General features: G+C 30.9%; 15 protein-coding genes and 1 long non-coding RNA gene across 21 annotated transcripts in view; 8 read left to right on the top strand and 8 right to left on the bottom strand.

Moving 5' to 3' along the window:
• The first annotated feature begins 13281 nt into the window (after positions 1 to 13281).
• LOC114418349 (common plant regulatory factor 1-like) lies at positions 13282 to 18314 on the top strand. 3 transcript variants are annotated; one of them, XM_028383648.1, is made up of 13 exons: positions 13282 to 13458; positions 14515 to 14636; positions 14718 to 14771; positions 14981 to 15073; positions 15215 to 15295; positions 15596 to 15637; positions 15743 to 15903; positions 16043 to 16091; positions 16213 to 16261; positions 16674 to 16909; positions 17148 to 17225; positions 17440 to 17565; positions 17647 to 18314. In XM_028383648.1, exons 2-13 carry the CDS (start codon positions 14571 to 14573, stop codon positions 17884 to 17886), a joined length of 1275 nt encoding a protein of 424 aa, XP_028239449.1. In that variant the 5' UTR covers positions 13282 to 13458; positions 14515 to 14570; the 3' UTR covers positions 17887 to 18314. The 3 variants fall into 3 exon arrangements, with proteins under 3 accessions (XP_028239449.1, XP_028239450.1, XP_028239451.1); XM_028383649.1 differs by lacking the exon at positions 13282 to 13458 and adding an exon at positions 13488 to 13600 and having other exon boundaries at positions 17647 to 17886; XM_028383650.1 differs by lacking the exons at positions 13282 to 13458; positions 14515 to 14636; positions 14718 to 14771 and having other exon boundaries at positions 15174 to 15295.
• Positions 18315 to 19238: 924 nt separating this feature from the next.
• On the bottom strand, positions 19239 to 22735 carry LOC114418348 (4-hydroxy-tetrahydrodipicolinate reductase 2, chloroplastic-like). Its single transcript, XM_028383647.1, has 8 exons — positions 22387 to 22735; positions 21950 to 22187; positions 21364 to 21497; positions 21211 to 21285; positions 20420 to 20521; positions 20103 to 20212; positions 19897 to 19984; positions 19239 to 19525 (listed from the first exon to the last, which is right to left on the bottom strand). The coding sequence occupies exons 1-8, from the start codon at positions 22603 to 22605 to the stop codon at positions 19457 to 19459; spliced, it is 1035 nt and encodes a 344-aa protein (XP_028239448.1). The 5' UTR covers positions 22606 to 22735; the 3' UTR covers positions 19239 to 19456.
• A 980-nt stretch (positions 22736 to 23715) lies between these two features.
• On the top strand, positions 23716 to 27203 carry LOC114418347 (F-box/LRR-repeat protein 12). Its single transcript, XM_028383646.1, has 2 exons — positions 23716 to 23946; positions 25438 to 27203. Exon 2 carries the CDS (start codon positions 25791 to 25793, stop codon positions 26955 to 26957), a length of 1167 nt encoding a protein of 388 aa, XP_028239447.1. The 5' UTR covers positions 23716 to 23946; positions 25438 to 25790; the 3' UTR covers positions 26958 to 27203.
• A 4165-nt stretch (positions 27204 to 31368) lies between these two features.
• LOC114418345 (60S ribosomal protein L5-like) lies at positions 31369 to 34168 on the top strand. Its single transcript, XM_028383643.1, has 9 exons — positions 31369 to 31522; positions 31903 to 31972; positions 32052 to 32143; positions 32557 to 32683; positions 32791 to 32870; positions 32962 to 33078; positions 33161 to 33295; positions 33391 to 33560; positions 33808 to 34168. The coding sequence occupies exons 1-9, from the start codon at positions 31520 to 31522 to the stop codon at positions 33908 to 33910; spliced, it is 897 nt and encodes a 298-aa protein (XP_028239444.1). The 5' UTR covers positions 31369 to 31519; the 3' UTR covers positions 33911 to 34168.
• Positions 34169 to 38768: 4600 nt separating this feature from the next.
• On the top strand, positions 38769 to 41503 carry LOC114418346 (60S ribosomal protein L5). Of its 2 annotated transcripts, none has more exons than XM_028383644.1 (9): positions 38769 to 38855; positions 39236 to 39305; positions 39445 to 39536; positions 39951 to 40077; positions 40185 to 40264; positions 40356 to 40472; positions 40555 to 40689; positions 40791 to 40960; positions 41157 to 41503. In XM_028383644.1, exons 1-9 carry the CDS (start codon positions 38853 to 38855, stop codon positions 41257 to 41259), a joined length of 897 nt encoding a protein of 298 aa, XP_028239445.1. In that variant the 5' UTR covers positions 38769 to 38852; the 3' UTR covers positions 41260 to 41503. The 2 variants fall into 2 exon arrangements, with proteins under 2 accessions (XP_028239445.1, XP_028239446.1); XM_028383645.1 differs by having other exon boundaries at positions 38808 to 38855; positions 39236 to 39336; positions 39397 to 39536.
• Positions 41504 to 43308: 1805 nt separating this feature from the next.
• Positions 43309 to 50093, bottom strand: LOC114418344 (glyoxylate/succinic semialdehyde reductase 1-like). Its single transcript, XM_028383641.1, has 8 exons — positions 49903 to 50093; positions 49120 to 49230; positions 48941 to 49039; positions 47862 to 47963; positions 44793 to 44908; positions 44521 to 44599; positions 44268 to 44438; positions 43309 to 43725 (listed from the first exon to the last, which is right to left on the bottom strand). The coding sequence occupies exons 1-8, from the start codon at positions 50005 to 50007 to the stop codon at positions 43636 to 43638; spliced, it is 873 nt and encodes a 290-aa protein (XP_028239442.1). The 5' UTR covers positions 50008 to 50093; the 3' UTR covers positions 43309 to 43635.
• A 2494-nt stretch (positions 50094 to 52587) lies between these two features.
• On the top strand, positions 52588 to 56660 carry LOC114418343 (adenine DNA glycosylase-like). Of its 2 annotated transcripts, none has more exons than XM_028383640.1 (7): positions 52588 to 53099; positions 53668 to 53727; positions 54156 to 54275; positions 54345 to 54442; positions 54704 to 55242; positions 55550 to 55650; positions 56350 to 56660. In XM_028383640.1, the coding sequence occupies exons 1-7, from the start codon at positions 52698 to 52700 to the stop codon at positions 56440 to 56442; spliced, it is 1413 nt and encodes a 470-aa protein (XP_028239441.1). In that variant the 5' UTR covers positions 52588 to 52697; the 3' UTR covers positions 56443 to 56660. The 2 variants fall into 2 exon arrangements, with proteins under 2 accessions (XP_028239441.1, XP_028239440.1); XM_028383639.1 differs by having other exon boundaries at positions 55547 to 55650; positions 56350 to 56657.
• Positions 56661 to 57467: 807 nt separating this feature from the next.
• LOC114418342 lies at positions 57468 to 59257 on the top strand. 2 transcript variants are annotated; one of them, XM_028383637.1, is made up of 5 exons: positions 57468 to 57833; positions 58115 to 58193; positions 58328 to 58515; positions 58750 to 58822; positions 58917 to 59257. In XM_028383637.1, the coding sequence occupies exons 1-5, from the start codon at positions 57684 to 57686 to the stop codon at positions 59069 to 59071; spliced, it is 645 nt and encodes a 214-aa protein (XP_028239438.1). In that variant the 5' UTR covers positions 57468 to 57683; the 3' UTR covers positions 59072 to 59257. The 2 variants fall into 2 exon arrangements, with proteins under 2 accessions (XP_028239438.1, XP_028239439.1); XM_028383638.1 differs by having other exon boundaries at positions 57507 to 57833; positions 58328 to 58528; positions 58917 to 58955.
• Positions 59258 to 62063: 2806 nt separating this feature from the next.
• On the bottom strand, positions 62064 to 63660 carry LOC114418341. Its single transcript, XR_003668006.1, has 2 exons — positions 63392 to 63660; positions 62064 to 62399 (listed from the first exon to the last, which is right to left on the bottom strand). It is a non-coding gene; the product is annotated as an uncharacterized LOC114418341 (long non-coding RNA).
• A 5470-nt stretch (positions 63661 to 69130) lies between these two features.
• LOC114418340 lies at positions 69131 to 70830 on the bottom strand. The gene is made up of 2 exons (XM_028383636.1): positions 70498 to 70830; positions 69131 to 69502 (listed from the first exon to the last, which is right to left on the bottom strand). Exons 1-2 carry the CDS (start codon positions 70693 to 70695, stop codon positions 69473 to 69475), a joined length of 228 nt encoding a protein of 75 aa, XP_028239437.1. The 5' UTR covers positions 70696 to 70830; the 3' UTR covers positions 69131 to 69472.
• A 5930-nt stretch (positions 70831 to 76760) lies between these two features.
• On the top strand, positions 76761 to 83617 carry LOC114418339 (ribonuclease 2-like). The gene is made up of 9 exons (XM_028383635.1): positions 76761 to 77091; positions 77446 to 77474; positions 77701 to 77774; positions 78143 to 78244; positions 78359 to 78362; positions 78659 to 78750; positions 81037 to 81198; positions 81666 to 81773; positions 83213 to 83617. The coding sequence occupies exons 1-9, from the start codon at positions 76889 to 76891 to the stop codon at positions 83249 to 83251; spliced, it is 813 nt and encodes a 270-aa protein (XP_028239436.1). The 5' UTR covers positions 76761 to 76888; the 3' UTR covers positions 83252 to 83617.
• Positions 83618 to 83760: 143 nt separating this feature from the next.
• Positions 83761 to 92327, top strand: LOC114418338 (cytochrome b561 and DOMON domain-containing protein At3g07570). The gene is made up of 6 exons (XM_028383633.1): positions 83761 to 84181; positions 84279 to 84684; positions 87725 to 87894; positions 88536 to 88941; positions 90298 to 90584; positions 91869 to 92327. Exons 1-6 carry the CDS (start codon positions 84008 to 84010, stop codon positions 92100 to 92102), a joined length of 1677 nt encoding a protein of 558 aa, XP_028239434.1. The 5' UTR covers positions 83761 to 84007; the 3' UTR covers positions 92103 to 92327.
• A 7137-nt stretch (positions 92328 to 99464) lies between these two features.
• On the bottom strand, positions 99465 to 101506 carry LOC114418337 (tyrosine decarboxylase 1-like). The gene is made up of 2 exons (XM_028383632.1): positions 99830 to 101506; positions 99465 to 99749 (listed from the first exon to the last, which is right to left on the bottom strand). The coding sequence occupies exons 1-2, from the start codon at positions 101379 to 101381 to the stop codon at positions 99742 to 99744; spliced, it is 1560 nt and encodes a 519-aa protein (XP_028239433.1). The 5' UTR covers positions 101382 to 101506; the 3' UTR covers positions 99465 to 99741.
• A 5560-nt stretch (positions 101507 to 107066) lies between these two features.
• LOC114419306 (metal transporter Nramp2-like) lies at positions 107067 to 110785 on the bottom strand. Its single transcript, XM_028384956.1, has 4 exons — positions 109983 to 110785; positions 108997 to 109133; positions 108239 to 108891; positions 107067 to 107590 (listed from the first exon to the last, which is right to left on the bottom strand). Exons 1-4 carry the CDS (start codon positions 110642 to 110644, stop codon positions 107363 to 107365), a joined length of 1680 nt encoding a protein of 559 aa, XP_028240757.1. The 5' UTR covers positions 110645 to 110785; the 3' UTR covers positions 107067 to 107362.
• Positions 110786 to 112873: 2088 nt separating this feature from the next.
• On the bottom strand, positions 112874 to 114523 carry LOC114418535 (serine acetyltransferase 5-like). Its single transcript, XM_028383945.1, has 2 exons — positions 114041 to 114523; positions 112874 to 113557 (listed from the first exon to the last, which is right to left on the bottom strand). Exons 1-2 carry the CDS (start codon positions 114407 to 114409, stop codon positions 113066 to 113068), a joined length of 861 nt encoding a protein of 286 aa, XP_028239746.1. The 5' UTR covers positions 114410 to 114523; the 3' UTR covers positions 112874 to 113065.
• Positions 114524 to 118715: 4192 nt separating this feature from the next.
• The window catches only part of LOC114418336 (proline-, glutamic acid- and leucine-rich protein 1-like), a 9208-nt gene continuing 3743 nt past the window's right edge, over positions 118716 to 124180 (bottom strand). The window contains exons 6-13 of the mRNA XM_028383631.1: positions 123052 to 123111; positions 122468 to 122597; positions 122197 to 122390; positions 121910 to 122094; positions 121448 to 121575; positions 121057 to 121340; positions 120249 to 120492; positions 118716 to 119897 (exon numbers count right to left, since the gene is read on the bottom strand). Coding sequence (XP_028239432.1) covers positions 119098 to 119897; positions 120249 to 120492; positions 121057 to 121340; positions 121448 to 121575; positions 121910 to 122094; positions 122197 to 122390; positions 122468 to 122597; positions 123052 to 123111 — 2025 coding nt within the window. The 3' untranslated portion in view covers positions 118716 to 119097. The remainder of the gene's footprint in view (positions 119898 to 120248; positions 120493 to 121056; positions 121341 to 121447; positions 121576 to 121909; positions 122095 to 122196; positions 122391 to 122467; positions 122598 to 123051; positions 123112 to 124180) is intronic.

The following is a 124180-nucleotide window of genomic DNA, read 5'->3' as shown; positions in this document are numbered from 1 at the left end:
TCGCTTTACGGGTTAAAACAACCTCCACGTTGTTAGTTTGCCAAGCTCTCTACTGCTCTCAAATCCTATGGATTTCAGCAATCATATCTTGATTACTCTCTGTTCACTTTGCATCAAAAAGACACTCAACTTGTGGTTCTTGTGTACGTTGACAATTTGATCATTGCCAGCAATACTCTTTCTGCCATCAAGCATTTTAAGCTCTACCTCAATACATGTTTTCATATGAAAGATCTTGATGTTTTGAAGTATTTTCTGGGTATTGAGGTTGCCAGAAATCCTACAGAAATTTTTCTTTGTTAGCATAAATATACAATTAATATTATATCTGAAGTTGGTCTCCTTGGTGCTAAACCCATTGCCACTCCATTAGAGCAAAACCATCACTTGTCACATGCTGCGGGACAACTTCTTTCAGATCCCGAGCAATATTGACGTTTAGTTAGGTGTTTGATTTATTTGTGTTTCACTCGGCCTGAGCTATCATACAGTGTTTACCTTCTGTCTCAATTCATGCAACAATCCTGCACAAAACACTGGGAAATTGCACTCTGAGTGGTTCAATTCTTAAAGGGTAATCCAGGATAAGGAATATTTTTTGCTTGTGAATGTGACTTACAACTTCATGGGTGGTGCGACTCAGATTGGGTCAGTTGCCCTTTGACTAGATGATCAGTCACTGGATGGCTAGTGCAGCTTGGTGACTCTCTTATTTCCTGGAAAACAAAGAAACAACATACAATTTTTCGATCTTCTACCAAGGTTCGGTATAAGTCTATGGCAACCACTACATGTGAGTTAAAATGGTTGAAAGGGATCATCTCTAACCTAGGGGTTGTCCATGACAAACCCATGACCATTCGCTGTGATAGTCTGGCCGATTTACACATTGCAAAAAAATTTGTGTTTCATGAACGCACCAAACACATCGAGGTAGACTCTCACTTTGTTTGAGATGAGATTCTCAAAGACAATATTTGCCCCCACTATGTTCCTATTACCTCTCAACTTACGGATATATTCACAAAAGCATATTAAGCTATATTTGGAGATTAGTTATATTTGGTAATCTTTTAATGTGCAAATCAGGGTTGATTTCGTTAATAACTATTTAGAGCTGTATAATAATTAGACACATGTGTAATTGATAGATGGATATATCAGAGACACAATTTTAAGAGGAATCGCATGTGCACATTCTTGTATATAAACAATGACCCCTTGAGGAATAAAGGACATTTGAACCATTCTTTTTTATGGTATTAGCGTCTATCATAAATGGATCTCTATGTTTGTCACGCTTTAGGCAAATAGCCTTAAGCGTGAGGGGAGGTGTGATCACACCTAGATAGAGGGGCACGTTGAAATGGCAGGTAGCCATGAGGAAAATAGAGCATGTTGAAATCCCACATCAAATAAAAAAAATTCCGAGATAAATTATATAAGTGGGGAATAATTCTCACCTTATAAACCGATTTTAAAAGGTTGAGTTAAATCTAAACTCACTTTCTGATATAATAAAATTGTATATTTATTATTTTAGAATATTTAAAATAACCTTATATACGATTTTGTCATGGACCCACATTATGTCAGGATTTGGCTAGCATGATCGTTTTTGTCAAATATTTTGTCTTCTCCGGTGGTCAAAATTACTTTGTCCTAGTCTAAAGAAGGATATATTGTATAGTTTGTCGGTATGAACAAATAGGCGTATTTGAGAATATTCATAAGCTTCATCCTTCAGCAGATAAAAGACAAATTCAGAATACTCTAGCATACAAAGTCATGCCAAACAACAGGTTAACAAACAATACAGTGCAAATCGAGGTTGCAATATACTTTACTAATTAAAAAGAAGGAATCATAGCTTGTCATACAACATATTATCAAGAGAGGAAGATAAACAATATACTTTATCCAATCTTAAGGGTCCAAATTTGGTAGAGTGGAAAAAAGTAAAAAAGAATGACTTGAGATGAAATTTTGAATTAAATAAAATATAAAAGTGTGAATTTTATATTATTTTATTGTTATTTTTTTTTCTTTTTTATCATTTCTTTCCGCAAATGAACACATCCTAAATAATTAGTTAGTAAAACACATTAAATGTAACACTTAATGGTCTAACATTCAAATTGATGAAGAACAAAACAACAAAACCCCAACGAACCTTGACAAATACTTTTTCAACTCTCTATAAATACTCAGTAGAGCTTAGTGCAATAGAGAACTCTTGTGTGATTTTAAGTGATAATTTTTCAAGTCTAAAACTTACATGGATGGATAATCCTTACATAGTTACATCACACCAACGTATATAGATATATCAACTTTTTAAATTAATTTTAAAATGTAAAATCATCGAGTAACTTGCCATATATTTATTGTAGTTCAGAAAAAAAAAAGAGTTAAATTATTTTTATATAGGATATGGACATATGGTTGCAATGTGGCATGGATGACTAGCTAACTGATTCAAAATCGGTTTGTCACTGTTTATTTCTTGTGAGTTGTGAATCATGTGTGTAGCTTCGAATCATTGATGGAGGGCCTTCGTAATTAACCTTGAATGTTTTATACTAACATAAGGTTTCACTTCATCACCGTCTCCATGTAACTACATACCTGATCTCTTCTTAGCAAAATACAGCCAAATGCCATCTTTTTAGACATTTATAAAAAAAAAATTAAGGGATCCATTCGAGTGTTCCACTCGATCAATCATGTGTACCAAGAAGTCAATTATGTTTTCTCTCTCATGATCCGTTTGGTTGAATGGAAGGAAAATAAAAAAGAAAAAAAATTAAATTTTGAATTGAAATGAAAATAGAAAAAAAGAAAAATTTTAATTTTTGTTTTTAGAAATTAACTTTTCTTCCATTTTCTCTTCAATCAAGCAGAGGAAAATATTTTGTAAGTCATGTTTTTATTTTATTGTTCTCTATTTTATTTTCTCTCTTAATAAATAGATCATTAATCATCAACAAATCATTTGATTTAAGTAAAAATTCGATCTCCTTGAGTAAAACCACCGCAACACCTACAAGGCAACTCAAATCATTTAAGGCTTAAAAAAAAGTTTCATATTTTCCTAAAATACATATTATTATTAATCTGAATTATTATAGGATATATTATATATTATTATTTTTATTAGTAAGACTAGTTTTAAAAATGTATTAATTGAAAGCTTTAGAAGAAGATTGATAATTGAGAAGAATATTGAATTAATCTTGAAAATATTTTAAGTTCTACTAAGCATTATAATGTTCAAGATCTAGATTTATTTTCAAAAACAGAGATATTGCAAGAAGTATAGACCAAAAAAAAATCACATTTCACTAAAAACATTAATTATTTTTAAAAATGTGTTATATAATAAAAAATGTATTCTTTTTCGGATAAAAATTTTTTATATTAAATTGTAAAAAACATTGTTTTTATGATAGAATACATTTTATACATGTAATTATTGTTATGGTTGAAAGTAGTTTTTTATAATTAAAATTACTCAAATTTTATTTCGTATTAACTGTTAAAATATAAATTGAATTTTTTTGTCATTTTATATAGATAGCAAAAAATTTATAAATACTTAATTATATTGATTGATAGTTTTATAATAAAAAAATAGCATGAGATTAGAAAAAATATATTAAACTAATCTTTAAATATAAATTTCACCTAAGACGTTAAAATGTCTAGACACTTGGGTAAGCTTATTTGAAAACTCCTTATTAACACATGTTGATATACAAATAGTCAGGTAAGTAACATCAAATAATAAGAAGCATAAACCTTTTAAAATATTCACAAAACACAATATATTTTCAGTAAAATTCTCTTCTTTCAATTATATTTTTTCATTTATAAAATTTAAATCTAAAATTTTATTTAAAGAAATTAAATTGGGTAACATAATGAACTTATTATTTACTAATAAATATGTATTTAAATTTGTATATGTTTATTTTTAACACCGAATCAGACGTGAAAGGTGTACGTAGGGTAGAAAGCATTTATCCTTTTGGATTGTAAGGAGAAGAGAGATAAGACGGTGTATCAGCTCGCATGTCACAATCACTCATTCTGCACTTTCACACTCACATCACCTGCTTCTCACTAGGGACCATCCACACAAATTTAACATTTTCATTTCATTTTTTTAATCAATTAAGAAACTATTTTTTGGTATAAGTTTAGTCATATTTAAATTTTATTATTTCTTTTTAAGACTATATTTTAGGAAAATTAAATAGAGTTTTTTTTCATTTGTGTTATCAAGTTATTCCATTTGGATTGAGTGGGAATTATTATAAATTTTTAGGATTAAAAAACTAATACGAATTTAGATAAATATAATTTTTAAAATGATTACAAAAGATAATAAAATCTCTTTTATGCATATGTTAGTCATTTAACTTCGTTTATTTTTAAAATAGGTTAAATTAATTTTAATAAAAATAATTTTAAATGATTGGATATGATTGAAATATGTATTTAAATTAACTTCAACATGCGTTTTATGTTATTGTTAGAGGGTGTGTTAGGATTGCAAAAGATAAATCTGATTTTTTTTAAAAGGAAATAATTATGATGATTTATTTTATGTATTTAGTTGATTTGTATTGACATTATAATTTCTTTAACAGTTAATCAATAAAAAAATATTATAATAAAAAAGAGTTTTATCTTAATTATCTTAAAGTCATGCATATAGTGTAAAAAATATTATTTTGTTTCATTGAATTTTTAATATAACATAAATAATAAGGTATTAAATTTTATACAGAATCAAAAAATAGTATTAATTAATTATACCTATAATTTTAATTCGGTGACTTATATTTCATTTCCATAAATAATAATATTTTTTTCATTTAGTATTAATTTCTATTTCTTTATCTTTTTTTTATCAAACTATTTTAATTCAAATATTTTTCTCTTTTTTTTATTCTCTTTCACTTAAATCAAATATTTCACTTCTTTTTCATTCATTTTTTTCTTGAATTTTTTTTTCTCACAACTAAATACAATGTTAGTAACCAACAAAGTACAACACAGACTATAGATTATAGATTATTAGTTCCTTAAACACGTGGGTTTAATCATTCGGCATATATATATAAGGTTATTTGATTAGAACTAAATTATGGTGAACTAATCCAAATTATATTTATACTTCGCTTAAATTAAATTAAACTAAATTGTTTGAATAATTCGAATGAACTGAATCAGACAAGTTCAAAATGTACTATTTCAAACGATTTAGAATCATTTTGAACTATTTTTAGGGACCATTCATTTAAAAAAATTATTTTCACTATTAAGAATAATTTGAGTATATATTATTATAAATTTTTCTAAATAAATAAAATAGATAGCACCATATTTTTATTCATATGAGAAGAAAACGTCAATGCTTTTAATAATTTGTATTTTAAATACTCCAACATTAAACATAAAATGCTTAATTTTTTTTAAAAAAAGTGAAAAAATAAGCGATTATTTTATTTAAAGAGAATGCTATGAAGTGGCTTCTTTAAAAAAGATCCTAATGTGGCGTGAGCAGAGAAAAAGGATGATTAAGAAAGAGAGTAGGGCAGCCAGCTTTCATATGATTTTTGAAATGCAATTTGGTTCTTAAAATAATGGTCGAATAATTAAAAAAGTGGGATGTGGGGACACCTGGAAAGATAAAGGAAGTGAGGCGGGAAATGGTGTGATAGATGAAAGCTGCAGCTGCAATTGCATAAGTCATGGAGTGCTCTCCGCCTCGGAAAAAGAGACCTGCCTGCCACTGCACTTCTTTTTTTTCACAATCTTCACTTCACTTTTCTATTCTCATTAAATAACCATTATTATTAATTATTTTTTACAAAATTAAAAAATAATCTTATATATATTATTTTTTTATTGAATTAGATCACCGTATGCGACATTTTTATATTCTTTTTTTAAAATAATTTAATTAATATAAATTTTATATTTATTCTTTTTTTAATAAAATATTAAATCAATTATAATACATAAGAATTTTATAAATTGGGATGTTCAGGTTTTATATTTATTATATTTTTTAAATTTTATATAATAGGTTTAAGAAGAATCATATGAATTGATATGGTGTATATTTTATAGATCAAAGTTAAAATGCGAAAAATATTCAATTATAGTAGATATATTTTAAAATATAGATAATTGGCATTAAAAATAAATTTTATATAAACACAAAGATTTATTTTTAATTTATAGAGTAAAATTTAAATTAAGTCACACAAATATATTTTACTGTGTTATGAAATATATACGTGCACAATTTTAATTATTATTTAATAAAATAATTTAAATTAACATTAATTCATTTTATATATTTACTAAATATTATATATTATAATTTAAAAAAATTAAATTCATTGCAAGTGTATATAAAATATATTTAAATATTTATTGATATGTCTACTCATATATAATTATTAAAATATAAATTAAATAAAATATATTAAGAATTCAAATATTATAAAAATTACTCTTATACATTATAAAATATGACTTTAATATCCGCGTAAGACACAGTGAATAACGTTATTTATTATTGAAAATTAATTTCACTTAATTATGTTTTAAAGTCCTGAAATTTGAAATAAATATATTTTTTAAAATTAAAAAAACCATTTTAATTCATATAATTTTTTTTTAAAAAAAAGGTTTTTAGTCCTTAGAAGGAAATATGGCTGACAGAAGTTGTCAAAAATGATGACATGCCACTTTCAACATATGATTTTAATATTTTATCTGTTGAGATAAGTTGATGATGCTAGACAAATTGGTGATAGATTAAAAAATAAAATCGAAATTCACTATGAAAAATAATATATGTGTAATTGTATATGTTCCGTCAAACTCATTAATCAATGATGTAATAAGTGGATTGATTGTCGTATCGGTAGTTAACATTGATAATTGATAGCAAAAATTAAAACTATTAACCGATAAAAATATGAAAATTAAGAACATTGGCCATTTGTTCAAAAACAAAAAAGTGGAAAAAAGAATAATTAGTCCTAAAAATTTATTGAATGTCATGCTTCATTGATTTTGGTCCAATTATGCTTCTCTTTTTTTTCATAGGTGTGTCTTTTCTTGTAAGTAAAGTCTGGTACAGTTTGTAAATAAATAAATTCTTTATTGAATAAAAATGGTTAAATTCTTTAAACTCATGGTTAGCATTTAATTATGATTTATATGTGAAAATATATTGTTAGAAAATTTATTTAAGGAATTTACATCTTTTATTTTAATTTAAAGACTATTTTTTAATCATCTTACCTCTCATAGTAAAATAATCATATGTCTCGTATAAATTTAGAAAAAAGAAAAAGAAAAATGTACTCATATATAAGAAACTAAAACAACTTAGATGGTTTTATATCAAATATCAAACCCATGAGTTGCTAGACGATTCCAAACATATAATGTTTATCAGATTCTTGTGATAAGCATAATTAATTAATTCATATGTCCTTTTAGGCTTTTAGAAACAAAGTACGAAATCGACACGAGTTTTGATAATATAGTAAAGTATGGTGAACTAGCATTTTGATCTTTAAAACTGTGTAACGTTATTATATTAGTACTTAAAATTGACTATTGAAAGTTTAACTTCCTTTCCGAAGTCAAGAGTTTGAAACCATTCACCTTAGGCTCGAGTTTCATGTTATCACTGATCCTCCACGTTATTATGAATATGTTGGCTGCTGGTGCCTCATAAGTACAACAACCAATACCATTCCATTCACCTTCACATATATGTTTTCTCAAAGGAACCAAAATAATGGCAATATAAAAGAGCAACTCAAGTTCAACATTGAACCCTAATAAGGGCCTGGATTTAATATAAGTCTTCTTTAACTCTGACATGAACGTTGCACCTTTTTCTCCTTCAAAGTTTCATAATAACATATTTATTGTTGTGATAATAATTAACTTTCACATATTTGATCTTGACAATGTCATGTTTATGAGCTTCAACACGATGTTTGATAATATTCATAAAATACAACACAACCGTCAAGATGTGTCATAAAAAAAAATTTAATAGTAAATAAACGTTGAGATTTATCTTTTAATTCAGTCATTTAAGTCATTAAGATGTGTATGAATATAGTTTGAAGTATGATTTTATGCTTTCAAGATAATCAAAGGCACATCTTATGGCTTGCATTTAGTTACACCTATTTTAATAGTTTAAATGGTGGATTTGGTGTGCAAATTGTGGAGGTAATAGTAAAGATGAACGGCAAATTACGTATGTAAGAGGAAGATAAAGAGTGAAAGCTAGCGAGAAGATGACGACGACGTTTATTTTAATAATTTACATGTAAAATGTGATTTAACTGATAATTCAAAAGCATTTTCAGATTAAAATGACAATATTAATTATGTTAGAGGACCATAATGATTGTAAATGATTAAGTTGAAAATGATACATGTTGTGATGTCATAAGTCCAAATAATAAAAATCAACTTTTATTTTAGTCCAATTGGCTAAACCGTTACATGTATGTTTTTATGTGTACATATATCTTCAATGGTCACATATGTAAATATATAACATGACCATGTAGGCACAATTGTTTTAACTTTGATAGAAGTATTTTACAGTTAGACCAGTGTGAGTGACATATTAAATTTTAGGATTTTTTTTAATTTTATTATTTTTAGAGAATAATGTGTTAACAATATATATGTACTTTTTTTTGAAAGGCAACGAAATAAACTTTTAGGGAATAAAATAATGATATTATAGTATCTATTTTCATATCTAAGTTTTTAAAATAATTACTCCCTCCTATCCTATTTTATATTTATAAAAAAATCGGAGGTAATTAATATTACTTTTTTTTATACGTATATATCCACACGTGTAACAATTATTGTGGATTTTGCTATCATATATATACCTAACATTAACATTCCTTGGTCAACTTCGGACGATGAATTTAAATCCTTTTAAAATATGGATAAACTTTTACCACGCAATTAAACCTACTCGTTAATCGAACTTGACCACGTAATTGAACTTGTTAAACTGGCAACAGATAATTACGAGATTTTTCCAATAAGAACGATTATCAAAGAAATTGAACTTATATAAATAAAAAATGAAAATCAGATACAATAACTACATTATTTCACTACATGATATCAGATAATTATAACATTCAAATCTTATCTTCTGAAAAAATGTTGGAAAAACATATTCCATAGGCGACCATAGCATAATCATAGATTAGGCTTAGGCAATGGGCATTCAAAAAGGATAAAGAAGGGATTAGAGAAGAAAAGATCTTGTATACACATTATGTATTATATCATGCATCCATAATGGAAAAGATAAAATATAAACTCACAAACAGTTATGCGAAGAAGTTTATTTTTAAGTATTTTGACAGTAACTAGTATTTTATGTGATAAATATTTATTTTTAATAATTAAAATTCATAACAGATATTTTTAAATATATAATTTGTATCTGAATTTATAATGAATAACTTAAATTTTAAAAATGTTTAACTTAGCCTAAAACTTTATTTAAAACCTTATTTTGAAGTAAAATATTTTAAATAAGCCTATAAAAACATCTCTAAATAGATTGATTAGTCTAAAATTACATATAGGTCAATAGACTTATGTCTTTAAATAAATAAAAATTTCTAAATTAAAAAAAATACATTAAACATTTTTTTATGTATCCTTGAACATTTTTTAAGGTGTGCACACTAAACATTTAATAGAATTCAAATATTTTATCATCATCGTCGTAATAGAATTTATAATTATTTGATTAAGTCATTTTTTTAGCTTACAAAAAATTAAACCTAAAATCTAATCATTTTGAAAATATCTCATCTTATTTAATAAATAAATTTATCCTAACTTATACCGAACCTAGACTAGACTATAAGCACCGATGAACTGCCAAACGTAAAATGTATGGTCGGTCAAGCATAAGACAAGAAAGGCTTAAGGCTGCTTTAGATCACAAAAATTAGGGGCGTAAAAATGACGTCCCAGAATTTATTAATTACTAACATATTCTCACTTAAAAAATGAAAAAAATATATTAATAAGTACATAACACGAGTAATGTTTAGTGTATATATAAATATATTTTGATAAATATTATCATATTTGGACCAATTATTGACTTGATCACAATATTAAATCATTTGATTAAAAGTCACTTCAATGAGTTAGTTAATATGTATGATATGGTCCATAATAAAAAAAATTTAAATAATTTCATAACATATAAACTGAAGATTTAGAATTTAATAAAATTTAACATATTTAGAAAACATATAAACTTAAGATTTAGAATTTAATAAAATTTAATATATTTAGAAATATAATTATGAATTTGTTTAAGATATTGAGCATGTAATATATTTTTTCTGAATTCAATATATTAAGTTAGAATTTAATTGTTGCATGATGATAAATATAATTTAATACACACAAATTAATAAAAAAAATTAAAAAAGATAACAACTTCACCTTTTAAAATTCCAGTATGTAGTTATACTTGGTAAAAAAAAATATAAGAAAATCTATAAGTAACATAAATGTAAGCTATAAATTTAATTTTTTAATATGAGTAATATTGTTTATTATAAAAATAAAATAAAATGCATGACCCATTAAGTAAATTATGTGATGAGTCATTGATTTGAAGTCAAATTAGACCTAATTGGACCGGATTACACACATAATTAATCCAATAGATGACTCGAATTAATTGAATGCTCAATTCCTACACTATTAGATCAATCCGAACCAAGTTTAATAATTATGATATTAGTAATATAACAATATTTTATATATTATTTATCCTAAAATAAGTGTTGCATGTAATAATTTCTTAATGTAACATCAATTATTTTTTTAACTAATACTCCTAATAAGTGTCAATTTATCTCTTCTAATACAATATTAATAATAAAATTAATTTTATAAAATTATCACTTTTATTTATTTATTAATTTTTCTTGATATAAATAAAATAATCTTATATGACACTAATTTTTCGGCTGAAGGAATACTACCATATAATCCAAACTTATAATATGTTTATTAAATTTTATAATAACCTCCTTAAAGATTATATACATGATGTATTTTAATTAGTTGATAGTGATACTATAAAATCTTTTACACAAATAATACATGTGTTATTGAATTCTTATTTTATTGTTTATATTGTCTATCTTTTAATACATTTCTTAATCCTAAAATATATGTTTTATATTTAGCATTTTAAACGTTGAGCCAACTAAAGTTAACAAGTTATCCATTATTGACCATTAAAAATGTTAATTGTCGGTTATACATACAATTTACCAAACTTGTTTAACAATTTATGTTATTAGCATGAATAAGTTTTTAATTGGAATTAATAAAATATTATTCAAGATCAGTAACATATTAATATAAATAAATAAGTTAATTTTTTATCAACTAAGAACTAGATATTAAATAAAATCAATTATAATAATTTAGTAAAAAAATTACATCTTAAAATACTTAAAAAATGCATTTTAAATAAAATTAAAATACTTTTATTGAATTAACCCAAATCCTTGTCCTAAAATTTACCTTTACTATATATAAGATTTAAGTTGGGTGAACCCTACAATAATTTATGTGTACATTTCAAAATTGGGTGAATCACGTTGAAAAATCATGATAATTATAAAGCTATCCTCTAGTGTGAAGAAAAATCATGGTGAGACATTATATTTTTTGAGTCCTCACTCAACAATCCAAACACTCATAGGAAAGTAATAAGTCTAAAAAAAGAATATCTCTATCAAGTACGTTTAGATTTCTTAACGTGCCGCGTTAGAAGAGTGAAAGATCAAACAACTGTTCGTGGATTCCAAAAGACTCATTAAATTTAGTTTAATCAGATTGTCAACTTCATACACCATGTTTTACCGTTTACAATCATAATTAGACTTTTTTCCTTAAAATCCAGAATCAATTTTATATGCGATATTTATTATACACAGATTATCAAAATAATTTTTTAATTGAAGATAAACTTAAAGTACACTTAAATAACTACTGAAAATTCTTTCCTTTCTAAAACCATTCCGCCATTGTTAAAAAAACTAGTCAGTTTGTATTTGCAAAATATTAACAATATTGTTGCATTTTTTGTTGTTTTTCAGTACAATATAGTTAGATCGGCATTCGTTTAAATTAATCAATTTTATACGATATTATTGACAGATGATTATATCTCTTAAATATGTAGTCAAGTGTTTAATCTTAATATGTGCATATAAAAAAGGATTTAATGAAAAAAGTCACTCCTTGAACAAATATATTTTTATTTACACCGAAGATATTTGTGAAATGATAATCAGAGACTAATATTTTTCAATCCCAAACATCATCAAAGTTAGTTTTGCCAATTCCAATAAAATCTTTTTTTAAAATAAAATTAAACTTATAAATCATATTTAAAAAATCCAATTATCCGATTTTAAAAAAATTAAAATTAACATTTTCTTAAGAGAATGATAATTATATAACATTGATAATTATTATTGGTGTGAATTAAGATATTTATTGACTTTAAAATTAATGATTAATCTTTTGATATATTGAGATTTATTTTAGATTAACTTTTCTCACATAATCTTTTATTATTGGATAAATTATACAATAAATTTAGGATAACATGGTCAATAAGTGAATCTCGATTAAATCAATCTGATTTAGTTGAAATTATAAGATATTAAAGTATAAATAACTTTTTTACTCAAATAATATTAAGTATATATTTATAATATATATATATATATATATATATATATATATATATATATATATATATATATATATATATATATAATCCATTGATCACTAATCCAATAACTTCATCTTATTCACAACTCTATTCCGAATTAAAAAAAATTGTCAGAAAGACCACGTAAGCCCACATGATGGATAAAGAAGGGTGGACCCCCTAACAGAGATCCACGTGTACGGATACGATGATGCTGGAATAAATTAATGGCCAGCTCAAAAACCACCACACTCGCCCAACCCACCGTATATACGGCGTACGCATACGCCAGCTCCTACGTACGACACGTGTATAGTGACGTGGAAACTGCCCCCCTCTCTCTCCTCCTCCTCCTCTTCCTTTTTCAGCACCCCTTCCTTCTCTCTCTGAAACCCAAGCAACCTCTTTCCCTCGTTTTTTAAGAGAGAGAAAGTAGAGAGAGAGAGAAACACAACTGCTTTGCCAAACCTTAATTTCAGGGCACTTCCAAGCTAACAGGACCAGTTGTTGTTCCCTTTTTGTGTTGTTTGATTCAGCGATTTCTGGTTTTCGTTTTTTTTCTTTCTTTGTTACAAGGAGAGTTCGATGTCTTTAAGGTACGTGGAATTTCGGTGCTTTGTTGATTCAACCGCAGAAAGATTTGATTTTGTGTTTTGGGTTCATCGAAGTTTGAAGTTTTATGATTAAGGGGAAAAACATGGTAGAAATTTATGGCAACAACGAAAACCGAAGCATAGTGTAATTTTCTTTTTTAAAGTTTCAGTTATATATATATATATATATATTTAAATATTGGATGGTGCTATATGTTAGTTAATGGAACAAAGGTATTAGAGTTGGGAGTGCCATGGATCTCGTGTTGTATGTGTTAAAATATTTGAATTTCCGTGCTTTCTGAGTTTTGATTCTATGTTTTTTACGCTTATTTGCTATTATTTTATTTTTTGTAAATTTAGTTTTCCCATATGAAAAAAAATAAGAAGGGAGTAAGAGAAGGTGGTATTTTGGATCAGGGGTAAAGCTTGTAAATTGTAGACTATGGAGGTTCAGGTAGCAAACTTAAGAGTCTCAATAGTCCTCTCTCACCATGAGAGTGGAAAATAATTTTTGATTTGAAGGGCTTTTATGTCATTATGTTCTCGTGTTGTCCTGTTGGGTTTGATTTGTAGTGTTATGCGTTGTTAGTTTGTGTTCATCGCTTTCTAATTGTGGGGTAGCAAAAAGACATAGTTGACCCTCTTCTATTCTGTCATTGAATGACTATTCGTTTCGTTGCACGTGGTAGAAAAGTGTAATATTCATATGATGCCATCTCTATAATTATACTAATGTCAAACTTCAAAGGTTAATTTTGTGTAATAATATGTTGTCTGAATGCTAACTAATCATTATTAATGGAGTAAACCAAATTTCTCACTGTTATACTGTTGCTAGAAGCCTAGACCCTCTTTCACACCTTTGATGTATCATGTATTGCTGTATTTCATTCTTGCATCCAAGTCTAATGTTTTGCTTATGAACGTTGGAATTTTCAAGAGTGAGAGATTATGTTGTAGACTTTGAATTGTATAAACCCTGGTTTATGATATTTTGGTCTTCTTAGCAACATTTTCTTGCTGGCAAGTGACAACATATAGCTTCTTTGAATGCAGTTGAATAACTTGTTGGGACATATTTGACTCGGTGCTTTTCTTTTGGTGCTTGCCTCATGGGAAACAGTGAGGATGAGAAATCTGTTAAGACTGGAAGCCCTTCTTCTTCACCTGCAACAACTGTAAGATGAGAATTGTTTATGCATGTTTAAGGAAACATTTTATAAAGTCTGTGCCTAAATACTATTATTTCTTATCAACAGGATCAGACCAACCAACCTAATATTCATGTCTATCCTGATTGGGCTGCCATGCAGGTTACCTACCTCTTGTCTTCATATCCTCTGTACCTTATTGACTCAAGTCTTTATGTCTTAGTTATCGATATAATGTAAATAACTACTCTAAAAATTAGTAGTTTAAATAGTACTATGCTCACTTAGTTCATGTATTTCTATCTTTATCTGATGAAACCTATTATTTTATTCCCTCTTGCGAATTGCCAACCTTTTTTGCTGTATATTAGTATTATGGGCCAAGAGTCAACATTCCACCATACTTCAACTCAGCTGTGGCTTCAGGTCATGCTCCACACCCATACATGTGGGGACCACCACAGGTAGTGCCCCAAAGAAACATTTCTTTCGTTTTACCATTACCATTTCTGTGGGTTTTTTATTTTTATTTTTTTATTTTTATGTTTCTGGTATACATCTTAGATGGCAGGGATGAATAATTTGGCAACTTATTTTTCTTCCAGCCTATGATGCCACCTTATGGGCCACCTTATGCAGCATTTTATTCGCATGGAGGGGTTTATACTCACCCTGCAGTTGCTATTGTAAGTCTACTTTGTGTGTGTGTGTGTGTATTTGTAATAATTTATGTTTATTATTTTTCGGTCCATGAATTTAGTTGATTACAAGTGTACTTTAATTTACACATCTGGACTTTAATGTTAGGAATATATTGAGATGTGATTCCTTTTTTTTCCTTGGTATTTTGAGAGTTATTCCTATGTGGGTGCATTTCAGCTGTTATTAACGTCTTGATTCTTTCATTCTTTGATATTCTTAATGTAAAAAACCTTTGTGATTGGAAATTTTCCCGTGTACTCATTAATTGTATTGGTAAAATATAGGGGCCACACTTACATGGTCAAGGAGTTTCATCTTCACCTGCTGTAAGTTTTTTGATTTTCTCTTAAATGTCTTCTCAGTTCCTAATCTTCTGGTTAATTCCCTTAGTACTATCATTATGATGTATTTGACTTAGCAAAATGATGCAGGTTGGGACTCATTCAAGCATAGAATCACCAACCAAATTATCTGGAAATACTGATCAGGGTTTAATGAAGAAATCAAAAGGGTTTGATGGGCTTGCAATGTCAATAGGCAATTGCAATGCTGAGAGTGCTGAGCATGGAGCTGAGAACAGGCAGTCACAGAGGTTTGTTGATCTATTTTCTTTCTATATGATTATTACCAGAATGAACTCTACTTCCCTCTTCCCCAATATAGAACATTGGTCCATGAGTTATTCTAGTAGGTTGATATGAATAACTGAAAATTTATATTCATATGAACAGTGTGGATACTGAGGGTTACAGCGACGGAAGTGATGGCAACACTGCAGGGGTGAGAACTTTCTCACCATTAACATTTTGCTGTTGTTTGTGTGCCCTAGCAATCTATTTTATTTAAAATGATATGACAAATCGAAGCACTAAATTATGTTATTTGCTAATTTTATGCTCAGGCTAATCAAACAAAAAGGAAAAGATGCCGAGAGGGAACACTGACCACTGGTATGACTCTTATTCACTGTTGCATCTTGACGAACAAAAGAGTTGTGTTGGATTAGAATTATACTTTTGGTTTTATCACTGTGCAATGATGTCAACTAGATCATTGAGTATGGTACTATGGTCTTGATAAGTTGATATTATCCTATTACTTATGCACAGTTAATGAAGTTACCCGAGTTTTAACCTTCTGTTTTAGTTGGACAAATTTGATACTTGGATGGGCTTTTTACCTGGTTTTCATACTTAATACAGTCAAGCTTTTGGTGTCCTTTGTATGCAATTATCAAGAAAATGACATACTTGCATGCAGAATGTGATATTTAAGTATCTTAAGCTATTAATTTAGGAATTTAAGTTGTCAACATAATATGTGTTTTGAGGGTTTATATATCATACCACTCTGTACAAGCAGATGGAGAAGGGAAAACTGAGCTACAAAATGGTCCGGCTTCCAAAGAGACTTCATCTTCCAAAAAGATTGTGTCAGCTACTCCAGCTAGTGTTGCCGGAACATTAGTTGGACCTGTAGTTTCTTCAGTTATGGCCACAACACTGGAACTGAGGAACCCTTCGACTGTTGATTCTAAGGCAAATTCCACAAGTGCCCCACAACCTTGTGCAATTGTGCCTAATGAAACTTGCTTACAGGTATGATGGTCAGATAATGATTTGTTCTAATGTTTCAGATCATGTCTAGTACATTAGAGATGCTTGTTAAACACATTAGAACAATTATGCAATACCGTCCATCTTTTACTGACAGTAAATTAATTCCTGTGTCTAGTACATTAAAGATGCTTGTGAAAAACATTAGAACAATTATGCAATACCATCCATCTTTTACTGACAGTAAATTAATTCCTGTGCGTATGTTTTAATTCCTTAGAATGAGCGTGAGCTGAAACGGGAGAGGAGAAAACAATCTAACCGTGAATCTGCTAGAAGGTCCAGGCTGAGGAAGCAGGTATAAAATTATTTTGTTGACTTACAAACCTTCCATTGTGTATTGTCTGATAAAAGACATAAATTGTTTAGTTTCTTTACTACAATCACATGTTTATTCACTTGTTGCATGTACACGTATATAGCCTCAAAAAATAAAATAAAACAACTAAAAAGGAAAAGGGTTGATCTGACAAGGAAAGTTAATAACTAATATTCGTATTTCCTATGTTTAGGCCGAGACTGAAGAATTGGCACGAAAAGTTGATATGTTAACTGCTGAGAATGTGTCCCTGAAGTCAGAAATAATTCAACTGACTGAAGGTTCTGAGCAGATGAGGATGGAAAATTCTGCATTGAGGGTACTGTTCCCATAATATTCCTTTATACTGACATTTCATAGGTATTCTGTGATATTGAATACTTGAGTGTTTTTGATTCAGGAAAAACTGAGAAATACTCAACTGGGACAAAGGGAAGAGATAATTTTGAGTAGCATCGAGAGTAAGAGGGCTGCACCTGTAAGTACAGAAAACTTGTTATCAAGAGTTAATAATTCTAGTTCTAATGACAGAACTACAGAGAATGAGAATGATTTCTGTGAGAACAAACCAAATTCTGGTGCAAAGCTGCATCAACTATTGGATACAAATCCTAGAGCAGATGCTGTGGCAGCTGGTTGAAACCAGTAACTGCACTGGCTGATTATGCAATTTTGGCATATTACAAGCCCAAAATTACAGCTTGGTGCTAACAGTTTTCAGAGGGATGGATCAGCTGAATTTTACAATCTAAATCCATCTATGTAGACCAGAACTAATTCTTTGCTTGTCAGTTTCTTAGGACATAAACTCTGTATTTTACTAGATTTCACACAATTGGATGACAACTTTAAAAGTTTGTAAATCGAAGAGTATTAGGGATTTAGTTTAGACTTTTAAGAGAGGGTTGTCTGCCGCTGTATAATTGGTTATGCATTAACTATATTGGTGTGAACTTTCTAATGGGATCTTAGTCAAGGTATTCTGACTTTTTGTTAGTTTTGGTTTTGTATACTTTAAAGCAATTCCTCATGTTGTGGCTGTGGTTGCCTTTTACCATGTGTTTGTTACCACTTAGTGTGCATTTGGATTGAATTAATTTTAGAAATGTTAATCTGAATGATAAAAAAATTGGTGTTATTATATAAATGTATACAGTAATTTTTTGTTTTTGAGTGTGGAGTTGGTAGCGATGAGGTTTGAACTTCAAACTTCAAGGAAACTACTTAAATCTTCCATTACTGGGTTGATCTTAGTAGTGGGTTTATATATATACAGTTACATACCATTGGGTCAACAACCAATTTTAGGGATAAAGTGCTGTTTATAGTGAAGACTCTATTGTTAGGAATTGAACCCTGGTCTTTAACTGTGAGACACAAGTATGAAACTACTTATTTGACTTGATTAAATCATAGATTATGATCATCACAAAGGAAATGTATTTTTTTTATAATACATAACTTTTGGAAATTATGATTAAAAGCTATAAATTGTTTCTGCAATTAATTTAAATACAAAATTCATTATAATAAACTCTACAGTTTCTAATTGCATCAGAAAAATTATTTAAAATAATTCAAACGAAATAAAAGTCATTTTAACATATTTAAACAATTTATTTTATATAGTTTATTAAAAAAAAATTAGTCTTATTTGTCATTCATTTATTTTAAGGTGATTTTATTTGAATACACATTGCAGTTTTTATCCTCAACCTTTTTTATTTTTTGACTCATTTTACTTTTTGACAAATTAATTTGACTCATTTTACTTAACTTTTTAAGAAACTTCCAAATTATCATTTTACTCCTAACAAAATTACATATTTTATCCTCAATTTCTTTTTCATGACAAATTTTTAAATGATGAAGGATAAAATTTACAAGTCTATTAAAAGTTGGAGGTAAAATATATCAAATTAATTTGTTAGGGGTAAAATTTGTCAAAAATTTAAAAGATAAAAATAAAAAATACAATTAAACAAAATATTATGGTATAAAGGAAAAGCGATTGTAAAGTGATCGGATTAACAAAAAGTACTTACATAGTTCTGGTCGATTAATGATACACACACTAAACTTTCCTAACTTAACAAAAAAGATCACGAACAGAAAATGGAAATTGTTTGGTTCTCAAAAACCAGAATGTCATATCTCGTTTATTGCAAGTTCTACAGTAGACATCCTGCATCCAGATTCCAAAGAAAATTTCATCGCATATTACCCTCTCGCAAGACATCAATCATATTATACAGTCTCTTGTGATCCTTTGTTTCAATCTGCAAACATCAAACAAGTTTCCAATCAAATATTGTCTTCAGCGCGTGGTTAAAGTAGTATGCTTCTCGCTAAACAGAACATCATGGTAGAATAACATCCGTTTGATAATATTATAATTATTATAAACTTGTAAAGCTTGTCATGCAAAACATTGTGGTATGACATTATTTCTGTGGGCTAGAACTGTTGTATGATCTCCCATTAATGTATTTCTTGTTAAAACAGATTTAACAAAGACACACCAGTTCAGGGTGATGAACAACCCCCAGTAGTTATTATTGTATTTTTTTTAAATGAAGACATCCCTAATCATAGATTAGGGTGGATAATCAGATGATAAGATAGGTAAGGTAAATGGAATTATCAGCACCTTCTTAGCAAGAAACAATACAGCATCAACAGTGCCCTCCGCATATATTGATCTACCACAAACATTATGTTGAAATTCGAATGTAACACTGCAACAATTTGAAGAAAAAAAAACCCGAATATAATAAAGTTAAATAGTTAGTGTCAAGGAGAAATATGTCAAAACATATAAAAGAATGATAATGAAATGAAAAAGTCAATCCTTACGTGTCATCTGGGGATGTCAAATGATACATATGAAACGCATGACCAGACAGATGCTCCTCTGGGACTCCAACCATTTCAAGTTGTTGCCTGGGATCCCTGATCAATTTTATCTAAAGAAATTCATTGAAAGAAGCAAAGAAAGAAAACCATTTAGAATCTGTAGTTCTAATACGAAGGCCACAATAGTGCTGTGTGTACAAAGAACAATGGCAAGTGGCAACTGGGTGATTACATGAAGTTATGGACGTTACTTTAACCTTAACATCAACAAAACATGAGAACCAATAAAACCGTCTTAGTAAAATTGAGAGTTTAACCTGATCCATATCGAAAGACACCCCCAGTTTGTTGAAGCAAGAAATTACAGCCTTTGCAGTTCCAGATGCATCAACTTTGCTTGCTTGATGGGACTCCAATACCTACAATCTTGGACGAATGCATCAGATTTTAATATTACATTAAACAGAAGCTTAATTAAAAGAAAAGAAGCATTAAAATTGAGAGTTTAAGAGACACAACGAAGGATTAGGAACATGTAACCTAACATTTTTTTATTGAACATTTATATAATTTGCTTTCCAAACAAGATCCCTTGAGAATATCCCAATCACATACTAGTACCAAGTAGCAACGTAGGATATGATATTATGGTATACTATCTTGTGTTCATAATCACAGATAAATCTGTTGTAATACTTTTGGCTAGCAACAAGTATGATAGTAACTTCAGCATTACTGTAATTCTTTCCAATTGCAAACAGCAGGACAGTATTCTCTAGAACAAGCATTGCCAGTTCCACTAAATTAGCAGTTTAAGCAAATGATTTACTTGCACCACAGTCATTTCAAGTTTTAAACATTTTAAAACTATTTACATTATTTGTTCATTTGAACCTCTTTCAGTGATTTAGTGAGTTAGTTTCAGTGGGAATAGAATAGAATGAAACACATGGTGGAAAAGGATGACTCAGTCCCCCCAACCTCAAAAAATAATATTTTTTATTTTATTTTCACATCAGGCTAATAAGCAGAGACAATTGAAAGGGTGTACTAGGATAACTAACAAAACCCTTCCCAAGCCCCAAAATGTCAATGAAGCAAGAGTTACCTGTAAGGAATACCCAGAGAAGGCTCCAGGAAATTGCTCTGCCATAATTTCCATAGCTGCAAGAAAAGCAACAACCTAAAGGAAAAAAGTATGGCAACATAAGGATGGCAGACTACGGGACTGAAAAAGATGAAATTTTGATATGATATATACCTGCTTTCCCATTTGTGGGGATATCACAGCATAAATGTTTGAATCTAACACAGTCTTATGCAACAAATCCCTATCTCCACCAGTGGTTCCCATCACGAAGGGCACCCCAACCTTACAGTATAACTCAGCATTGCCTGCATATTAGCATGCATTCATAAATAACTCAATCCTATTGCAATCTGCATAAAACTCTCCTAATCCCCTAATCCTAGATCATAAAATAAAAATTCCAATTTTTCTTGTATCATGAAAATCAAAACACATGTCTGGAATTGCAAATTCATAATGTACACTGGTCAATAAGAAGGCCGTGTACAGCCTACACACTCTATGCAGTCAAATACAATATCCTCAATTCCTATGTTTAAAATTTAAAGACTTGTGTACGAAAAAAAAAGTATAGTTCCATTTTAAGATAAATCACAACACAAAAGACAAAAAAGATGAAGCTTAAGCTTTGGCGTCATTTAGCTCGGTTAAAGTCCAAGTCTTCAGAGATATTTTACATTATCCTTAAGATGAAAAAAGATGAAGTTTAAGCTTTGGCTTCACTCCAACAATAATAAAATATGCTTCAAATACTTACCATTGACTGCATTAGGTATTGTGTAATCCACAACAATCAAATTTGGATACTGATCAAGCACAGATGCAAGAGCACTCTCCCTGTCAGAAGGACCATGCACAAGAAACTCCTTTTCACCAATCTGAAAAGTCTGTCCTGACTCCTCTTCACACCCAAACGACACAGGAACAACATTCAGTCCAGCAGCTTCCGCCGCATTAATCACGGCCTTTCCCATTTTTCCAGTACATGCATTAACCTAAACAAAACAAAACTATTTAAACTAATTTCACTGTGTTTTGAAACAAAGACACTGCAACCAACAAGTAAACATACATGTCAGATATACAAATAATTATGACTCAGATTCATAAAATTATTTACTGCACGTTTGTTTTATAATGAAATATCAGTAATTTAACGAAGCAATGCAAAATTAACTCATCATGGTGAATTACCATTATTGGAAGACCAGTGTTTTTGGACGAAAGTGCAGATTTTTCGAGAGAAGTTTGAGCCGGTGTGGCTGCCATTGACACTACGGGGAAAGAACGCGATCTCCTCTTCTGCGAAATTGGAACACTGTTTCCTGCACTTGCGCCATTGGAGAAGCATGCGAGGTGATTGTGGTGTCTGTGGAACATATTGAGCTGGGTTTTCAGAAGGGATGTTGCCATCGAAGACGGTGAGTGAGGGAGTGAGCTCAATTTGGGGGTTTAGGGTTTCAGCGTTTTGCTGCGTTCTGCGAACCGTTTCAGGATAGGTTTTACAGAGTCTTTCTCTTTCGTTTCGTCCGCCATTGTTGAGGGAAGTGAATGATGAGTAAGGTTTTGGGCCTGACTTGGCCCAATTCATGAAACCATCGTCGTGGCCATTTCAGTGGGCTCAGCCCGTTATGATTTCAGCCTTTCAGGCCCTTAGTACGCGGGACCAAGAGTTTTTTTCTTCTTTGAATTCATCCAACTAGAATACAAAACTTACGTTTTTTTTAAGTCCTAAAAAACATTAAAGAGATCTTTATCTCTTTTAATAAATCAATTATTTGGTCTTATATTCATTTATATGAAAAAAACCAAAATTTCATTCTGCATATATCCTTATTAATACAGCCTAATCTTAGTTAAAATACCGTGTTTGTTAAGTTTCAGTCAATAAAATTAAGTTGTAGTCTTTATATACTCTTGTAAGGACATATACGTTTTTTATATTCAATTTTTGTTTATAATTATTGTTAACGTGTCACATTGTCCACCAGTTAGTGGAAATTTGAAAATCCGTTGAAGAATCAGTACATGGAATTTTAATGAATTTAAAAGAATTTGTATGAGAAGTAATATGTATGAAATTTCGGATGCCTTTATTTGTTTCAAAATGTAACCGTGAAAAATTACTCCTGAGACAAAATAATGTTGACAAAAGTATCATGACTCAATTTTTTCTTTTATTTTGTTTTCATTCGTTAAATCTATATTGGGATGTGTACTCTAATATTTTTAACTGCAAACTATATATATATTAAGCCATTGGTCCAACATGTCTTTTTCTAAACCACGGTTATAATTTTGTGAAAAAAAAAATAATTAAAAAATAAAATTTCAGTGGTTATTAGTTCATAAATTTTTCGTACTAATAAATGATGACGATGATAATAATAAAAAAAAAAACTATTCAAGATTGTCTGATTAAACCATGAGATGGATCCTTTTATTTGTTTATCATTTATTCGAAATTCAAGTCAATCCCGTAAAAACACAACCACTTTTGTTTGTTTTTTTCGGGTGTCTTAAAAGCTACCACATTCTTTTATTTTGGGTACAAAAGGTGGACTTAGGAGACAAGCAACACACAGAGAGATAAAAAAAGGGTAGATAGTGATCAAATTTCACAAGTGAAGGTAGTTGAATTCAAGGAACGTGTGTAACTAATCTTCCACTCCCCAAATCAGAGAATGAAGGATCTCCACCATGACAATTCTTATTGTTGATCATCACGATGTCACAAGCTGACATCTCTTACTCGTAATTCTCCCTTTTCTTCTTATTTTCTACCATCAATTCATACCCACTTGATCATATATTCTCCTGTGCAAATGTTGTGTATGGTGGTGTCCGAAATTTGTAAATTTTTTTTCTGGGTTTTGATTCTTCTTGTCTTTTTCGTTGGTCTCTGTTGCCTGATTGTGAAATTTTGTATATGTAAATGTTATGTTTGTGTCTATGTTCACGTATGTTAGATTTTCTGATCCGTTGTCAACAAATGTGAATGTTTTATCTGAATTTCGTGTTGTTGGCTTGGTAAGTAGTGCATACGCTTTGGGTCTTTTATTATCATCTGCTTGTGGATTTACTACGAGATAGCGAGTGAGGTGATTTTGGTTTTATACGACATGGTGCTCGCTTATTGAGGTGCTTCATAACTGCCTGGTGTTGCTGGTGCTGTTAAAGTGATATTATGTTGTGTATGGTTACACTGCACTAGTCTTGTTAGTGTGAGCATAGTTGGGACATGAAGCTTATTTGTTTATCTTCTCTTTTCTGTTTTTTTTTTTATCTTGTGTGAATGCTTGTTTTCCTAGTCCCTATTTCATGTTATGGATCTGAAGCTTTGACAATCAAAATCTTGCAATTTATGGGTTGAAGAATTCATTCTTGGCATGCAAAGATTGGGTTTCAGAAGGCAAAGGGTGGACAAATTTGTACTCTAGCACATGATGATAGGGGGAAATAGTTTTACGGTCTAAGTACTTAATCTTGGTGAAAAAGGGATGTACCCTGCAGAATAAGAAATGGAAAATTACGAGTGATGAGAAAAACCTGATAATTACGAAGGGAAATTGAGGGCAACTGATAGTGAATTAGAAAATATACTATAGAGATTTTGCATTGGTTCCTTTTTACTTAAATTTTCAGTCATAAGTTAATGCATATCGACGAACTGGTACCTCATCATAATGTATGAACTCAATAACTGAATGATTTACCAGGAAATGCTTATGGTTTGCTCTTTAAACTCTTTAAGGCATACTTAATTGGAGTGACACTGCTCAATTTCTTGGGAAGGAATCATTTTCTTATTTATGAAGCAGTAGAAAGGTAGATGTTTCTAATTGTAGGAGGGTCATAGGCTGGTTTTGTAATTAGTTTGATGCTAGAAATAGACAACCTCACTGCCACCAAATGACTAGTTGGAGATGATGACGACAATGTGTTGTTTTAGTAGACAAGATGACCTAATTAAGCATTATATGGTAATGTTTTGTCTCACATTTTCTGTTATTGAAATAATGTACAATTGGTTTTGCAAAGCCGCAAGTTTATGGAATGAAAAAAAAGAAAACTGTGTTGACAATCTATTATGTATAGAGCATAACTCAACGTGCTGAATTTTTCTCAGAACGGTGCTCTTTCAATATTATACACACACACACATTGTAAAGTGCTTGGCAATTTTGGATGCTTTATTCTATAATTTGTATCAGATGTGTTTTGAAAGTTTGATGTTGACTGCAGTTGTGGTTCTTGTGGATACCCCCTGAACTTGACATCATCAAATAGAATCACATCTAACATTGCATCTGAATATCAAAAGTCTGTTAAGAAGGGATCACTCTCTTTTGCTTCAGTTGATCTAAGCCGATTTACGCAGATTGAAGAAATAAACTGTTTTCCTGTATCATGGTTTAATCGTTCTAAGACTAAATTGCTTTGCCGTAAATGTGGGGTTCATATTGGTTATGGTTATGGTGGAGAATCACATGTTCTTTGTGGATTTGAGTCTCCCACTTCATCTACCTCTCAAAGGAAATTCACCATAAAGATTCGTTCATTACAGCCTTCTTCAGAAGAGTCTTGATAAGGTTCACATGGGAGATCTTTCTAGAAATGATTGTACCTCCATCATGCACCTCCCAGATGATTGCCTTGTTATTATTTTCCACGGTTTAGATAGTCGCATTGATCGCGATTCATTTGGCCTGACTTGCCGCCGATGGCTCCATGTTCAAGACTTCAACCGTCAGTCACTGCAATTTGAGTGTTCAAGCACTGCATTACGTCCTTTATCTTCATCCACCAAGGGTTTTGACATTCACACGTTCCATCTCCATAGGTTGCTTAGACGATTTCAACATTTAAAATCTTTATCGCTATCTAATTGCTCAGAGCTGAGTGATTCAGGATTGACCCGTTTGCTAAGCTATGGTTCAAATTTGCAAAAACTTAATCTGGATTGTTGTTTGAAAGTCACTGATTATGGGCTATCACTGGTTGCTTCTGGTTGTCCCTCATTGATGTCAATTAGTCTATACCGGTGCCCCGGTATTACCGATAAAGGGCTAGATACTTTAGCCAGTGCTTGCTTATCTATGAAATATGTAAATCTCTCCTACTGCTCACAAATATCTGACAATGGGTTAAAAGCTATTACACATTGGTGTCGCCAGCTTCAGGCAATTAACATATCACACTGTGAAGGCTTAAGTGGTGTTGGCTTTGAAGGATGTTCAAAAACACTAGCTTATGTCGAGGCTGAGTCCTGTAAGCTTAAGCAAGAAGGGGTCATGGGAATTGTTAGCGGTGGAGGAATAGAGTATCTAGATGTTTCTTGTTTAAGTTGGTCTGTTTTGGGAGATCCCTTGCCTGGAATAGGCTTTGCCTCGTGCCTCAAAATCCTTAACTTCCGGCTGTGTAGAACTGTTTCTGATACTTCTATTGTGGCAATCGCCAAGGGATGTCCACTGCTTGAAGAATGGAACTTAGCCTTATGTCATGAGGTGAGGGTACCTGGATGGCGGACAGTGGGGTTATACTGCCGTAACTTGAAGAGACTGCATGTTAACCGTTGCCGCAATCTCTGTGATAATGGCTTGCAGGCTTTGCGGGAAGGGTGCAAAAATCTCTCCATTCTGTACTTGAATGGTTGTGTTCGCTTGACCTCTGTTGCATTAGAGTTATTCAAGTGTCAAAGAGCTAATGTTTGCATAAAGGACATAGAGATAATGTGTATAAAGCCTTACTGGGAATTCAGATGATGCTGGCTGATAAAGATTTATTTATCTAGACTAGAACATCACATATATTCTCTTGAAAGAGAACAATCTGCATTCAGCTGAACTTTAAACGGTTGTTTGCATAGATATTTATTTGTATAAATAATTCAGCATATCTGGTTGTTTTGTGCTGTACATTATTTGGATGCTAAGGATGTAATGATGCCATAAATATTCATTATGCTATGGATGTACCCTTAGGGGTTTCTGGCTCTTAATTTTTATTTATTTGTGTTTGTATTGGCATGATTCCATCCACCAACGCAGAATACTTGCAATTTATATTGGTGCAAAGCTATCAGTTATTGATACCACAATACATCCTGCAACCATTATGGAAATAACATGGCAAAATCGTGAAAAAAATGTAATTTCACACACGGAGTAAATAAAGAGATTATAGATAAAAATTACTTCAAGAGTAAAACATGAAGAGAGAGAGATCAAAAACCAAAAAGTGAGATACAATCAGGAAAAGAAAAGAAGTAAAATAGCATAATGATACACAAATTATTCCTGATTCAACAGTGAAAAAAAATCAAAACAATGATGAACTTGAAAAAATACAAATCAAATTATTGGATTAACGACTTAGCACAAATATGATGACGAGTAAGATAACTTTGGTTGAAAAGCTAACATTTACCTTACTTAGTGTTTTGAAGCATCTCCACCAAGTCCCTCCATGTTTTGAAGGGTCGGATGTATCCAAAATACACTTTGAAAGTTTACATTGTTATGTAATTGAGAAAGGTAAATATTGAAGAGTTACACCAATAAATCATAGAAATTACATAAGTGAATTTAAATCACATTTTAACAAAATAATTTAAGATTAAGATTTATGAGTCTTCTTTTATATGGTGTTCAACTTTCCATTTTTACATTTTGTGAGACTTCACCTTATACTTGTAGTCTAACAATTTTTTCCTCCATGAGCCTTTTTCATGTGATAATATTCCCTCGAGCGGAAATCATTTTCAATTCACGAGTTGCCTTTGGAGTTTAACACACATGTGTGAATCTTTTTCATATTATTACCTCTCCCTTAAGCATAAATCATTTTCAATCTACAAGTATCTAATGGTTACGTTTAAATTCTAACCTGATGTTGTGTAGCCATTGCCTCCATGGATACAAGAAATCCCAAAGTCTAGGATCCATACCTATCATCTTACTTGTCGAAATCAGTTATCAAGTTGAACCATCATAAGTATACATAATATTATATTTTAACCAAAAACTTTTAAACATCTCAGAATCGAAAGTTCTTTGAAAACAAGACTCTATTACAACTGGACTGAAAATAAAGAAATGAAAGAAAGGAAATCAAATGATCGAAGGGTTATGGGAAGGATTATATTAGAGTATCTAAATAAGCTCAGGCAGGATGACGATGGAATCTCTCAAGCACGTTGTTTTAACACATAACAATAGTAATAAATAATTTAAACTAAAAACAAGCTGTACACTAACACATGTCTAAAGTAAAAAAAATAACTATAAAATAGCGATTATCTTTTTGAATCAAGGCTTGGTAAAAATAATTTAGACAACGTAAGATGTCTTGTTTTATGTAACATTATCTACTAAACGATTTTTTACCATCTACATTTTTTTGTACTATTTTGTATTCTATTTAATTAGCAAAATTAGTGCAATTTATAATGAAAAATAAAATCTTATTATATCAATATGTTTCATTTTAAAAAAACAAATCAATTTTTGTTTATACTAAGATGCATCTTGAGATTCTGAAACAAAATTTAGTTAAAAATATGAATTATATTTAGTTTCACTCAGAGTGCAAATATTTCTTTTTTACACAACCATTGAATAGGAAAATTTCACAATAGGTTAATTTTCTGGTGGATGTCTCCACGGAGAAAGTATTGCATCGATAATAATGACTTAAATTTTAAATAAACATTTTGTCAAATCAATAAAAATCAAAGTAACTAATAATTTAAAAGTAATTATTCTCTCAAAACATGATCAGTGATATCCAAAATTTGATCATCAAAATTAATAGATGAAAATAACTAAAACATATTCGTTAATAGTAATAATAATCTAAGGAGACTCAATTGGGCCAATAAAACCCAAATCCATTCTCACCCGACCCACCAAACAAATCATATAACCAAACCCTAACCCTAATTCGCTCTCAGCCGCGATAGCTATGGGAATAGATCGAGGCGGACAGCAACAGTGAGGGTGCATTTCTTCTGTTCATCGTCTCAGTTTGGGTGATCTATACATAAGATATTGATCGAGATGTTGTACAATTGATTGATGATTTTTCATATGCATCCACCCTGAGATATCGTATATATATAATGGAGATGTTGTACCTTTCAATAGTTGACAATTTGTGAACTCAAGACTTTAATATTATAAATCAAAGTTCAACTTCTCTCTCCTGTTCCTCCTCCAATTCCGTGTCTCCCTCTTTTTTTTCTCCATTGAAGCACTATCCTCAAGCTTCTTATCCAAGGTACTTACTTGGTGGTGAACCTCCTTCTCCATATCTTATTCTCCTGCATCTCCATAGTGAAAAATCACCATTGAAAGACCTCATTGAAACTCAAAGATCCAGTTTACATAAAAATTCTACAAACAAGCTTACATCAAACTTAGTCATTATAGGGTGATTTTATTTAACAAGTCCTAATCAATTTTCTTACTTAAATCTTGAAGAGTAATCACAAAAATTTAGATCTGAATGGTGAGTGCCTGTCTTTTGCTCTACATAGTTGGTCACTACACCCAAGATTGACACTACACATAATGATTGAATATAAAGAGTGTGTAGTTGTGGTTAGTATAAGGGAAGTATGACTCCATAGTTAAAGAGTGAAGCAATTCAGTAAAAAAAAAGGTGAAATTTTGTTTTCGACTGAACAAAAGGTGAAATTTGTTTAATATAAAAGAACATCATAAAAAGCACATGTGGTGAACAGTAGCTAGCTCACACATTTTGGAAGGATAACTTAAACATGACATTAATTATGACGGTACAAAATGCAATCATGCAATTTGTATATTATTTATGTCTTGGAACCTAAAGATTAGGTCTCACACTATTAATATAAGAATTGGTGCAGACTGTTCTTGACACGTAAGAATTTATGTAGAGAAGTTTAACGAAAATATAAATAAAAAATAGTAATTATATTTTATGTATCTTGAATATTATGTTAAACAATAGCTTAATTTTGTATGAATCTTGTGTAAATCATACGCTATTTTATAATTGCATCTTATTTGTTTGAGCGTTTTCTATTTTAAAATTTTTGCATTTAAATTAAATTATTTTTTATGTAAGTATTAAATTTTGTTAATAAAAAGTTGAAATTATTTTTTGTTATTTTTTATAAGCTTATTTTTTTATTATTTTAACCTAGTTCGTGAAATAATTATTTTATCATTTTATTTAGCAACTTTAGTTTTATGTCATTTTCAAAATAATATATGTTAATTTATTTATTTAACTTTGTTGGTAAATAATTTTGTTTAAGGGTATTCATGTCTTTTTATAAATTTATATATTTTTTTCTTCTCATTTTTTATACAATCAAACAAAGGAAAAGAAAAATCATCTTTTTTTTCATTTTCTCTTATAATGAGCAATAAAAACCTCATTTTTTTATTCTTTCTCTTTTTCTTTTCTTTCATTTTTATATTTTCTTTTGTAAATCAAACAAAGAGTTAAATAATATCTTAATATGGCGTGTCCTTGCCGTCACCACTTGCTCCCTCCCTGTTTGCGTCAGTAGCTTTCAGCAGAAATAGGGTGCAGCGTGATATCTTTTATCTTCGTTGCGAATTTGATTAAAAATATGAATTATATTTAATTTCACTTCTAGTGTAATTTTTTTATACAACCGTTGAATTAGAAAATTTGACAATAGCATGAATTTTTGAATTTCTATTTGATGTCTCTGCATAGAACAGTATTACAACGACCGCACATATAGATTAAATAGATTAAACCTTAAATGAACATTTTGTCATATCAACAAAAAAGTAAAATACAACTTATAACCCAACTAATAATTCAAGAGTAATTATTCTCTCCACACATGACCAAACCTTATTCTGTGGTATTTACATAAGATTCCTCTTTCTCATTCTTAAGCAAGCCCCGGGAGGGTTTAATTGATCCATGATTTATGTTTTTGTTTTTTTTTCGTTTGTTTCGAGAGAGATATTCATCAATTTCGATTCTTTTTCGATCGAGATGTATGGATTCATGGGTCTATGTGTCTATATAGATCTTGTTTATGGATTAACGAAAATGTGCAAAAGCTCTATGACAACCAGAACATTTAATAGTTAAAACATAGTAGGGTATTAATAGTAAAACCAAGCTAAAGAGCCCAACATAGTCCAAAACCCAAAACTTATCCGGGCCAATAAAACTCGAAACCTCTTCTGACCCAATCCACCAAACAAACATACTATAAATAAACCCTAACCCTAAATTTGCTCTCACTCCTTCTGGTCACTCTTGGGAGAAGAGGTCGAGTTTCACAGCAGCAATGGTGCGTTTCGGATCCCTCCTCTATCTTCTCTGTAGCATGCTTTGTTATTTTGCAGAATCTGAATTTTAGTTATACATTTTTTATTCAAGCTATGTTCCCATGTTTTGCATTCATATGGAATTTGGACGTTAAGTTTTTTAGGTAGTTTTAATGGAAGGAAAGGTTCTCACTTATGGTGGGGTTTTGTTTCTTGCTGTTACTTCCATGAGTGCCCCTTTTAGCTACCCGTTAGGTTTTTTATTTTCTGAGTTTTTATGCGTTTGGTAGCTTCTAATGGATCGGTTTGAAACGAAGGCTTTGCATGCTATGTTGTTATATGGCCTATGCATTTTTTTCTATGGCATGATAAGTATCAACATTGTCTTGGGTTCATATTAAAGGTGTACGTCAAGGCTCAGAAATCAAAAGCCTACTTCAAGAGATATCAAGTCAAGTTCAAGAGAAGAAGAGGTTATCATATTCGCCTATTTTGTTTTGTCATGTTCAATGTTGAATACTCTGTTAGTAACGGTGATTCTGTTACCTGCAGAGGGAAAAACCGATTACCGTGCCAGGATTCGGTTGATTAATCAGGACAAGAACAAATATAACACTCCGAAATACCGATTTGTTGTTCGCTTTGTATCCTTTTGTTTATTGATATCTTAATTAGGTTAATTCAGGCATGGAGCGATGGTTTAGTGAATGGGAATAACGATAATTGATTATTACTGCAATTAAACTTGATTTAGTAAAAATATAGATTGGTTATTGCTAGGTAAAAATGATTTTGCCTCAAAACATAGATTTGACTAGAAGTGATAAAAGTAGCTTCTGTGTCTTTCAGTATAAAACATCAAGTAATAAATCACTATCACTTTTCTTGAAAATCAATTTAACAAAAATAATTTTGTTTAAAATCAATGTTGCCAGCATTCTTGCAAATATACATATGTACTTAATATTTGTTTATTATTTTATTTATGCCTTTGGTATGGCATATGAATGATTAAATATGCTTTTCCTGTGAGTGTAAACCTTGACCTATTTACTAGAGCAACAAGGACATTGTTGCACAAATAATATCTGCTAGCATTGCTGGCGATATTGTTCTTGCTGCAGCATATGCACATGAGCTGCCACGATATGGTCTTGAAGTAGGGCTTACAAATTATGCTGCAGGTACTTTGTTCATGAGAAATTCCCTCCACCCACCCCCATCTTTCTCAGTTTTTTATATTTGTTTTTTCTTTTTATCTTTGGTCTTATGTTTTAATATCCGTGTCCAGCTTATTGCACTGGTCTCCTGTTGGCCCGAAGAGTCCTCAAAACACTTGAAATGGATGAGGAGTATGAAGGAAATGTTGAGGTATTTATGAGTCTGCTATGCCTTTTGTGCCCGAGCGAGTGCCTTTCTTTCAGCTGTGTAAGCTAATGAGTTGTATCTTATTTTTTTTCAGGCTACTGGAGAGGATTATTCCGTGGAACCTGCTGAGAGCAGGAGGCCATTCCGTGCTCTCCTTGATGTTGGTCTTATTAGGACTACAACCGGTAACCGTGTGTTTGGTGCCCTTAAGGTAATCTATCATACTGTAATGTTAATCAGTGTGATTTTGTTTTAATGGTTGATCAAATTGAATAATCTGTGATTGTTTACAGGGAGCTCTGGATGGGGGGTTGGATATTCCTCACAGTGACAAGAGGTTTGCTGGGTTTGATAAGGAGAAGAAGGAGCTTGATGCAGAGGTTCATCGGAAATATGTTTTTGGTGGACATGTTGCTGCCTATATGAAGGCACGAGAAAAGATTTTATTTTGTATCAGTCTTCTGTGTTGTTTAATGCAATTTTTCATCTTGTTGTTGACAACCTTATTTTATATTTTCTGCAGATCTTGGCGGAAGATGAACCAGAGAAATACCAGTCACACTTCAGTGAATACATCAAGCGTGGGATAGAAGCTGATGGTATTGAGGCACTGTATAAAAATGTTCATGCTGCCATCCGGGCTGATCCTACTCTCAAGAAATCTGATAAGCAGACCCCGAAGGAGCACAAGAGGTAAAAATGAGTTTTGACTTGAACTAGAATAATAATAGATCCTTGAAATGTATCTATTTTGTCATTTGATTTCCAGCAATGATTTGGACCTGTTGCTGGCATGGCCTTCTTTTCAGCTGTTTATGTGCTATATTGGGTGTGACCATATGTTTTTGTTTGACTTTTAGAAGTTTTGGATTGGTAACGTAGCTTTTGGTATATCTACTGAAAGGAGAATGTTCCTGAGAGTATCTGCCTCTTTCTGCAGGTACAACTTAAAGAAGCTGACATATGAGGAGAGGAAGGCTAAGTTGATTTCACGTGTGGCAGCTCTCAACTCTGCTGCTGATAATGATGAAGATGATGAGTGAAAGTTCATTGCAGATGCCTTCTCATGGCTACACTAGTAGAAACTATCTTATTTGGTATCTACAGAATCATTTTCTTGAAAATTTATTTGCCTGCCTGTTTATTTCTAGGCCCAAAATTTGGATACTTTTTTTGGAGTTGAGTAAGCCTTAATTTTGGTCAATTTCGGGTTAGTTTGAATTTGAAGTTTTACCTTGTTTTTATGGTTCACTACTTTCACTCGAGCAATGTTCGTATAAAATCAGTTTTTGTTAACGTAAGTTGTGATTGTCTGGTTAATGGGTAACTAATCTGCATCGGTCACCGTTATAACTTGGAGTAATTAATTTATAAAGCATTTACCAAAAGAAAAGTTAATTTCTCTAAATGGGTTCTGTGATTGGGTTCATGGTACTGAAATTAATGGTTTAACCAATGAATTACTTGTTGAATCACATGGTACGAATTGGGTTGCCAGGTCCTTTGATCTTGGGAGGTTTTTTCTTAATTTTAATTGATTCTATCATTTTAGAAACTGAAATTGTAGTTTAATTTTCTAAATGAATATTGCGCGTTTCAAAATAGTAACAAATCGTATTTTGAAACTTTTGACAAATGATTCTGTTCGAAAATTTAGTTAAGTTTATTGTAAGCTAGATTACACAAACATTCGTAATATTTTCTCTACGTTAGATATGCGTTTTAGGTGCTACTCCTACAACTAGAAAAGCAAAACTACTTTGTTTTCTCTACTATAAATTTTTTAACGTGTGATCCTAATTTGTGATTGTCTGGTAAGTGGTGATTATTGTACATCGTATAACCTGTTAACTTAGAAAATTTATGCATAGACAGGCAGACACAACCAATTTTATTTTATTTATTTTATTAAATAAAAACAATGTTAGGGGAATGAGTGAAGAAATGCGTATTAAAATGTTGGTATAGTCTATTTTTATAGAAATGTATATGCGCTAATGTTAGGAATAATTTAGTTGATTTTCCCCTTACCTCCTTATGTTAATACACATCTCTACAAGCTAAGACGGGTATGCACGTTAACTACTTGATTGGTTAAGAAATGATTTGATTGTCTACTTTTGAATTCGCCTGAATTCGTATAAAAATTTCGTGTTGATAAACAAAACTGCTAAACGCTTTCCACCATGAGGATTCTTTTATGTTTTGTATTCTATTCCATTAATTAATTAAGCTAGTACAATTTATAGAGAGAAATAGATATATTATATCAATGTATTTCATTAAGAAAAAAAATATAACAATGTTTTCTTACTGACATCAAGATGGATCATGATATAATGATAAAAAATTAGTTGAAAATTTGAATTTAATTTAGATTCAATATGAATTTACACCATCATTCAATAATAATTCTAAGTCAAAATTTGTATTGGATGTTTTTATGTAAAAAAAAATTATATCCACAATACATATAGATTAAGACTCGGGCTTGCATCCTTAAATCCTTTATTGATTGTGAGAGTTGGTTTCTTCTATTCATCATTCCTAGTTCTTTCTTTATTTTTGGTTAGAATTCTTGACATTTTAACAATCTAAACAAGGTATTGATTGAGATGCTGCACACATATTTTTTGAAAGGATGAGGCAGGAGTTGATGGATGATTTTTTTTTCTACATCCACACGAGAGACATTGTCTGTGTATATAATCCTTTAAGAACGTGTGAACTTAACACCTTAATACATATAAAGAAGTTACATGCATTGTGAACTTAACACTTTAATACTTGTAAAGAAGTTACATGCAACTTAGGTGTTAGATGGTAGTTTTATTGGCCTATTGGTAATCAATTTCCTTGTTTGAATCTTGATGAGTAATTGGTACAAGGAACGCACAAAATTCAGATCATGATCATGTGAATGGTGAGGGCCTATCTTTTGCTGTATACAATTGGTCATTACACACATGATTGATATTACACGAGGATATGAGAGCCAATCTTTACACTGTAGTTCACTACACACAATATTGGATAGGTTTGAAGATAAAGAGTGTAGTTGTGGTTAGTATAAGGAAAGTGTCACTCCATAATTAAAAAGTGAAGCGACTCAGTACAGTAAGTCATATGGTGGGAAGGTGAAAGAAAATTGTTTTCGATTATAGATGTGAAAAAAAAAAGATGAAATTTTGTTTAATATAAAAGAACATCATGAAAAGCACATTTGCTGATGGGAGAACAGTAGCTACCTCACATTTTGGAAGGATAACTTAAACTGTTATGTATGATGGTATGATAGTCAATGACATTAATTAGGATGGTACAAAATGCAATCATGCAATTTGTATATTATTTATTTTTTGGCAACTAAAAATTAGGTCTCACACTATTAATATAAGAATTGGTGCACACTGTTCCTGACACGTAAGAATTTATGTAGAGAAGTTTAACGAAAATATAAATAAAGAATAGTAATTATATTTTATGTATCTTGAATATTATGTTAAACAATAGCTTAATTTTGTATGAATCTTGTGTAAATCATACGCTATTTTATAATTGTATCTTATTTGTTTGAGCGTTTTCTATTTTAAAATTTTTGCATTTAAATTAAATTATTTTTTTTATAAAAGTATTAATTTTTATGTTAATAAAAAGTTAAAATTATTTTTATTTTATTTTTTATAAGCTTATTTTTTATTATTTTAACCTAGTTCGTGAAATAATTATTTTATCATTTTATTTAGCAACTTTAGTTTTATGTCATTTTCAAAATAGTATATGTTAATTTATTTATTTAACTTTGTTGGTAAATAATATTTAAGGGTATTCATGTCTTTTTATAAATTTATATTTTTTTCTTCTCATTTTTTATAGAATCAAACAAAGGAAAAGAAAATTCATCTTTTCTTTTCTTTTTTTTTTTCATTTTCTCTTATAATGAACAATAAAAACCTCATTTTTTTATTCTTTCTCTTTTTCAATATGTTTCATTCAGCACAAACAAATCAATACTTTTCATACTAAGACCAAGATGCATCTTGAGATTCTGAAACAAATTTTGATTAAAAATATGAATTATATTTAGTTTCACTTTTAGTGTAATTTTTTTACAGAATCGTTGAATTAGAAAATTTGACAATAGCATTAATTTTTGAACTCTATTGGATGTCTCCCCATAGAAAAGTGTCACAAAGAAGGCACATATAGATTAAGGGAGTTATCTGGTACACCCAACATTTTTGTTGGAGCATTCAACAAGTTGAATAAAATGACAAAAATACCCTTCACTTTAATGATTGAAATGAAATTTAAAAATATATTTGATTTAAAAGTTATAAAAGATATTAAAACCAAAATTAAAAATATGATAAGATTGTTAGTTTACAATAATGATTGAAATCAAATTTAAAAATATATTTGATTTATTAGTTATAAAAAAATATTGAAACCAAAATTTAAAATATGATAAGATTGTTAGTTTAAGATAATAATTGAAATTAAGGTTTTTTTCCATGAACACACACTCTTTCGTGTTTTTTTTTTCAATATACATCATTTTGTAAGTTAATTCCTAATGTACACTACTTTGAAGTTTGAATTTTGTGTTTTGATTAACGAACGTGATCCTTGGTATATTTTTCTTTTAAAAAAATAAAAACCAAAATTATAAAATTTAATTTAATAAATAATTAATTTTAAAATCAATTAAAAATTTTATATAATATAACATTTATATTTTATAATATTTTAAATTTAAAAACAAACAAAAAGGGTCACATTCATTTGCTGAGTGGTGTTAATCAAAACACAAAGTTTAAAGTAGTATACATTAGGAATTAAATTGTAAAGTAATGTATATTGAAAAAAAAACAAGAAAGAGAATGTATTCACGAAAAAAAATCTTGAAATTAAATTTAAAAATATATTTGATTTTGTAGTTATAAAAATATTGAAATTAAAAATTAATATTTAAAATATGATAAGGTTGTTAGTTTAAGATAATGATTGAAATTAAATTTAAAAATATATTTTTGTTAGTTATAAAAAATATGAAAACCAAAATTTAAAATATGATAAGATTATTTGTTTAAGGTAATGATTGAGATATTTATTATAATGATTAAAAGTTAAATAAATATGATATTTAATTGAATAATGAATTTAGATGTTTTTATAGCAATTGATAATTAAATAAATTTGATATTCTTTTACATCTGTAAATACTTATTAAACCTATCATTTTTATTTGTAATTTATATATGTAAATATATTAATTATTATATAAAAAATAATCATCACAAAATTTATTATGTAAATTTACATATACATTAAATATAAATCAGAAATTTTGGAGTTATATATAACGACATTATTTATTTATATTATAATGTGTCTATTAGCTCGGTTGGTTTGAGTATTCTATTAATAATGTGTGTAATACAAGTTTGATTTCTTCTTGGAGCATTAATTTTAAATTAAATCATAAATTATATTCAAAAATAAAAAAATAAAAAAAATCTTATGGGCCACATACAGATTAGCAATACATAAAAAAAAAACTCATACAGATCGTTAACTCGTAAGAAAAAAAACTCATACAGATCCTTAACTCGTAAGAAAAAAAACTCATTTGGATGAATATACGAATTGCTAATCCGTGAAAAAGGGCATTTTCACCCCTAGAAAGTCCCATAGATCAAATTCTAAATGAACATTTTTTCATATCAACAAAAAAAAAAAAAATGAATAATCAAAGTTAATAAATAAGAATAGCTAAAACATATAAGGGTATTAATAGTAAAATCAAGCTAAATGGCCCAACATAGCCCAAAACCCAAAAAACTTATTCGGGCTAATAAAACCCAAAACCTCTTCTGAGCCAATCCACCAAACAAACATAATATAAATAAATCCTAACCCTAATTTACTCTCACTCCTTTCTTTCCGTCACTTTTGGGGAAGAGGTCGAGTTTCACAGCAGCAATGGTGCGTTTCGGATCCCTCTTCTATCGTCTCTGTAGCATACTTTGTTATTTTGCAGAATCTGAATTTTAGTTATCCATTTTTTATTCAAGCTATGTTCCCATGTTTTGCATTCATATGGAATTTGAGCGTTAAGTTTTTTTGGTAGTTTTAATGGAAGGAAAGGTTCTCACTTATGGTGGGGTTTTGTTTCTTGCTGTTACTTCCATGAGTGCCCCTTTTAGCTACCCGTTAGGTTTTTTATTTTCTGAGTTTTTATGAGTTTGGTAGCTTCTAATGGATCGGTTTGAAACGAAGGCTTTGCATGCTATGTTGCTATATGGCCTATGCATTTTTTTCTATGACATGATAAGTATCAACATTGTCTTGGGTTCATATTAAAGGTGTACGTCAAGGCTCAGAAATCAAAAGCCTACTTCAAGAGATATCAAGTCAAGTTCAAGAGAAGAAGAGGTTATCATATTCGCCTATTTTGTTTTGTCATGTTCAATGTTGAATACTTTTGTTTTGTCATGTTCAATGTTGAATACTTTTGTTTTGTCATGTTCAATGTTGAATACTCTGTTAGTAACGGTGATTCTGTTACCTGCAGAGGGAAAAACCGATTACCGTGCCAGGATTCGGTTGATTAATCAGGACAAGAACAAATATAACACTCCGAAATACCGATTTGTTGTTCGCTTTGTATCCTTTTGTTTATTGGTATCTTAATTAGGTTAATTCAGGCCTGGAGCGATGGTTTAGTGAATGGGAATAACGATAACTGATTATTACTGCAATTAAACTTGATTTAGTAAAAATATAGATTGGTTATTGCTAGGTAAAAATGATTTTGCCTCAAAAACATATATTTGACTAGAAGTGATAAAAGTAGCTTCTGTGTCTTTCAGTATAAAACTTCAAGTAATAAATCACTATCACTTTTCTTGAAAATCAATTTAACAAAAATAATTTTGTTTAAAATCAATGTTGCCAGCATTCTTGCAAATATACATATGTACTTAATATTTGTTTATTATTTTATTTATGCCTTTGGTATGGCATATGAATGATTAAATATGCTTTTCCTGTGAGTGTAAACCTTGACCTATTTACTAGAGCAACAAGGACATTGTTGCACAAATAATATCTGCTAGCATTGCTGGCGATATTGTTCTTGCTGCAGCATATGCACATGAGCTGCCACGATATGGTCTTGAAGTAGGGCTTACAAATTATGCTGCAGGTACTTTGTTCATGAGAAATTCGCTCCACCCACCCCCAACTTTCTCAGTTTTTTATATTTGTTTTTTCTTTTTATCTTTGGTCTTATGTTTTAATATCCGTGTCCAGCTTATTGCACTGGTCTCCTGTTGGCCCGAAGAGTCCTCAAAACACTTGAAATGGATGAGGAGTATGAAGGAAATGTTGAGGTATTTATGAGTTTGCTATGCTGTTTGTGCCCCAGCGAGTGCCTTTCTTTTGGCTGTGTAAGCTAATGAGTTGTATCTTATTTTTTTTCAGGCTACTGGAGAGGATTATTCCGTGGAACCTGCTGAGAGCAGGAGGCCATTCCGTGCTCTCCTTGATGTTGGTCTTATTAGGACTACAACCGGTAACCGTGTGTTTGGTGCCCTTAAGGTAATCTATCATACTGTAATGTTAATCAGTGTGATTTTTTTTTAATGGTTGATCAAATTGAATAATCTGTGATTGTTTACAGGGAGCTCTGGATGGGGGGTTGGATATTCCTCACAGTGATAAGAGGTTTGCTGGGTTTGATAAGGAAAAGAAGGAGCTTGATGCTGAGGTTCATCGCAAATATGTTTTTGGTGGACATGTTGCTGCCTATATGAAGGCATGAGAGAAGATTTTATTTTGTATCAGTCTTGTGTTGTTTAATGCAATATTTGGATTTTTAGCTAGTTGTTAGACAACCTTATTTTATATTTTCTGCAGATCTTGGCTGAAGATGAACCAGAGAAATACCAGTCACACTTCAGTGAATACATCAAGCGTGGGATAGAAGCTGATGGTATTGAGGCACTGTATAAGAAGGTTCATGCCGCCATTCGTGCTGATCCTACTCTTAAGAAATCTGATAAGCAGCTCCCGAAGGAGCACAAGAGGTAAAAATGAGTTTTGACTTGAACTAGAATAATACTAGATTCTTGATTTCCAGCAGTGATTTTCAGCTATTTATGTTCTATATTGGGCATGACCGTTTTTGTTTGACTTTTAGAAATTTTGGATTGGTAACTTAGCTTTTGGTATTTACTGATTGGAGAATGTTCCTGAGAGTATCTGCTCTGCCTCTTTCTGCAGGTACAACTTGAAGAAGCTGACTTATGAGGAGAGGAAGGCTAAGTTGATTGCACGTGTGGCATCTCTCAACTCTGCTGCTGATAACGATGAAGATGATGAGTGAAAGTTCATTGAAGATTCCGTATCATCGTTGCACAACTAGAAACTATCTTATTTTGCGTCTAGGGAGTCATTTTCTTGAAAATTTATTTACATGTACTGTTTATTTTCTAGGTCCGAAATTTTGGATACTATTTTTGAAGTTGGGGTAGCCGTTTTTTTTGTCAGTTTCGTGTTAGCCTGAATTGATGTTTTACCATACTTTGATGCTATACGCTTTATTTCTAGCAGGAAGTGTTTTGGTTTTACGAACGGTTGCCCTTTTTTTTTTTATCGGCAATTAAAAAATATACAGCTATAATTTTTCAGGATAAATTTAGTCCAGATTTACATAATCTTAAAAAGTTAAATTCAGTTCCTTAATTGATACTTTCACTGTAGTCTTTACATGGCGACATTTTACAATTTTTAAAAATTCACAAATTAGCCACTTCAAATTTTACAATTTTAAGACAAGTAAATCAACCTATAAATAGGAATCAGGATATAAATTTTTTATGTTGGAACATATCTTTTATAATGTAAGGACTTGTATAAAAAGTATTCTTATATATGGCGATTAAAGCATATCAAGTGGTCTACATAAAAAAAAAATAGCATAGCATCTTAATTAATTTGAAATATTTAATGGCCTTTTAAGATTGTTGTTGTAGCCTTTAGGAGTTAAAGCACTTGTACATGGTGTTTTTTTTTTAAAAAATTGTTGTGTATATCATCTTTAAGATATAATGATAGAAGGGTAGGCTTGATGCATGCTTAATTTTTACTTTTAAGTTAAAATAATTGTTACAAGGCTAATGAGTTTAATTCTTATGCAGCTTATAATAATTTATATTATCATTAAATTATTGAGTTGTTCTTGTCGTTCCTTGGTAGTCAGATTGTAAGCCGTCAAGCCAATTTAGTTGTACATTGTTAGACGAGGGCATCTGGATCTTTTGCTTGTTTGTAATATTTTGATCATAATTCTTCATGTATCGAACCTTCTATCCTCAGTGAGTTAATATAATTATATTTCTCTAAAACAAAAAGCAATTGATAAAAAAATGAATTAAAGCATATCTTATCGGTACAATATTTATTTTAAACATGTGTGCACTTATTCATTTTTGAAATTTATTTTAATATCAATAAACATTAGTCCAATTAATAAGAAATAACTCAGTCCAAAAAGGACGTAGGTTTAATTTCTGTTGTCCATGAAAGGACTTTATCGACGAGTAATTTGTAAATTACACTGTTATGTGCATTATCTCTATTTTAATTATTTTAAAAGAATAGAGAGGGGAAAAAATGAATATGATTCCATTTGGGGGTGGATTTAGAGGGAAATATAAAAGTTTTTTTTTCATAAAAAAAGTTTAAGAGTTAGATAATATTTATAAAAAAAATAAATGATTGGGATATAATTTATAATAATGCACTCCAATATTATTTTATTTTATTTTTCATTTTATAAAATTATCAAGTTAGAAAAATACTAGAACGGAAATTTTACCTTCTCATCTCTTTAAAATTAACAAATTAGCCCAATCAAATTTGTAATATCCTCTCCTATTGCTCCAATACTTCAGAGATGCTCACCCCCTTTGCAAGCTTCGAATGTCTTGATTAATAGCTTCAGTTTTTTTTTTTTTTTTTAAATGATGACAAGGACAAGTTACTTGAACATGACGATGCATGATGAGGTGAACTTGAACAGATATGGGCTAGTGCACCAATCTTTATTTTACTAGTCATGTATGGATAGAAAGCAGTTTGCAAATATTTTTATCAAGGTATTATGTAGAAGCAGGAGTAGATAATGTTTGTAACAATTTTAGACTTGATTAACTATTAAAATATGCTTCAGCTTACGGAAGTGTTGTTAATAATAGTTTGTAATGAAATAGGTTATGTTTTTTTTTAATTTGTAGAAATAAAAAATAAGATAAAAAAATTTACAATAACTTAGACATCTTATTCAACAAATTAAACTAGACTCTATTGCCTAAGTTATGAGTTGAGTACTCTAAGAAGTTATTAGTATTATTAGTATAAATACACATAAAGAGCCTAATCAAAGCAAACATTTAATGCCACGAAGGTTCATAAAATAGTCATGCAACCTATTCAAACCACTCACATAAACTAAAACAATTAACGTCTGTGAACAGATGGCCAAGCCGTCCACTACAAGTCTGCAATCAGTTGAACTAAACCAATGTTCTTGCATTTTATAGCTTAATCTTGCAGTGAAAGTAGCAAAATTTTACAAGGTTCATTCATTTCAACAAGATTCTACAATAATGACCTATGCTCAAATTGCTGTTTCATAAATAGATGGTTCGCATCACACTGTTGCCTAACAGTGGTTTAATCAATTCAGAGATCCATCTGGTCAAGATGAATGATCAGGAGCTTTCAAAGTCTCATGAACTGCTGAAAAATCAAGGTCTCCCAACCCCATGCTTCTGGCTTTCTTGAAAGCCTACAAACAGAATTCAAACTTTAGCACCTTATGAAACCTCTATGACAAGAGTCATTAAACATAGAAGATAAAAAGGTTCCATCATTTTTTTTTATATATAGAAACAGATGAAGCATTGAAGCAACATGCAATCAATGAAGATGCTAGCTCAGTTGTAGCTAACAACAAACAGTTTCCTAGAACTTGGTTTGGTAAGTTTAGTAACCGTTTTGGTTGCAGACTTTCAGTACTAAAAAGTGAGTTGCATAGTTTTCAGTTGTTTCTCAGTGGTTGATAAATACTACTTGTTATATGCGTGTGATATCACATGATCATACAGAAGTTAAATTGTGTCTATAACACATAAATCAAACTCAAAAGGGATTAATGTTATGATTTGTTTACTAAAATGGGAATGTTAGGATCCAAACCAACTGACAAGCATTTAAGTGGGGTTACTTATTTCGATACAGACATGTGATTATTCACTGGGATTGCGGTCACGTGAACTAAAAAAGCAGTTTCTGATTGCCACAGAAAGAAAATGAGAAAAACAGTTTTACCTCATTTGCAGCAGCTGCTACTGGCATTGATACAGCATTTTCATCTCCAAGGGCAAGAGCTAATCTCATGTCCTTCTGCTGGTGTTTCAGCGGAAAAGCTGGGGAATAACTGTTTTGGAGCATTGTAGGTCCTTTCAATTTAAACATGCCGTTACTTATGGCACCAAGATCCTGCACACAAAAATTCCCTAATTATGCTTTGAAATGACAATTAAAGGTAGCAATAAGAATCTTAGTGGTCAAAATAACTTACCAGCACATCGAGAAGAGTTCCAGGGTTCAAACCACTTCTTTCAGCTAGTGTGATTCCCTCAGAGAAAGCATTCATCATACTGTAACAGAGAATAACTGATTTACAGAACTAGACAGAAAATATGGACATGCTATCCATTTTGGCTTGCAAACGAATAAGGAATACTAATACTGCAATCTGGATGAATATTTCTTGCTTACTGATTCATAAAATAATGCCACTCCGAAATAAAAAAATTATAGAGCTAAGAAAAGGGGGGAAGAAGATATTACCTGCCCATTATCATGTTAACAACAAGTTTCATTTTTGCACCATTTCCAACCTCACCCAGAAAGAAAGACTTCTTCCCCAGTACATCAAATGCTGGAAGCACTTCATCATACAATGCCTACATATAAAAAGAATCAACCACGGAAATTTAATATACAGAAAGATACACAACGCATATTTATAGTTTTCTATTTTCCTCAAGATGGAGCAGTTCATAACAAGGAATCTGAATATGAGCACTTATATATACACATACTTGGAATATGAGAAGTGAATATTGTTTTCTGATAATTCAAAGAGTAAAAGAAGGAACAATATTTATACAGCTTTGAACTATGCTAGAATTATGGACATCAAATCAGACCTGATTTGATTACTACAAATAAGAAAACCTTGACAAATGAATCCTAATGAAAGAAAAAAATCTAACTAAATCTACAAAAAATAAAATAATGCACATACTTCACATTTTACACATTTCATAACTCAACACATGATATCAACAAAACCTAACTTCATAACTACACATCCAACTTCAACAGACAATTGACAACCACGACAGTAATGCTTTCTTCATTGATAATATTTTTCTGTCTCTCTCTTGTAGTTTATGGCTAGGCTCAATGGGCTAGAACTCTGATCTCTAGGTGATTCACAAGCTCTATGAAGAGCTCATATGATCAAGGACAGAAACATTTATTTTACTAATTCTATCGGGACATTACCAGCAATCAAATACTCAGCCTTACCTTCATAATCAACTTAGTAAAAGTTAAGTATGGCGGTTGTTCCCTAGTCCTTTCACTTCATCTTTCATTGAACGTGTATCAATACTACAGATACATTCTCCCATTAGATGACTGTTTCCAATGGCCACCAGAACACTTCAAATACCAGTGGGAGAGAGAAAATAACCAAAAAACAAAAAAGTTCCAATGTCCTACTCATTTTAAATGGTGAGACCACTTGTTTTATTTCTCACTCTCCATCTAATTGCTGCAATAATTGCGGGGATTCACCCATCACAACAATATTCTTAATTTTAATTGTATATGTTACACAAGAGGAGGAACCTTGGCACTACCTTGTGACCATCTTCATGAGGGGGTAAGACTGCATACATCTTACCCAAGACCCCACCAGGTAGGAACCTCGTGCATTGGGCCACCCTTTATATATGTTACATAAATTAACGAGCATCACATACACTCTCTCAACTTTCCTTCTCCTATTTTCTCTCAGTTTAACACTTTATTTTAAGTTACACTCGTGTCTAACCTAAAGGAAAAAAATGTTTTACCCATTTCGAGGTGATGAATGCATAGATGCTTATTCAAGTGTAACAAATCATCAGCTATACAAATATTTATAACAAATATTAAATGAATGCTTTGCTGTTTAAGAGGAAATGATTATCGTTGCTGTTAGAGATGTAATACAAACCATTCATGTGTCTTCACTTAACAATCTGAGCTTTTGGGAGATCAGGCTCTTGATATGGTAGGTATCAAAGCCTTCACAATAATGTATTTTAAAATCGGTTCATGACAATTTTCTTGCAACTTATGTTTTTGGGATAGTTGGCTCATGAGAATTACCTTTGCATATGCATTTTAAAGTTGACTAGCAGGACTGTCACAATATTTTCAAGCCTTTTAATGGAAAGTTCTGGCTGCTGTCAGTAGCTAGTCTGGATAGTGATAAACCACTTTTACAGTGATATTTGGTGAGTTTGTGTCATTTGTATGTATTTTCTTGGCAACACTCACATTTGGGTGTTATTTTTGTCTAGCAGAAGCATAATCGCTCAAGTGAAAATAGTGGAAATTTACACTAAAGATTTGAAGACTCTGTCACTTGACCATGACCATAGTATATCCAACACGGTCGTGGTGAGTGGTCATTATAATATGATGACACCCCTTTGTAAATAGCGTCAACCTTCTGAGTTTGTATTCTTAGGAAGCTATAAATAGGGGGTTTTGAAATCTGTAAAGGGACCTTTTGTCATTTTTACAAATTAGAGAGCACTTTTGAGGGGTTTGAGGGTTGTAAAGGGTAGGCAACATCGTGAGAACGGATCATGATCGTTCTTTCTTATGGTATGTCTATGTTAATTTCTTTTAGACTTTCTAGTTTTATTTTGATTGGTTAGTCACCCTATTCCAAGGGTCATGATGTAATTGTCCAATTGTACCCATGTATCTGTTCTTAATATTGTTGGTGTGACATCAAAATGGATGACATTCTCTGTTATTTTTGCTTATTTGGAGGGAAAACATCTGAATAATGTTGTTTGGGCTCTACAACGGTTTCGAGGTCTTTTACTCAGACGTGATGAAATTTCTCACCCTTTTCTTTGTTTTTATTGTTTATTTGGAAATTGATCAATCCTATACTTAATGGAACGTACAGCGATGATCATCTGCATATGTTTGGTAGACTTAGGTAGGGAACGTTTTACACTAAATTGCATAATCAAACTGTTTGGGTAATCTATGATAGATTAATTAATCCTTAATTGATCATACTTGAATTTGATTATATCCTTTGACTTAAATTAATATATATATATGATTATTGGAGTATTGATTTAAGGCAAAGAATATCATTCGACCTTGATCATAGACTTTGGTTGACCTTGGGAATCAGTAATCATTAGAGTTGTGATTGGAAAAAAATTGGTACTAGTGAATCATAATTCCTGACCGCATTTAATATCACTTAAATCTCTCTTCTGCAATAGTTTAATGTTTTTTGTAAACCAAAAACCATAAAAATACTTCAATCTTATTTTAAATTATCTCAACTATTTAGTTTAATAATTTTGACCTATTTGAGAATATAACTGATCCATAGGATTTGATAACCAGACTTTTAGTCCACTATTACTATTGTATATTATGCATGCTATACTCAGAAAACTTCTAGCATGCAAACATGTCATATAATGGAGAGAAGAGGCATCTGAAGATTTCAACTCCCTCAAATAGTTAAAGGCGCAATAGAGAAGCATACAAGAAAGATGACTGAAAATTAATCCACAACTGTTGAGTAACATTTAGAAATACCTTATCTCCAGCAGCAAGTATTATGAGTTGGCCATCTTCTGCTGGCTTCTTGCTACCCGAAACAGGAGCTTCAAGGAAGTAACCACCTTTTGCTTTGATAGCCTGTGGAAATCAGGTCTGTCAATGACAACTTATCTATGGACTTCTTTCAATTTGAAAGGTTGATTAGGTAAAAGTTTTACCTAATCAGAGAACTTATCTTAAAACGTAAGATGCAAGCACCATCTTATGCACATAGCATGAACAAGCGTACACTACAATGAACCTTTAAGCCATGCATACAACACATGGATACAAATAACTACTGTATATTTATTTAGGCTTAAATATGTCAGAGATTTAGTTACGAAATTCGGGTATATTTCACGGATCTCCAAGCCATTTATTTATTTATTGGGGGTATAAAATTGCAGAAATTCTATCATTCTACAGCAAGAATCTGCAAATAATGTAATATATTGAATTCCCATCACATTATGCGATTGGGAAAGTTTAGCTTCATATCAAGTATTCCTCATCCAAACAGAAATCCCCAGTACTATAGACTCCCAAGCTAATTTAACATCCTTTATGCAGAAATTTTTAATGGACAAAGTCCAAATAATGACTATAATCACAAACTTATAATTAGATAAAAACTTGTGCTGTATGATTGTGAAAAAAAAGATGTCCCCACAATGTAAATTACAAACTACATTACATTATCATTTCAATCTAGGGAAAAGAGAGAAGAGGGAGAATTAGAGCAACGTTTCTCAGCTATGAAACACTTAATGATATAGGGGGCTCAGGGATGAAATAAAATACAAAGCAAAAATGATTTAAATTTTGCCAGAAAATACCCCGAACAATATGGAAAATGATGTCATGCAATGCAACATTAGCAATTACAGCCTCTGTGTTATTTACAAGTTTCTCTTTAACAACAGGGAGCAATAGCAAAATTTTGGAAAAGTAGCTTAAGACATGACTAGATTTTACACATATCTCAAGCAAAAGAATTCGCAAATAGCGAAAAGAATTAATTTTGAATTTGAATGAAGTGAAAATAAATCGTAACATCAGCCAGGAATACCAACCTCAGATATTTTGGAAGATGTATCAGCATCAACTGTTGACATGTCAATATAACATTTTCCATTAATATGCTCAAGAACACCATCTTTATCAAACACAACCTAGATAATCACCACAAACAGAATTCAAATAAGAGCACAAAAGAAGTAGTGTGTCAAAAATAATAATCACAACCACTGACCGATAAAGCAGCCGAAGGATCAGATAACATTGCAATGGTATACTTGCATTTCTTGACTACAGTTGCTGGGGTTTCTCCAACTGAAGCACCATGTTGCACGAGTTCATCACACTACAATTAGACGTTGCAACAAACATTAAGTCAGGACTATCTGAGTGCAGGGCACAATGGCAAAGTATTCAAATTAAAAAAGTTAGTAAGGCAGGCTTATAGTGAGCACTTCATAGTATAGAAATAATGTAAAATTAAGCAATCTCAGTCATTGACGACAAAATCAATAGTTGATATTACGTGTACATGTGATAACAAAGCATGAATGTGCCATAATATAAACCGTTGATTTTCTCATCAAAAACTGAAATCACTTTACCCTTAATTACTTTAGAGAAGCTAAAAAAAATCCATTCGATAAAGTGTACAATAAAATACACAATTTTGCCATCCCACTAATCTGATATAATCTAAAAATACAAATAATTTTACTCAGCTGCTCTGCCTTACAGAATGCCTGGAACAATGGTTCAGCACATAACTTTCTGTATATCTTGAAGTATGACAATGGTACATGAGAAGAAACTATGCTATAGAATCCCGAATTAAAATAAGACAAAAATGCACAAAATTATCTTAACCATAACAATCAACCAGTATATTATGGAGAGAAATCATCACAAGGACTCGCACACACAAAAACATAATTATAAAAAAAAAACCTGAAAATCTAGAAAGCTCAATCAGTGTATAAGCAGAAGAGAATGAGTAGCATATATATAAAGTATAAACCTTGGAGAGGGTTCTGTTCCAAATAGTGACCTTGAAGCCATGGCGTAGCAGATTGATTGCCATAGCCTTACCCATTATCCCCAAACCCAAAAATCCAAACTCCATCTCTCTCACTCTCACTCTCACTCTCACTCTCACTCTCTTCCTTCCGACTTCTCAGGAAAGGCGTTTCCTTTAGCGGCATAACAAAAATATCAGCATCATCAGTGTCATTATATATAAAAAACATTTTTTTTTTTGTAGTGACTATTGTTTGGTAAGAAAATGACTAAGATAATCTCGTGTTATTATTTTTTTTTTGTAAATTATGAGAAGGAAAAACTGGTAGTATATATATATTTTTATTATTATTAACCAATTAAAAGTTGAATCTTTCTTTATTCCCAAAAAAATAATTTAAAAGTTATGTTGATTTTAAACAAATAGTTGATTCCAAATATAATTAGAAAGAAAAAAATTTCATTATTGATAAAATTATTAGATACTTTTGTACCAATATAAAAAAATGTTAACTAATATTTTTAAAAGTAATGATTACTTATTGTTTTATTTATTTATTGTTATATGAGTTATTTTAAAAAATGTTGTTAGGTTTAAGTATCATTTACTTTTCATAATTTTTAAAATTATCTCTTATAGTTAATAAGTAGATATTTTAGTTTTTAAAAATTTAATAAAAATTTAATAAGTGAATTTTTTAGTTTTTTAAAATTTATATTTTAATTTTTAAAAGTTTTCTTGATGTTAAATTTTTTTGACTCTTAAATAAATAATTTAAGACTTTTTAAAAATTAAAATATAAATTTTAAAAATTAAAATATTTACTTATTAACTATAAATAGTAAATAAATATGTTTGAAACTCATAGGATTATGATTGGTGGAATCGAATTGAAGGAAGGCTTCCATGTCACTTCGACCATTTGCTTTTGTACTTCCGGCGAAATGGGAATGCCAGACGGCGTTCATCGTTAGCATTGTTTTATTTCCACTTTTTTTTAATAGCGTTAGGGTTAGGGATGCAGGGGTTGGGGGTTGTTTGGGGACTCTCTTAGTCTTAATTAAGTGTAAAAAAGTTAAAAATTATTATTACCAGTTGGCCAATTAATTATCATCAATTACTTACTGAGAAAAAAATTCTAATCCGTGCCTAATTACCAGTTTAAAAAAACATAATTTTTTTCTGATTAAGAAAATGATACTTTACCTACATTGATGTAAATAATATTGATGATTATGATATTTTTTCTTATATAATGTCATGCTATCAGTATGTATTTTTGTATAACATTATTTTTTTTAGCTTTTTCAAAAACTGAATATCTCCTTATAAAAATAGATTTGATTACAAATAAATAAATACATTTAAATGCACAGGTAATTTTTTTTTGCAATTCCTTAACAAACACTATAAAAAAAATATCATGTTTACACTAACACCAATTAGTTTTTTACACGTGTTTCAAAAAATAAAAAATATATAAGGATCATTAATGATTTTGTTTCTTTTAAATAATTAGCTATAGTTCCTTTTTTAAAATAAATGAAATTGTCAGTAAAAAAAAGGAGATTGATTGGATTTACATCTTTTTAACCTTCCAATTTTTTTGAGATATAAGTTCTGACAATTTTGTGTACTCTCAAATTTCTCTCATGATCAATTTCAATTATAATTAATGATAAAAATATCTTCTTCACAAAATAATCCATAATAATCTTAAATCTTTTTACCTTTTGATGATAATTACAACAAAATTTCTATTGGAGGAGTGGTTAACTGTATTTTTTTTTTTTGCCAACTTTCATTACAATTTAAGTGGAATAAAAAATGTATGCTGAAGGTGTTTCAACTGCTTTCATCGATGAAAGTCTTTTATGGCTCAATTTTCATGCGAACCAACACATGTTAGTCTTATGCAAACTAGTTTGCAAATCATAACTTGTATATTCACCTCTAAGTTAAACAAATTCAGTGACAACATAATAAACAAGCTGAGTAAACAATAGGAACAAATATATATTTTAAACCACAAAACAATTAGAGAAATGATTTGTTTAACAAAATTATATTATATTTTAAAATGGTTTATTTTCCAAAAACTTGTTCACAAATAAAAACTCATGCTAAAAAATTTAGAATATTTGTCACATCAAAGGAAGTTATCTACAAAAGAACTAGGTCAATAAAAATTGAGGAATATTTAATCTCAAATTCCTAATTCAAGAAATCATACATCTCTTATATCTCTCTAATCAAAACTCAAAGGGTATTTTTTTTATCCAACCTCACTTGATTAAGATTAGCTCATTCTTATTTAAGAACTAATTTCACACTTATTAATAAATTATTTAAATTTATTAAATTATGTCAATTTTAATTAAAAAAACATTTTTTTCTAAACTATCATATATTAAAATTTGATATCAAACATGAAGGCCTTATTAAACAACAATGAAACATATTTTGAAGATTTCTTTTATTCATGTAAATTAAAAATAATATTAAAAAATTTATAATAATTTATATAATATGTTCAACAATTAGACTTTTCTAATATATAAAGATGGTCTCAGTTGACTGAAGGTGTAAAATGTAATTGAAATTTGTGTACTGCTAGTTTTTTTTTTTTTTATCTAGTTTGTTTTACAAATTCCATTATTCCAGTTATAAAATTCAGCAGGGATTTGTAATTTGTAACTAAGCATGATTTCAAATTTTGAGCAGCGCCGCCCCACATTCCTATTTCTTAACGAACGACAACAACATTGGATGGAGTTGAGTTGAAAAACCATTGTATGCTTTTGAGTTTACCATCACCATCACCACTGGTTTCCACCATGTCAGAGAAGAAGAAGAAGAAGAATAGCACGAGAAGGAGCGTTGTTGTTGTTGGGGAGAGCAAAAAGCCACAACCTTTGGTGGAAGTGGAAGACATAGAGGACTCACTTTCCTTCTCCAAAGACGAGACTCACAAACTGAGAGTGGCTCTTTTGGACTGGTACGACCTCAACCGAAGGGACCTTCCTTGGAGAACCACATTCAAACAAGAAGATGAAGAAGTGGAAAGAAGAGCTTATGGGGTGTGGGTCTCGGAGGTTATGCTGCAGCAAACAAGGGTTCAGACTGTTATTGCCTATTACAACCGTTGGATGCAAAAATGGCCCACCATTCACCATCTTGCGCAAGCTTCTCTTGAGGTTTTGTTTCCTTTGCTTGCTTTTCCACTCCTTTTTTCATTCTTCCACATAAAAACTGTTTCTTTTAATGTATATTTTGATGGGCAAATAAGAAAATGCACAACTGTTCTGTGAATATGCTATCAAGTTCCTTTTTTTGGGGGGTGGGGGGAATGAAAATTGACTCAATATTGTTCATACTTTGATGTTGTGATATCAACTTTAGGGCTGATGATTTGTTGCCACGGTTTCATTTTCTGGTTGACAGTTTGTGAGGTTTGGCTAATGCTTTTTAACAAAATCTGACAAAATAAGCATATGGTGGTGGAGATGCCACTGCTTCAGGATGGTTGATCTTTGTTTTTGGTTATTGTTGCTCGGTTTTTTATTGTTGGAGCCAAGGTTTTAGGGCTTTGCATAAGAAGAAAAAGGGAACCTCTGTAACTCTATGTGCTTTGGACTGTAGTATAGATAGCAATAACTGATTGTTTCTTTTGATTTCTTTGTGTGTGTGTGTACTTAAAAGCAGTTGTTTTAATTTGAAGACTAATTGTATCCTCACCAGGTGATTGTTGTCATTTTTGTGCAGGAAGTAAATGAGATGTGGGCAGGTTTGGGCTACTACCGAAGAGCTCGTTTTCTTTTAGAGGTGCTCTGTCATGACAATTGACAACATTGTTTGGCCTCTCCCTCTGTCGCTTGTCTTTTATTAATGACTAATTGGAGAGTGTTTTTGAAATGGTTAATAATGGCGTTAAACCTTCTTCACTATATATTTTCTGCCTTCTTAGTAAAAGCAGCAAAAGACATGGCATTTAATGCATGCATCATAATTCATATAATGGATATTGCCAAACATAGAGTATCTGAAGCTTTTTCATGTCACGATATTCAATGTCCTATTGAGCAACTTTGTTTATGTTAAAAGATCCTCAATCTTGTGTTATGTAATGAATAGTGAGAAGGTAAGTCCTACTTAAAGAAAGTAAAGACAGAGATCAATAAGAGATAATTAAGCTTTACCTTTACCAGTACATGCTACAAGGTTTGAGTTGATCAGATTCATTCCATTGTCAGGGGGCAAAGAAAATTGTTGCCGAAGGAGGCCAAATTCCTAAAGTGGCTTCTATGCTACGAAACATTCCTGGAATTGGAGAGTACACTTCTGGAGCCATTGCTTCTATTGCATTCAAAGAGGTGGGCAGTTTCTGTGTTTTGGTTCCGGAAAAGTAACTATTGGCTTTTGCTCATGCATTAAATTATCAGGTTGTACCTGTTGTTGACGGAAATGTGGTAAGGGTGATTGCTAGACTGAGGGCTATTTCTGCAAATCCAAAAGACTCAGCCACTATTAAGAAATTTTGGTGAGTTTATGTCATCTAGAACAAATTATTCACCACTAAATGGATAAACTTTTTAAAGAAAGAAACTCTGAGTTTCTTATCTGACATGATTTGTCTCTAAATAAATTGCCTTCTTTTAATTGGTGGTGACCAAGGTACATTCATGGGCTGTTAGTTCACCATAATTTTACTGATTTCTTATTGGCACAATCTATTTATTTTAAAATCAAGCTTGTATTTCTTTTCATTTACTTTTTTTTGTGGGTTGCAATGGAGATTAAGGAAATTAGCAGCTCAGTTGGTTGATCCTGTTCGTCCTGGGGACTTCAATCAGGCTCTCATGGAACTTGGGGCAACTGTATGCACCCCTTTGAACCCAAGCTGTTCCTCATGTCCAGCATCAGAATTTTGTCACGCGCTATCAAATGCTAAACATGATAGTACAGTAGCAGTTACAGATTATCCTGTTAAGGGTGTGAAGGTTAAACAAAGATGTGATTTTTCTGCTGTATGTGTTGTTGAGTTAGTTGGAGCTGAAACGTTAAATAAAAACCAGTCTAGCAGCAAGTTTATTCTTGTCAAAAGGCCTGAAGAAGGATTGCTTGCCGGTCTCTGGGAGTTTCCATCTGTCTTACTGGATGGAGAAGCAGTTCCATTAGCTAGAAGAGAAGCAATGGATCGCTTCTTGGAAAAAAATCTCAAAATTGACATCAGAAAGACTTGCAATATAGTTTTGAGGGAAGATATTGGGGAATTTGTTCACATTTTCAGTCACATCCGCCTCAAGTTGTATGTTGAATTGCTAGTGTTACAATTGAAAGGTGCAAGCCTCACTTTCTATATTGGCATTACAACTTGTTATTATGATTAAGTCTTTTTATTTCTCCAGATCACAGTTACTTTACTTACATAGGTTATTCTGGACATTCATAATATGTTATCTATATTAAATAACAAGTAACTAAATTTCATTATCTACTCATTGTAAGTAATGCAAGGACCATGAACATCCAAGGGTATAGCCTATGGATTGATTGATGTGCATGAAAATGAACATAATGATCACATTGTACACATTAAAGGCTACTTCTTTTTGTACTAATGTTAACTTTTTTCTACTGGAAGTAGGAGTAGATGATTTGTTCAAAAGCCCAGACAATAAAACAACTTGGAAGTGTGTTTACAGCAATGCGCTTTCTAGTATGGGACTGACAACCAGTGTAAGAAAGGTAGTATGCTGCACTTAGCGACCTTACACTTAATCCTCTTCACTCTTAACAATTGTAAATACTTAGGACAGTGTATGACTTTTATAAAGCTCTTCTGTGTAAGTAACTGTTTAACAGATTCCTCAATTTTGATGGACAGATGAGACCTTAATCGCTATACTTTTTGGTCTCAAGCTCTTCTGCTTTTGCTGTAATTAAAACTGAAAAAACAGTGTAATAGTTTTCTCGGATTAATAGAGTGGCCTATAGTGAATTCGATCAATCCTTTGCTAATAAGCTTAAAAATAGTTAATTTAGAATTTTTACATTGCATAGCTGATAGCCCTTTCATAGAATTTTCGGGTAAATAGGAGTTCAACTTGGCCGGCATGCAGCATACCCTCACAACAAACAAATTTTGTACACTCTGGAACATCTTTGAAATTACCATGTGAAACGCAATTGATATGCATGACTACTGTCGTGTGTTTGCATTGACTGACCTCTATGATTTAAATCCATTAAAATAGTATGTTACAATGAGTATCTTTACATTAAAAGTTAAAAAACAACGGATCATTCTGTTTCTTTTATGCTGTTTGTAACTTGTAAGAGAATTAAATATGCTAAAGATTTAGCTTCTGTGCAGTTAAGGATAAAATTCTTGCTTTATACCTTGATACCATAATTTGTTATCTTAAAATTGTCATACTGCTGCAGGTGTACAACATGGTTCAAAACTTCAAGCAGAAAACTCTTCCTTCTAGCCATGTGCCAACCAAAAAGAGAACTAGAACGACCACAAGAAACTAACCTAGAGGATCAGATTTGCTGCATTGTGCTTGCTTATTAATTTGCTGTACTTTAACGAAAAAACAGTGTAATACTTTTCTAGCATTTATTCTTAGTAGATGGCATTGTTAATTGTTTAAGGTATTTTTACCCTTTTAATTTGATATGTATAGCAATGTGATGTGTATGGTTTTGACTCTTGATTATCTTTGCTACACTGTTATGTTTCTGCCTTCTGAGTTTTGTTCTGTTGTTTTTGTTGAATCTTCTGCTTTCTGCTAATTTTAAGTTACCAATTTATCTTAATTTTGTATTGGACTTGGACAGAATTTGTATTACATGCCTTAAACAACGGTCATTTACAGAAGGAGCGTTAATAATAACATTTTGGCTAACCGAGAAAAACATTTTCATTTTTCATTATTTTCACTTATAAATTTATTAATAAAAATATGCTTTAATTCTAAACATTTCACAAATAATTATAATCCAAATGCTTATATGTAATTTTTTTAAAGTAACTTGAACTAAAAGAGATAAGCATTTTAACATGTTTTTCTAATTTTTATTTATTACCAAAGTTCTATTCAACTTCATATTATACATTTTTTTTTTAAATTTCAATTTGGTAATCTGTGGTTAAAGTTTACGTGAAGGATTCTCCACAATACTAAACAAAAATATGGAAGTATTCTAAATTAAGTTGAAAGAAAGTTTGACGTGTACCCAAGATAATATATTATAGGATTTTCCTCGTGATATATATAGCGTAGTTATACTAGTACAGCTAACATTTAATTTACCCCCTCTTTGTATTTTAGTGAAAATACAACACTAGAAAGAGGTGAGAAATTTATCGGAGAAGCGTGTAGAAAAAAATAGTAAGAAAACAAGAAGCTGAAGTTGTTTTTGATTTGTCTATAGCAATTTTATTATTATACACGGTTGAAACTCATTCATAAATTCATTGCCACTTGTGGTCACTATTTCTGCCACTCCTAGTTTTGTACTCTAGTGTTCCGAGTTTGTGTATTTTTTTTTCTTCTTTTCTTAAATAGATAGATAGAAGAAAAGGCTTCAAAACCAGTGGTACATATTATCTCAAGCACCATGTGGATCAGAGGGTTCTTTCATTTTGTTCCTCCCACGCATATTTCTGACCAAAACCATTAACAAATCAGTGACAGAAAAAAAAATGGTTGGTGACTAAACAGAAAAAATAAATAAAAAAAGAACACAATCAAAGCATTAAGAGAGGAATAATGCAAATGGCAATTTTGTTAAGAGGAGGAGCACTTGGAGATTCTAGCTTTCGTTTGTGTTCATTAACATCAACTTCTTCTTTGCATGTCTCCCAAAATGTTGCCATACCCACCTCATCATCATCATCATCATCACTAGTACTACCTTTGGTATGTCTCTCTGATTATTCCGGTTCAACTCAAATAATTTGTACATATTAGTTAATCTAATAAGAAAATTTATGTGGAACATTATTTATTTCTCTTCATTTAATCGTGCTAATCTTTAGTTATAGCTTTCAGTTTTAAGTTTTAGATGAGATGATTCTAATGTAGTGAACTTACACAACTTAAATATTAGGATATTTCAATTATAGCAATATTTTTTGTTTGTTTGTTGAAGTAACCAAATGATAAGTTTCTTCTCAATATTTGTTCTTCTTGATTTGCAGATTGCAAGTAAATTTAAAACGGTCAGCAGAATCAGAATCACCTGCTCTGCTGTTCAAGAATCATCTCCTAGCACAGCAGGTGTGTTTCTGCATTAACACAATTAAAAGTTTCAAAAACTTTGGTTTTATTTATTAATTTATTTATTAATAATTTTGCATTGGAATGACTATGATTAGTATAACTGAAACTATTATTGCAATTTCTGGTCTTAGCTACTGCTGAAACAAAGGAGGAGGTAAAGGAAGCTCCAAAAGCCGAACCGGCAAAGAAACCTCCTGCTAAAGCTCCAGCTAAGCCTCTGCCTCAGATGATGGAGGAGGATGTGATCCCTTCACTGAAATCAATATTTGAAGCCCAAGAAGATTTCTCAAATATTGAGCTGGTCTTCAAGGACAATAAGGTTGCTCTTTTTTGTAAGAATAATGTTTCATCCTTTACAAGTATCTTTCTGTTAATCCTCCTAATATTTGATGAAGTACTAAATTACAAAGTAAAAATATTTAATGAGGATTAGTAAGAATTTTTTTTAGAAGGATTAGTAAGAAAGTGTTTTAGAAGGATATAGAGTTATTCATTTTATATATCTTTGCATTACTAGAAATTCATAACGTTTTGATTGGGTTATGATTGGCAGTTGGAAGGTTCCTTTTTGAAGAAAGGCAACCCCTATTCATTTTGGGCATTTTTTCCCACAGGAAACCTTATTGGTATGTATGTACATGTTTCCTTGAGAAAGTAGCACCACACTAACATTGAGTTAAATGCACATGTAAAGCATCATTCTGTTCTTCCCTTGAACAGGTCCAAAGGGGTTTTCTCTGTCATCGTATAACTCGGGAGCAAGCACCGTTGAGCCATTTCTCATTGATGAAAAGAAGATTACTGCAAGACACATTATCTTTTGGGTTAAAAAACGTTTGGCAGCACAAGGGATCATTCCTGTATGGGAAGATTAATCTTTTAAAAATTAAATTATACTTTGGTTGCTAATGATGTGGCATACAATTCAATATTCTCTTGTTCCTTTCATTAATGACTATGATATACATAGTGGTTGTGTTGGTCAATGTGCCATTGTACATGTCTTTCATCATAGAACATTTTGTTGATCAATGCACAAGTTTTTGATCATTTGGTAACAAGACATTGTTCAACCTCATTTCACTTTCTCCATGGCCTAACCGGTATGTGCAAGAAAACATATTCTCAAACTTCCTTAGAGATATTTCAAAATATGTTAGGAATCTAAAAACCAGAATATGAGAATATAATGCTTTTGTTATTGAATAATGAATGACAACCAAGAAAAGGAGAGAAATATCCCAGAGTTCCTCCTTCACAAGGGGTTGCCTCTTTTCTACAAAATAGCAAATGCTCAGTTCACAAATGCTTAACAAATCAGAATGTCTTTCCTCTACTAACCCTCATGTAATTTCACCTAAGCTCCTGACCTTTCAACTATAACTATTTAACTCTTAATATAACTAAAAGACTAACTCTGTAATTTCTTGACCTCCCAAGTCCTATCAAAATTATAAATTGCTTAGGATTTTAAGCTCAGACGTCAGGCATACAAAACAATAGAAATGAGGAAAAGTGATACATAATAACCAAATGTATCACCAGTTCGAAATTGTAACTACATTTTAGTGCATTTTCTTTATATTATCTCACTAAGCAGAAATATAGATATTATCTACAACATAGAAATGAAAAAGTCTCTATTTTCATTTATTTTCCTTACACAACTATTTGCTTTGAAATATAGCTCTTGTAGTACATAAGAATTTGGATAACGTTAGTGTTGATTATAGTCTGTACTTTCACAGTTTCACTCATTTAAAATGTATTTGCTTAACTCAGAGATAGCCACAGAGATGTATAGCATGTGTTGACCGATTAAATTCCAATTCTGTTTGTTCAACCTTACTGGAAAATCAGGGCCATGGAGATCATAAGGCCTGAGATCTTTGCCTTAGGTCCCAAGGTTTTCATTTTTTAACATTTTTAATATTTTTTTTGTCAATTTAAAGTGGTAAATTTTGTTAAAGTATGATTTATTATTTGTAATTATTTTTTTATTAATAATACTATATAATCTTAAATTATAAATGTAATGGTTATTCTAAATCATTTAAGTAAAATTTTAATTTTATTTCAAAAAATTAAAGAAAATTATTTGATATCTATTTTAGATTCAATCTCTCGTTTACCTAAAAAATCTATTGAAATTAGTATAAAATTTAAATTTAATGAGTGAGTCTATGCCTGAAATATAAAAAAAGATATTTTGACAAAAAATATTAATTATAAGATTACACATTTAATTAAAATTTTATTTCATACTGATATTTTGTATACATAGATTAATTTAAATCTTTAATTCAGAGTCAATTTAAAATTTAAATAATATTTAAAATATGAAATCACAGTTTATTTTTTAAAAAATGAACAAAATGTATTAAATTAAAATTTTAAATAAATTTGATCTTTAAGTCTCCTAATCGCTGGACACGATCCTATGGAAAATAGGCAAGTCCAAAGCCGAACCCCATGTTCTCTGCAGTTAACAAACTCCACGAAATTTTAACCACAAAAAACGTTTTTCTACTAAAAGCAGAATTATAAGTATAAAGTAACAAAGAGAAATCATCAGATCAATAACTGCACCACCCCAGAGGATATTGGTCCCTTCATTTTTCAGTGTAAACTGATTCAAATTTCATTAAAATTTGCTAATAATAGTATAAGAGTGTTAAGAGTTCAAGCTCATGGAACTGTGCAAATCAAAAGAAGAAGAAAAAAGCCTTCACTTAGTTCTTTTCAATTTTTTCCTCACAATTGGTTATACCAAAGGAACAAAAAAAGCAGGTAAAAATTTTAAACGTTGCCTCAGCGTTGTGGCCACTTCCTCTACGACATGTTGAATCAATCAATAATAAATCCCTCAGAACCTAGCTAGTAGAAATCATTTCACTGGAGCTGAAAGTGTTATCTAGCCTTCAACCTGCCAAAGAGAACAAAAGCTTTTTCAACACACACTTGCAGTTAAATCTGAGCAGTCATGAAACATCATCAAAAGAATTAAAACTAATTGCAACAGGGAAATCTCTCTCTACTCATATTACTAGCACAAAATACGGCTGAGTTTAGATGTAAAGAACAAATATAAACTTAGTATGTCGATTTTAAAGTAATGCAAATGTGTGATTTATATTTTTAAAGCAAATTAATTATGGATGTAAAACTAAATTTTGGATGCAAAACTAAATTAATTATGGATGTAACACTTATCCAACACAATAATTACATATAATTCTTTTAACTTCAAATTAATTATGGATGCAAAACTAAATCTTTAATGTGAAGTCAAATATGTAAATATTTATCTAAATTTTGGTGTCTTTCAAGAGTATGATAATCAGATTTAAATTCTAGATGTGCACCGACAGAAGTTCAAGTATTAACTATGATACCGAAAAAAATAAAAAAATAAGAGGAATTCTATAATACTATGGAAAACTTAAGGATTTTAATTTTTTTAAACCAAATTGGTTAAATTGAGTTTCAATTCAATGAAGCTCTCTCTCGGTGTGTCCAAAATCGTAAGTTATTTGCCCAAACAATACCTGTACCAAACTGCTTTCTCCGGCTACCATATTTATCCACTTTTTCAAAAAAAATAATGGATTGGTGGATTGAAAAGAATGTAGGCAAAGCTCACGATGCATACTACGAATCAAAGATGCACGAGTGATTCACCAGATACATAACAAAATAGTACTGAATTAAATTCCATTGAGCATATAGTGAATTGATACTTTGATCACATATTATAATTAAATTTTATAAAAACAAATACTTAAGATTTATAATAAATCATTTATATTGTTGATTCTAGTGTAGTCATGGATAGAGATATAGTCATGGATCCAGGTTCTCTACTGATTAAAACAAACTGCATGAAATTTTATTTTCATTGTAGGTGGATCAGATTTCATCAAAATATGCTAACAATAATAAAACAGAGTTAAAAGTTCAAGCTCCTGGAGCTGTACAACAAAAGCATGATATTTAATAACATGACAGTAAACTCCAATTTGATTTTTCATTTTTTCCTCACAATTGGTTAATCTCCCAGGTGAAAAAAAACCAGGTAAGAATTTTAACGTTGCCTCATCGTCTGTTTTATTATGGTCATTTCCTCTACAAACCTTTTGAATCAAGCATAAATCCCATAGAACCTAGTAGAAATCATTTCGCTGGACCAGAAACACCTTCGACCTGCCAAAGAGAATTAAACTTTTTCAATACGCACTTTACTATTATATCTGAGCAATCATGAACATCAGTTTAAGAATAAAAACTATTTCCAACTGAAAAATCTCTCTCTCTCTCTCCCTCTCCTCAAATTACCAGCTGCAGAAAACATGGCTGAGTCTAGATGGAAAGAACAGATATCAACTTAGTATGCACCTTTCTCTAGATAAAATCTAGTTCTGGCTTCTTTCAATTGTTTTATATCTAGATCTAGATTCTATATTTGCACAGACAGAAGTTCAAGTATCCATCGTAATATTGAAGGATAAAAGAAATTATGGGATTGAAAACAATGTAGCTAAAGCTCATGTGTAATAGGGTTCTCTAACTTAACTTTTATAGAAATTCTTTCATTTGACTTGTTCAAAAAACTAAATGTGAGGTGCATAAGTTGATTTTAACCGAAGAAAGATACAATAATCTTTTCACCATATGCATAACAAAATAGTACTGAATTAAATTTCATTGGACACACAAAATCCACAACCTCACAAACAGATGCAACCAGTCAGTCTAGTTACGAATACAAGTCAATTGATTGGTTTAAGTGCGCGTTTGGATTGGCATTGGGGAATTGATTCCGAGTCCAAAATTGATTTTGGATATATTTTCCCATGTTTGATTTCCCGTTAGAGAAAAATTCAGAATTGATTATGAGTTGAAGCAACTTTCAGTAGCTTTTACATCGGATCCAAAATTTGGTACTGAATTTTACTCCTAACTATTTTATAATAAAACATCCAAACATAAACCAAATCACTTCAAAATTAATTTCGACCAAAATCAATTCCATTCAAAATAAAAAGTCCATCCAAACACACACTAAATACGCAGAATCTTATAAATATGCAAATTTTTTCCACCATGAATATGATTATGCATCAACCACGAATTGCAAACCCTAAAATGCGAAATTTCTTCATAAGAACAATAGAACAGCGTGCAATTACGATTACCTGATCGATCGGGAGCGGAACAGAAAAAGAGGATTCTTCGAATTTGGAGAGTCTGTCTTCGAGAATGCGAAAATCGCGTTCCATGTGATAAGCGAGCGCGTGACACTTACGCCTGAGGTTCTTCAAAACAACAAAGTATGTGGATGCGAATCCGAACGTGAACCATAAGAATCGACTTGGCGCCATCCTTTCTTCTTCTTCTTCTTCTCAAATCAGAGTCACCACCACGAACTCTAAGTCTGTGTAATGGAGAAAGAGGGAACAAGTAAAATTAACCCCCAGTTTTAGTCTTGTAAAGCAAGAAAGAAAAAAACATTCACCAATAATTTTTTTTAGGTTACTGTTTTAGTTTTATACTTGGGGTTATGCTTTTTTTTAATTCTTGAAATTTAAATTTGATTTTGTAAAAAAATAATTTATATTTGTTGTTTTTAGTTTCTAATTTTTGAAAATTATATTTTTTTAGTCTTTCCTTTAATAAATTAAAATTTTGTGATCATTTTAAAATAAAAAATTAAAAATCAAATTCTGATAAACTATCTCAAATTGCCTATTTATCATGGAAAGATTAAAAAGATTGATTTTTAAAAAGGTTTAATTACTATTTTAATCTTTCTTGGTTTTATTAGTTTTGAAAATTTAAAATTTATTTTTTTAGTCCTTAAATTTAAAAAATATTTGTTTAGTTATTCTTATGATAAATTGGTAATTAGTGATTTTTAGTAATTAAAATTTGATTTTTAATTTTTAATTTTTAGAATACTATCACGGCTGACAATTATATATAAATTATAATTTTTAATTATAATATAACTTATACCTAAAAATATTTATTTATTATAAATTTTAATTCTATAAAAATAGATATTTCTTCTATGTAACTCACAAGTAAAAATACTAGCTATATTAATTTTATGATAGCTTTTTATAATTATGACTTATCCACTTTATTAATTTATTAAATGTGTATACTCTATAAATATTACATGCTTAAAACTTCTTTATATATATACAACAGTGACAACAAGTGTAGAATTCAAGATTTGGTGCCAACGCCAATGGTACTATAAACGCTTAAAACCTTAAGCAATATATCAAGGTGAAATAATATTTTATAAATAAAAAAATTTGAATATGTGGATTCATTTATTATAATTTTGAATTTTAATTTTTATAAAAAATAATATTAGGTGACTAATAAAAAAATATTTTAATTGTTTAAAATAAAATAAAATAAATATTCTTTAAGTGTATCGTTTAAGAAAATAATTCTTGTTTAAAATAAAATAAAAATAAAAGATCCTCATTTTATTGTTTAAAAGAATATAATTATAAATATTTTTATTGTTTAAAATAAAAAATTTAAAATAAAAACAACATTTATTATATGTTTATTGTTTAAAATAAAATATAAACAAAATTAGTATGTTTTGAAGACTCTTTCCTAATCTAAATTTTATTGTTTAATAAGTCATTGAAAAGACTTTATTATTGTAATTAGTACAGTATATTTTATTTTCAACAATTATTGAATGTGTTGGTTAAATGGAAGACTTTTTAACAATCTACAATTTATTATTAAATTAAATGATTCTTTGAAAAGTCTTCACTATTGCATTAATTAATGTATTTTATATTCAACATTAAACTATTTAGCACTAATTAACTTCAATCATTAAAAAGTCTTCAAACATTTATATTTAATCTTTTATAGAAATTGTCTCACCTTGATTGTTGTCATATTTAAATTATTATAATACTAATAAAAGTATTTACACTTATATTTTGAAATATTGTAATGCATTATGTAATATTGAAAATGTGTAATATTTTAAATATTATATATTGTAATGTAATATTTTTTTGCAACTTATTTATGCTTCATTGTGTGTGTGTGTTTTGCATATTAACAATTCTTAAATAAGACATTTGAAATTGGTCAATGGAAAAAGGAAAGTGAAATTGCATCCAACCATAGAAGGAAAAATTAAATGGGCAACCATTAAAAAAAGTAAAACAATTTTATCACCTTTATATTTAATTAGAAAATAAAAAATTTATGATTTTTAAACGATAAATTGTTTTTAAATTTAAATTATTTAATGTAAAAAAATGTGTAGACGAAAAAATTAAAGATATATCCAAATTAAATTTAAGCAAATTATATTTAAAATTACTTTAATTCAATCAAATGATGAATAAAGTCTCACTTTTTAATTTTACTTTTCTCTTTACTTTATATTTAAACTTTATTAATGATTTTGTTTATTAATATCTTTAAAAACAATAGTCAAAGAATAAAACTAATTTTTTCATTAAAAACATTATATTTAATATTTTACCAATACATTCTTATTTTTATTTCAATAGATGCTTTTCAACATTATAAAACTAATCAATTTATGTCTTTCTAATAAAATAGGTTGATTAATTTTAAATGTCTCAACTTCCTTTGATAATATGTTGACATAGTAAAACTTTCACCATGTTAAATAATTATTTATAATAAATGATTTTTTTAGTCAAACTTTATCAAAATAGTGTGAAAATTCAAATTGCACACAAACATTATTTAATCTTTCATTCAAACTCAACACACTGCACATCCACATTGTCTCTGATTTTATAGGTACTTCATTTTCTTTCTTAATGTCTTTCCCTTTGTTTCACATTTCAAACTTTGTCATGAAGTTCAAATATTGTGATGGTCAAAACGGAGGGACAATATTGTCATTGTTGCACCCTCTTTCTGCTACCACTTACGTTTCTAGTTGTCCAATACGAGGTAATGCTTGCTTCTTCATGTTCCTTTCAAGATATATACCCATTTTTCTAGTATAAAAAAATCAAATTTTTTGTTACTGTGAGTTCATTTTATTCACTACTCTCTTTCCAATGGTAGTGTCGAACAATGCTGAAGAAAAAAGAGATCAAGAAATAAATAATTGTCCGCGAGATGGGATTGACACAACAACGAGAGCTTGCAGAGGAAGTGAGCAGGGAAATGGCGCTAGACAAAGCATTTAAAATTCTAATGCAAAGATCAGAGCGAATCTCATCATTTAATTTGATAACAATTCAAACATGTTTGGTGGGTCTCAAATCCATTTAGGCTCCCATTTTCTAGTTGATAATAATAGACAGACTACACATATTAACAAGGATAAGGTGGATAAGGTGAGCCAACTGGTTAGTGTATAGTTATATACTAATTTATTCTTCCTTTGTATGTTACCATTTTCTTCAATTTCGATTATGTTTCCCTTCTTCTTCTTTAGAGTTGTTTGGATTGTGAAGAAAAAGGTTTTTTCCTTTTAGTTTTTGATCAACAAATGTTACCTTGTTGGAGAATGTCCCTTGAATATTTTGTCGTGTATAAGTTTTTAATTATCCCTGAGCATAAATAACTTTAAATGAATGTGAGTATATATTAACTTGGTGTGAACAAGCTTGTTGAATTGCATCTTCATTTCATATGCTTTGGATTTTAAGCTCAGACGTCAGGCATACAAAACAATAGAAATGAGGAAAAGTGATACATAATAACCAAATGTATCACCAGTTCGAAATTATAACTACATTTTAGTGCATTTTCTTTATATTATCTCAGTAAGCAGAAATATAGATATTATCTACAACATAGAAATGAAAAAGTCTCTATTTTCATTTATTTTCCTTACACAACTATTTGCTTTGAAATATAGCTCTTGTAGTACACAAGAATTTGGATAACGTTGGTGTTGATTATAGTCTGTACTTTCACAGTTTCACTCATTTAAAATGTATTTGCTTAACTCAGAGATAGCCACAGAGATGTATAGCATGTGTTGACCGATTAAATTCCAATTCTGTTTGTTCAACCTTAGTGGAAAATCAGGACCGTGAAGATCATAAGGCCAATGAGATCTTTGTCTTAGGCCCCCAACCTTTTCATTTTTTTATATTTTTAATATCTTTTTTGTCAACTTAAAGTGGTAAATTTTGTTAGAATATGATTTATTATTTGTAATTTTTTTATTAATAAGACTACATAATTTTAAATTATAAATGTAATGGTTATCGTAACTCATTTAAGTAAAATTTTAATTTTATTTCAAAAATTTCAAGAAAATTATTTGATATCTATTTTAGATTCAATCACTCATTTACTTAAAAAATCTATTGAAATTAGTACAAAATTTAAATTTAATGAGTGAGTCTATGCCTGAAATATAAAAAAAGATATTTTGACAAAAAATATTAATTATAAAATTATACATTTAGTTAAAATTTTATTTCATGTTGATATTTTATATACATAGATTAATTTAAATTTTTAATTGAGAGTCAATTTAAAATTTAAATAATATTTAAAATATGAAATCACAGTTTATTTTTAAAAAAATGAACAAAATTTTAAATAAATTTGATCTTTAAGTCTCATAATCGCTGGACACGATCCTATGGAAAATAGGCAAGTCCAAAGCCGAACCCCATGTTCTCTGCAGTTAACAAACTCCACGAAATTTTAACCACAAAAAACGTTTTTCTACTAAAAGCAGAATTATAAGTATAAAGTAACAAAGAGAAATCATCAGATCAATAACTGCACCACCCCAGAGGATATTGGTCCCTTCATTTTTCAGTGTAAGCTGAATCAAATTTCATTAAAATTTGCTAATAATAGTATAAGAGTGTTAAGAGTTCAAGCTCATGGAACTGTGCAAATCAAAAGAAGAAGAAAAAAGCCTTCACTTAGTTCTTTTAAATTTTTCCTCACAATTGGTTATACCAAAGAGAACAAAAGCTTTTTCAACACACACTTGCAGTTAAATCTGAGCAGTCATGAAACATCATCAAAAAAATTAAAACTAATTGCAACAGGGAAATCTCTCTCTACTCATATTACTAGCACAAAATACGGCTGAGTTTAGATGTAAAGAACAAATATAAACTTAGTGTGTGTTTGGATGATTGATTACAAAATTTAGATTAAAATTGATTTTGAAGTAATGCAAATGTGTGATTTATATTTTAACATTTATATTTTTAAAGCAAATTACTAGTAAAACTTAGCATATTTTTTTTATCCAACACAATAATTGCATATAATTCTTTTAACTTAAAATTAATTATGGATGCAAAACTAAATCTTTAATGTGAAGTCAAATATGTAAATATTTATCTAAATTTCGGTGTCTTTCAAGTGTATGATAATTAGATTTAAATTGTAGATTAGCATCGACAGAAGTTCAAGTATTAACTATGATACCGAAAAAAATTAAAAAATAAGAGGAATTCTATAATACTATGGAAAACTTAAGGATTTTAATTTTTTTAAACCAAATTGGTTAAATTGAGTTTCAATTCAATGAAGCTCTCTCTCGGTGTGACCAAAATCGTAAGTTATTTGCCCAAACAATAACTGTACCAAACTGCTTTCTCCGGCTACCATATTTATCCACTTTTTTTAAAAAAAATAATGGATTGGTGGATTGAAAAGAATGTAGGCAAAGCTCACGATGCATACTACGAATCAAAGATGCACGAGTGATTCACCAGATACATAACAAAATAGTACTGAATTAAATTCCATTGAGCACATAGTGAATTGATACTTTGATCACATATTATAATTAAATTTTATAAAAACAAATACTTAAGATTTATAATAAATCATTTATATTGTTGATTCTAGTGTAGTCATGGATCCAGGTTCTCTACTGATTAAAACAAACTGCATGAAATTTTAACCACAGATTTCAGAACAATTGCACCACCCTGCAGTTGTCAGAACCCAAAGGATTGGTCCCTTCATTTTTCATTGTAGGTGGATCAGATTTCATCAAAAGTTGCTAACAATAATAAAACAGAGTTAAAAGTTCAAGCTCCTGGAGCTGTACAACAAAAGCATGATATTTAATAACATGACAGTAAACTCCAATTTGATTTTTCATTTTTTCCTCACAATTGGTTAATCTCCCAGGTGAAAAAAAAAAAACAGGTAAGAATTTTAACGTTGCCTCATCGTCTGTTTTATTATGGTCATTTCCTCTACAAACCTTTTGAATCAAGCATAAATCCCATAGAACCTAGTAGAAATCATTTCGCTGGACCAGAAACACCTTCGACCTGCCAAAGAGAATTAAACTTTTTCAATACGCACTTTACAATTATATCTGAGCAATCATGAACATCAGTTTAAGAATAAAAACTATTTGCAACTGAAAAATCTCTCTCTCTCTCTCCCTCTCCTCAAATTACCAGCTGCAGAAAACATGGCTGAGTCTAGATGGAAAGAACAGATATCAACTTAGTATGCACCTTTCTCTAGATAAAATCTAGTTCTGGCTTCTTTCAATTGTTTTATATCTAGATCTAGATTCTATATTTGCACAGACAGAAGTTCAAGTATCCATCGTAATATTGAAGGATAAAAGAAATTATGGGATTGAAAACAATGTAGCTAAAGCTCATGTGTAATAGGGTTCTCTAACTTAACTTTTATAGAAATTCTTTCATTTGACTTGTTCAAAAAACTAAATGTGAGGTGCATAAGTTGATTTTAACCGAAGAAAGATACAATAATCTTTTCACCATATGCATAACAAAATAGTACTGAATTAAATTTCATTGGACACACAAAATCCACAACCTCACAAACAGATGCAACCAGTCAGTCTAGTTACGAATACAAGTCAATTGATTGGTTTAAGTGCGCGTTTGGATTGGCATTGGGGAATTGATTCCGAGTCCAAAATTGATTTTGGATATATTTTCCCATGTTTGATTTCCCGTTAGAGAAAAATTCATAATTGATTATGAGTTGAAACAACTTTTAGTAGCTTTTGCGTTGGATCCAAAATTCGATACTGAATTTTACTCCTAACTTGATTTTATAATAAAACATCCAAACATAAACCAAATCACTTCAAAATTAATTTTAACCAAAATCAATTCCATTCAAAATAAAAACGTCCATCCAAACATACACTAAATACGCAGAATCTTATAAATATGCAAATTGTTTCCACCATGAATATGATTATGCATCAACCACGAATTGCAAACCCTAAAATGCGAAATTTCTTCATAAGAATAATAGAACAGCGTGCAATTACGATTACCTGATCGATCGGGAGCGGAACAGAAGAAGAGGATTCTTCGATGTTGGAGAGTCTGGCTTCGAGAATGCGAAAATCGCGTTCCATGTGAGAAGTGAGCGCGTGACGCTCAAGCATGAGGTCCTTCAAAACAACTTGGGAAAGCACAGCGTATGTGGATGCGAATCCGAACGTGAACCATAAGAATCGACTTCGCAACATCCTTTCTTCTTCTTCTTCTTCTCAAATCAGAGTCACCACCACGAACTCTAAGTCTGTGTAATGGAGAAAGAGGGAACAAGTAAAATTAACCCCCACTTTTAGTCTTGAAAAGAAAGAAAGAAAGAAAAAAACATTCACCGATCATTTTTTTTAGGTTACTGTTTTAGTTTTATACTCGGGGTTATGTTTTTTTTAATTCTTGAAATTTAAATTTGTTTTTGTAAAAAAAAAATTTATATTTTTTGTTTTTAGTTTCTAATTTTTGAAAATTATATTTTTTTAGTGTTTCCTTTAATAAATTAAATTTTTTTGATCGTTTTAAAATAAAAAATTCTAGTAATAAAAAATTAAAAATCAAATTCCGATAAACTATCTCAAATTGCCTATTTATCATGGAAAGATTAAAAAGAGTGATTTTTAAAAAGGTTTAATTACTATTTTAATCTTTTAAATCTTGGTTTTATTAGTTTTGAAAATTTAAATTAATTTTTTTAGTCCTTAAATTTAAAAAATATTTGTTTAGTTATTCTTATGATAAATTGGTAATTTTTTATTTTTAGTGATTAAATTTGATTTTTAATTTTTAATTTTTAGAATTTTTATTTTAAAACTATCACGGCTGACAATTATATATAAATTATAATTTTTAATTATAATATAACTTATACCTATAAATATTTATTTATTATAAATTTTAATTCTATAAAAATAGATATTTCTTCTATGTAACTCACAAGTAAAAATACTAGCTATATTAATTTTATGATAGCTTTTTATAATTATGAGTTATCCACTTTATTAATTTATTAAATGTGTATACTCTATAAATATTACATGCTTAAAACTTCTTTATATATATACAACAGTGACAACAAGTGTAGAATTCAAGATTTGGTGCCAACGCCAATGGTACTTTAAACGCTTAAACATTAAGCAATATATCAAGGTGAAATAATATTTTATAAATAAAAAAATTTGAATATGTGGATTCATTTATTATAATTATGAATTTTAATTTTTATAAAAAATAATATTAGGTGACTAATAAAAAAATATTTTAATTGTTTAAAATAAAATAAAATAAATATTCTTTAAGTGTATCGTTTAAGAAAATAATTCTTGTTTAAAATAAAAAATAAAAATAAAAGATCCTCATTTTATTGTTTAAAAGAATATAATTATAAATATTTTTATTGTTTAAAATAAAAAATTTAAAATAAAAACAACATTTATTATATGTTTATTGTTTAAAATAAAATATAAACAAAATTAGTATGTTTTGAAGACTCTTTCCTAATCTAAATTTTATTGTTTAATTAGTCATTGAAAAGACTTTATTATTGTAATTAGTACAGTACAATTTATTTTCAACAATTACTGAATGTGTTGGTTAAATGGAAGACTTTTTAACAATCTACAATTTATTATTAAATTAAATGATTCTTCGAAAAGTCTTCACTATTGCATTAATTAATGTATTTTATATTCAACATTAAACTATTTAGCACTAATTAACTTCAATCATTAAAAAGTCTTCAAACATTTATATTTAATCTTTTATAGAAATTGTCTCACCTTGATTGTTGTCATATTTAAAATATTATAATACTAATAAAAGTATTTACACTTATATTTGAAATATTGTAATGCATTATGTAATATTGAAAATGTGTAATATTTTAAATATTATATATTGTAATGTAATATTTTTTTTCAACTTATTTATGCTTCATTTTGTGTGTGTGTTTTACATATTAACAATTCTTAAATAAGACATTTGAAATTGGTCAATGGAAAAAGGAAAGTGAAATTGCATACAACCATAGAATGAAAAATTAAATGGACAACCATTAAAAAAAGTAAAATAATTTTATCACCTTTATATTTAATTAGAAAATAAAAAAATAAGTAAAAAAATTTGAATAGATTTTATGATTTTTAAATGATAAATTATTTTTAAATTTAAATTATTTAATGTAAAAAAGTGTGTAGACAAAAAAATTAAAGATATATCCAAATTAAATTTAAGCAAATTATATTTAAAATTACTTTAATTCAATCAAATGATGAATAAAGTCTCACTTTTTAATTTTACTTTTCTCTTTACTATATATTTAAACTTTATTAATGATTTTGTTTATTAATATCTTTAAAAACAATAGTCAAAGAATAAAACTAATTTTTTCATTAAAAACATTATATTTAATATTTTACCAATACATTCTTATTTTTATTTCAATAGATGCTTTTCAACATTATAAAACTAATCAATTTATGTCTTTCTAATAAAATACGTTGACTAATTTTAAATGTCTCATCTTCCTTTGATAATATGTTGACATAGTAAAACTTTCACCATATTAAATAATTATTTATAATAAATGATTTTTTAGTCAAACTTTATCAAAATAGTGTGAAAATTAAAATTGAAATTAAAATTGCATACAAACATTATTTAATCTTTCATTCAAACTCAACACACTGCACACCCACATTATCTCTGATTTTATAGGTACTTGATTTTCTTTCTTAACGTCTTTCCCTTTGTTTCACATTCCAAACTTTGTCATGGAGGGAACAACATTGTCATTGTTGCACCCTCTTTCTGTTGCCACTTACATTTCTAGATGTCCAATATGAGGTAATGCTTGCTTCTTCATGTTCCTTTCAAGATATATACCCATCTTTTTAGTTTAAAAAAATCAAAAGTTTTGTTACATGAGTTCATTTTATTCACTACTCTCTTTCCAATGGTAGTGTCGAACAATGCTGAAGGAAAAAGAGATCAAGAAATAAATAATTGTCCGCGAGATGGGATTGACACAACAACGAGAGCTTGCAGAGGAAGTGAGCAGGGAAATGGCGTTAGACAAAGCATTTAAAATTCTAATGCAAAGATTAGAGCGAATCTCATCATTTGATAACAATTCAAACATGTTTGGTGGGTCTCAAATCCATTTAGGCTCCCATTTCCTAGTTGGTAATAATAGACAGGCTACGCATATTAACAAGGATAAGGTGAACCAACTGGTTAGTGTATAATCATATGCTAATTTATTCTTCCTTTGTATGGTTACCATTTTCTTCAATTTTGATTATGTTTCCCTCCTTCTTCTTTAGAGTTGTTTGGATTGTGAAGAAAAAGATTTTTCCCTTTTAGTTTTTGATCAACAAATGTTACCTTATTGGAGAATGTCCCTTGGATATTTTGTCGTGTAAAAGCTTTTAATTACCCCTGAGCATAAATGACTTTAAATGAATGTAAATATATATTAACTTGGTGTGAACAAACTTGTTGAATTGCATCTTCATTTCATATTAATTTTCACCCATAGCACGTAAAAATATACTCACATTCATTTAATCTAGTCCTTATTGAATCATTTTTTATAACACGACTTTTTTTAAGACTCTAATATTATGTTTGGATGAAAAATGAAGAACATATTTTTGATAATTAGAATATACATCATTGAATTTCAAGACATAAAATAAAGAAAAAGAGAAAATGATTACTTTGAAAGTAAAAGTACTTTACATTGACACCTAAATATAACTAAATGATTTTGTTCTATTTTTGTTTGCACATGCTCATTTATAAGTGTAAACATGTTATAATGTTTATGTTTTTCTTGAGCATCAATGCTATGTGCTTGATAAATTCATGTTGAATGTTTATTTGAGGTATGAGAAATCAAACACGCTTAATAATAGAGAAGAAGCGCAAAAATTAAAGCGAGGCAAATGATTTCTTATTATGTCCAACCTTTTTTTCTACTTAAAAACTATTTCTAAATTAAAATTTAAAAAAAAAGTTTTAAATAAATAGTAAAGACTCATTATTGTAATTTTTTATTTTTAAGCCTAAAAAATCCTTTTAAATATATTTTTCCTCCCTCAAAATTTGGGGGATCTTTCATTTTTAATACCTCAAATTAAAACTTACATTTTTTAGTCTCTCAAATTTGTAAAATGCTTTTTTCAGTCTCAAATTTGTCAAACACTTTGTGAAATGCAGTAAAAAAATCACTACAAATTATGCATTCAAATCCCAAAAGGTCTGCAAGGAAGGACTAAAAAAAACTCTAACTTTAAAGTACCGAAAACATATTTAAAACTTTTTAGAATTCTGAGACTACAAAAATTAAATTTAAATTTTAGGGAAAAAAACATGTCCCTCAAATTGAATGAATAATTACATAAAAAATAATACAGTCTTACTATATAAGTTATTATTCCTCATATCGCTAGTTATTTATCTAGTTTGTTTTTTTTTTCTGGGAAAGTTATTTATCTAGATATAAAATGTTTATAACTAATTAGACATATAGTCTGTAACATTAAATTTATTTAGAATTATAATATTTTTTAAATTATTCTTAAATTTATCTAGTTTGTTTTTTTTTCTAGTTAATTACTTTTCACCTGAATTATGAGGAATTTTTTTTACCTAAATAATTAATGCATGGAGAGATAGGAATAATAGTAGAGTTTTAAGTTTTAAAATTAAAATCTTTAATTCTTTGATCCTTTTAAGAAAAAGATAGAAACAATTCTTTGATAGTAATAGTAGTATTTTTATGGATCGAAATAACTAAGGCTATTTTGGTAAAAATAATCTAATATTTTCGAAAATCCTCATTTTATAAATTAAAATTATATAAGATATATTATTATAAAATTATTAAAAATTGGATCAATATTTATACACATCGATATGTATATTTACTAACAAATATTTTCAAAAAACTAAAAATAATTAAAAAATATTATAATAATATAAAATTTATGAATGATAAACTTGATACCCATGACACCTGTTATTAGACTGCAGTAATAAAAAGTTGAAAAAGAATTTTATAAAACAAAACAAAGACATTTCAAAACAATTTCTTATATTTAACGAGAGGGGGAGAAGGAGTATATAACTAATGATAATATAACATTTCAAATATATACTATCATAAATAAATTTACACAATTTAATAATATTATTTATATAACTTAGCTCAAACAGTTATTTAAAAATATGTTTAATCAAGTACATTATTTATAAATAAGTATAAATTATGTGATGATTTTATAAAAAAAACAAAAGAAATAAAAATATAAAGGTTGAACTGAATATATCTTAGTCGAGATCAATTAAATATTTTTTGAGAGGTTGATTGAAAGATATATCAATTGATATCGACTGAAAGATGCGGGCTAAAGAAATCTCAACCTAGACTAATCAAAAGATTTCTGAACTAAGGTTGACTAAAAGATGTCTCCAATCAAAGTAAAACCAAATATGTTCTAAACCAATTGATTAAAGATACTCTAAGTAAGTTTGAGCAAAAGATGTCCTAGCCTAAGTCAAGCCAATGATGCTTCAATTAAGGTTGAGTTGAAGATGATGATGAGGTGATGATTCTCTAGCCAAGGTCAAAGTAAAAATAATATAGTTATGGTTGAGTTAAAAATCCTTTAATTGTGACCAAATTTCAAATGTCTTGATCGAGACCGAGTTAAAGATTCATTAGTTAAGGTTGAGGTAAAGTTACTTTGATTGAGGTTGAATTGAAATTACTTTATTCAATAGTTAAAATTATGTCTTGTGAACAATTGAAAATATATCATTCTTATTTATATATCTCTCTTTTTATCATATCATAAATCCTGTAATACTTATATTTATTTTTCTTTCTTGCACCACTTGTCTAATAGTAATATTTTTAGTGTCCATTTATCCTTTTCCTATAATTTAAAAGGAGGTCCAAATTCTATTATACATATGAGAAACTAGACCAAAATTTATTATCAAAGTAATTAAAAATAACATTATATGAAATATAAATATATTTGTTATTAAACATGTTATTACATATTTAATAATTTTTTTGTCATATAAATTAGAATAATAATAATGATACATTTATTATATTCATTACTACTATAGTTAATTTTTCATAATATTTGTAGACACTTATTTTATTATGATTTGATAAGAAGATATTTTGCGTGAGTCTTGATTCTTGAATATGTTTTAGCATATGCCCTGCATTAATTGGTATGCCAACAGAGATCACGATTGGAGTTCCGTGCGAAACTCGAGATTGGTGCAATTATTTTAAAATGCACATGTCCAACTAACTCCCTTTCTTCTATTTATTGCCTTCGCAGACACAAAAATCGCCATCGGAAACCAACAATGCCTCCTTTGACTTTGTGGCTGGTGCTGCCTTTTCTCGTGTTGCTAGCGGCGGCAACAACGTCTCCAACACGCGCCACGACGGTCGCCTCGTCGTTCCACGGTCAACGAGAGTTTGACTATTTCGCTTTCGCGTTGCAATGGCCCGGCACTTACTGCAAACGCACCCGCAGTTGCTGCCCCACCAACGGTTGCTGCAGAGGGTAATACAATAATCTGCTTTGTATTGTGCACATTTAATCGATTTTGGAGTCTCTCATTTTTGCTGTTGATGATGTTGCTAGTAACTATTAACATGTGAAATGGAGTTTTATTAGGACAAAACTTAGTTAAAGTTCTGTAACTGCTTTTTGGTGCTGTTATCTAATCAGAGTCGGAGTTTTACTTGGGTAATCTATGTTGATCTTTAATGCAAACCTTGGGTGAAACTCTATTTCTGATTGAAGAGCAATACCAAAAGTACCTAAGGAACCCAATCTAAGGTTTTATCTTTTTTATTATGCTACTTATGTGAACCACTTGATGAGAGGCTGACATGTTTATTTTTTTGATTGCAGCTCCAATTTTCCAACAGTGTTCACCATACGTGAGTATGAAGTTTCAACACGCGTTGTCGTCGTGGAACACTTATTGCTTCTTCTTCTTCTTCTTGTTCTAAATTTAGACCTCATGGAATACTTATTGCTTGTTCATCTTGAATTTCACTACTTGCATTGACTTTGTTCTGACTTCTGAATTAATTCCTCATTTGTGGAGTGTTGAGTATAGTGATTCCTGCAAAAAATAACAGGTTATATCTACATGTATGTTAGATGGACTCTGGCCTGACTATAATGATGGAACCTGGCCGTCCTGTTGCTCTGGATCTAGTTTCGATCCAAAAGAGGTATATTCCCCCAACCTTAATTTTCAAGTCATTTGATCACAAATGACATTTGCTGATTTCATGCTTTGAGTGATAGAAATTTGGCAAAGAATGAAATTGAATTACCTTTCAGAGTTATACTGGAAAGTTCTAGCTATTCCTTTTAGTTTTACTAGGTAATTGATGAGAAAATATTAACTATTGGTTAAAGAAAGCCAAGACCTTTTTTTGTTTTTTGCCTTTTGAAACTGCAATATTTTAAACCTTTTCTGTGGTTAATCGTTTGTATTTTGGTTGTATTAGTGTTACTTTTAGTCTTTTAGATACCATTAGAACTTGGTGTCTACTATTAACTTTCCATTTCCACTGTTGTTTCATCTTCCGTGTAGATATTGACATTGACTAATAGTTTAGAGCAATATTGGCCATCATTGAGCTGTAGCAAGCCATCATTATGCCATGGTGGGAAAGGAACATTTTGGGCTCATGAGGTAGTTGTTGGAATTAATTAGTTTCTTATTCAACCTTAAATTATTCTTATGGAATCTAATTTTTCTTTTTTCAATTGTGCTTCTGGGGAAATCACGTCTGGCTTGCATTGGCAGTGGGGTAATAATCTTTTGTAGCTTTTGCTTGCTCACATAATTTATTGAGTATATTCATTGTTTTTCTTGAGTAATAGTTGAACAGTTTTTTTAAAATCTGCTACTTGTGGATAGAGTTGGTTCTATTCAGTATTAAATTGTTACAAAAGAAATGTTCAAAATTTCAAATATATCATTATTAGTAGTTACAGAACTTCTCTACTGACACATTTATTTTCTTTTCTACTTTGTTTGAGGCAAAATGATATGTTTTCTTGTACTAATTATTCCAATTTTCTGATATTGCAATTTCACTTGCAGAGAAACATGGCACATGCTCTTATCCTGTGTTTCGAAATGAATATGATTATTTTGTGGCAGTTCTGAATCTCTATTTCAAATATAATGTTACGGTAAGTTTGTAGAGTATAGATTTTTTGTATCAGAAATTTCTTGTGGTTTCTGTCGATAATGAGCTCATACGAAATAATGATCTAAATACATTGATAGGTTAATAAATGGTAAATTTCTACTTTTTTTTGGTCCGTTGCTCATTCTCATTTTTTCCTCACAGACAAAACATCTAACTTGCTTTACTGAATAGTAGTAGTTAGAAAATTAAAGGTCATTCCATGAAATTATTTTTTACTTTTATCTTGCCCCCTCCATCACTCAAAGAAACTAATAAAATTTGTATACTGATTAATGAGTTAGTCAACCCATGGACCATGGTTCCCCCTTCTATTGATAACATTTGAATGTTGATTAATGAATTAGTTAACAAGTATCCTCCCTCCAGTTGATAAAATTTGTCTGTTGATTAGTGAATTAGTCAACTAGTGGTCCCATTGGCCTTGATGCATTTGAGAACATGCTTGATAGTGGAAGTTTATAAGGGAACTCAAGGGTTGCCCGTGATAGCTGACCTGCAGTTAAAAGAGTTTATATTATTAAGAAAGAAAGGGGCAAATTGCAAGTGAAAGAGATAGTTAGGCCGTGGCTATATGTTAACAGATTGACAAGTGTATCAATTTTATCACAAGTAATAAAGATTAAACGGAAGACCGAGTGTCAAGTCCAGAAGTAGAAGAGGAAAGAGATTGTAAGTGTGAAATTTGAGGGAAAAAGGACAAAAGAAAAAGATAACAAGAAAATTAAATAATAGCTTAGATGTAAAAGATGAGTTCAGAATGCAATTATGTTGGGGTCTAGCATACCTAACTACCCTTGATGCAATATTATTGTTTTTCTATATTAAATGCTTTCTCAATTTTCACTCACATCTACTAATATGCTCTCCCCTGATGTATTCTCTCTCCTAAATCCCTTTGCAAAGATGGGATCATAAACAACATAAACTATAAAAATGTATGCAGAGGCACAACAAAGTTACTGCATCCTAGCAATGCAATGTTGAGATGTCCTTTTTCAGTTCTTTAGACATTACCATAGATGACCCCTAAAAACATATGCATGGATGACCAAACCACACAATAACAATGAAAAGCAGAAAAGGAACAATAGAAATTAAAATTGCATTAATAGATAAGAAAAACAGTTACATTGCTAGGGTACTGGCTGCTAGGCTCGAACGGAGGGGTTTAGCCTCTCATAGAGGCTTTATACTTCAGAGGTTAATGAAAGAAAGGGTTGGATGACTAGTAATAAGAAAAAGGGGAATGACTAAGGAAAGAGGGTTTCCCTTGGGGGAGAGGCTCAGGCTTTGGATTTCTTCACTGGATAACTCTAAGACTTGGTGTGTCTTTTTCTTTTGCTTCGTACTCCTTTTATAGGCTTGATGTAACTTACTTTTCACGCTGACTTCGCGCTAAGCATGCATCTGCGTGCTAAGTGCGCACTGGGCTTTTCCTCGCAGGCCTTCTCGCACTAAGCCTGACATGCGCGTTGAGCGAGACCATGCGCTAAATGAGAGTTGCGCACTAAGCCTGAAACTGCCTGCTAAGTGAGAGTTGTGCGCTAAGCAAACTGTCCAATTCTTCCAACTCTTCAATTCTTTTTCTTCCACATTTTTCGTCAATTTCCCTCTAAAACACTTCAATTCTTCTTCTTTTAACTTCTGCTGATAAAAAATTGGACAGATGTTAATTTCTTCGTTATTCACGAAAACGCTAATAAAGTGAAGAAATCATTATCATTATTAGCCAAAAATGACTATCAATTTAGCTCAGATTTCGCAGTTATCACTATATATAGGGAGCAATAGGGCAGGAGAGGGAATAGTTCTAGAGTAGGAAGTCTTGTGAGGAGAGTTCAGGGTTTTAGTACCCTGGGAGTCATTTTATTCTTTTCTTCCCGCCTAGTTCTTATGGATTGGCTCTACTGAATGAAACCATTTTTCTCTTTGTTCTGCATCTATTACATTTTCTTTTTTCCTATCTGCTCAACCAGTCTAATCAGCTTGTTGCTGTAGTATGGTCCAATACATGCATGGAGTCTAAGTTGTACCAAAACTTTGTTTGCAACTTGGCCTGCCATTTTATCTATTGCCATTGGAGACTTAAAATTCTTGGTCACAGGTTCTCAACTGTTGAAAAAATGCTGAATTGGTTTAGGGCTTATTCTGTTTTCAGACTGACTACCAATTGTATTTGTAAAACCTTCGATTGTTAAGACCTGATACTCGCCTGCATATACATCGGGAGATACCCTGACTAATGTGTTTTTCAACATTTTTCCAGAGCGTTCTAAATGATGCTGGATATGTTCCGTCTAATACTGAAAAGTATCCCCTTGGAGGCATCATCTCTGCCATTGAGAATGCTTTTCACGCATCTCCTCAAATAGTTTGCTCGAAAGATTCTGTTGAGGAACTTCGCCTATGCTTTTATAAGGACTTCCAGGTTTGAAATCTGCTCTACTCTGTAATATATTTAGACATAAGAAACTAAAATATGTGCAAATGTTTGTCTTATTTACTGTAGGAGATTGGCATATTTAGATATCAATTGATGTGGTAAAAGATAATTAGTTCAGTCTGTGGTAGCTGGTATTTATTTTTAACTATTGATATCACTATTGTACACTGGTCAAAATTTGAAGTGATGCTGCATATAACCTATATTTAATGGTTGTGAAATCACTGAGATGTAATTTAACTTGAAATTTATGAATACTTTGGGAATTTGGTTTATTTTTAGAAATTGAAGAAATACCCTACCGGTAAACAAACTCCCATGCGCATTATGAGAGAATCCCCATGACCTTGTACTAAATTTTATATTAATTCTATGATTTTATGGTACAGCATCCTATTCAAACACAATAATTTGGCCATCATCATTCTAGAACATTGTCTGTTGTTTTGCAGCCACGAGATTGTGCTCTTGGATCTGACACTAAAATCAACATGGTTACTTCTAAAAAATCTTGTCCCAAATATGTTAGCTTGCCGGAGCCGGTATCAGTGAGTAAGACAGTAAGTTCAATACTGTTTCATCTTTATACCGGTATTTCTTTGTTGTTGTTAAAGTTGCTCTTAACCACCAAACTCGTTTGCTAAAAGTTACATATTAGTGACTGTAATGAAGCATATGTTTGGAAACTGGTTAAAATTCTATTGAACTTTGTGGGTAACTCTGAAACTGGTTGTCCTGAGGCATGGAATTGGTCAGATAATTTTATGTCAATTGATTTAAACTATCAAGTTTACACTTGGCTATGGCAGGTGGACGCAAATTGATTTGTTTATATTGATGTTTCTTCCTTTTGATTGATTATCAACATGCACACTTCAACATGCCGATTGTGACTTGATTTATACATATGGCTGCTGATTGTGATTTGATTTATATATATGATCCTATGCTATTTTGGAACATCTGAGCAAGAAACTTGATATCACTTTAATTCACTTTTCCACCAACATTCTAGATTGTAGTACGAGAAAGAAAGCAGCTTTTTTTTCCCTTCTGACAGAAGAGATTTCATTGAAGAGAAAAAAGAGTGCACCTAGGGGTGTGATAAGAAATCCTCCAAATAAGGCTCAATACACCAACAGAAAAAACACAAAAAGTGGTTGTGTGTTGAACTAAGTATGAACCGAGGCTTCCCCATCTTTCCAAATCCAAGATTGCAACACCCTTGAAGCAGTCCTGTACATCAAACAACAGGGAAGGCAAGAAACTGTTTTGGGAGCAAAGAAATGACTTTAAAACAGTTGTGTGTCCTTCAACTGCCCCAGAATCCTTACCCTCTCACGTAGATCACCTGGTTGAAAAATAACTAATAGAATTGAATTTTTTTTGGTGGGAATAGTAGCAATTATGGCGGTTAGTTTGAATACTGCTCAAATTTGTCAATACTAGCTCAAGCTTACTAGAGGAAGATACGTATGGTATATATCCCCGAAATTCAAAGTTGAATGTTTTAAAACTGCCAAGTATACCTAACAACAGGGGCTTCAGATATGCCCAGGTGTAAGGGGACTAACAATATGTCTAACGGGAGGAGATTCCTAAATATCCATGCATCTTTTAGATGCCTGGGATTCTAAGATGGCGTTTAACTTAATTGCTAAATAAATTTACCGCTAATTCAAAATCATAGTGGAAAATAGATCTACTTATAGGTGATTAGAAAGCAGATATTTCCTTTAAAAGAAGGAGCTGCTTTTGTCTCGGTTTCAGTATGTAGTCTGTAATTGGTAATCTGCTGCTGTTTGATGGCTGTCTGCGTTACTGCCTATTGTCAAGTATTCTACTTAGTTGATGAAATTTCTCTTTTGTTTGAACAGAATAGTTTTTATGATAATTTTTTTATCCAGTTAATTTCGCCCAAAATTGTGTGAAATCATTACATTCGATTAAAAGAATCCATTGTGATTGATCAATTTGATAATCATCTCTGCTTTTGTAGGGCACAATGGACTTCAAAGTCGGGGCTATGATGATGTAGCTCTTTAAGGTTATGGTACTGTACTTCTATTTGTAAATTTCTGTACCTTGCGAATGAACAAAGCCGCATGAATAAATTTGCTAGGATGTTGTACCATTTATCAATTTGGAGATAAATGAATAGAGTGACGAGCTGGACATCTGGATTGGGATCTAGACCTGCTAATGTTTAGGCAGAAAAAATGAAGTGATGGTCGAAAGTATTATTTGGGAGTTGGGAGCTGTCTCAAGTCTGGTGCCATGTATTTGGAGTCTGGGTTTTATCATTTTCTTTATTATTGGAAGAATGTACAACTGTATAATGGAATATGTTGTTGTATCATGTGGAATTATGAATATATGTACTTTCCCTTAATATCATCTTATATATACTTTGCCCCACATCTCCCATTTCTGTACATAATTTGCATTACGTATAAGTTCAAGCATGAGTTCGTCTTGTTCCTTATTAGGTGCGTGATACACAGACACTACGGGGACTTGAGTCATTAACAAAAACCTGATATTTGTTATTCACTTTACCATTTTTAGTTTTCTTTTTTTAATCTTTCATGTACTTCAATCTTCGTTTCTAATTTGTGATCATAATTGAGAATGGCCCTGCACCATGTTAATTACAATATGACAATCATTACATCGTTTAACACTTTCAGTAAGAATAGTAAGTTCAGTTTCAATAAGATCAGTAGGACTTACTCATGCTTATAACACTTTCCAAACTAACACAAACCGAAACCAATAATAATAATAGAGACAAATGAAGCCATCTCCAAGATTTCTCTTCATACTCACTTTTCTTGGTTCGTTCTTCCTTGCAAGCCCAGAAGCAGACTCGTGCACCAGCAATCTAAACCTCAATGTTTCAATCCCTTTTGATACAACAAACCTTCACTGCCTTTCTGTATGGGATGCTCAAAGTTTCATCCTCAGAGTAAGTGCACCATGCTTGAATTTCATCACATGTACATATCCTTATTCCAATATCACAATATATACTAATGATTATGCATAACTCTGCACTTTTGCAGTATGCTCAGACTTCTGCAAACACTTGGAGCTTCATTCTCTCAACCCCAGACACAAATTCTTACATAGCTATGGGATTCTCGGTTGGCGGCGGCATGGTGGGTTCAAGTGCCATGGTGGGGTGGGTGGCATCAAGAGGAGCCAGTGGAGGGATAAAGCAATATTATCTTGGTGGGGTCACACCAAATCAGGTGGTTCCTGATAAGGGCAACCTACAGGTTATAGACAATTCAACCTTCATCACTTTACAGTCCTCTCGTCTGTTCATGGTGTTTCAGTTAGAAACCACCGAACCTTTGTCCTCGCTGATATTTGCCACTGGATCCACTGGTTTATTCCCTGCACCACCAAGCTTTGCACTAACAATACACCTAGACAAGGTGTCCACAAGAATAGACTACTCGGAAGGTTAGTATAAATTTGACTGCTTCGAAATACTATGGTAAAAGGTTGTTATTCTTTTCTTTATATAAATTATTTATTTTCTGAAGGACAGTCTATTGGATAGTTAATTGTATATGAACCTAAAAAGAAAGAATAATCACTATTTTCATTACCATTAGGTAATAACTAAGCTGTGGTTTGTTTTTTTTTTTTAAAACCAACATCCGAAAAATATTGCTTGGACGAGGAAGTGCATGTTTTTTTAGTTAAAGTTTACAAATTTAAGTTTAAATGAACTTTGTTTTGTAAACTGAGTTTGTAAAAATAGGTTATTTTTTTCAAGACAAATTTAAAGCAAAACTACATTAGAGACTAATTAAAAAAAAGAGTTTTACTTTTTGAACGGGTGTTGAGAGCCTTCTTCTAACTGAAAACCAAACATAGCTGAAGTTAACTAGAACACAATATCTGTTTTTCTTTTTGTGCTTTCAGTTCTCTATAATGCAAGGTAAACAAAAACATGATTAGTGGCAAATAGTGAAGTACGCGTCATTATATGCCATTATGTCTTTGGTTGACGTTGAATTTTGACGGCATACTATTCATCATTCATTCATGTACCAAGAGAATTCTTTGGCTGAGCATAGTAGAGTGAGTAGGTGAGGTGTTTTATCAAAAACTTTACTGTTACTACTAGAAAAAGCCAAAACAACAAGCAGAGATGAGTAAATAATGGGAATTCACACACATGAATATGATGTTGGTTGTGAGCAACACCATCACATTTTCTTGAAAATTGAGTCGTTTTTTCGAGACAGTGAGGGAGAGAGAAAAAAAACAACCGACAATTGGTTTTTTTGGGTAGCAAAAGTCTTTAGTCTTAGATTCACACTTTTTTGTAATGTTCTCTAACTTGGAAGTTATTATTATTGTGGAATAACAACCGGATCGAGTTCATTTGAAGCAATCTAATTCTGGAACAGGGCCAACTCGAGCTTAGGCCTTAGGTTAGGGCCCACTTTTACCGTGTCTCAATTTTTTTCTAACAATATGTGCATAAATAATATATGAATATCTTTCAACATATTATTAACCATTTTTATTACAATAATTTTAGTGACTCTTTTTTCAAAATAAAAATTAAATAATTTGAATATTTTATTAATTGAAAAATATTTAATTATATAATTTAATAGGGTAATTTAAATTATAAAAATTCAAATAATTTTTTAAAATGCATATTTTATATTATTAAAGGATCCTAATGTAAATTTTTCCTAAGACTTCAAATATCCTTGAACCGATTCTTTTTTTAATCAAATTTCAGTGAGATCTATTATTCCTTTTTCGCTCCTCAAGCCTGTGTTATAAACCTTCTTTATAGTACAAAGAAACGGTTTTGCTTAAATATTCATTAAGGAATTAAAAGAAAAAATGTTTTATTAGAAATTATAAGAACACATCTAAAAATTATAGGAAAATATATTTTTAGGTATTTTAATAAAGTCTTTTTTCCTTTCATTTCTTTAACCAATATCTAAAAACAATCGTTAGCATTTAAAAAAACCCAGCTAAAATAGGATACTTACCTCCATTAATTTAGAAGAAGTTTTTTTAGGGGATTTAGAAGTAGTTTTAGATGGTGCTAATAATAACATCTCCTTTAGTCAATTATCACCATGTAGTTTAATTTGAAAAGGTCGTATCATCATTCTGTTATACTTGTCGCAAAATTACCCTGGTTATTGATATAATCTTTGGCCACTTTTAATGCAGGTTTGATGAAATAAGAATTTAATTTCTATAGACGGTTAATAATAAATTTCAACATTAATATGATTTATACAATAATTATTATAAAAATCAATAGAATTATTAGCACAATGTCATCATCTAATAATAAATTGTGCTAATAATTCTATTGATTTTTATAATAATTATTGTATAAATCATATTAATGTTGAAATTTATTATTAACCGTCTATAGAAATTAAATTCTTATTTCATCAAACCTGCATTTACACTATCAACACTCTTATTTTTTCTGTTTATCTTTAGTTTAGAACATGATACACAGGTGTATAAAAAAGAGCATGATACAGATACAGATATGTAAAACGCAGTGAATGTAATATATTTTTTCTAGAACTAAAACACTTAAATTATTTATTAGGATAAACTTTAAACTTTTGGGTACACGGAAAGTATACTGACCCAAGAGAAAGAACAAAAGAACAAGCCAAAGTATTTTAATTTTTCAAGAGAACAAGCCAAATAATTAGTTATTATAAGAGTTGACTACTTTAGGGGGATCTAAGTTATAAATTAAAAAGATAGATATATAGAAAGAGAAGATACAGAAATAAACTACTATTAAATACTTTTTAAATACCACGTTTGCACGTCTATAACTTTTGAGTTTTGACTATCAAAACAAAACCAAAAAAATAACATCGCGTTTATTTAACATATATACTACGGATCACTGCATATGAAAGGGGTATTTTTTTCAATTTAGAAAAAATGTTATTTTTTTTATTGCAGAAAAATGTTATTATAACCTCCCCCTTCCCATAAAAAAAAAGAAGCAAATTTAAGAAAATCTCGGTAGAGATTACTTTTATTTTCATTAAGATTTTCCGTATATGTTAAAAGTGATACTAGTCTGGATGAAAATCAGAGGGGAAACACTAACATAGATTGTGGAATTTCTAAACCTAAATTAACAACACTTTAATATCTTTGAGGACCGAAAAGTTTGATGATCTATATCATATTTTTATAATTATTTTCACCATATTTAGAAATTTTTATTATTATGAATAAAAGGATGCTTAATGGTTTAAGTTAGCCTTCCTTACACCTAATCTACTTAATCGAATAATTAGGCCATAATTATTGTTTAATTGTAACAATCTGTCCATTTCCTATAATTAATCACAATTCGTCTTTCTTACTTTAACAATCTCACGAATACGTTTTCAAACACACAAGCATAAACAATAGAGAGAAATGAAGGCATCTATAGCATTCCTCATCTTCACTATTTGTTTCCATGCTTCAGCCAACATTGGAAGTTCACAAGGGGATGGAAACTCTTCACAACTAAACGGAAGTACTTCACAATCAGCAGACTCCTGCGGCTCCAATCTAAACCTCAGTGTTCCTCTCCTCTTTGACACAACCAATCTCAATTGTCTTCCTGTTTGGAATGCTCAAGGATACATCCTTAGAGTAAGTGCATTATTCCTTGAACATAACCAGTTTTAATTGATCCAAAATAATCGTATAAAGTAAATTATTGTCCTTCTACTTGTGATTGTGGATCCCATTTCAAGATCAAGTGTGTTTGGATAAACAGTTTAGTGAAATGCTTATTATTCAATAAATTCTTATCAAATCATCAAAACCTAGTCATAAGCTTGGCAATTTTTTTATTTTCACCTATGATAACAATGAGACGATCAAACCTATATTTTTATGCATCTATTCTCACCACTAGGACAAGGAAGAAAGAAGTCATAGGTTCTTTCCACTAACAAAAAAATTAACAAACTAATAACTAATGTTTATCCATAAAAAAAATCTTATTAGGACAACGCTTGTAGTTCATCACATCCATATAAGCTTGACAATGATGTAGCTGTTTAAGAAGCTGAAATGAACTAGTTTATTTTGATCAACTTTTCAGTCAAAATTAATAACTTTACAAATTTCAATAAGCTGTTTATGAGCTACTTTTGTCATCTCAGCTATACACTTTCCTAAGTTAAACGAAAGTTTAACGGTGACTTGTGACCTAACATAAGTTAGCATCAAATAACCAACAAACCGTATATATAATATATGGCATTAACTGCTATATATGTATGCAGTATTCTCAGACATCTCAAAACATATGGAGCTTCATTCTTTCAGCACCAAACCCAAATTCGTACATAGCAATTGGGTTCTCTCCCAATGGAGGCATGGTGGGTTCAAGTGCCATTGTGGGGTGGATCTCATCAAATGGGGCAGGTGGAGGCATGAAACAGTACTATCTAACAGGTCTCACACCAAACCAAGTGGTGCCAGATAGAGGCAACCTAAAAGTTCTCACCAACTCAACCTTCATTACATCACAGTCCTCACGTTTGTACATGGCATTCCAGTTACAAACCAACCAACCTTTGTCCAAGTTGATTTATGCCTTTGGACCTAACGGTGTGTTCCCTTCGGCACCAACTTTTTCATTAACGCAGCACCAAGACAAAGTCTCTATTACGTTGAATTACGCAACAGGTTAGTCATCAAAAGATGCCATGCACTAGTTTTAATATTCACTTTTTTTGCGAGTAAATTATATTATTACACGTGAACTATTTTTTTTTCAAACACGTTGTTAAAAATCTTTAGTAACATATTTAAAAAATATTATCAAATTATAAATATATGTTATTAATATGGTTTTTAAACATTTAATTAGATATTATGTATATGTCATATTATTAAAATCTTTTTATGATATTTAGCAACATAGATTATATATAATATTTAATAAAATGTGAAAAAAATATATTAATAATATTTATTTATAATTTATTGGCATTTTATTAATATTGTGAAAGGCTTTTAATAATATTTTTACTGGATATTAATTAGACACAAAAATATTACTAAAGTTATATATATAGTAATGTTAATTCAATGTCTCTGGCGAAGGAAACATATGCATTCACGAGAAGAAATTTTAACATGTACTCTTTTTTCAGTATGGATCTAGATTATTTACATTCAACAGTTTGGAACCTAATGATCAGAGACTCATTTTTTATCTAGTTGGTCAATCAAACTTAAAACAAATTCTAAATTGCAACATTTTATCTTCATCCAACAGTTATAAATTAATGAGCTGCTTGTGTGAATACGTGTAAAAATGACTGCAAATCTGGTTTCATCAAGATTGGAGAAATGCTACTTCTAACTACTTGGCAAATGAGGATTATTCTAGTGTTGACCTTTCGGTTGAATTGATTTTGACAAATGATTGGACCAATATACATGGCCCATTCAAAACTATACTTGGCTGGTTTGTGGTTGTTGAGAGGACATTCTTTTCTCATGCAAGAATAATCTAGATGAAATGTAAATCTGACTCGACCCTCTACCAAACCAAACTCACATGTTCTAGTTCTTTATTTTATTTTATCTTTGGAACCTTATGTTCTAGTTCCATCCACTAAACTTGGCTCGTTAGTTTCTTTTGCATAACACGTGTTAATAGCAGTAGATGTTTTATAATAATTAATATGGACGTACGTTTAAGTCAACTTATGTATTAGTCATAAATTTTATAGATTAAAAAATTATGTGATTATAAGAAATTCTCTACCATGTAGTCAATTAAAATCATCTTATCATAGTCATGTTCTTAATTGATTGATGATTTAAGAATTGCTACATAAATTATCTCTCTATTTAATATTTGTTTTCTTTTCTAAAAATATTTGATGTGAACATTTTGTGCTGCCTTGTGGATTTTTCATGTAAATTGGGAAAATGCTTTTTGTTTTTGCTCTCAAAATTAAAAGTTCATAGAGAGTATAGTCACATTTGAATAATCAGGGATGCCATAATTTATGATTTTATTTGAAACAGGTTCAAGTGCAACAACAGGAAACTCATATACGATCCTGAAAAGAAGCCATGGAATATTGAATATCTTTGGATGGGGCATCCTAATCATAATGGGAGCAATAGTTGCTCGGTACTTCAAGGAATGGGATCCATTTTGGTTTTATTTCCACGCTTCAGTTCAGTCTTTGGGTTTTGTTCTGGGAGTAACTGGTGTAATTAGTGGTTTTGTCTTGAATAATCAACTTCGTACTGACGTTAGTCTTCACAAGGTTCTTGGAATCATCATTTTCGTTCTAGCCTGCCTCCAGGTATTTATCTATTTTAACATTTTAACAATTTTGCACTTTATTCAAAACCTGTTAAATTATAATGCATATGTATATATAATTTTTTATACTATCATTTAATTATATATTAATATTTAAATTATTTTAAAATAATTATTTTAAAAACTAACAAATTTATCAACTTATCATATATGAGAATGAGTTGCTATATATGATGATGAGTTGTTATGATTGAATAATTATATTTTTTTTTTACATTTTCAATAGAGAAACCATTTTTCTCTTCGAATATTAGTACCATTAGTTATTTGATTTAGTATACTTAACAATAAGAATATAATTTTGATCTTTAAAATTTCTCAACTTTTTTTTTAAAAAAATATTATTAAGATTAATGTTAAAACTAGGGATTAAATTTATTTTTTTCTAATATCTTGAAATAAATTAACCGATGGTCCTAAAGTATCAAATTGATGTGTATGACTATAAATATAAATTATAAAAAGTGAAAATACTTATCAGATTTCTTCCCCTTAACTTTTTTTAATGTATGTTTGTCTATTATAAAATTTCATTTATTTAATTCTTTTTATTTTTATTTTGTTTCATTTATTTAATCCTTTTTATTTATTTTGTTGTTCGTTCCTTATATGGGTTTTGGTATACTCTTTCCATGTTTTTATTTTCTCTCTTTTGCTATTAATAATATTTTGGGGCAGGTTGAGAGTGATTAAAATTTGGTTACTGATATAGTTGGGATGCTTTTTCCTTTCATGATTCCAGCCATTTTTTTTAAAATAATCCTTTTCAAATTTTCTTTAAGGACTAATTGTTTAATATTATATAATATTAATTTGTGTGTGTGTCCGCTTTAGTGACCAATAAAAACATGATGAAAAGTAGATCTCAAAAAAACAACATGAAAATTGAAAAGTAAGCAGGTGACATAACAAGAAAAAGGCTTAATGTATAATCATCATCATCATTATTTTTCGCTTCTTCCACGACTGCAAATTAAAACATAAATCACTGAAAAGGAAACACAAATTTGAGCATATATTTTAAGAGTTCTTTATTATTCAGCTTAAATCTCTAATTACTAGTTATTTTTCACCTGCCTCTTGAGTATAATATTTTGAATGGAAATAAACTAACTCCTATATAATAATTGTTAGCGCAGTTTATTGAGAGTAACTTAGTTTGTTAACAAACTATTGACCTTATTTAAATGATAAATATCTCTTTCAAATATGTCTACCTATAAGAGTTAGGCTACTCACTATTTTAGTGTGTTTGCTTTTGTAGATAATGGCTTTGCTTGGTCGACCGAAGAAGGAATCAAAAGTGAGAAAGTATTGGAATGTATACCATCATAACATGGGGAGAATTTTGATCATACTAGCCATAGCTAACATTTTCTACGGAATCAAATTAGGTAAGGAGGGAAGTGGATGGAATATCGGTTATGGAATTGTGCTTGCCGTATTACTCACTATGGCAATTACTTTTGAGACTCAACAGTGCAGTAGAGACGACTAAATAGTAAATTCTTTCCTTCATAGATTTTGTTTTGTTTCACCACTGCTTTTTATTTGGAAGCTCTTCAGTTCCATCTAAACTTATTTTTGTATGAAGAGGATTGGTAGTGATTAATTTTATGCTAGACGTATATTTTAATTATGCCTCTTCCCCTTAAAGGGGAAGCTTCAACAAATTGCTGTGAGTCCATGGCATTATATAAAATCAAGAGTATATATAGAATTATAGACTATTGTTATGAAGTACAAGGATCCGAATTTAATATTTGTAGCTGTGTTATCTCTTTCACAAGCATACCAAATAATGTAAGTCATAAAATGAAAAGTTTAAATATTGTTTTGTTAGAGACTTGTGTAATATTAACAATTTTTATGTAAATATTAACTTATGCTGATGAATATTACAAGAAAGCGATAAAAACAAATTTTAAATTGTTTGAACGTGTAATACATGTACTCGTTGTGAATTAATGCTAAAATTAGCCAACAAATACTTTTTTTTTCCTAATCCCTTAGTTGAAAAAAGTCTTAGTTCAATTATTAAATCTGGATTCCTCAAAAACTTAATATAAAAGAACTAGATTTAAGTCAAGTGATTTAAGATAACTAATGAATTAAGTTTCATTTCTAGATACAAAATTCATTGGATATTTTGTTTTAATTCAAGACTATGAAAGCATTTTTCAACAACAACGAAATCCAAAAAACTTGTCATAATTGATCATTTCGCAACAAGCATTGAGTAAAGAAATAAAATACTAACATCAATACAATGAATATGAGTTTGATTACACCTAACCCTAACAATGGAGGAAATTGGCTTCTGATAGCCATGAGTAGCATCAAAATACATAGAGGAAAGAAGAAGATAAAGAATGGAACTAAGTGGAGCTTTCTATCTCAATGGGTCTGCAAAAATGTGCCCAATGAAGTGCTTAACATGCCATAAATGACAATCAATCTTATTTATACAAGAAACAAAAGTTATATTTTAAGTGACTTTTAGTTAAACTCAAAATACTAACTAGTACAAAACATCGTGAGTAAGAGAACATAATCTAAGTTAGCTTCAACTTGTAGAAGTTCATTTTTCTTGGTATTAGGTTTTAGCTCCAGTTTCATTTCTTGGCTTAGCTACATCAAAGAACTCTTACTCATTTCTTGGCTTAATAAGAAGTAATAACATTATTCTTTGATTAATTTCATAAGTTTAAGCTAACTGACCTTCTATTTATACATCATGTGTTTTTTTTAACATTTATACATCATGTTTTCGGCAGAGTTATTAATTCCGTGCAAGAATGATGAATGAGTGACATTATTTTACACAAAGATAATTAAAATGATATAAACTAAACAATGATATACAAAAGTCAAAACTCATATTTTATATAGCAGAAGTTCAAGCCACGTCCTTGTCTCTTTCTGACTTGTGCTTCTTAATATTTTCCCTTAGTAGCTTTGTACAACACAGTAGTAGTTCCAACAAGTAACTTTCTTTTAACTCAGAATTGATAATTGTATTATTATGACATCATTTGATTAATTTTTGTAGCTGGAAATTAACACCGTACGCAGTTGGCTGGGTTAATTGGTCTTATTGTACATTTGAACGAAACCATATATGGCCGTGTCTGCATGTCCTGTTCCATTCGGCAATGCCAATTTTCAAATACTGCTCGTTAACTCCAAGGATAATTTATAGAAAGTTTCTGATTTTTCACCATAAAACTGAACATAATTAATGGCACATCCTAAGTAGCTACCTCCACACACAAAATGAAGCTGACATACTTTTGCCAAATATTCTTGTTCATTATCATCTATAGTTCATCAACCTTTATGACTTCTCAAGATTCACGCTCCTCTAATTTGGTGCAAATTCATCAGTTTCCCATCCCTTTCGATATAAGTTCACTTCTATGCAGTCCTGTTTGGCCTACTCACAGTTTCATCCTTAGAGTATGTGTGTATGCGTGTGGCATTGTTTTTCATCCGATCGAATTTTGTGACAAGAAAAATGTTAGTAACATATTTTTTAATTTAATTTTGTATTATTAACTGAAATTTATTAAAAATTACATAGTTGTGTAGGTTTTATTTATTATTTAATGAGTTTTGTGTTTGACTTTATTTTTTAATAAATTTTAACAAAAAATAAGTAATGTCTTAATAAGAGTGTCTCAGAAAATCTATACAATAAAAAAGAATATCTTAGAAAATAATGATTTTCCATTCACAACTTTATGATGCGAAGAATAACATTTAACACCACATAGGGCATGAATCATTTGGTGCAGGGTTATTACTTCTTAACCAGAAATTTTGAGTCTTAAATATACAAACTATATTAAAGTACTCAAATTAATGAAAAGTTTTATCATTCATGGTTATGCTATCCAACTCAGACAAGATGGATTGTCTTGGATTATCTGTGGTCTAGAATACATATTGGACTTGGTAAAAAATAAATTTTAAAAGAATAACTACCAATCAAATTATAGTTACAAGAATAATAAAAACAAATAGAAACATACACTGAAGCGTGTGGAGAATATGTGAGTGATCAGAAATGTACCACTTGAAAATCATAAATTAATAATTTAAGTAAAAAAAATAATTCTAATTGGTATGATGATAAGATAATTGACATAAAGGGAAAAATCAAAATATAAAACACACGTTTAAAAAGTTAAAATTATTGAGAAAAAGAGATGAACAGTTGTCTTTGAGTTGCTTTCGTTAATATATAAAATTGTAGGAGTGGAAATTGAGTGTACCTCTTTACTTTGTCAAGGTGTGATAAAGGGGCAGAGGTTATTATACGTATGAGACACAATCTCTTAATGTTGATGGAGCTGGCTAAAATGAAAAGATGGAAAGGTCATGTAAGCCTGTGCTGTTGCATTCATCACAGTATACTTCAGAAAAGGAACATGGTATGCAAAGCAAGGCGATTCCCACTATTATTTTGCTTCAATCATTAAGAATTTAAGATATTGCTATGATCCTAAATTAAAAGAATCTTTCCTCATATACATAGGATTCTTAATCTGTTAATCATTGCACGATGGCTATCTATTCTTGTCAAAAGACTTCTGGTTGCTTACCATTTGTATCAGTACATGTGATCCTTGTACTGTCATACATGTAACAAATAATAGTAAGTAGTTTCCATGGGACTAGAAATCTAGCTTAAGACTTAAATTACAATACAAACACACTTACGGACTCCATTTAGGAGGGGAAGGATTTAAGTGGTTTCTTGCTTATGGAGTCATTATCGGCGTCTTTGTTATTATCGTTGTCATTTTGGAGATAAGAATGCGTGCCATTGCAAGAAGAGAGACTTCGTCCAAAGAAACCTCATCATCATATCCTCAAGCCGTGGAGTTACCTTATTAACTTAGCATATTTAGTTTGAATTCAAAATTATTTGTAATTTCTAATTCAATCCGTTGTATTAGCAATAGCTAGCTATATATTTTTTTAGAATTACTACACGCATCTAATACAAGTTTCCATTGCCAAACTTGAATGCAACTGTGGAGATTTACTACACGCATCTAATACAAGTTTCCATTGCCAAACTTGAATGCAACTGTGGAGATTTACTACACGCATCTTTTCCTTTTCTCTTTTTTATTTAATTGATTTAATTTGATTCTTTTATTAATAAAAAAAACAATTTAATCCCTACATTTTTAAATCATCACAATGTTGTTCTTTCGAACTAGCTCAATGTAATAAATAGCCCACATAATTATGGGTTATATAAGACAATATTTTTTTCTTCCGAACTATATCTGGGTAATATGGATAAATAGCCTAAGGATAAACAAAGCCAACAATTTGTATCCTTAAAACCTTAAAAAAAAAACTACATTATGGTGTTCTAAGGTTGCACCAATAGCACCAATTACAAAAGCATCTTCAACCTCACCATGAGTGATCATGAATAAATTACAAGAACTATTAATTGAATCAAACATTTTACAATTGACTTTATTCACCCTATATTAGTCATTCATCAGTTTCCTATTATAGAAAGCTTCGGTACCATTGGACAACCCATTAGCAATTATTGTTAATGGCGCAATCCTAAATTAAACCAAAGAGATTTTCAGGGCACAACAATCTGAAACCTCCTATCCAACCTTAATTACTAGCCTTTAAAAAGTTTTGACCATTTGCACGTGATTTCTCATGAAACTCCTAAGGTTCTCAACACCATAACTTCTAAGAACAAGCCATAGTTTGAGGGAATACTTAACGGTATCTGCTAATCCTTGTAGTCAATCACTTGCTTTGACGCAGAAGCAAGCTTTACTGAAAAGGATTTTGTGAGGGAAGTGTGATCTTTGATCACCCAAAGGCAACAACATGCTAAATTGGTCAAAAACCATATATGATTTGAACATTAAATAAGGAATTAAAGACGTAAAATAAAATAAAAGGGCAAACTAAGATATTTTCAATATCATATTTTTTTCCTCCTTTAGAGGTACATTTTACATACTAGCTACTCTCTAAAACTAGTCAAACCATTTCTATCTACTATCATTTTATTTTTTATCTATATATATTTGATCTTTTTAATTGTTTGTCTCTTTCAATTTATTCTCTTTTATCTCTAATTTTAATATTTTTTTTTAAAAATGTTAATAGCTACAATTAATCTTGTATCATAATTTAAATTGTTGATATATTGTAAATCTAAAAAAAATGTTTATATTTTAAAAAAAGTTATTTATTATGATTTTTAACTATAATATACTTTATATATATTAAAAAATCTATTAATTATAAATTTAAGAGTAAATTATTATTTCAGTCTCAGAAAACGTAGAGCAATATGACATTAATTCTTGAAATGAAAAAAAATTAAATAAGTCCTTCAAAGTGTAATCCGTCAATCACATTTATCCAAAATTGAAAAGAAAAATGTTAGTTAAATGATAATATTGACATGTGTTTATATAGGGATTAAAATGAGAGTAAACGGTTAAACTTAAAGACTTAAATGAAACAATTGATGAAAATTTTAAGGGCTTATTTTATTTAGAATTTCTTTAGTTTTAAAGACTAACTTAACAACACTATAAGACTTATAGATACTAAAATGGTAATTTACTCCAAATTTAATTATAAAAAGTATATTTATCTTGTGTGATGAGAAAAGACAAACTAGTTTGATTTAATAAAACAATATAATTTAGCAAAAAAGCGCATGGTAAACATTTTCCAATCTTCATCAATTCTAGATTTTTTTTTTCTTGTATGTATGTGCTTGGCACATCCCTTGCCACCACATATCTTTGGCTTCTGGGTTGAATGAGAACTTTACTCAGATGATAGGGAGTTCATTTTTTGCTGCTAAAAAAATTTATAGTGCCTAATAAGTTGCTCGCTAATAAGTCAGGAAACATCACATGCAATTGGTGAATGAATACTTAATTCTCGATAGAGACTCATTTAGCACGGGTCGAAGTCAACTTTTTCTAAATATTCAATGCTGCATTTTGCATGAATAATATAATTACATATGCATGAACAAAATTGAAAATATAGGACAGCTGGCTAAACCAGTGCAAACAAACAAACAAATAGGATTACGCCCATTAACGACGTACAACTATAAGTAACATCCCTATAATGATACTGCTGTACCAGTTTTTCGTTTTTCATTTAATAATGCATCTATACTTTAACAATAATGTATGCTAAATAATTAAGTCTTAAAGTGAATCTTTTCAACAGTTCAAGTTTACCCACTGATGATTATTAATGAGTTTGACACTGGATTCATTTCCATCGGAAAATGATCGTCCTTTCACGTTATAGTTTTTACGTAATTTTATCATACAAAAATTATGTTTATTTCTTTTTATATAGATTTTAAAATTTGAAGATAAAATTCTCTTTATTTAATGTCTATTATAAGAGAAAACAACTATAAAATCAAATTACTACTTATTTAATGTCTATTATAGTATTCATTTAGTTATTATAGGTGGAATACGAAAAATAAAATTTAAATTTTAGTCTTTAATATATTTTTATTAATATGCAGTGGTTGGTTCTTGCTCTTACTATACTTTTTTTTTTCTGAGAGCTCTTATTCTACCGTTCATTTCATTCTTTTTTCATTCACTTTCGTTACAAATGAACGGATCCTAAATCAATGTCATTTTACGGACAAAAAAACTAATTTAATTTAAAATTTTCATATGGACCCACAATGTGAAAACCTGACTTGAAAAGGTGCAATTTCAGACTTATTATTGACACACATCATTGTTTCATTGTATGGATGCAATAAATGAAAACAGGAAAAATAGTTGAGCAGTGTCATTGTATAAATATTACTGGTAATCGTTGGCGCAATGCTGTGGTCAATTTCTGCACTGGTTTAGGAAGCTGTCCTATTCTCACTTTTGTTCATCGCATCTGTAATTATGAATACATGCAAAATATATATATAGTACTTCATTGGTAGAAAAAAAAAAAAAATTGGCTTCAGCCCGTGCTGAATATGTAATTAAGTATTCATATTTATCAATTGCATGTGATATGTCCTTCCTGCAGGCTGCCTTAATTAGCAAGTAGTCTTGTTGAGCTCTAGAAATTTTAGCAGCAAAAATGGATTTTGTATATAATCTCAGAAAAGTTCTCATTCTACACGGAAGCCGAAGATATGTTTTTGTGGCAATACTGGCCAAGTTCATTCATTCATCACAGAATTACATACTTAGGAAAATGCCGGAAGATACGACAATGTTTGCCAAGTGTTTTTGTGCTAATAAATAGCATTTATTGTTTTATTAAATTAAAGAGTTTGATGGTGATAGGTTAAAAATCACTATTGTTATGACTTTCAAGAAAATTTGGTAAAGATTGACAAACTTATATATATAATGATTTATAGTTCAACAGTATAATATTATTTTAGAATGCTAGTGGATAATATATTTTTTCTCTAAATTTGGATCCAATTGTAAGATGAGTTTACTATATAAAAAAATGCAGCTTTCAGCTAGACTTAGATCCTAAATCTCGGTTTAGGAAAATAGTTACTTTATTCTAAGATTCTTCAATGGTTAGTACGTAGTATGTTTGGTTATAAGTTGAAATGAGAACTAAACCTACGTTCAATGTGAATGCCAGAAGTTTTCCTTCTCCATTTTATGTTTTGGAATGTATGAACGTGTTTATATTGTTGATCGAAAACAGATATCCAAACATGCTTTAGATCATTCTAGTTTAAGAATATCAATCTTCATGAATGATCAAGAGAATGAATTACTAATAAAAATGAAATTGAAAAGACAAAAAATAAAATGGTTGCTGGAAGTAAGTGAAGTGATTGAAAACATGTTTAAAACTCGTCTAATATAACTTTGATGAGTAGTGGGTAAGTAGGATATTACACTAAATTTCATGACATAATTTCAAATTTATTACATTGAACAAATTGGTATTTAAAGCTAAAAGATTTTCACAAAGACTAACTTGTAATAATTACTCCTAATAATTTCCAATGGTCATCTCATCACCATTGATAGCGATATGACCATACTTCTCTGTCATTGATGAATTCTACGACATTGAATCTTCTTATCTTCAAATCTGCCTTTTGGTCACAGTCCTGCCAAAATACGACAATGGAATAATTTTGATATCAACAAAGGATAACCATGTGGAAGTTCAATTTGTTTAAGAAGTTACCTAACAGAGAATTGGCATGCTCCTGCACCAACTTCCATGCCATGATCACATGGTGTTCCTCTGTTAAGGTTCCACCAATAGCACATCTAATCATAAAAGCTCCTTCGACCTCACCATGAGTCATGAATGCATCACCAGAACTATTAACAGAATCAAGCAATTTACGATTGACTTCATTCACCATATACTCATCATTCACCAGTTTCCCATTATAGCAAGCTTCAACACCTTTAGAAAGTCCATTAGCAATTATTGCTGATGGGGCGATCCTAAAGCAAACCAAAGAGAATTTTGGTGGCACAACAATCTCAAACCTCTTATCCAACCTTACTAGCCCTTCAAAGGTTTTCGCCATTTGCACATGATTTCTCAGGAAGTTCCTAATGTTCTCAACACCATAGCTTCTAAGAACAAGCCATAGTTTGAGGGCATTGAATTTCCTGCTCAAGGGTATCTGCCAATCCTTGTAGTCAATCACTTGCTTTGACTCAGAAGCTTTGTTCCTCAAGAATTGAGGATTTACTGTCAAGGATTTTGTGAGGGCAATGTGATCTTTCACCCAAAGGCAACAACATGTCAAATTGGTCAAAAACCATTTATGAGCATTGAGGCTAAAGGAGTTAACCTCTTCAACCCCATCAATGCAATGTCTAAACTCAGGGCAAATGCAAGCTGAACCTGCATAAGCAGCATCAACATGGACCCAAATTCCATAGTCCTTGGCCACATTACACAATGGCCCTATAGGATCAATGGTTGCTATTGCAGTAGTGCCAACAGTGGCACATAGGAAACAAGGAATCAACCCTCTCTCCACATCCAAAAGAATGGTGGAGAGAAGAGAATCAGGAGACAGAGCAAACGAATTCGACCTCTTCGTTTTGATGACCCGGAAATTCGCTGGATGGATGCCTGCAATTTGTGCTGCCTTCTGAAGTGCACTGTGTGTTTGATCAGAGCCATACACCACAAGTTTTCCTATGTTCTCCTTCCCGACTTGGGAAAGTTTTTTCTCCCTTGCAGCCACCAAAGTGCACAAAATGGCCTCACAAGTAGTCCCCAACACCACACCACCACCATGATCACCACAGAAAAGAAAGCTTTTGGGGAGGTTCAGCACTTGTCCAAGCCAATCCATGACTATGCTTTCAAGCTCAGTGGCAGATGGAGATGACACCCAGTTGAATCCAACCACATTGAGTCCAGCGCTCAGCATCTCACCCATAAACCCTGCTATGCTACCACTTGAAGGGAAGTAGCCATAAAAATTAGGACTTTGCCAATGTGTGAGGCCAGGGATGATGTGATCTTGCACATCTTTAAGTATGGATTCAATGGGTTCTGGACCACATGGAGCAGAAGTTGGTAATCTTTGTTTAAGATAACCAGGTTCTACTTTACTTAAAACGGGATAATGGCTAACATTCCTAATATAATCAGCAAGGAAATCAACCATCATATAGCCTTGCCTCTTGAATTCTTCAGGATCTAGAGGTTTTATGATTGGTGCATCACTTTGAGGGTTCCTATTCATTGTATTCTTCATTTCCATTTTTCTTTTTGGATGTAGAAGAGAATCATTCACGGGGGGTATATATAGAAGAGACTTGTCTCATAGTGTATTTAATTCTTAACTAATTTTTTTGTGAAAACAAATGTATACAACGTGACACATTAGGACTTGGGTGAGTTGGATGATAATTTGTGTGAAGGTGTTTGGAAGGGGCATTCAGTTATAAAAATTTAAATAACTTTTTATCTTTGTTTAAAGGGGCATTCTTCATTTCCATTTTTCTTTTTGGATGTAGAAGAGAATCAGTCATGGGGTATATATAGAAGAGACTTGTCTCATATATATTTAATTCATAACTAATTTTTTTGTGAAAACAAATGTATACAACATGACACATTAGGACTTGGGTGAGTTGGATGATAATTTGTGTGAATGTGTTTGGAAGGGGCATTCAGTTATCAAGATTGTTGACATTCAAATAACTCTATCTTTGATTGTCGTTTTTTTATTATTTTCAACATTTCATGTCTATTAAAAGTTGTGAAGTAAATTAGGGAAACTAGAAAAATTAAGATAAACATTAACATGACAACAGTGTATGATGTCATGATGCTGATGCCAACCCTCGTGGTTGTGCAAGCATCAACAATTAATTGCTAAGGATTCTTGATTGATGATCGAGAAATTATCTTTGTATAAATTTTACTGAGTACGTAGGAGATGTCTGAAAACTGAATATAGCAAAGTGAAAGAGAGTAATATATCGTTTTTTTAAATAAATTAAAAATGATTTATTTAAAAATAAATAAAATTTTAGAAAAATAATAAGGTTTTTGTAATTAAATAAATAAGGAGAAATGATTTTATTAATTAAAATAATCTTTTTAAGATAAATAAAATAAATGTGTGTTTAGAAGAAAAAAAGAGTGAAATAAAGTTCTTATTATAAAATAAAAAAATAGAGTAAATAATAGGTTGAGAATAATCTATCTATAGAGAAATATATTAGGTTTATATTATATTCTTTCTTTCAAATTTGTTTTTCTTTTTTTGTCTCTCAAAATCCTCTCTTTTTCTCATATACACTCAAACTTGTTTTAGTAAAACTACAATCATAAACTTGTTAACTGTTCAATTATCGTGAAATTTTGACACCACCTTTAAAATTTATTTTTGCACATTCCATCATTGAGATCTGGGAAATAATGGGCAAATTATTCTAATGAGACTCTTCTTAGAAACTATTTTCCAGAATGGATCCCTTTCTAAACAATTTATACAATGGGTGCTTTTGTATTCTCTCGCCACTATGCAAGTAGCCGGTGTGACTGGCAATTTGCACACAGCAGGCTAGGCACATAGGCTATACAGTTGGTTTCTATTACAGGCCTACGGTGGCATCACCATGTGGCATGTTTTGGTCCATTTTACTCATTAATATAGCTAGTTAATTATGATTTGCATTGAGTGCTTTTGTATTCTTGCATTATGATGACAGTTTCAAATGCATTTGGGTGCGTATTATGAAATGCATTTGTAAATTCCGCTTAAAGGTACATTGTGCTTGCAGCTCACCTGTCATGATAATAAATTATTATTTATGATAAATTTATGTATTTGAATTATTTACTCTTATGTCTTGTTTCATGTTAGAGAGAATGAGAAGGGATTGGAGTCTTCATTGCATTGTCTACGTGCAATGAGAATTTATCTCCCCACAGACATTACTTTTCAAATCCCAATGGTGGAGATTCTTGAAAATTAATTTTGAACCTGATTTTCAAATTTTATAATGATCTAATGGTTAACAAGTCCAGGATCGTAATTTTACTTGAACAATTTTGGGTGTATGAGGGAAAATAAAAGCTACATGTGAGAGACATTTCTCTCTTCACACACATTATTTTGCAAATCCAAACATTAAAAAACTGAGTTTCAAATATGGTATTAAAATTTCATAATGATCGTGGTTAACGATTTATGGATCATAGTTTTACTAGGACATATTTGGATGCATGTAGAAAAAATAGAGGATTTTGAGAGAGGGAGGAAGGAAAACCAATATGAGAGGAAGAGAGTCTCGGGATGTACCATAAATGTAAAAAATGACTTAAAATGTCTTTTTATACCTAAGATATTCTCTGTTTATTATTTAGTCTATTTTTTCTTTATTTCATAAACAAGAACTTTATTTTACTATCTATCAAATGAATAAATAAAATATTATTTTTATTTTACTTCAAACAATTATTTTAATTAATAAAATTGTTTCTTCTTATTTGTTTAATTATAAAAACCTCGTTATTTTTCTAAAACTCTATCTATTATTAAATAAAATTATTTTTAATTTATTTTACGAAAAATGGAGTGTTACATAGAATGACCCTGATTGGTCACCTTATAATTTTACTTGGTGAAAGTGACATGACATATCCATTATGTGGCATGTCTTGTTTTATACTCTTAAGTGCCCTAGTGTTATTTTTCACTGACATAGTACCACATTGCATATAGGCTTGAGTCTTAGTATAGTTATTACATAACACCTGTGAATTATTTATTATGAGATTTGTGAGTGTTGTTATGTCTTGAGTCAATTGTGTAATTCATGTGTGACGTGATTGGTTATTGAAAAATAAATTTTTAAGGATAAATTGATGAAGTGACGTGAATTGTATTAAGTTGAGCTATGTGATCAATATTTATATAATGTATTTTGCTTATGTATTTGTTTATCCATATTTTATTTAGAAATATGATAACTCACTCCCTATGTATTTGTTTATCCATATTTTATTTTGCGTGAATATGTTATTTTATGTTATTTTATTTCGCTACTTGACTTGTTTCCTTGTGTAAACTTGAACGACCTTATTTTGAGTCAGAGATATTTTTAATAAGTTTCATTTAATAACAATAAAGCAAATGTGACAATTTTATCTACGTGAATTTATTATATGATTTGAATAAAATTGATTTAATTAAATTCCGTATTTTATATATTTTTCTTATTTATATGTATGTTGGGATAAAAGGTTTTATACTGAGAGTGACGAATAGTTTAGGTTGAGAATATTTTTTTATTATTTTAGAAATTGTTTAGTTTTAGGAATTTTTTATTTTAGCTTTATACAGAAAATAATAAAAATAAAATATTGTATTATTTTTATTATCTTATATAAACATTTTCAGTGTATGGCACAACTGTATAGATCATTGAGATAAAATCACTACGGTATAGATCATGGAGATAAAGCTAACAACAAAGGTGAAATGAGAGGTGATATAAAAAACTAAAAGGTGAAATGAGAGAGGATAACAGTTTTGTGGCAAAAGTAAATCCGTTTTTCAGAGTATGGCACAACTATATCTCTTAGGTTATCAGTAGTGCAACTCAAAAGTGATCATCCAATGATACCTTAAAAATAAACCTAGTTGACTATATGTTACATCCTAAGTTGTAACATCCCAATTTTTCGTAAATAAATTTAAAAAGTTTTTTAGTAAAATAAATAAATAAATAAATAAATATAGAGCAAATAATAGGCTGAGTACCTTAGGTATAAAATAGTTATGTTAAGTCAGCTGCCTCCTTTTGGCCTCATTTTCGTTTTTCCCCTTCTCCTCTCAAAACCCTTTCTTTTTCCCGCAGCCCACCAAACCAGTCTCAGAAAAACGACGATCTCGAACCCGTTCACCGTTGGATCGTCGTGAAATTTGAGTATCATGTTCGCAACACAATTCCGAGCATTCTCACCGTTGGGAATTTCGATATCATGTCTGAACTGAGAGAAACACCCTTCGCATTGTAGCTTTTTTCTTTCCCGCAGAAACCCAGAGCTGTCTTGGTAAAACTACGATCCCAGTTTCGTTAACCGTTGGATTATTGTGAAATTTGGATATGTTGTTCGAAATTCAATTCCGCACGCTTCCACCGTTGGGATTTGCGAGATAATATTCTTGGAGGGAGAAAAAGGAATCGCATGAAGACAGTATAAGTGGAGGTTTCAATCTCTTCTCCGTCTCTCTGACGTTTGGGAATTCTATCGGAGCAGTCGGAGGAATAACTGAAAGAATTTCAGGGAACCACTAGAGATGTTGATATCCCTGGCTGAAGACACGTGAGTCCGCTCAGAGGTAAGGGATGAGTTATTCACAGTTGGGGATTAGTGAGAACATGTGTAGGGATCCTTAGAGGATTAAATTGGGGTTTTATTTTGAGATGTTTATTAAATTGCAATTTTTCCTTTATGTTTATAAATAAAATATTGATGTCCTAATGAAAATTGCTTGATAAATTGTGCTCTTGATATTTGTATATTTCGACCTATGATTTTGATATAATTGTGTAATATTAGTTAAGGGGTTTTAGTCCTAATGTTGTGATAGTGTTTTATATAAATTGTTATATTGAGGATATGAAATGATGATTCAAATTGTGAGTATGTGATGAATTGTAGAAGAATATGTTGCTTTGAGATTATAATATTGTTATTGAGATTGAGTATAAGTGTAAAGTTGAACATGTGTTAATTTGTGAGATACGTGTAAACATGTGATGGTGGATTATCACACTATGAGAAGTGAAATTGTGAATGAGTTCTAGTTGTGGATAAGTGTGTAGTTAACACTTGATGTGAAATTACTTGTGTTGTAAGCTATGAATTGTACAATAACCCGACCAGTGTTATCTTGAGAAAAGCGTTGATGCGCAGTGTTAAAGAGAAAATGTAGGTTTCCTATTTAGGAGCCAGTGTTAAATCATAGTGCGATTGTGTTGAACGTGTTTAAAACACGAGTGTAAGGTCGTGGGTATTGTATAATTCATGAGCAGTGTCTGCATGCAAAAATTATTTTAGGGGTTGGACCTGAATCAGGAGGGAGAGGCCCTGACGGACTCTTCGGAGTGTAGGCCTTGGGGGTCACCGGGTTTGAGTGCTCCTTTAAGCCTATGCTGATCTCATATGGTTGGAGCATTCTCGCAAAACATCGTGACCCTGACTGGTCTCCCTATGATCTTACTTAGTGAGAGTGACCTGACAAACCCATTGTGTGGTGTGTCTTGTTATGTACTCCTAAGCGCCCCAGGGTGGTTTTTCACTGACATGGTACCACATTGCATATAGGATTGAGTCTTAGCATAACTATTGCATATGCTTGCTAATTGATGTGTTATTATATCTTGATCGAAGTGTGGGATTCTTGTGTAATGTGATTGATAATTGAAAAGTGAATTTTGAATGATGAAGTGGTGAAGTTACGTGAGCTATGTTTAAGCAATTGGTATCTCATTTATATAATATGTATATTTAATTATCTTGTTTCTCTATTAGCTAGGAATGTGATAACTCACTCCCTGTGTGTTGTTGTGTTTGGATCCTGTGATGATCTTGAACTTGTGTTCGGGGGAGCAGATGAATAGGTGGATGACTATGAAGAACCTCATGCTAGAGGACACGGGAACATCACGCTCTGATAGGATGTGACATTAGGATATAGGTTCTATATTAATTGTATGAGACTTATATGATTTTCTTTGAGTCGAGATGACTTTATTATTTATTTGGACAAGTTTGAATATGATGTAGAAGAAAGTGAATGTGAGCCTTTTATCCATTTGAAAAGCTTGTATTTAAAAATGTTTTAAAAATACTTCTAATTAATATTTGAATTTTTATTCCTTTATTAATATATATGTGAGGGGTAGAGGGTGTCACATAAGTTGCTTCAACTTACAATCAAGTAGTTTATTCTAATTTCTATACAAAAGAATCTTGCAGAGCTTAATTAGTAAAAGTTTCTTATATCACCATAGTGATACCTTCATCTTGTGCATGAAGAGTAAGTTCTCAGTTGCCGTAGTATAATTTCTTTCAACTATATGGACTTGCATTTCAGAGACGGTTCTGTTGAAACAATGCTTCCTTTTGGAAAACGATATCAACGACCCTCTTGCAAAATTGGCAACATAATTCATTCTTTTCATCTTTAGCCCCAAAAAATTAAATGAATTTGGAAGCTTAGTTACCAGCAAGAGAGAAAAAGCCTTTGGAATTAGGGGACCTCACCAGGATTGAAGAAATGGCACCACTATGTTGAACCAGATATATAATAAATGAAATCCATGCTGCAGCGCTAAGGAAGACTAGAAAACCAAACAACAGTCCATCCACTTCATCCAGGAAGAAATCTAATAACATATATCCATAAACCAATATTACCAGCACAGCCACACTCCAAGCTACTCTCTGCATCATAAAATGGACAGTTATAGATGAATATCAAATAGATTTTTTCATTGGAACTTCCAAACCAATACGAAATCATTAGAAATTATTTATGTTAGTCTGCTTAAATTACTACTTTATAGTCTAAATAAAAATGAACATATTAAAATACTTCTTTCTTCTTATTCGAGTTAAATTTCATGTTATTGAAGTTATTTGCTTATCAAAATTTTGTCTTTTCTATAAACCTCGAGACAGTGGAGTTTAATTTACATTTTTCTTTTTGAGTTTTTCATAGTTGAGGCTTCATTTTACTCTGTGAAGTACAAGATGTATGTCTGCATAAACAAATGGCTATGCATGCATCTATCCTTTTGCTAATAGCCATACAAGAATAACCTTGTATCATTTGCTGCCAGCCTATGATCAAATAATGTTCTATCCTTCTCACAGTCAATGTTTCTTAGAGCTCAAGTTTATTACTTCTAAACTGTAGTATGTACTAAATGAAAGAATTCATCCTAGCATGTTTGTACTAGTAATACATATGCAATTTAAACAAACAAATCTTTATGAGCATTTAAGTTAATCATGGATCACTTGGTTAATAAAAAGTATTAATAATTTTGGATAAAAATAACTAAAGGGTTAGATGGAGAGCTTGCTTACCTCTACTATAGGCCCTATTCTGAAGGTCCCCATTACCTCCTCTTTGGACACCAAAGTAAGAAGGGGAATAAGTGCAAAAGGAATCTGTATTGCTTGGACCACATTAAGCCATTCATTCAAGGTATCCAAAGAACCTTCTGAGGTATTAAAAACAATTGCACAAATCATAGTTGGAACAATTGCACAACTTCTTGTAATCAATGCCCTCAACCACTTCTTTATATTGAGCTTGAGAAAACCCTCTGTTATAAACTGCCCTGCATATGTGCCTGTGATGGTACTACTTTGTCCAGCTGCTAACAAACCAATACCCCATATATAGAGAATTGGAAACAACCCTCCTCCATACCTCTCCTGAAGATACTGCCCTGCATTTACCAATCCTATGCCTTTGGCCTGTTCTGTACCATAGAACACCCTAGCGAAAACAGTTATCACAAATAGATTGATCACCAATGTGACTAAAAGTGCAACCGAGGACTCAATTGAGTAGTAGTTTATAGCCTCTTGAACCTGGCCTTTGTTACGGATATCAATGTCCCTTGACTGTACTAATGCAGAATGGAGGAACACATTGTGGGGGGTTATCACACACCCCACAATTTCCACAGCCTGCCGAAGTGTTTTCGAATTAACTCTTGGGATCAAAAGGCCTGAAGAAGCACCAATATGGAAAGAAATATGACAATTAGCAACTGTTTGTTACATCCTACAATCAAATGAATGTGCTCAAACTAATTCACTAGATAAATTTGTACCCATCAGTAGTTCTTCTTCACTGGGATTTGTATTGAAGAACATCCACGCAAAAGAAAAGCCCATAGTTCCAATGAAAACTGCGAATACACCTTCTAACTTCCTCACTCCGTAGTTCTCGAGAAATAGAAAGAAGAAACTGTTCAACCAGAGACAACAAAGCAGGATTAAAAATGGTGAACCAGAACATATTTTTATTTATTTTACCATACTTATCATCGAGTAAAACATGGTAATCTACAGTTATTTCTATCCATAACTCAAATTGAATGACATATAAGGACAAAACATGGATCAAGTTCTTTATACTTTTGCTATCAAATTCTTAAATTAAATATTGACATATGGATTTTTTTTCAAACATCAAACAACCTTCATTAAGGAGGATGAACCTCAGCACAATAATAAGGTTGCTACCTTGTGATATGCAGGTTATAGATTTAAATCTTAAAAGCAGTTTCTCCACTTGTGAAATTAAGACTGCATACAACTACCCTCTCCAGATCCTACTAGATAGAAGCCTTGTCCATTAGGCCACCTTTTAAATAACCCCCGTTAAGAATTTGTTGTGGAATTTTAGGAAAGAAATCCTATGTTATTGTATGATTTGAGAACTTAATTGCCATGATAAGAATACAAAAAACTTGATACAAGTCTTATACAAAATTTGTTTAAATAATTATAGATGCTCGTACAACATCTTCTTACTAATTTTTTTGTTTCCTTTGTATAATGAGTATTACATGCCTTTTTTATTTTCAAAACATTGTTTAGATAATCTTACACCCTTTTCAAAAGTATGTTCAGAATAGAATATACAAAAAGTACCATTATCTAAAAGTACATTCAACACCCAAAACTCAAAAGTTCGTTCAGAATGGTTATCCAAATATGCCTTAAATACATTTACTTCTTCATTTAATACTTTAAAGTAGTAGAGAGATTTGTGAGAGGATATATATAACATTGCTCAATTTGTTAAGCTTACCAATCCATGGCTGTGATAATCACACCAGCCCAAATGGGGAGAAGTCCATGGCTAAGAATCTTGAGAGCAATAGCACTGCCAATAACCTCTTGAATATCAGCAGCAATGAGAGCCAGCTCCGCCAAGATCCACAGCACCAACCTGGCCCAATTGGAGTACTCCTCCCGGCACAGCTCCGCCAGGTGCCGCCCGGTCGCCACCCCAAGCCTTGCCGACAGAAGCTGTATCACCAGCCCCATGATGGTAGACCACATCAACAACCAAAGCAACGTGTACCCTGCAATGGCTCCAGCCTGAAGGTCCCCTTCAAGGTTCCCCGGGTCCAAAAACGCCACGCTCATCAACAGCCCCGGCCCGGTGAACAGCCACAGCTTCCTCCACGAAAAAGGTGGCACCGCTGTGGACCCTTCCCTTACACCACCGGCAGACTCCAGGTCGAATATCTGCACCTTGTCCTTGGCTGCATACACCGTGTCCTTCTCTTCTTCTTCTTCTTCTTCTTTGTTTCCATGTTCCCACTCTGAGGGTGATGTGTTGGGTGAGGAAAATGGTATTGTCTCGCATTCTGAATGTAACAAATGGTTTTCTTCTTCTTCCTCTTCCTCTTCCTCTTCTTCTCCCTTGAATTCTCTTTTGTTGTGTTGTTGTGACTGAGTGCTCATGTTGCATGCAGTTGTGGGATAACGATATCTTTTGTCATGGTTGTTGGGGTTGATATATTTTTAATGATTTTATCTTTGGTTATGTGGGATGGGAGAATAAGATGGAGAGAATTTAGTGCAATGATATCTATGGCTGCGAAATCAAGAATTCAGGGGGGGGGGGGGGGGGGGGGGTGTGCTCGTGCATGCACGCCGCATGCTATTTTTGTAGAGATTTCTTTGGGATGCTGTGCTATATTTGTGCTGAAAAATCTATATTTTGGAGATAGTAAATTTATTTAACCAATTTGATTCGCTATTTTTTAGGGTGTCGCGTGTAGCAAAAATTGGAGAATGAAATTAAAGCAAATAGAATAGAATGCTGAGAAATTATTACAAGTTGAATTAACACAACCCGTTGTGGGTATAACCTTCTTGCTCTAAATTTGGAAAAAAAGTTAAGACTAGTTTTTCAACAATGGCTACTCTACTCTGACCAGTATAGCCTGTTGTCAACCATGTTTTTATCGATAATGAGTATCATGCCACCCAAAAATGGATTCTCCGTGATGACTGACTTTATCACAAGATCCTAATTTTTAATAAATTTTATTTATATTTTATAGTGGGGTTTAAAAGAATGGATAAATTACTCTGACTATTCTTGGAGTTTTGTGAAACTACAACAACTGTGGTTCCTCGCTAGAGAGTAGAGACTGACTAAACTGAACACTCACTACTTGCTTCTTATAAGAAACTATGTGCTTATTTGGTTTGTCAAGAAAATCACGTTTGCTTTCAAAATAAAATTGATTCTATCTTGTAATACTAATCATATGAAGCTTATTTGTCTAGTGAATGAAAATGTTTCTAAGCATTAGATCCATAAGATTTTCGAACACAATCATATCTCAAGTGATGATACCCTATTAGTCAAAATCAACTGCAGTATTTAACTAAATTATAGAATATAATTTCAAAATACAAATAAATTTTTGGTTAAATTATTCATTTGATATTTATAATAATTTCATGATTCTTATCGTTTTAGTCATTATAGTTTAAAAATGATTTTTTTTAATCTTTATAGTTTACATTTTAATTCTCTTTTAATCTTTATAATTTTAAAATACTTTTTTTTTTATTTCTGATAGTTTGTATTTTAATTCTCTTTTAATTTGTATAGTTTAAAAATGATTTTTTAGTTCTTATAATTTATATTTTAATTACCTTTTAATCATTATTACAAAAAAATATACAAAAATAATTAGTTACAAATTAGTTATAAATTATCAACTATTTTTTTATTTACAAATTATCTTACAATAAATTATTTACGGATTACTTGTTAATATTTTTGTAGTTAATTGTAATTCATAATAAGGACTAAAATGAAATTAAAATATAAAATATAAGAACTAAAAAGATCACTTTCAGACTATATACATTAAAAAGATTTAAATGATGACTACAAAAATCACTTTAAAACTAAAAGGACTAAAAAGATAAAAATTGTAAAATTATAGGGACCAAATGATTAATTTAACCAAAATTTTTTAAATCAATTTATTTAAAGTCAACAATAATAATATTTCTGAAATTCACATAACCATTCCCTTACACCTATGATTTTGACTGGAAAAGAAAAATCAAACCAAACTCGCTTTATCCTCTTTCTCTCGTTCAAAAACTAAGATGAATGGTTTTCTTAAAATCAATTCTTTCATATTATTGTACTATCGACTTCACTAAAATCTAATCCTCCAAACAACCGAGAATTTTGTTTTGTAGTCTGCATCATGTGAGATTAAATTGAGATTTGAGAAGGACCCACCTCGTTCGATTGAATACCAAATCAAAACTGCGTGCCTTAAGAAAACGTTAGAGAAAAGTGAGATTAGTTGAGCGCGAAGGCACTAATCAGAAGAGAAATTCATGTTAGTATCCTCAGTTGTGAAGCAACAGCAATAGCAAGTATTGCACAAATACCACCATAAAAATTTCAAAATCGAATCACTTGACCAACTTCCTTGTAGATTCCATTCAATCCTTCGTAACCCCTGAACATCAAACAGATACTAGACTACTTTTCATTACTTTCTCTTTCTTTTCTATTTTTACTTCTGATAGTAAAATACCATATTCTATTAACAAGACATACACCTAGATTATAATCCTCGGACACGCAATGCAATGTTAAAAACTTAGGGCTCAAAACTAAAACCCAGTAACATAACCAGCAAAACCAGCTTAAATAATCTGCACAATATATCATTATATTGCAGGCTACCAAAATTTCCAGTCATAATACAGTATAATTAAGCAGAGTGTGGTATCTACAAAATCTCAATCCAAACACATAATTACAAAACTCTAGAACAGCAGAACACATATAGCATTTGATTTGAAGTATTCATTCACTAATTGATTAGCCTTAGAAATTCAAATGATATAATCTGACCACTCAGAGATAAAGGAAGTATGGTCCATGGACTCCCCAGGAACATCCTCGTGCTTAGAGGGCTTCTCCTTCCCACCAACCAACCTGGCTGGGTTCCCAACGGCTGTTGTCTGTGGTGGCACATCGATTAAAACCACCGAGCCAGCACCAACCTTTGCACCTTCCCCGATCTTAATATTCCCCAGAATGGTAGCACCGGCACCAATAAGCACCCCATCCCCAATCTTGGGATGCCGGTCCCCACCAACCTTGCCAGTCCCACCCAGCGTAACGTGGTGCAGGATCGACACATTGTTCCCGATCACTGCCGTCTCCCCCACCACCACCCCGGTGGCATGGTCGAACAGAATCCCCTTCCCGATCCTCGCCGCAGGGTGAATGTCCACCGCGAACACATCAGCGATGCGAGAGTGCAGTGCTAAAGCCAATGGCTGCCGCGATTGCCGCCACAACAGATGCGCCACACGGTGCGCCTGCAAAATCACAATCACACACAACTAATCCTAAGATTCAATAATCAAAAAAGAGTAAACTGTTCATACACTGTCATCCCAAATATAGTCATGTTGCATAGGAATCTTGATTAACAATGCATATAAATTAAACTCAATCAAAAATTGTAAAATGCCATCCGAGAAATTGTCATGTACCATAAAATTGTTGTTGACTTTTATAACAACTACGTCAAAAGTTGAATAAGGTTTTAACTATCCACAACCGTGATTTGAGCCTGCAACATCAAGGTTTTTTAACTATCCGCAACCGCAATTGGGACCGCAACGGCCGCATTTGTCCGCAATATCAACAAACGCCATCAAACCGCAACGAGACCGGGACCCATATCTAAAACCTTGAGTTGTATATATCATGAATTTTTTCTTAAAATGAAATAATTAAGCAAAAACCCTAGCAAGAAGTAGGAAACCCTGGAAAAGAGGGGGTTTAGGGAATTGGACCTGGCAAGCGAGGAAGCCTTTGTAATTGAGGAGGCAGTGGGAGTAGGAAACGCAGGCGGGGTCGCGTTCGCGGGCGGCGCGGAGGTCGGCGACGGCGGCAGAGCAGAGGGAGGGGTCGAAGGAGAACGCGTTCAGGAACAGGTCATAGAGGAGAGTGGAGAGGAGCGTGGAGGAACAGAGCTTGTTTCCGAGGTGAAAAGACAGAGAGCGCACGAGCGACGAGTGCGAGAGGATCGTCGAGTAGAGGTAGCTCGCCAGCGCCGGCTCCAACTCGGCGTCACGGCGCGCCTCCGCCTTGATCTGCGTCCACAACCATCCCTGGTCGTCCGGCGCCACGGAGGAGTTCGCCTTCGGTAGCCCCGTCGGCATTGTTCGGTGGTTTGCGTGGTTCAGAAACGAATGAAAAACGTGTTAGACTACAATGGAGAAAGAATCACACAGAAAACCGTTCTTGCTTCTTCACCAAACTTCCAAAGTACTATATATATACAAATTCACTTCATGATCATTTGTTTTTCTTCTTATGCTGTGACTGTGAATCACGTGGGTGCAAAATACTCCATGCAATGTATCATTCATGAGTTCATTTAATTAAAAAATTTATATATGAAGTATTAAATACGAAAACTTTTTTAAAAAATAATAATGATTAAATTTTATTCTTTTTTATTTTTCTATATAATTAATTAAATGACATAAAAAATATTGAGAATATTTTTACATTCAACAACTTTTTACAATAATATTTTTGGTGTTTACCAGTTTATATCTCTCTTTTTTCACATCATTTATTGCATATCATATTAATGAAAAAAATAAATACTAAAAACATTTTATAAATTGTTAGACATATATGGTCCATTTGGTTAGATGGAAGGAAAATAAAAAAAGTAAATAAAATTTTAAAATTTAAATTGAAAAGAAAATAAAAAAAATTAATTTTTATTTCTAGAACTCAACTTATCCTTTCATTTTCTTTTCAATCAAAACAGAAAAAATATTTCATAAGTTGTATTTTTGTTCTTTCCTCTTACTTTCTTTTCTATCAAAGGAACCACTAATGTTTTCCTTCTTTAAGTAATGTTTCATACATAAACTTATTAATTGAAAAAAAATGAAATTAGAAATTTTGTTAAACCAACAAATCAAATTCTCTAAAAAAATTTATAGAAAAATTAATTAATAGATTCTAGACACTAATACCATATATATGAACGAGGCATGAACTTTTTTTCGTATATATAGCAAATAATACAAAATTGTATTATATTTTTTATTTTTTTTATATTCATATTCTTTCTCATAATTTTTCCGCCATTTGCTTTTCAAAGCAAGTTGATATGTTCCCGTTAACTTTCTCTACCAGTGGCTGTGGTGACGTATGATGCTATTCGTGAATCTGGCTGTGAAAATGGTACTAGTTCATTTGACTTCTACATCTTTATTTTTGAAGAAACGTCTACCTCTCTCTATATATAACTCATCTATTATTTTATAATGAATGATTAAAATTAGTTTAATACTCTAAGATAATGATTAAAAAATTAAAATTCAAAATTCTAAGTTTAATTTTCGTGTATCATCAATGATATTTATAATGACAATTAAGAAAAAAAATATTTTTAAAATAATTATTATAAAAATTAATAAATACTCTAATTTTAGTATGTCTGCTGTAATAGATGCTCCAAATTAATTTGTACCCCACTAATTTTTTTATTCCTAAGTCCTAATCAATTGTTTAGCGGTATAATTTTATGCAGTATAGTCAACTAATCTATTATTGATTAATCGTTTTTTTAGTAAATATTTAATTTTTTTTCTTAATCTTTCAGTTAATTAACGAAAAAAATCTTAATTAATCTGAAATCTTGACCAGAAATTTAAAAATTATTTCTATTAATAATCGAACTCAAATATTATTCAACATTGTTATAGTGTGATCACTCACGTAGCCATCTAAATTCTAAACCATACTCAATCATGCGCGCCTATGCTCCCACCATTAAGATTCCATATTCTGTGAATCTGTGGGCTTTTTTTTATTTAGAATTTGTTTAATTTTGAGTAGAAGTTACGTCTCATATTGGACAACATTCTAGGCTTTAATTTAAAAGCAGTAAGCTTTATGGTCCACTAGGAAACCAGTGGAACTAGATTTCAATGTGCCACGAGGAGATTTTCCAATGGTGGTAATTGGGGGGTAAGAACAAGAGGGAAATGAAATAGGATGATAAAAGATGTCGTGAAAGAGTTAAAAAGGAAAGAAACCTGAGAAAAGACATAACTACCAAAGTAAAAGTAGTGCACGAGGATAATCAAGAAATGGATAGTGCATAAAAAAAAGTTGACCTTATCCATAAAAAAAATAAAAAAATAAAAGTTGAAAAACTGTAACGTTAAAACGGGGACACATGTCCAATTATAATTATTGTTTTGATATACTATATAGAGGATTTGTTTAAAACAAACTTTAATTTGTTTTAAAAATTGTCTTATAAAATGATTTTGAAAACTTATTTTTATGAATAAAAAAACCCATGGTTTTGTTTTACTGCCAATGTCCTCCTCTTGTAAAATCCCACGGTTTTGTGTGCATGGTTTTCAGGCCCAAACTTCTTGAGAAATGGGAATTAGAGGGAGCAAAAAATTGATTTAAAAGAATCGATTTTCAGCCACTCCCTTTGTTTTTTAATAAGAGTCATTTTAGACTTTTTTAGTTTTTTAAAAATAAAAGTCATTCAAGTCTTTCTCTATCTTTCCTATTTATTAAGAACAATTTCTCATATTTTCTACTCATTCCCAAAGCTAAATATGAGAAGAAGAAGAAAGGTTTTTAGCACCTCATGAAACAAAGTAGAGTTTTTGATGGAGAGAAAAATTTGTCTTCCTTAATTACTCATATATTAAATGAGAGAGGAGAGAGTTTTTTTTCGGATTCCTCCTTCGGCAGTTGCCTTGGAATTGTGCATTGCATTTATTTTCATTATCACTCTCATAATTAGAGTAATTGGACATTTTACTTATTTTAAACATTTAAGGATTTCCTTAATTAGTGTGCAAAAGTCTAAAAAGATTCTTGTTAAAAAAGAGTGGGAGTATTTTTTACTAATTCTTTTGGCCAATTCCTAGTTTAAATAATGGGAAGGTTGTTAACTCGTTAGTTAGTACCAATTTATTGTCAGCACCAATTTGTTACAAGCGTAAAGTTTAAAATAAAAATTTAAGTGTCGAATACATAGGGACTTTGGTTAAATGATACAAACCCAGTTTTTAAGCAATGAAAAGAAGTAGAAAAGAAAAGGAATTGTACTTGTGAAAATTGAGGATAAAAAAGGAAAAAAAAAGAGAAAAATAAATAAACATGCAAAGAGATGAAGTCACTGATAATGTTGGGACCTAGCATGTTTAACTACCCGTAATGTTAATATTTTTCTCTATTAAATGTTTTCTCAATTTTCACTCACATCTATTAAGAAACTCAACCCTTATCCCTCACGATGAAGAGCTTAATTTATTTATTCTCTCTTTCAAATCTCTTTGCAAAGATTAAATAATAAATCGCACTATGCATGTAGATGTATACAAAGGCAAAACAAAGTCACTCTATCTCTAGCAATGAATTGCTCAAATGTCATTTTCCATTCCTTTAAAAATTATCATTTTCCAATGTATAATCTCTAAAACTAATGCATGGATGATCAGACCATACAATGAAGATGAAGAGCAAAAAAAAACAATAGAAATAGAAATTGCATTTAATAGATAATAAGAGTTACATTACATGCCAGGTTCCCAACAATGAGGGTTTAATTTCTCATAGTCATGATAAGCTTTACACTTCAGCGATTAATGTGGATGGAAGAAGGAACTGGATGACTAATAGAAAGAGAGGAAGGAATGATTAAAGAATGAGAGTTTCCCGTAAGGGATAGGCTTAGGCTTTGGATGGCTATGAGACTCAATGTGTGTCTCTCCCTTTTGTTTCCTCTTCCTTATATAGGCTCCAGGTACCTTATTTTTCATGCTGAATTCGCGTTTAGCGCGGGCTTTCGTGCTAAGCGTGCATTTGAGTTTTGTTGTGGGCTTTCTGCGCTCTATGCTTGTAGTGTATACTTAGCGAACTATCCAATTCTTCCAACTTTTCTTCAAAGTTTTTCTTTTCGTTTTTGCATCAATTTTCCTCTAAAGCACTTGATATTTTCTTCTTTTGATTTATGTTTATCAAAAATTACAAAGATATTAATTTCTTTATCATTTCATTAAAAATAATAAAGTGAAGAAATTACAATCATTATTCGTCAAAATTGACTATCAAATTAACTCAAATTTCAATTTTAAAAATCTTATAAATAACTTGTGCAAGGCACATACAATAGTACAAATTACAGTTTATATATTTCTAGCTAAATGAATTATAATTTCATAGTAACCAAGTTTTATATTTAAACATTCTTTTACAATCTTTGCCTTTGAAATTTTACTTCATCTCATACAAAAATATTATTAAATAATAAATTGATAAACTTGAAAGACATTCCAAAACAAAATTTTGATTAAAAAAAATTATCAAACTACAAACAAGCTAATTAAGCAAAACTCCAAGTTTCCTACTTTCTAACAAAGTCAACTCATACAAAGAAGCATGAAAAGGTTATGCAAAATAGACAAAATCGGCTCCTCTTGCAGGGAGATGATAAATCGTTTTGATTCGAGTCTTAAGTTCAGTGGCTTTCATCATTGACAAAGACCTGCGCCAAGGCAATGATCAGTAGCTGATCCGAAAAGATGATTTGTGACTGAGACAAGGCCCAGACTCCTATGGGAGGCAGCGGTGGGAAATTTTCCACAATGAGCGAAAGCCAGACGAAGAATGACTATATGAAGCTTGAATATCATTTCCAAAACTACTTGACTATCATTTTCATTTTTTTGAAAACAAAGTCAAAGCTTCAAATGTTTAATTTAGGGAAGACAGATAGAAAAAAGAGAATAAAATTGAACTACAAGTGTTCCTTATGCTTCTATGGATAAAAATAAATTACAAAATCTCCCCTTTATTCAGTATCAGAATCTGGGTCTCCATCCACAATATCAGGAAAATCATCTTCATCCGCCAGTGCCTTATCATGTTCCAATTGAAAAGCAAATTCCTCAAAAATATTAGAGCCTGAGGTTCTATGCCATAAACTACTACTCGGAGAAGAGAATTTGAAGTCTTTATTAACCGAGCTTCCATGTCTTGATTCCATATGACTGGCTTCATTATGAGGAATGGAGTTGTCTGAAACAATCTTCTCAGACACTTTATCATCAGCTACATCACCGCGAGTTTCAACCACGGGGATGTTTGTGGTGCAAGAAACAGTTTCTTGAAATTGCACCACAGATTCTCCTGGTTGATCTGACTTGAAATTGGTTTCATCCTCAACAGTTTTCATCTCAACATCTGCACAAGTGGCAGTCTCAGACACCATCTCAATCCTCTCCTGTATATTGGTGTCGGAAGATACATGCACGAAAAGCACTTCAGGATCACTAGCTCTGCAAGCTTCAGAAGGCTCCTGGGTGTATTTTGTATTTTTATCCAATGATTCACCAACTTCATTGTCATTTTCAAGCCATCTTGCACACAGATCATCATCATAGTCAGGAGGAACTTGCGGTAAGCCATATGGCGTATTGTGGCTCCAACCAAAATATCCATGTTGGAGATTACTATGAGCTTCACCAAAGGAACTGTTATTTGCATAGGCATAATCTACCATTGGAAGTGCCCTAGGATGTATAAGCACCTCCAAGGTTAACAGAGCATGGGCACAGAACTCAGCTAGTTTTGTTCCAGTTTGTTGCCTCCCTGCAAACAAGGATTCCATGTTGTTCAAGCAAGCAGGAAGAAGGATAAAAATAAAATTTCATGAAATTGTAGGTACATACAAGGAAGATTTACATGTTCATCAGACAGTCATATCAGGAACCTAAAATGCTATTTTTATTTGATCATTCTATATTCAATAATAATAAAAATAAATATGGGAAGTGGATATTTATAATGACAGGAATTTTATAAATATACCTTGTGTACAAGATCCTCCCTATTACTAAATCCTTTCAGATACATATATCAATGAACATCTAACAAATTACCAATACTAATACCAAAATAAATAAGAACAAAAGAAATTCAAAATGATATATAGAGAAGTACCTCTACGGAAAAGTTCAAGACCCTGGGCTAAATATGGAGGTCGTACCCGAGCAAATGAAAGTAAAGATACCAATAAAGCACGCAATGCAGCAAGCTGCAACTCTGTGGTAGTTGCAGCAGGTTCCTTTTGTTGAAACACACTTCTTTCTTCACTAACTGATCCTTCCTTAAAAGAGTCCATTGCTGTGACTAACAAGAGGCTATCAACTTTTGATCTCCATGGTTCAGATTTTAAAGCACCAGCCTGTGAAAAATTATTGAAAATTCATACAGTTCCCTTAAAATTGAGAAGAAAATTGAGATCTCAAGGATCACTTTTGTGTCCCCTTAAACTTGAGAAGACAATTTCAAGGATGGATTTTAAGTGAAAATTTCATCCCTAAATGTTTCAGGTCAATATTAAGGAAGATACTGAACTTATTCCACAGGTACAAAACAAAAGACTGTTGTATGCACTTCAATATTTTATCCCATTTAAAACAGAACATCTTTTCCTCGTTTTTTATTTTTGTTATGTCATTTTGCCTAACATATATAAAGGAAAATATTAGGATAGCCATTGTGTTAGGATTCTTATTATGCTTGGTGTAACTGCACTAGGTTTATGATAATCATATAACAGGCCATTGTTTGCATCACAATTATTCAGTCACATTACTTAAAAGATATTTCCTTTATCCCTTTCCATCCATCCTACAATTTTAACACAAACTATGAACAAGAATAGCCATTTAAGGTACGGAAAGGTTGATGAAGAAACAAACACCTTTAGTTATTTTACATTAAAGATACTAAGATACATACATACCACAGTAATAAGAGATTCCAATGTCTCAAGTGCAGCAATCCTCAGAGAAACTGGAGTCAATGGACGATTCTTGGGAACTTCCACACTCAAACCACCTTCACCATGCTCTTGAAGAGAACCAGTTGTACTGCTGTGCTTCCGTTTTCTATGAATTGGCAGTAGCAGTGCTCCAGCAGAAGCATTTGAATTTGAACCATTTAATATGCCACTATTCTTATGCTCAATAATACTTAAATCAGCAAAAGCATTGTTTATAACTTCCTGTGCAAGGTATAAAGCCATTCCTGTTCAAGAGGACTAATTAAAAAGTGACACTAAGTATGGTCAAATTAAATACAGCTTAATCACGGTCAAATTAAATACAGCTTAATCACGCTCAAATTTTATGTACCAACACCCATGGTTATGAGCAAATTCCTTGTGACTGAATAGACCTTAATCCTTAATTCTGGCAGTTTACATGTCTTGAAGTACTTTGTAATGATACGTACAATATAGGCAGCATGTGGTAATAGTTGACTGCAATACAAATATTGGCAATAAGTAGAATTCTTCACTCTTGCAAAAATATAATTACATGAAAGATATATCAGAGGAAAAAACTTGGAAGTCATGCTTAGAAACAGGACCAGAGCACCATAACAGTGCAGGATAGCTCTTGGATGATAAAATACACATTATAACAGAGATCATCATTAATGGCATTAAAATAAAAAGACAAACACACTATTCTAAAATGTCAAGGTTTCAAGAATTTTACATTTAATTAACAAAGCTCTCAACCTCATTTCTTTTTTTCTGTTTAGCCTATTTTTTTTTTAAGGGAGACAGAAAGGCTATCATGTAGTCATACCTGCCCATGGCCTTTATGATAGCCGTAAGCAATTCCAAGCTACTCAAGTGCAAAACTGGAAGTTCTGAACAAATGTTCTCTTGCTGCTTGGCAGTCATGAATGGCAATGACATTTGTGGCAAAGAGCCATTTACCATCAGAATTCTCTCAACAAAGCCCAATAACAGGCGAACAGGCACATTTACCTAACATTGTCATATTGCATTTTGTCATTGTTTTCCCAAACTAAGAATACACAAAACTAACAATCAATTGTAGGAACACAAATTGGATAAACTAAACAGTACCTTAACAGGATATGAATTTTTAAGCAACAGACAGCAGCCAAACATAAGTCTAGAGGCATTAGACATCAGTGATTGCTCAGATGTTTTTGATGCCTTGTTAAGAACTTCTTCTGCCAATATATAGCCTCCTAATGGTGGTGGAGGATGTTTTCCTGGCAAAACCAACAGCCTAGTAACCTCATTACGCAGGGTTTCTGCAACACATGGAAAAAGATGATCACAAACTGCTTTTAATAGAGGCTGTTGTGAAACAGATAATACCAATATCTACCTTCTTCTAGACCATGAAAGGCTAAATTTAATTGATCATTTATTAACACCAAAATTTTCTGCATCATCACAGACCAGCTTTCTTCATCTCCTTTTGATTTTGGAAGCAGTGTGAGGCAATGTGCGAGTTTCTAGATGTACCCAAGCAGATAACAGAACACATCAAATTAAGACCATGTGGGTATTTTTTTAAAATTTATCAGAACATTTCCATACAAAAACTGAGAATTCAACATTAAGGACCAGGCATACTGCTAAACAAGAAAAAAAAATAGAATAAAAAATTCATAAATGGTGCTCCCAGTATGATGAATATTGACTAAGCAAACTGTGGCAGCAGGTAGAATTGTTTTTCCTTGTTTGGAAGTTGTATAAAAAAAGGAATGGAAAATATAAATTTACAATTACAAAATGATCCCTTCTGAAAAAATGTATAAAACAAAATAAAAAGTAAAATTATTTTTTAAGCAAAATGTGGCTGCTACAGACATACAGAGGCAGACAAACAGTCCCTTTCCATCTGTTCTACCAACTATCCAAGCATACCCTAGAGAGAAGCTCTTTGAAATTTGATGAACACATTACCTTTGACATATCTAGACTGCATCCTCCAGACAAAAGTTTTAAAGCAATAGCAGATTCAACCTGCATAAATTTAAAGCACTCATCAAAATGTGAATGCAGCACCAGGGGAGCTTGAATAGTTTCCTCAACATTTTCCCTCATAGAAGCAACAAACATAATTGGTAACAACCACATGCAAACATGTTGTCATGTTCATTATCTTTCAATCATGCAGAGATAGAGAAACACCAAAGAGAACTGACTAGAATAAGAAAATCACTGTCAATACAAGTGCATATGCAGATACAATCTACAAAAGCATCAACATCCCAATTATGTAAATCTTAGATGCATCCCTTGTATGTTTGATGACTCATTTTTAAGATTACTAAAGTAAATATAAAGAAATACGGCTTTACTATCTTTTTAATCCTTAAACTTTTCAGAATTTCTGTCTTAAGTCCCTTAACTTTTTCATTCTAATTTTAGTCCCTTAACTTTTTTTCCGTGGTTACTTTTAGTCCTTTAAAAGAAAAGAGTTAAGGGACTAAAAGTAAGGACAAAAAAAGTTTAAGGACTAAAAACAGATAAAATAAGTTCAGGGGCTAAAAACAAAAATTCTTAAAAGTTTAAGGACTAAAAAGACAATAACCCAAAAATACATTAGGAAAATAAAACCTGGTTAGAACAATTTAATAAACATAATTATATCCTAAGTATTTGTTTTATTAAAAAAAAAAGAATTGTATTGAGAAAGAGAGGAGAAATACTGACGATAAAAATAATCCTCTACAGCTAAAAAATGCAAAGAGAAGAACATAAATTAAGAGCATGAAGCATGTAGCACAACATGCCGATCTCTCTGAATATATCTACAGTGTCAGCATGTCAATATTTGCCAGCCTAATGATAAATAATGTCACAGTTTACACACACAATCACCATCAATCTAGGAGCAAAAGGAACATAGTATAAGTCAAAAAATGAAAGATAATGGTGAAATTAAAAGAAAAGGAACATATCAAAATTACCATTTGAGTTTGAAGTTTTGCTCTGGTAAAACAAGTATTAAAGCAGGTAGTAGACTTCTAAGAAAAAAAAAGTTCTAATCATGCATGCAGAAATTAAGGACTTGCAAAAAGGGAAGGAG

The sequence above is a fragment of the Glycine soja genome, chromosome 7 (assembly GCF_004193775.1).
Source record: "Glycine soja cultivar W05 chromosome 7, ASM419377v2, whole genome shotgun sequence".
Taxonomy (NCBI): domain Eukaryota; kingdom Viridiplantae; phylum Streptophyta; class Magnoliopsida; order Fabales; family Fabaceae; genus Glycine; species Glycine soja.
Note: the sequence above shows the minus strand (reverse complement) of the source record. Positions and strands in the feature narration are given on the sequence as shown.

Excerpts from the sequence above, each read along its gene's own strand:
- LOC114418535 (XM_028383945.1), bottom strand. The coding sequence starts at position 114,409 with ATGCCGACGGGGCTACCGAAGGCGAACTCCTCCGTGGCGCCGGACGAC. Across the intron at positions 113,558-114,040 it reads AAGGCTTCCTCGCTTGCCAG|GCGCACCGTGTGGCGCATCT; the intron begins GTCCAATTCCCT and ends GTGATTTTGCAG.
- LOC114418340 (XM_028383636.1), bottom strand. The coding sequence starts at position 70,695 with ATGTTGCGAAGTCGATTCTTATGGTTCACGTTCGGATTCGCATCCACA. Across the intron at positions 69,503-70,497 it reads TTCCGCTCCCGATCGATCAG|GTCGAAGGTGTTTCTGGTCC; the intron begins GTAATCGTAATT and ends TCTCTTTGGCAG.
- LOC114419306 (XM_028384956.1), bottom strand. The coding sequence starts at position 110,644 with ATGAGCACTCAGTCACAACAACACAACAAAAGAGAATTCAAGGGAGAA. Across the intron at positions 109,134-109,982 it reads ATTATCACAGCCATGGATTG|TTTCTTCTTTCTATTTCTCG; the intron begins GTAAGCTTAACA and ends CTGGTTGAACAG. Across the intron at positions 107,591-108,238 it reads GAATAGGGCCTATAGTAGAG|AGAGTAGCTTGGAGTGTGGC; the intron begins GTAAGCAAGCTC and ends TTTATGATGCAG.
- LOC114418344 (XM_028383641.1), bottom strand. The coding sequence starts at position 50,007 with ATGGAGTTTGGATTTTTGGGTTTGGGGATAATGGGTAAGGCTATGGCA. Across the intron at positions 47,964-48,940 it reads CATCTTCCAAAATATCTGAG|GCTATCAAAGCAAAAGGTGG; the intron begins GTTGGTATTCCT and ends TGATTTCCACAG. Across the intron at positions 44,909-47,861 it reads TACTTGCTGCTGGAGATAAG|GCATTGTATGATGAAGTGCT; the intron begins GTATTTCTAAAT and ends TTTTATATGTAG.
- LOC114418343 (XM_028383639.1), top strand. The coding sequence starts at position 52,698 with ATGCTTTTGAGTTTACCATCACCATCACCACTGGTTTCCACCATGTCA. Across the intron at positions 53,100-53,667 it reads TTGCGCAAGCTTCTCTTGAG|GAAGTAAATGAGATGTGGGC; the intron begins GTTTTGTTTCCT and ends ATTTTTGTGCAG. Across the intron at positions 54,443-54,703 it reads GCCACTATTAAGAAATTTTG|GAAATTAGCAGCTCAGTTGG; the intron begins GTGAGTTTATGT and ends ATGGAGATTAAG.
- LOC114418348 (XM_028383647.1), bottom strand. The coding sequence starts at position 22,605 with ATGGCAACATCCCTTCTGAAAACCCAGCTCAATATGTTCCACAGACAC. Across the intron at positions 21,498-21,949 it reads AATACCTAATGCAGTCAATG|GCAATGCTGAGTTATACTGT; the intron begins GTAAGTATTTGA and ends GCTAATATGCAG. Across the intron at positions 20,522-21,210 it reads TCTCTGGGTATTCCTTACAG|GTATTGGAGTCCCATCAAGC; the intron begins GTAACTCTTGCT and ends CCAAGATTGTAG.
- LOC114418342 (XM_028383637.1), top strand. The coding sequence starts at position 57,684 with ATGCAAATGGCAATTTTGTTAAGAGGAGGAGCACTTGGAGATTCTAGC. Across the intron at positions 57,834-58,114 it reads CATCACTAGTACTACCTTTG|ATTGCAAGTAAATTTAAAAC; the intron begins GTATGTCTCTCT and ends CTTGATTTGCAG. Across the intron at positions 58,516-58,749 it reads TGGTCTTCAAGGACAATAAG|TTGGAAGGTTCCTTTTTGAA; the intron begins GTTGCTCTTTTT and ends TATGATTGGCAG.
- LOC114418346 (XM_028383644.1), top strand. Across the intron at positions 40,265-40,355 it reads AGTATGAAGGAAATGTTGAG|GCTACTGGAGAGGATTATTC; the intron begins GTATTTATGAGT and ends ATTTTTTTTCAG. Across the intron at positions 40,690-40,790 it reads ATGTTGCTGCCTATATGAAG|ATCTTGGCTGAAGATGAACC; the intron begins GCATGAGAGAAG and ends TATTTTCTGCAG.
- LOC114418339 (XM_028383635.1), top strand. The coding sequence starts at position 76,889 with ATGCCTCCTTTGACTTTGTGGCTGGTGCTGCCTTTTCTCGTGTTGCTA. Across the intron at positions 81,199-81,665 it reads GCTTTTATAAGGACTTCCAG|CCACGAGATTGTGCTCTTGG; the intron begins GTTTGAAATCTG and ends GTTGTTTTGCAG. Across the intron at positions 81,774-83,212 it reads CGGTATCAGTGAGTAAGACA|GGCACAATGGACTTCAAAGT; the intron begins GTAAGTTCAATA and ends CTGCTTTTGTAG.
- LOC114418338 (XM_028383633.1), top strand. The coding sequence starts at position 84,008 with ATGAAGCCATCTCCAAGATTTCTCTTCATACTCACTTTTCTTGGTTCG. Across the intron at positions 84,685-87,724 it reads AAGAATAGACTACTCGGAAG|CCAACATTGGAAGTTCACAA; the intron begins GTTAGTATAAAT and ends TCCATGCTTCAG. Across the intron at positions 87,895-88,535 it reads CTCAAGGATACATCCTTAGA|TATTCTCAGACATCTCAAAA; the intron begins GTAAGTGCATTA and ends ATATGTATGCAG.
- LOC114418349 (XM_028383648.1), top strand. The coding sequence starts at position 14,571 with ATGGGAAACAGTGAGGATGAGAAATCTGTTAAGACTGGAAGCCCTTCT. Across the intron at positions 15,074-15,214 it reads ACATGTGGGGACCACCACAG|CCTATGATGCCACCTTATGG; the intron begins GTAGTGCCCCAA and ends TTTTTCTTCCAG. Across the intron at positions 15,638-15,742 it reads GAGTTTCATCTTCACCTGCT|GTTGGGACTCATTCAAGCAT; the intron begins GTAAGTTTTTTG and ends AAAATGATGCAG.
- LOC114418337 (XM_028383632.1), bottom strand. The coding sequence starts at position 101,381 with ATGGAAATGAAGAATACAATGAATAGGAACCCTCAAAGTGATGCACCA.
- LOC114418347 (XM_028383646.1), top strand. The coding sequence starts at position 25,791 with ATGGGAGATCTTTCTAGAAATGATTGTACCTCCATCATGCACCTCCCA.
- LOC114418345 (XM_028383643.1), top strand. Across the intron at positions 32,684-32,790 it reads GCTTACAAATTATGCTGCAG|CTTATTGCACTGGTCTCCTG; the intron begins GTACTTTGTTCA and ends ATCCGTGTCCAG. Across the intron at positions 33,561-33,807 it reads ACCCCGAAGGAGCACAAGAG|GTACAACTTAAAGAAGCTGA; the intron begins GTAAAAATGAGT and ends CTCTTTCTGCAG.